Below are 133,284 nucleotides of genomic sequence, written 5' to 3'. Positions count from 1 at the left end.
GGGGGGCTCCGGGGCCTCCGTGTTGGGTTCTGTGGGGCTGGGCGTCTCCTCCACAAGGTCCTGGGGGGCTGAGAGAAGACATGGGAGATACAGGCTTGCGGTGTGTCTTGCTTTGTTGGTTAATTACGACAATAAAGTACATTCAGCAAATAAAGTTCTCAGGCTGCAGTCTTTGGGGTTCGGGGAGTCTTTGTATTAGCCGTTCAGTAACTCGTGGGAGAGAGCTGAGACAGGCCCCTGGCCCCTGTCAGGTACTGCTGGCAGGACCGTATTGGTGTCTTCTGTCGGGGGCGGGGTCTCCCCTCATGTCTGAGAAAGGAGCTGAGGTGGGAAGAGAGGAAGTTCTGAGGAATTTTCTACCGTGTCCACAGACAGGGCTGACCTCTAGAAATCGACGGGGCAGTAAGGCCTCTTCCAGTTTGCCTTCCTCCCTTTCAGCTCCAGCACCTCCCCAGGGTTTCTCAGTGGCCCCCACCCCACTTAGCAGGGCACCAGACAGAATGTGCCCTGGCTAAGGCCTCCCTGGGCAGCCCGGCCCCTCCTTCCTCTTCAGACAAGGGTGGAGAAAGATGTGAAGGTGGAGAAAGATGTGGGGGTGGAGGGGCTGGGAAAGGCTTCGCTCTTCCCTGGCTGCATCTAGAATCACAGCCCCGGGGACACCTATCCACCGTCTGGCAACTCGGTCTTTGCTGAGGCTCCGTGGAGAAGGGAGACTGGCTTCTGTGACCCACTCCCTGGGGGTACTACTGGAGTACTACTCAGGGGACAGGAGACTGAGACGGAGCATGCAAGGGTGGGCAAGGTAGGGAGATGAGGACATGAAAAGGATACCAGGAAGGGAGAGTGTCAGGGAGAAATAGCAGCTTGCTCCTGAACAGTGGTTCTGATGCGCCAGGCATTGTTCTAAGCATGTATGTTTGTACACTGACTGATTTAATGCTAATGACTCTGAAGCAGGTACCATTATCCTCATTTGACAGATGAGGAAGCTGAGGTTCAGAGGTTCAGTAATTTACACAAAGTCCCACAGGTAGTAAATTGCAGAGCTAGGCTTAAAATCCAGGCAGCTGGATCCACAGCCTGTGCTCCCAACCACGAGGCTACACAACCACAGAAATGGTGCTGACCAGAGGGAGCCTGGACAGGTGGAGGAATGAGGGGCGGTGGGAGGAATGAAATGGGGCCCTTTGCCCTGCTCCCAGTTGGTGGGAGTCAGGGATTTGGGGGTCCGGGATGAGGCCTTTTCATGCCAGAAAGAAGCTGAGGGAAAGGAGGGACTCTTGTGCCTTGGATCTGTGGACTCTGAGCCGAGCAGCAATGGTGGGAGGGTGCGGGCAGCTGGTGGCGGAAGCCGGAAATGACTGCAGCCTCAGCCAGGCTGTGGTAGGGGAAGGAACACAGTGGCTGAGGATATCTGTGGGGAGGACAGCCCTGGGTGGAGGTGTTCCAGATGTTTGGAATGGGGAAAATGGACCTGTTCTTGGAGATGGAGAAGCAGGGCTGAGAAAAAGGCCAGGGGCTGGTGGCTGGATGAGAGGTCCTGGGATGTGGGGAAGTAGAGGGTAGAGGCTTGGCAGGACTGGAGCCCGGAAGGAAAAGGTGGAGGGAGGTCTGAAGGAGCCCCTGGGCCAGGTCCTACTCAGAGGGAGGTCTGGGAGGCCTTGACTCACCGGTGGTGGCCACCACGGACACAGGTCCCACACGCTGCCTGCCATGAAGCCCATAGAGGTTCATCTTATACTTCCGGTGGGACTCCAGGCCCGGGATGGTGACCTCGTTCTCATCCCCCCTGATGGGCACCGCCTGGGGCTGGCCCTGCGCATCCTTGTACTGGACCACGAAGGAGTCGAAGGAGCCCTGGGTCACGGTCCAGGACAGGCGCAGGGAGTCTGGGTTTGCCTGAGTCACCCACAGCTTCCCCAGCAGGGGCTGCACTGTGGCCTCTGGGTGGAGGGACTCCGCTGTCTGCTCTGAGGCTGTAAATAAGAGGATCCAGTGAGGGCTGTACTGGCAGCCTCAGATTGGGGTTCGGGGTTTGGATGGGCCGTCATACCCGGGGGTCACTATTCAGTTAGCATCAATTAGGAGAGCTGACCTCCTGGGAAGTCTGGCCCAGCCAGGGTATGACACATCTTCTGGGCCTTGGGGAGCAGCTGAATGGGATGGAAGGGCCCTAGCAGGATGGGGGAGGCTGGCTCTCCCTCAGCCTGGGAGCGGGGCCAGGACTCGGAGTCAGCCATCACACTGGGAGGCCCCCCCGGTTCCCAGCTGAGGGCAAGTGTGGGGAAGGCTGGGAAGGGTCACATGGGGGCTTAGGTGGTTGCCACTCACCAGTGGTGCCATCGGCTGTGAGGGGGCCATGCCGCTTCTTGTTGGCAATCCCGAACAGAGTGAATCTGTACTCGTGGTTAGGCTCCAGCGAGGAGACAATGATCGAGCGCTCGGGCCCTTCCACGGGCATCGCTTGGGGCTGTCCGTCCCCGTTCCTATATTGGACTACAAAGGAGTCAAACTGGCCCTCAGGGACAGTCCAGGAGAGGTGCAGTGAGTCTGGGGTGGGATCTGTCACCCACAGCTTTCCGAGGCGGGGTGGAGTCGCTGGGCTGGGATCACTCTGAGGCACTGGGAGGAGAGGTAGAGAGAAAGGAGGAACACAGGTCAAAGGAAGAGGGGGGCTCCATCTCCCACGTAGGGATGTTGTGTGAGGTTGTGCAGGCTGTTCACTGCACAAAGGCGCATGGCTGAGGGAGCACTGAGGGACTGAAATGCAGCCACCCTCTGCTTGCCAAACTGTGTGCCCTGGCACAGAGCTATGCTCACCTAAGGAAGGGTGCCTTCTAAAGGGCGCAGAAGCACCGTATGGACTAGTGTGGCCCTGACTCTGCAGCCTAGTGAGGTGCTTCGGAGAGAAGGGAGCCCAGCCATCTCTTTCTGTGTCTCCACAGCCAGGGAAGTCTCCCAGGGCAATCTCTACTGCTTCCAGACCTAACTACGAGCCCGCTTCTCCTCCAAGAGAGGGAAGCACCATCTTTGGAGCTTTTGAATGCGGGAGAGCCTCCCACACCTGTGCTCGGGGGCCCCACCTCCTTCTCTCCCACCCTGTACCACCAACACTTCACTCCCCACCACTGTGCCCCCTGGCATTTGCAGGAGCTCCTCCCCTTGGCCACTAGCTCCCTCCATCCTCTACCCACCCTCCTTGCTCTCTAGTCCCAGCCCAGATTCCAGAAAGAGCCGTCTACACTGGTTGTAGCCATGTCCTCACGTCCATCACCCTCTCAATTGAGCTCCACCCTCCACTGGCAGCTCTCAACCGGGCCAGCAGTGACCTCGCCACTGTTAAGTCCTGTGGACTCACTCGTACGGAATCTGACATGTCTGACCGCGCCCTTCATTTTGGCATCCAGGACACCACTCTCCCTCGCTGTCCCCTCTCCGTGAGTCACCCCCTCAGGCTACCCTGCATGCTCCTCTTCCTCTGCCCATGCCCTGAGTGTTGGCCAGCGTCTCTGCTCCCCGCCCCCCCTCACCCTGGCTCCTGTCTCGCAGGTCCCCTCTTCAGGCCTTCTCTCTGCTCTCCAGACCGGGGAGGGCAGCAGTGATCACCCCGTGGCCCCGCCATTTTCTGCTTAAGTGCCCTCCCCATCTCCGTGCCCGGACTCTCCTCATCTATAAACGGGCGCGCCTCACAGGGCTGCTGTAGCCAGTAAGTGTGCTGATACACTGAGAAAATCTTGTTAACAAATGCTCCACAGAGGTTTATCTAAGTGTCCCAAGCTGTGCTTGGTCCTCACCTCCACTGTTCCTTGCCTCAGAGCACGGGACTGTCTGCTCTAGAAACAGGGGAGTGCCTGGGCCTCCTCATTGTCCTCCACCTGCCACATCCAGCCTCACTGCCTCCATCCCAGGCAGGCCAGCATCATTGCTTGCTGGCTCTTAACTCACTTCTCCAGCTACACTCTGCAGCAGCCCCAGGGTTATGTGAGATAAGTATCAAATCATGTCATTCCCACTTACAACCCTCACATGAGCTCCAAGCTCCTTAGTCAGACACACACAAGCCCAGTCCCCTCAGCTCCCCAGGTGCCCTGCTCTCCACCCAGAGGAAACAGACAGATTCTCCTCCAGAGCCACACTCGCTCCTGCCTCACTCTCCATGGCTCCCTCTGTCTGCACTGCCCTTCCCAACCTCTCTGCCTGACCCACCACTATTTTCCCTTCAGGATTCATCTCAGGCCCCAATGCCTCCAGGAAGCCTTCCTGGAGTTCCCAAAGCACTGGGAGGACCTCCTTCAAGACCATGCAGGGGGCAGGGGTAGGGGTCGGTGTGACTGTTCTCACTCACGGATCTTGGCTTCAGCCACCAGGGGGCCATGCCTCTTCTTGCCCAGGAGCCCATATAGCAGGAATTTGTACTTGCGGCCAAGGTCCAGGTTGGTGATGAGGGCTGAGCGCTGGGATCCTTCCACAGGTACCACCTGGGGCCCATCCCTGTCCTTGTACTGGATCACGAAGGAGTCGAATTCACCCTCGGGGACCGTCCAGTGCAGGAGCAGGGAGTTGGACGTCATGTCAGTGACTATCAGCTGGCCCAGGCGTGGCGGGGCCAAGGGCTTCCCAAGCTTCGCCCCATCCTTGTCTGGAATGTGGGAGCAAAAGTAAAGCAGGTGGACTCAACCATTGCCTCGTCTCTGGTCTCCTTCCCTCTCCTCAGCCCACTGGGTCCCTCCTTCCTGGACAGCTCCGTTGCTCAAAGCCTCCCCTTCCTCCCCTCCCAGGCCTCTGTGAGCAGCCCTCTTTGTTCTGCAGTGAGAGCTTTAGCCCTTCCCTTTTGCTGGCTTCCCCACGCCTCGCAAACAGCCCAGTCCCTCTCCACATCAAGAGCTTTGGGGGAGTTTCAGGTCCCCTCCGGCTCTTCCTGAGTCAGAACCTCCTCACTGCTGCTCTGGAGCAGCTGAAGACTCCTCCGCCCACTTGGACTTTTCTCTTCCTCGCTACCTGCTCTCCTAGCGCTGAGCCTGACCTGGAGTGGCCGGCAGAGCAGCTACCCGAGTCCCATAAAGAGGGACTGGGAGGGAAAGTGAGTGCTTCACGGGTTCCACCAACCTCACCCATCTCTGAAGCTCCTATGCTAAGGAACCTCCATCCCCAGCAGAAACGGGGTGGTAGGACCATGCAGCACTGTCCACTGCGGCCAGCCTCCCAGGGTGGGGGGCCACCGTCCTAGCCTGCCCAGTGAGGGGATGGTGGGGCTACGGGGAAGAGAAGGGGAAGAGGGGGCTAAGGGCCAGTACCCTCAGGGCTAGAGGCCTTGCCACGCCTACCCGCAGAGATCTATGAGTGACCAGGAATTGGGGAGGACACAGGGCAAAGAAGGCTGCTGGTGGAAAGCCAGAAGCCTACAGCCTCTCTTTCTGACTCCCTGCCCCACCCTCTGACTTTTCTCCTCCCATCCTCTTTTCCCCTTCATTGTTCTAAGACTCCCTCCATTCCTCTTTCCTCCGAACCTTCTACTCCAACCTTCTCTCTCCTTGTTTGCTCTTACCACTGCAATCCAAACACTGGCCCAGCCCTTCCATCCCCACCCCACCTCTGAAGCCCGGATGGCCCAGCCCCCCCCCCATCCTCAGGACACTGAGCTGAGCAGTGCAGGATATACCCATAATGCCTTGGTAGATGAGAGGGGCAGAGGGCACGCCCTCCGGGGGGACCCCGCGGAGTGACAGCTCATAGGGGGCTCCAGGAGGGGGTGAGGGCACCAGAGCCTGGCGGACGTCCCCTGGCAGGAGTTCCTCGTGCGCTCCCGGCCCCTCGGGCACCCGAAGGCGCAGCTGGAAGTGGGCAAACGTGTCGGGCTGAGCTGTCCAAGCGACGCGGAGCTTCCCTGTCTTGTCTCTGCCCAACACCCTCAACTCTCCCAGCTCCTGGGGGCGCTGCTGCAGTTCGGGGGCCCGGGCCCCTTGAGTTGTGGAAGGGCCTGAGGGAGGAGGCTCATCAGTGGCCCCAAAGAGGCCCGAGGGAGAGGACCCTGGGAAAGGGCAGGGTGAGAAAAACAGGAGAGTCGAGAATGAGAGCAAGAAAGGAAATCCCAGCCCCCAGGTTCTGCCTTCTAGCCTCGAAGAGCCTACAGACCCTCCCTCCCTGCTCCTGAGTCTGCTCCCTGGGCCACCACATCCTCCCAACGGTCTGCCCAGTCCTCCCAGCACCCCTGCCCACCACATTTCTGGACAGACAGGCCTGCGGGCAATAACTAAAAGAAATGCGGCCATCCCTCCCCTCACAAGGCTCCTATGACCTCCAACCCCCCACAGACTGCCACCGCCCTCCCTAAGCACATCCCTCCCCCCTCCCTCCCCCTCCATCCCCCACCCCGTGGTGATCGTGGCTTCCATTAGTGCCACGCTGAGAAGCCTGGAAGAAAGGGGGAGAGGTGCTGTTAGGGAAGGCAGATGCGAGGGAAGAGTGGGTAGTGAAGAGAGAGGGAAGAGAGAGGGGGTGTGTGTGGGTACATCCAGCTCAGGTGGCATCTGGGTCCTAGGGGGGAAAGAACAGGTTCACAGCCCTCCCCAGGGCAGCCAGAGAGCCCCCCTCCCCCGAGCCCAGCATCACTCCTGTGGAAGAGACAAGCATGAAGTGGTTTCATCTCTCACAGACACAAGCTGCCTGATGGCTTCAAGGCCACCCCCACACAGTTCTGATGTGTCCCTTTGAGGTCAAGGCCAAATTGTGGAAAAGAGTAACCACTGACCACAGCCTTCAGCCACCCTCACCGCAGTGAGTCAGAGTGCGGAAGTGGCGGTGTCACTCGGCTGCCCCACTCACACTGCTCCAGTGAGTTTTTGTAGACCCGCCTCCTCCCCCCAAATGCCCCTTCCGTTGCCCAGGATGGCAATCCTGGCAAAGTGTCCGGGGAACCCTAAACACCGGCTCTCCTCAGCCCTGAGTATCCCTGAGGCCCCTGGGGTGGAGATGGCTTCTAGGGACACCGGAGGCCATGCTTTGCGGTGGGGTCCCCTGGAGGCTGGACCGGGTAGTGCTTGAAGGCCGAGGGGTGTGGCGGGGGTGGGGTGGCGGGCTGAGCAGTGAGGCGGTGGGCGGAACTCTCGGATGCGGACTCCAGCGGCAGGCGAGGCTGGGCAGGGGATGGGTGGTCCCGCGGCCCCAGCCCATGCTACCTGTGGTGGTGATGAAGGCGTAGGACTTGGAGGTCTGCCCTGCCCGCACCCCGTGGACCTCCACGTGGTAGGTGGTGCCGGGCCTGAGGTCAGGTAGGCTGACGGTGCGCGTGGTGCCGGGCACGGTCAGCTCCTCGCCGGGGCCCTCTGCCGGCGGCTGGGGCCGCCAGCGCAGCACCACGCGCTCGAAGTGGCCGCGGAGCCCGTCAAGGGACACGAGTAGTGCGCCGTCGGCGGAACTGCCCAGCACCTCGGGCTTGGGGTGGCGGGGCGCGGCCACCCGGTCGACGCCTTCGGGCGAGAGGCCGTGGATGCCCTGGTTGGAGTCCCGCTTCCAGGTGCCGGGGTCGGGGCTGGCGGTGGGGTGGGGGCTACGGGGCGACGGGGCGGGGGAGCCGACGGGGGCGGCAGCCGCCCGGCGCCGCTGCAAGTATTCGTGGATGTTGCGCGCCACCGACGCGTAGGTCTGGTTGGCCCGCAGGGGGTAGCCATGAGCCCTCAGGTGGCGCTCCAGGTCTTGCACGGTGCCGCGGAAGCGGCCCAGCTCGCCCGTCAGGTTGCCCCACGCCCGCCGAGGGGGCTGCGGCAGGCTAGGCCCAGGCTGAGACTCCTCCTCCCCCTCCTCCGCGGGCCGCGAGGGCCGAGCCGGGCGCGCGGGGCGCGGGGGCCGCGGGGCCGGAGTCGGCCGGGGACGGGGCTGGGGGGGTGGGGCTGGGGGGCGCACCTCCGGGTAACTGTAGTGGCCTGGTGCTGCCGGGGGCAAAAAAGGGGGGAAGGGGAGAGCAGGTCAGTGGCAGCCTCCCGCCCCTCCGCCGCGCCCCTGCGCTCCTCCCCACGGCAGCCCCTCCCTCCGTCCCTCCCGCGGGAGCCAGAGGCCTCTTGCCCGTGCCCCAGCCCCACCTGGAAAGAGAACCAGAGAAAGGAGTCAGTGTCCCAGGAGCCCCTCCCCGCTCGCCCTCCAAGCCCGCCACTGTTGGAACCCTAGAAAGGAGAGAGAAGCCAGCAGGTGGGGCCCTGTGTCTGAAGGAGAGAAAGGGGAGTGGGAGGAGAGAATGTGAGCTACTGCGAGGTGGGCGTTCCTCTGTCACAGGAAAAGAAAATAAATATCCATCTGTTAAGAGACCTTGAGGATTAGTGGAAAATCACTGCTCTGAGACTTGACTCCCCCAAACCCCAATCTACACACAGGACTGCGGATGTCTGATCTGCCTAATTCCACTCCCTACCAGGGCTGACCACTGGCTGTGAGCACAGGGCTGTCCCCGTGCCTGTTCCAAGCACCGCCCCATCTGGGTGAGTCAGACAGCCTCTCCTATTTACCCCCTCTCTCCAGGGGGCAGCTCCTCCCGTGGTCCAACCTGCAGGCTTCCCCCAGGACTCCAGCCCCCCAGGGCCCTGTCTTCCCAGGGCCGCCATTGCACAGCAAGGCCCCAGCAGGTGCTTTACCACACACCCTGCCAAGGTGCATTCAGAGGAGCCTGGGAACCCTAGACATGGGCTCCCAAGGAAGGGGCTGCTACACAAAGAAACCGGGCCCTTCACTAAGCCCTGGCCAGCCATACCTGTGTTGGCCCTGACAGAAGCCGGGTAGCTTACTGCCCGGCCCCGCTCTGCCGTGACGGTCACTACATATTCCACGCCTGGCATCAGGTCGGTCAGCACCGTCCTGTCCACCTCAGAGGGCACCTCCAGCCGCACCCTCTGGTTGCCGGCGCTGACATAGGACACCACGAACTGGTCCACCTCAGCCTGGGGTCGCAGCCAGCTGAGCTCCAGTGTGGTTGGTGTCACAGCCGCCACTCGGAGGTCTTGTGGTCCATCGATCACTAGCCAGGTTAGAGAGAAGAGGGATCAGGTGGGAGTCTGGGCCTTCAGTCACCAGCTTTCCCTCTAAGAGCTTTGTCCCCACCCCACCCCTCACTTCTGCCTTCCCAGCCACCCCCCTCAAATCCAGCTCTCCAACCAGGACCCTGCCCACAGCCCCAGCTCTCACTGGTGGTGATGGTCTTGGAGGCAGAAGGGCCCCAGCTAGTCCCTCGAAGGGCGCGGACCGTGACCTGGTACTCCTGCCCAGGCGCCAGTCCTCTCTGGTCATAGGCTGAGGCAGAGCTGGGTACCCGTGCTGTGAATGGGGGGGCTCACCCCCTCTGTCTGCAAGAAAGAGAGCACCAAGTGGATCAGGGCTGGTGCTCTCACCCCTGCTGCTCAGTCTCCCTTATCTCTTCTTTCTCCAGTTCCAGGCACTGTCCACATGGAACTGTGTAGAGCTTGGAGTACGGCTGGAGGGTATGGCTGGTAATCTAAGAGGTTTAGTCTGTACCAGACGCCGGTCAAGGCAACTTACGTAAATGAATTCACTTAATCCTCAAAAGAACCTTAGGAGGGAGGTCGTGTTATTCCCATTGGACAGATGAAGAAACCGAGGCACAAGGTCACCAACACGAAGAATGGGGCAGGGATTCCAACCCCCCAGGCAGTGTGACCTCACAGCCCCCTCTCACAGGAACTACCTTTTTAGCTGGTTCATCAGCTATCTGCCAGAATCTACCCAGCACACGGCAGGATCCTCCCTCTGGCTTTCCCCAGGCAACCCTGCCTACCCCGCCTCCCAAGCTCACTCCTGTCATAAGAGATGAAGTAACTGAGGGACGCACCTTCCCAGTCTCACTTCCTCCTTACAGCATCTGCCCCAGCCTAAGCCTCCCCACAGACACCTGCCCCTGGCTGGGTAATGTGGCTGTGACCCTTGTCTTGACGTTTCCCTTTAGGCACTCTTCTTGTCTCCCGAGCACGGCTGTAGGCCCCTCAAAAACAAAGCCTATCTGCTCTAAGCTTCACAAAGATGTTTCCCAGTTTCGTACCTGGCATCATGCTGGGCATGCTGAAAGATATGTCTCCTGTACTCAGCTCATGTTCTAGTAGCTAAATGTATGGCCACATCTTAAGGTGGATTGGATCCCTACCCAAATCTCTGTGCCATACGTGCCTGCGAGCAAACAACCTCCCTCCAAGTACACATTGAAGGTATTATGATTATCCGTGGTGACCCCACAGGAAATATGCCAGCCTCGGCAGGGTCTCCTTGGAGGGCCGGCCACTGGGGAAACAGGAGGAATGGACATCTGTGAGCAGTCTAACTGCCCTGAATTTCACTGGCCTGTCTAGCTAGGACAGATAATAAGGACGCTCTGTTCTGCTTAGCTATGTTGGCCGTGATGGGGACACCTCCATTCAGCCAAGTAGGATTGGAAATTTCAAAAGGTACTCTCCTAAACCAAGAAAATTGTGGGGAAATCAACACAGTAAATACCAAAGTATAAAACCAGATGAGAGGCCACGTGGAGATTTCTGGGTTGAGGATGAAATAAAGCTTTGTCAGAGTTTTGTTGGCCAAAAAGTGTTCCTGGGCACACAGGCCCTCTCTTCCTCTCCTACTCACCCTGCCCGAGGATACTCCAGCCTAGGAGCCCTTGGGTGGGCCTCAGCTGAAGGCCTGTGAAGTCTTCATTCTTGCCAGAACTTTCTCTTTCCCCAATCCCCCCAACCCAACCTGACACACATACACACCTCCCCAACTCCCCCCACCCCCCACACACACCCCTTGGGTGCTCCCTGATGACGTCTGGTCCTTCTAGTGAAACAAGCCCATCTTGAGTTCCCCTTCTCCCTTCAGACCACCTACGTGAGCCTTTTAGACACCTCTTACTCCCTCCTAAGACCCATTTGGGAACAGTCCCCTCAAAGTCCCACATCTCTCATCTGTCTGGTCTGAGACAGGCTCTCTAGGCCGATGCTGGCACCCCTTGCTGATTGCTCGGCTGCTTCACTGATTGTCCTTGGTGAGTTTCTAACCCTGGGCTCCATACCAACCTCATGGTTCCGGCCGGGGTGGGGGGGGCGCCATCTTGGTTGGGCCCTGGAGCTTACCTCCCCAACCTCCCCCTTTCAGACCAGACCCAAATACAAACTTTTCTAAGGCCACGAGGTCTTGTGTCCCAGTGAAAACATGGCATAGCTCAGGTTCTAGGCTGCAGAATACATCCGGACAAAGAGTGCCTGACCCTCCTCCTCTTCAAGGGCTCACCTCCCTCAGTTACTTCTTGCTTCCTCTCATATCCAGAGAGGAACCAGCCTTTTGCAAAATAACAACATTCCTTGAGTCAGTGGTCATCAGGCTTGGGGTACAACAGAATCCCCTGGAGGGCTTGTTATAGCTCAGGTTACTGGACTCCAGCTGCACAGTTCCGAATTCAGTAGATCTGGGGCTGGAGTCTGACAGTCTGCCTGTGTAACAAGCTTCCAGGTGATGCTCATGCTGCAGGTCCAGGGAATACGGTTTGAGAACCACTGAGTCAGAGTAGCAATGCCACGTATACAGGGAGAAGGAGGAATGTTCCTCTTCCATGTTCTGAGGATCATTCCAGTGACTAGGTGTGTCCCTTTGCCAGGAACAGCAGAGGGCTGGGCTTTGAGACAGAAGTGCTTCTGGAAAAGGGAAGGGGGTAAGGGGGAGATAGGCTTCTAAGAAGATGGCAGTGCCAGAGGCCAGCCAGCTACCGGTATACTCTGTGCCAAGCAGGGATGGACAGAGAGCGCTGGCCAGGGCAGGGGCACAGCCACGGAAAGCTTAGAAAGCAGTTGGAGGGCCAGTAGCACAGGCTAATGTGCAGTCCAAGAGAGGTGTCCGGGGACCAATTTTACAGGAGCCTTTTCCACACCCGGGTTCAAAGAGAACCCAGAATGTGACAGAGGCTCATACCCAGAGATGAGCTGAGCCGGGTACAGGCCAGCTCGACCCCACCTGGCCCCTGGTGAGGGAGAAAGCCTAGAGCTTCAGCTGGGAAGACCCACATCTTGAAAACACCCAAAGATGGGCTCATATTTACTAAGAGCAGAGGACCACGCTGCCTTGCAAGCTCTTTCTATCTCAAGTGTTTATTTTAATTCTTCTTTCCCTGAAGTTCTTAGGGAAGTTCCTTTTAAAAGTCCCATCCTCTCAAGATCAGAACTATGTCAATAACATACACACAGAAGAAGAGAGTGGGAGAAACACTTAAAAATGTTAACAGTGCTTGTTTTAGTGCGAAGCAGCCAAGAATTATTTGTTTTTTTCTCTAGTTGCCAAATTCCTGTCTTGTGATTAAATTATTTTTATAACAAAAAACAATTTTTTTTTTCTTTTAAACAGAAGGAAAAAACCCAAGCTATATGGGTTGTGCTGCAAAGTAGGAATTTCTGCCTCTGCTTCCCCCAGCCAGTGAGGAGAGACAGAGCCTGGTAGGGGTCTGGTCTTCGGGCTCTAATAAGAAGACTTAGAATGACCAGGCCAATTAGGGTGGGGATGGCAGCCAGCACCTCTGAGCTGTCCCTTCTGTTCTAGAGCCCTCCTAGGGTTTAGGCCCTGGGACTTATTTATTTTTCCAGAGTTTTGGAGATTAGGGTAAATGGCCTATTCGCCCAGGGTGTTTGCACGAAGATGCAGGAAGACATGAGTTAGACAGTAGAAATGTCAAATGGTTTGGAGCTGGGAGGCCAAACATCATAAAAGCCCAATCTGCATAAAAGGGGGTCTCTAGTGAGAGGCCACAAGGTTTTGTCCTTTGGGTGCCCCAAATATTTTAAGGGCGAGTTGGAAGGAAACAGAAAGAATGCTTTGCAGCGCACTGATGACACGGAGGCGGGAGAACCAGTTCACAGACTCAAATTATTGCAGCAGCCTAGACAGCTTGGCCCAAACCAAAAAAGATAACACTGAACAGAGCCACATGCAAAGGCCTATATTTAGGCTAAAAAAGTGTATATAGTTGAATGTCATCTTTTTTCCTTCTTTTTTTCTTCTTTCTCTTTTCCTTGTTTACATTTTCTAAAGTTTCTATACTGAGCCAACATGACTTTTATAATAAAAGTTACTTTAAAAACAAACATGATCAAAACAGTTGACAGGAGCACCTGGATCGTTAAGCGTCTGCCTTCGGCTCAGGTCATGATCCCAGGGTCCTGGGATCGAGCCCCACATTGGGCTCCCTGCTTGGCGGGCAGCCTGCTTCTCCCTCTCCCACTCCCCCTGCTTGTGTTCCCTCTCTCGCTATGTCTCTCTGTCAAATAAATAAATAAAATCTTTAAAAAAAAAAAACAACAGTTGACAGTTTTTGTGACCACAAGTTAATATACATCAGTTCTGAGAAAATTGCCGGGCTATCCAGAGTTAGCCAGGAGAACTACAGGACTCCTCCCTGCCTTCACATTTTGGGGGCAAATGCAAAAAGCATGAGGCACTAGAGGAGGGATCCCAGGAAGTGAAGAATTCAGAGAACAAAGCCTTAGGGAAAAGGGGTGAAGAAACCAGGGGGTTTGGCCTGGAGAGAATGAAGAGTGCGGTGATGGCCGATGTCTCCAAATACCTGAAAGCCTGTGGTGGAAGCTGTGGGGAAACCAAAGGCAATATGCTGATGCTGGGCAAACGGATGGATGTAGAATGGGGCAGATTTAGGTTCAGCAACAACAGAAAGAACTACTGGTGATGACCAACAATGGATTGGACAGCCTCAGGAAGTCCTGAGCTCATTGTCACCAGAGGTAGTCCCAGCAGCAGTGACCTGAGGCTGCAGAGGCCTTCTGGACCCAGTGTGCGGTAGGATGAGAAGGCCTTTATGGCAGCTTCAGGAACCTAGCCAGTGTGGACTCAACCACTGACTACCTGGAACTCCCTGCTTGAGGCGAGCACTCCCTCCCACAGGTCGTGCCCCCTCAGCCCCCTCCTGCAGCTTAGCTCTCACCGTGGGAATGAACTGAATTTCATAGGCATCCACCGTGCCAGGAGCCCGGGTCCACTCTGTCCGAACCGTTGTCTCCTCCAAGAGGTGCACCCTCATGCTCTCAATGGCTGGCACCTCTGCCCAGGAGAATGAGATATGGGAAGGTGGTTAGTCCGAGGCAGCCCCCCACCCCCTACCCCTATCATCAAAGGCCCCCCTACTCAGAGCCACACCATAAGATCAATCCCAGTTCCTGCTCCTCTCTGGAGGTGGTACAAAACTGGCAGAGGCCTGAACAGGCCCTGGGGGCTCCTTCACCTTCCCTCCCCCATCTCCAGAAACACAGAATCTCCCTAAAAGCAACTAAAGGAGCCGCCAACCTGCTCATCAGAAATCTGAAAGCGGGGCCTGCCTGCAAGCATGCCCCCCGTGGTTCTGTTGCCCCTGGTGGACACTGGCCCTCGGCTCCTATGACTGCCCCCCTCCCCATCCCCCTGCCCAATAATTGACCTCCTTCACTCTTCCCCCAGGTCCCTGGGCTCCTAGGCCTCAGGCTCAGGCCTTCCCACTGGCTCTGGTTCCCAGTCCCTGACCCTGCCTGCTCACCTTCCCCGCAGTCTTCCCCTGCATAACCATCTTGACAGACGCAGCTGCCCTCACGACACTCTCCCCTGCCACGGCAGTCCCCAGGGCACGTCTGAGTGGCGCAGTCGGGTCCTCGAAAGCCCTCCACGCATACACACTGGCCCGCGCGGCACAGTTCCCGGGGCCCACAGCCGCCAGGGCAGGCACTGGCGGGAGGCTCTTCCCGCCCACAGTCCTCGCCGCCGTAGCCCACGTGGCACACGCACACGCCGTGCACACAGCGCCCGCGCCCGCGGCAGTCGGCCGGGCAGGTGCGGGTGGCGCAGGAGGGGCCGGTGTAGCCTGAGTCGCACACGCATCGCCCACCCTCACAGCGGCCGCGCTGGTGGCAGTTGGAGGGGCAGGTACGGAGGCTGCAGTCCTCGCCTGCGTAGCCCTCCCAACAGGTGCACACGCCGTCCTGGCACACGCCGTGCTGGCTGCAGTCTAGCGGGCACCGCCTTGCGCTGCAGTCCTCGCCCGAGTAGCCATCGTCACACACGCAGCGCCCGTCCCGGCATTGGCCGCGCCCGTGGCAACCTCCCGGGCAGCTGCGCGCGCCACAGTCCTCTCCCTCGTAGCCCGCGTTGCACACGCACACGCCTTCCTCGCAGCGCCCGCGCCCGCGGCAGTCCCCAGGGCACCGACGGCTCCCGCAGTCCTCGCCCGCGAAGCCGGGGTTGCACACGCAGCGGCCGTCCACGCAGCGCCCGCGCCCACGACAGTCGCCAGGGCAGGCGCGCGTGCCGCAGTCCCGGCCTGTGTACCCGGGCCAACACACGCAGCGACCACTCTCGCAACGGCCCCGGCCGCGACAGTCCCCGGGGCAGCTGCGCACGCCGCAGTCCTCGCCGCTGTAGCCCGCGTTGCACACGCACACGCCGTTCTCACAGCGCCCGCGGCCCCGACAGTCGCGGGGGCAGGCGCGCGAGCCGCAGTCGGGCCCCGTGTACCCGGGCCAGCACACGCAGCGCCCGTCCTCACAGCGGCCCCTCTGGTTGCAGTCGCCTGGGCAGCTGCGCACTCCGCAATCGTCCCCGCTGTAGCCTGCCTCGCAGATGCACTCGCCGTCCTCGCAGCGCCCGCGGCCCCGGCAGTCTCGCGGGCACGTGCGGGTGCTGCAGTCGTCGCCCGCGTACCCGGGCCAGCACACGCAACGGCCGTCCACGCAGCGCCCGCCCTCGCCACAGTCCCACCGGCAGCTCCGCGAGCCGCAGTCGTCGCCCGTGTAGCCGGGGTCGCACACGCAGCGCCCGTCCTCGCAGCGCCCCCTCTGGTTGCAGCCCCGGGGGCAGCTCCTCACCCCGCAGTCGTCTCCCGCGTAGCCGGGGTCGCACACGCAGCGCCCGTTCTCGCAGCGCCCCCTCTGGCTGCAACCTCTAGGGCAGCTCCTTACCCCGCAGTCGTCGCCCGCGTAGCCCGGGTCGCACACGCAGCGCCCGTCCTCGCAGCGCCCCCTCTGGCTGCAGCCCCGGGGGCAGGAGCGCTGGCTGCAGTCGTCGCCGGAGAAGCCCGCCCGGCACACGCACACGCCCTGCACGCAGCGCCCACGGCCGTTGCAGTCCCCGGGGCAGGAGGGCCAGCCACAGCTGGGGCCGCTGTAACCAGGGAAGCACACGCAGCGCCCACGGACACAGCGACCCTGATCGTTGCAGTCATCTGGGCAGGCCCTGGAGGCTGAGGGTGGGGATGATGGGGGCACCCCAGCGCCTGTGGGGTCTGAGCAGGTGGGCCCACCCCAGCCTGGCTCGCAGGAGCAGGCACAGCGGCTCAGGTCAAACACGCCGTGGAGACTGCAGAGGCTACGAACATCCGTCTGGCCTGGAGTAAGAGGGAGAGGCAGGACTCAGTCTCTGCGGAGGGATACCAAGCCCATAGGGTGCTCCCCTCCGTCCGCCCCTCCAGCAGGGCCAGGCTCATTTCATAAGGTCATCTTTGTTTCCAGGTACTCCTAGTCAATATATGTGGTCTGCCAAGGCCCTAGCATATACTTGGGGACAGGGGAGGGAAGTGCTGACACCTAGTCTGGTGGCTTCTCTCTCTGAGTTGTGCCCTGGGCTGCACTCACCACCCCCAAAGGGGAAGAAGAGATGCTTTTTTCTAATTTAGACCAAGGTCCTTTATGGACTAGTGATGCCCACCTTCCTCTTTTTCTGTGCCCCCTCTCCTGATCATCTGTCTGCTCACCTGTGCCAGCCTGGGCAGCAGCAGGACAACATCCCCCAGTGCACTGTTCCTTCAGCCCCTTCACCAGCTCCTCCAGGATCTCTAACCGGAGCTTCAAGGCCTGCACCTCTGAAGCAGGAATGGGGGGCTCCGGGCCCGGGGGACAACCACAGCCAGCTGAAGGGGGCAGGTTGATGCGGTGGGTAAAAACTACCTGCTTCTCCCCTCCTTCCACAGTGTGCTCATAAAGCTGAGAAGAGGGGCTTCCCCCTATTGGCTCCACTGTGTGGCCCCCCGGCTGGGGAGGGGGACGTGGGGCTGGGAGTGTCACATTGGACCGTGGAGAGAAAGGGCCTGCTCTGACTGTGCCCAGCAGTACCAAGAGGGCCAGTCTGGAGATTAGGAACCATTGGGCTGGCATCACTCAGGAGGCTGCAGGGAGAGAGGGCACATGTGAGCAGGTTCACAGAGAAGGAGACAAGATAGCTCCCCACCTCCCCCAATATACACACCCACAGTCCCATCACCCACAACTAATCTACCAACTCACATGCATGGGAAACGCCACATTCAGCCCAACCCTAAGGGATAGCCTCCTTGGGCCGATTTGGTCTCTACCTTTCTTTCTTCTTTCTTTCTTTCTTTTTCTTTCTTTCTTTCTTTCTTACTTTCTTTCTTTCTTTCTTTTCTTTCTTTCTTTCTTTCTCTTTCTTTCTTTCTTTCTTTCTTTCTTTTTATTATGTTATGTTAATCACCATACATTACATCATTAGTTTTTTTTTAAGATTTTATTTATTTATTTGACAGAGAGAGACACAGCGAGAGAGGGAACACAAGCAGGAAGAGCGGGAGAGGGAGAAGCAGACCCCCCGCTGAGCAGGGAGCCCGATGCGGGACTCGATCCCGGGACTCCAGGATCGTGACCTGAGCCGAAGGCAGTCGCTTAACCGACTGAGCCACCCAGGCGCCCTACATCATTAGTTTTTGATGTAGTGTTCCATGATTCATTATTTGTGTATAACACCCAGTGCTCCATGCAGAACGTGCCCTCTTTAGTACCCATCACCGGGCTAACCCATCCTCCCACCTCCCTCCCCTCTAGAACCCTCAGTTTGTTTTTCAGAGTCCATTGTCTCTCATGGTTCATCTCCCCCTCCGATTCCCCCCTTCATTTTACCCCTCCTGCTATCTTCTTCTACTTCTTCTTCTTCTTCTTTTTTTTTAACATATAATGTATTATTTGCTTTCTGATGTCATTTGATTACCCAGCTCCCTGCCCCCTTCTTTTTCTTCTTTATTGGTCCACCCACACTGGTCTTTTGTTTGTTCTACAGATACTACAAGCTTACATTAGTCTAAGGGCCTTTTAGCTGTACATTCTTTCTGTCTGGGATGCTCTTCAAGACTGGCTCCTTCTTGGTTCAAATCCTACCACATGTCTTGCATCCCAAGACCTTCCCTGGTGCCCCACTGGAGTGGGCTTCCATTGCTCTCTAAGGCAGTGTCCTACCTATGTTCTTCATGGCATTTACTGCTGCCTGAATCACCTGTTCCTGTGGGTACTTGTCTGTTACCTGTCTCCCACTACTAACGTGGGAACTCCATGAGAACAGGGACCTCGTCTGTCCTGGCACTGCTATACGCCTGTGGCTGACACACGGGGGCTCCCCGACACATTCTCGTTGAATGGATTAGTGGATGAGTGTACAAGGCCAATCCTTCCACAAGCACCTGGAACCCAGCTCCTATTATCTTCTTAGGTGAAGATTATCCTCTCTCCCCCTTTTATTCAATCCCTCACTCTCCGCAAAATCCTTCCTGTCAGCTTTTATAGGAGCTCAAGTATCTCCTGTCGTTTGAGAATATCCTTCTTCCTCAGTACTTACATTACCAAATATCAAAACTGATAAAGGTGCAAGGATAGATAGATAGAACAGAAGAGTGTCCAGATACATGACCACATATAAAGGCGGCACTGCAATTAAAAAGAGAATGGATGCTCTTTTTGATAAATGAGGAAAGATCCAGATGGAAAAAAAATCTATCTCTCTCTTATGTCCACATACAGAAATTAATTTGAGGTGAATCTAATGGACCTAATTACAAAAGGTAAAGCAGTATCTTTCAGAACAATACTGTATAAATGAAAAATAGGAGAAAATTTTTACAACCTTAGAGCAAAGATTTCTTAAAACCTAACAACATAAATTTTTTTTAATTTAAAATGTTTTATTTATTCATGAGAGTCAGAGAGAGAGAGAGAGAGGCAGAGGCAGAGGCAGAGGGAGAGGGAGAAGCAGGCTCCCCGCCTAGCAGGGAGCCTGATGCGGGACTCAATCCTAGGGCCCTGGGGTCATGACCTGAGCCGAAGGCAGACGCTTACCCATCTGAGCCACCTGGGCGCACCTAACCACATAAAATATAACCATAAAATATTTCACACAAAACTTAACCATAAAAAAAGAGATGGATACATTAGGACTCATTAAATTGATCACTTCTGGTCATCCAGAGACACCATTTAGAGAATAAGAATAAAAGTCATACACTCGGGGGGGGGGGGGGGAGCCATACACTGGGATAAAATATATGAGAAATGCCAAGAGGTAGCGGGGGTGGGAGAGAGAGTGAGAGATATTGAGAGTGAGTGAGAGGATCAAAATCTAAAATAAGAAACCCCTGCAAAACAAAAACAACAAACAAAAACAAGACAGGCAACCCAGTGTTTTAAATTGACAAAAGTCTTAAACCAGTACTCCAGAAAAGAATATATCCAAAGGACCAATAAACAGATGGAAAACAAACATATATATGGGTGTGTAACAAAACTAGTAACCAGAGAAATGCAAATTAAAACCACAACAATATGCCATTATATAGCCATCAGAATGGCTAAAATTAAAGGGGTTGTTGTTACTTGATATTGACAAGAATGTGAAGCAACTAGAACTCTCATTGACTGCAAGCAGGAGCATAAATTAGTGCACCTGCTTTGGAAAACTATTGGGCAGTATTTACAAAGACATAGAGCCTATAACCCAGCAATTCCACTTCTTGGTAAATATCCAACAGAAATAACTGCATATATTCTCCAAAAGATATGTACAAGAATGTTCATGAGATTTTCTTCATATCAGCCAAATGAAACAAGTTCCATTAATAGAACAGATAAACAAATTGCGGCACAATCATACAATGAAACACAGCAATGAAAACACCCTCTTGCTGCATGTAACAACATAGACAATTTCACACACATAATTCTAGCAAAAGAAACCAGATACAAAAAGAGAACTTTGTGAATGATGCTATTTACATGAGTTTCAAAAACAGGCAGAGTTACTCTTTACTATTAGAAGACACATAGGATTACTGGAAATATTTTGTACTTTGATCTGGGTGGTGGTTAAACAGATGTATACATATTCAAAGATTAATTGAGCTATACACTTTAGATTTGTGTATTTCATAAATTGAAATTTTTTTTAAAGATTTTATTTATTTATTTGAGAGAGAGAATGAGAGAGAGAGAGCAGGAGAGTGGGGAGGGTCAGAGGGAGAAGCAGACTCCCTGCCGAGCAGGGAGCCCGATGCGGGACTCGATCCCAGGACTCCAGGATCATGACCTGAGCCGAAGGCAGTCACTTAACCAACTGAGCCACCCAGGCGCCCCGGCATCCAACTCTTAACTTCAGTTCAGGTCATGATCTCAGGGTTCTGAGATCAAGCCCTGCTTCGGGTCTGCTGGAGATTCTCTCTCCCTCTGCCCCCTCCCCCTCCCTTGCGCACACATGCGCGTGCGCGTGTTCTCTCTCTAAACAACAACAACCACAACCAAAACCTTCCCCAATCTCATACTCCCTCCAGCCAGCACATATTTCCCTCCTCTACTTCATGGCTTCAGTTGTCAAAAGATTTATCTGTATTTGCTGTTTCCATTCCCCATATCCCATCCCACGAATGCCTCAGTGCACTCCCCATCTGGCTGCCCCACCCCCTTTCAACCTATCAAACAGCTGTCCCCAAGATTGCCCAAAGATCTCAGTGTCACAAAATCTGAGAGACATTTGTCTTCATCTTACTTGACCTGTCTCAAAAATCACTGGACACTGTTGACCACATCTTCCATTTCACAACATTTTGTATCCAGCTGTCCGTACAGTAGCCAGGAGAACTATGTGGCTCTTGAACACTTGAGATGTGCCTAGAGTAACGGAAGCACTAAATTGTACTCAGTATTTTTTAAAAGCACCCCAGGTGATTGTAATGTGCAGCCAAAGTTGAGACCTACTTTTCTAGTCACTCATCTAGGTACTTTCACCCAGACCCAGGATTTTAATTTCCAAACTATACCCCAGTTTATAAACTAGCCCAGTCATCTCCTCTTAACTCCAAGCAATGTATCCAACTGGCTACTTGGCGACTCTTCTTGGGCACCTCAAATTCAACATGTCTGAAACTGAACTCATGGTCACCCTTCCTGTACCCCATCCCTTCTCTTGTGTTCTCCACTGCAGCTCACGGCCCCACCATTCATCCAGAAACCTAGAAACCTAGAGCAACCTAGAAACCTAACCGCCATCAACGCCACCATATTTTGTGATATTTGCCCTTACCTTCTCATAAACATCTCTTTAATTTGCTTCTTTCTCTCTCTCTCTCTCGCTCTCTCTTTGAGTTAGAGATCAAGCCATCACCTAGCTTTTGCTTGACAACTGCGTTTGCCTCCTACCTGGTCCCTCTGCTTCCACTCTTGCCCCTTACAATCTCACAAAGGCAACTAGGATGTCCCGCTGCCCCTAAAAACTCTCCAGTGTCTCCTTTCTAAATTCCCTTCAAACACTGACAAACAGCCCTGCATCATCTGGTCCCTGCTGACCTCTCTCACCTCATCTCCCATAACACTTCCTTCCTTCTCTCCACTCCAGTCCCATGGACCTTACGTCCCTCACACCCTTCCCAACCCTAGGCTTTTGTATATGGTGCTCCCTCTATGTGAAACACTCTTCCCTTTCATCATGGCCTCCTCATCCCTTATATCTCAGCCCCACATTGCTTCCTCAGGGTAACTTTACTGCCCAGGTCCCCCTAACATGTGATATCCATGTAACAGGACTGATTAAAAAAAAAGAGCCATGTAATTCCCACTTGTTGCATGTATAACAATTTATAATTATATACTTATTGGTGGGATTATTTTAATGCTTTCTTGCCCACACTCAATCTTACCCACTAGACGATAAGGTCCATGAGGGCAGGCATGGCACTTGTTTTTTTCTTGGCTACTGTATTCTTGCATCTAGCACATATTAGGTGCTTGATAAATATTGACCATATGAGTGAATGAAAAGTTCAGTTTAAGCTGAGGACTACCATCAGGGCTGGAACCAAGGACAGGACCAAGGTCAGGGCTAGGACCACGGACAGTGTCTGGGACAAGAAGCTGGACAGAAACAGCAGCTCAGGCAGAAGCCGGGCTAGAGAGAAGGCCAGGTGTGGATGCCGGCAGGGCCAGACAGTACAAGCACTTTGGAAAACTGTTGAGCAGAATCCCCAAAATCTACCAGAGCTATATGCTAACACTCTGATCCACCAATTCCACCCCCAGGAATATACCCATCATAGCCCCAAACTGGGAACTACCCAAATATCTCACATCAGTAGAATAGATTAAATCAAGTGTGGTTTATTCATACAGTGAGATAAAATAAAGCAATGGGAACAAACCACAACTCTATGTAGTAACATGGATGGATCTCACCAATACGGGGTTGAGCAGAAGAAACCAGACACAAAAGAGAACGTGCTGTAAAATTCTATGTATATGGGGGCACCTGGGTGGCTCAGCTAGTTAAGCATCTGCCTTCGGCTCAGGTCATGATCCCAGGGTCCTGAGATTGAGCCCCACTTCGGGCTCCCTGCTCAGTGGGAAGTCTGCTTCTCCCTCTCCCCCTCCCCCACCCATGTTTGCTCTCTCTCTCTCTCTCCCTCTCTGAAATAAATAAGTAAAATCTTTAAAAAAATTCTATGTATGTCTGAGGAGAGACAACGTTAATCTGTACTGTCATAAGTCAGCAGTGTGGTGCTCCTGGAGGATTAGTGACAGGGGGGCGGCGGGGGGGACGTGGCAGGGAAATTCTGAGGTGCTAAGAAGATCCTGTTTCTTGATCTGGGTGCTGGCACCCAGCTGTGTTTGTTCGTTGAGGCAAGGATTGGGGAGCACAGGGAGACCAGCGTTAGAGAGGTGTTCAAGGTGAGCCAGGATAGAGGGCTGTGGTGAGCAACGGAATGTGGAGGGTTCAGTTGGGGTGAAGGGCTAAGGAGAGGTGTGGGCGGGTGCCCGGCTCTTTGGGACCGGAGAGGCTAGAGAGAGGAGGGCAGAGTGAGTGTGGGAACACTGACTGGTGAGGAGGGAAGGGACGGTGCCTAACACACACACACACACCCTGCACACCCACCCCACACACACCTACACACACACCCCCACACACGTTTCCTGGCTTGCTGCTCTGAAACTTCTCCTCCAAGTCTGGGAAAAAGGAGTGTTAGGGCTACCAGTCATCACACCCTGCCACCAGCCCAGAAGAGACAGAAGGAAAGCTGGACGACAGGGAAAGAGCATTTCTGCACTAAGAGGTCCAAGAAGCCCAGGCAGAGGCCTGGCAGGCAGACAGCGGCCCTTCCCTGGGCATCTCAGCCCATCTACTTGGAGTGTAGACTTGGGTACAAGGTGGGCTCTAACCTACCCTCAGATCCTGTCACTCTGTCTAAGGCCATGCAAACCAAGGGGTGCGTGCACACACAAATACATGGACATATACAAATATACCCAAGTATGCACTCATCCACAAACACAAACATGAACACACTTGTACTCAGATACACATATCCATCCAAATCAGCCTGTGTCTTTGCAGGCACGCACGCACACACACACACACACAATCTCTTCACGTTTCCTAGACACTCGTTCATTGGGTGATGCCTAAGAAAGTGGATTTCTCATCAGCTCAGAGGGCAGCTGTGTGAGTCACAGAACATAGTTGGAGTGAGGAGAACCAAACAGGAGGCCCTTCTCCAGGGAGAAGAAGAAGATACTTGGTGCCCCACACCCCTGGGGGTCTTTGCGAGTTGTCCAGTACCCATCCCCGCTATTGGATCTTGCATCTTTCCCCAGGTTGGGGGAGAGGGGGAGAGAGCCTCTGCAGCAGGAAGGAGAGAAGCTGGAAAGTAGTGAGGCAGGTCTCAGAGGAGAGGAGTAGACTCCACAGTTCATGACCCAGAGAGCTTCCTTCCCCATCCCCTCTCCTGCCCTGTCATGGCCACCCCTCCACCTCCCACTTCCAACTCTTGGAAGAATTCCCCTCTTCTCTCAGCACTAGGAAATGAAACAACTTGGGTGTCTCTTGTGTTTCTCCCTCGTCATCCCCCCTACTGCTGTCTGGGGCTCCTTTCTGCAGTGGGGAGGGGGGATGTGGCCTCACCCTCTTGGCATCCTCTCCACAGTTGGAGGGCTGGCAGAGGTGGGGGCATCATCCCAAGCTGTGACTCAGCTTGCCTGGTATTCATGGTGTGGCCAACTTTGACACTTCGCTCATCAGGGACTGTCGGTCCCAAGAGGTGTGGAGAAGGGCTGGCTTCCATGAGGGATGTTCCAGAGATGGGGGATCTGGGCCTCCCCCCGCTTCCCTCTGCCCCTCATGCCACATGAGGGGTGAAAGTAGAAGGATTCCAGGACCATGAGAGGAAGGAGGGAGATGAGGGGGGCTCCAAATATTGGGTTGGAACCAGGAGATAAGGAGGTGCCACGGGAGATTTGGGGGCTCAAGATGCCCCTCATTCTGGGGAGCTAGTGGGCCAGAGGAGTGGAAAAAGTAAGAGAAAGGATTTCCAGGCCCCCAGTGGAAAAGAGTAAGGGGGCAATGAGAGACAGGAAGGCAGGTTCTGGGCCAGCACTGAGTAAGCAGGACTCAAGGGGAAGAGAGTTTGAGGAACTGAGGTGCCAGGTCCCCAAGGGAGTGGAGGCAGGGAGAGAGAGAGAGGGGAGGGGCGGGGAGGGAGCCAGGGATGCGGGAAGCAGGCGGGGACTGGAAGCGGGCTTGGACAGCTAGACAGCCGGCAGCTGCGGTGTTTCCGACTTGCTTCCCAGTAGTTCCTCTCAGTTCCATTTCCAGTTGTTTCCAAGCCATTAAATTCTTTCCAGGCGAGATAAGGGGCCCGCCCGCCCACCCCACCCAGGGCGTGTCACGTGTAGTGGGTGGGGGGAGGTTTAGACGGACAGAAGCAGGGAGAGCCTGGACAGGGATGGAAGGAAGACGGAGCCCCTGTGCCCCCGGAGGCATCTCTCAGTCAGCCCAACCCCGCTGAACCGTGAGTCATGGGTGGAGAGCTCTCAGCCAAGAACAAGTTTTAGGATCCTCTCAGCAGGCTCTGTGCCCTCCCCAGACCTGGGAATCCTGACTGTGCTCCATTTCAACATTTCCCAAAGGCTTAAGACCCCCAGACCTCCCTCCCAGACCCGAAACCCACATGCTGAGAGACTCCCTCTGGCACCTTCCGGGAGCTCTAGCTCAGCTGCTCTAAGCAGAGCACTTGGGGTTCCCCCAGCACTTTCCTCCTGAGGTTCAGCTGGCCACTAGCTCAGCCTCTAGCCCCTGGTTTCCCCCTTCCGATCACCATCACCGCTGAGTCCTACCTCACCAATAACCACCTCCACCCTGGTGCCACCACCTGATCCTGTCCAAACCCTGGCACCCACACCCCCCACTGCACGTGCGCACGCCCCTGGCCACACACACACTGACCCATCTTCCAGACACGCCATCCACAGGGAGTCTAGTCCCCAGTGCAAGGTCCCATTTCCTCTGTCCTAACAGAAAGTCTCTGCTCTGTGAGGCTCTCCTGAGAGCTCTCCTGCTACACCTTTGCTGGGGGTGCAGGGACAGGGTAGAACCCCCACGGCTCCCAGCTCTTCCCTTGTTCTTCCCAGAGCTCTGTTCCTTACCTGGGCAACAGGAGACTGCAGTGCCTCTGCACCTGCTCTGTTCCTGACCTTGGGAGGGGAGTTCTCAAGACAGGGCAGGGCTACCGTGCCTGGGCAGCCCAGAGTTCCCTGGAGGTCCCCTTGCTTGTTCCCTGCAGCAGGGGCTCACTGAACTGCGACCCAACCGTAGATCTCTCTCAGCAGCGACAGCAAGGAGGAGGGAGCCTGCAGCGAGCAGGGGGAGGAGAAGGGGAGGACCAGCACGAGGTCAGGGAGGGAAGCGGAGATAGGGCAGGTCCTCCCACCCCTCTAGTCCCTGCCAGGCCCTCCCAACATCACTGCATGCCACCCCTCCTCCCCTCCCTGTCTGGGATCACCGAGTCCCACAATACCCTTGTATTGCCCCCTGCACCCCTGGTCCTACCTCCCACACCCTTTCCCTGTCCCATTTGTACTCTTCCCATCCCAATATTTGCCCAACTTCACACCCCCAGTCCTTATGCCATTTCTCCTTTCCCCTCACCTTTTCCCCACCTGTTGCTCCTGCTCTCTCATGGGGTTCTCCTCTCTACCAACACCTTTCCCCATGGCCAGCCCCTCTCCCTCCTCCCTCCCTGGCACCTCCTCTCCCACCACTTTGCTCCAGCTTGGATCTTGCCCCACCTGCCTGTTGCCCAGCACCAGCTCTTTCTCTTCCTGCCAGTCTTTCCTGCCAGACTAGGGCAGGGGGTGGGGGGAGGGGAAGGAAACCTCCTTCCCATGCCCAAATCCCTCCCCAACATGGGGCCTTCTCTGGAACTCCTTCTCCCCACCCATCCCTGCCTAGTCCCATTGCTCCCACCTGAGCCTCATCTCTTCTCCTCTTTCTACTTGCCCTGTCCCTGCACTGCCTCTCCCCATCTGTTCTGCTCAGTCCATGCCTGTTCTCAGCTTGGGATCACTGCCCCCTTTTCATTCTCCCACCTCAGCAAATTCCAGGAAACGGCAGATGAGGCTTGGGTACTGGCTGGGCAAGGGCTTGGCTGAGCACCAGGATATGTAAGACTTGGGGAGGAAGTTGGGGTTCAGGGGAGACAGGGAAGGGAAGCCAGAAAGTTGAGAAGGAGGTTTAGGAGAGAGGCTTAGGGATGGAGACAGAGCTAGAGGCGGGAGGAGGATATGGGGGTGGGGGTATGAATGGCAGGATGAAGTCAGAGGAAAGCTAAAATGGGTGAATATCTGGGGGCTGTAGGGGAGCAGCAGGGGTAGGGAGTGCTGGGGGCTGGAGGAAGAAAGCACTTTGACCTCAGGCAGAGACAGGAAGACCGATGCCAGAGGACAGGGCAGCAGACTCACCCCCATGTAAGGCTGCTGGCTGTTTCTCTGGCCCCATCTCCCCTTGTGCTCACTGCCCTGACCAGGGGTTGAAGACTTTTGTCACAGAAGGGAAATACCGAGGTTGAGGCATCCCCACCCCAGGTTTCACGAGGCGAGTTCTTGCTGCCCTGGTACAAACCTCACCGTCAGGGAAGAGCTTGGCCCCATCATAGCTGATGGGTGAGAGGGACCTGAAGGAACCTGTATGTGTCTGAGTCTGCCACGGGGGTTGGAGCACAGGTGTCTGCACCCGACTGGATCCACCTGGTTGCAGGGCTGTGTTGTTCCTGGGTCAGCATGTGGCGGCCACATGCCCAGTTAGCAAGCTGTGGCTGAGGGCAAAGGCTTGCACGGACTCTCGGATGCTCGCGTGGGTGTCCCCATGTGTGTCCGTGTGTCTGCGTGTGTGTGTCTGTGTGCCTGGGTGTGTGTGGCTGGTTTTTTTCCTGGCTTTGATGGGGTGGATGAAGTCAGCATCTTGGACGGAACTGGGCTCAGCTTCCTTCCTCTGCCTTGGCCCAAAGCCCCCAGATCCTGGAGTAGGTAACAACTTCCCTCTGATCCTGGGGGGTGGGGGTGGGGCAGGGAGGGGAAAGCACATGAAAGGGCAAGGGAGGGTCTGAAACAGCATGACTTGGGGAGAGCAGACTGCACAGAGGATGGATTTTCTCTTACATTCCCGGATTTCAGTAATTCTGTCCCATGGTCATATCCATTGTTTGCCCTATGCCTTAATCTTGGTTTTATTATTTACTAAATATGGCCACCATAAGTATACTTGGTCCACAGAGTGGCCAGGAGACCCTGGAGATGTGAGAGCTCTAAGGATGGCCATGGGGTGTTTTGGAAGTCCACGGCTACGGACAGAAGGGATACCAGAGTCTCAGAAGAGAGTAGGGTTGCTAACATTTTCAAGGTTACATGGCATTTGAGGAAGCCACTGGAAGCTTAACAGACTAATTCCAGGTTCTGAGGTCATCATTGTCTAAAATTTGATTCAGCCCCTGGATTTAGGCTCTTGGAGGAGCTCCTGTCTCACATATGTTTGCATCTCATCAGGAAAGCACCAGACCTTGCATAGCACAGGTGCCTAATAAATGCTTGTCACTATCGAGCTGTGAGAGGGCTGGGTGAGAAGGATGGGGAAAGGGAGTCTGGTAGGAACCCCAGGTGTGGAGGCAGGGAGGCCTAGTGGGCAGAGCTGGTGGCCTTCACTGAGGTGTTTCAGGTGATGGGTAGAGAGGTCGGGGTTGCTGACAGCTGTCCACGTGCTCTGGCTGGTCTCAGAATCCTCAGTCCAGCAGGTGTCTTCAGCTCTGGGCTTCCATCCTTGAATGAACCTCCTTGTTCCTGTCCTGACCTCAGGAGGATACGTGATAAAAGGTATAGACAGGAAGGAAAGGGAAAGATAAGGAGAAGGGAAGGAACACAAAGAAGAATGAGGGCAATTAAGGGCAAGGACCTGAAGGAAAGAAAAGAGAGGGAACGAGGACAGGCCAGGGGCTGCGATCCAAGGGAGCAGTCCCAGAGAGGGGGAAGAGAGAAAACAGTTGTACTGGGCTTCCGTTGACAAAACACTTTCCAACACAGTGCAGGCATTTGATTAATCCCACTTTGTGGCTGAGGGAATGGAGGACCACAAATGTCAGGTGACCTGTCCAAGGGACTTTGCTAGTGGTGGTAAAGGTGGGCCTCAACCAGGCTTTCTGATGCCCTCCTCCCCCAGAAACAGCCTTGGAAAGATGGAAGTCTTAGGGCAGAAACAAATGAAGGGCCTTCTGGAAGAACTCGTTTGAGAAGGAAGGGTGGCAGATCTGGCTTTTTGAAGCTTTTTCCTGCATCCAGTTATTATGCAGATTCAGTAAGAAGAAATCACCAAGTGTAAGGGGACTCAACATTCCACTACTGAGGAGGTGGTGGGGAAGGGCAGCTCAGAGAGAAGACACAGCCTGAGATGAGAGATGGGAGAGAACCAAGAGGCTAGGACTCGAAAGGGGGCAACAGAGCCACAGAAGGGTTTGGACCCTTAAAACTTCCTTTGCCTGGAGACATGGGTGTGGGGAGAAGGGAGGAGGGAGGAACATTTCTATCTCGTGACAAAAGAAAGTCACACAATTGTTTTGTTCTCTGCTGTGGGGCGGGTGGGCGCCTCTATTTACCAGAGGGACCGAGGTCGCTGTGGCAACCACACATCTGGGCCCCGGAATCCAGATGTGCTGTATCCAGAAGCCATAGCAGAACGATGAGGCAAACATTAGGCTCTTGAGTCCTGGCCCCCACAGCTGGGAACAGGACAGGGGATTGGAGTGGGGAAAGGGAAGGGAGGGGGAAAGGGCCGAAGCCAGGGAGAAGAGAGGAAGTTGTGGACCAGGAATGTGGACAAAGGAGTGCAAAGGGAACTGGGGAGGGGGTGGTGTGAAGAGGGAGGAGTTGAGCACAGGGTCAGCAGCAGGAGATGAGAAGAACAAGAAAAAAGAAATGGAAAACAGAGTGAAGTACGGGGACGGGGGTGGGATGGGGTGGGGGGGTGCCTGGGGGGGTAGGGCAAAATACAAAAGGAGCGAGGACCGGCAAGAGCAACATAGACTAGAGTCCAAAAGAGAAGGGGATGACTCCTGGCTGGGTGGAGGGCAAAGAGAGGTGGGAGAGGAATCTTCTAGAGCCAAGAGGGAGAGGCGATGGGTCAGGGATGGTAAGAGGAACAAAAGGCGGGATCCTGAGGAAGGAAAGCAGCTCAACAGAAAGACAAAGTGGGCCTGGGACAGGAGGGGCCGACAGGAGGTGCAGGAGTGACCCTGGCAGCCCACTGAGGGGGCCTGGTGGCCTGGGATTGGGCTGTGGCCTCGGATCCGGCGTGGGCCTGGAGCGCGGCAGCCAGAGACTGACCTGCCTTCACCCTCCCACCTCGCACCCCCTAGCTCCAGCCCCCTCCTATGCCTTCCCCCCTCCACGAACCCAGCCAACAGTCAACTGCCAGTTCACACCAGAGTGGCAGCTGTCCCTTGCCACTCAGCCGGGGGTGTGGCAGGCCCCCCCCAGGGGCCCCAGCCGGAGACGCCAGCACTCAAGCCCTGCGCTGCCCTGCGCTGTGATCAGGACAGAAGGAGCGACTGCATGACGGAGTGGTGATGAAGCCAGCTTGGGTAAGGGCGGAATAGAGGAGAAGTGGAAAGAGACAGGTGTAAGGGACAGGGACAGGTGTGCCTTTCATGGACCAGGCAGTGTGGACATCTTTCACCCTCACCCCAACCCTGAGAAGTAGGTGGGAGTATTCCGTGCTACTGATGAGGAATCTAAGGCTCAGAGTGTTTAAATTACACATCAAGGACATCCACTAATGAAAGGTAAAGCAGGGAATCCAACTTGGGTGATCTGCCTCCCAAATCCTTGTCCTTGCGCTCACTGCCTGGATGAAGCTCAGGGACGTGGGGACAGGAAGGCCCAGAAGCCAGGGCTGTGCTCCGGAGGGAGGAGAGGCCTAGTTCCTGGGAGCCCTAGTTCCAGGTTGCCATAGTTACTCAGTCTGTTTTCACCCCAAACACAGTAATGGGGAGTGGGGGAGTCTGGCTGGACACATGAGGTTCTCCCCTCCTCCTTCAGGCCTGGGCTTGTGGCCCGGGCGGCCCCTGTCCAGTCATCTGGGCATTGAGCCCAGGCCCAGCCCACACCCTCTAGCTGACCCAGGACACTCCTGCAGGGTCAGCCCTGAGACGCTGCTGGATAGGAGCCGCTCACGGGAACCCCCAGGTGGAGTGATTTGGCCCCTCACCCTGTCCCCCTTCCTCCTAATTAGAACCACAGCCTTTCCTGCAGGATTCATTCTCATCCCTTTCTTTTAACTGGACTCTCAAGTCTCTGTCCTCCAGTTTAGGGCTGAGAAGATGTTCCTCAACATCCCCCCTTCCCTCCAAACACCACCCCCTTCTCCACTGTGGCCCCTCCTTTCTGGCTTACAGCCCTCTGGCCCCAGCTCTGCTGTTTGTTCAAGCTGCTAGCCCTGGAAATCAAGGGAAGGGCGGGAGAACCTGCTAGAATGCAGGGGACCCAGGGAGGCTGCTCACCCCAAAGGGCGTGGGGCCCCCTGTCCTTCCTGTTTACTCAGACACATTCCAGGGATCTGTATCCTCGGGGCTGTCACGCCATGAGATATCCCACCCTCATCCCCTCGCTAGACACAGACATACCCCAGTGTTGTAGGGGCGGGGACAAGGGGATGACATGAGGTCTGGGATCCCACCCCCGCCCCTGAGCCAGCTGTGTCTTCAGTGCTTGGTTCTCTGATACACCGGCCCTCCAGAAGCCAATTTCCCCAAATTCTCCATCATGAGCCAGGAAGGCAGCCACCATTCCTTCAACTCCCTCCAAGTTGTTTATTTAATAATAAAAGATAGTACATATCCATAAACCTGATCTCCCACCACCACCCCTCCTTTACTCCCAGTGACTAGCTCCAAAATGTAAAAATGTCCCTTGTCCCTCCTGGGGACTAAATTCCCACCTCCACCCCCCAAATAGAGAAACAAAAGAACAGAGTGTGTAGGAGGCCACCTACCCCACAACCTCATCTCACTCAATACCCTCAAAGAGAGAAGCAGGAATTAGGGGTTCAGAGAAATGAGAGGAGCCCTATATTCCAAAAAGTGGGTAAGAAGAGAGGTGAACCCGCTCATCTCCAAATAAGTGCTTAACCCCACACCCTGTCTTTCCTTTACCAATTGCCCCAAGCCCAGGGATCAGAGAACTTAGAAAAACCCCACTTGGTCACCCCCACCTCCTGCCGCCCCCCCACCCAGCTCTAAGTCAGTGTGAGTTGCAGAGGTCAGGGGTGACTGAGGTAGAGGGGCTGGCGGGAGGCCTGGCGGGCCTGGCCGGCTGCAGAGACAGGTAAGGGGCCACCTGTGGCATTGCCTGGGGCTGAGGATGGCTGTTTTCGGAGTGAGGGGGGCACCGTGGAGGTCTTGATGTGAATCACCCTGGTGTCCATGACCTCACATTCGATCTGCATCATCTCCTCATAGTCCCCCGGGGCCCCCTGGCCTGACAGGGTCTCTGTGAGAAGGAGGGAGTTAAGGAAGAGGAGAAGGGCCGGCAAACAGAGGAGAAAAGTAGAGGTGGATAGGGAGGGAGAGGCAATGGTGAGGAGGCAGATCCACATCAGGAGGTCAATGAAAGGGTCAGGGATGGAGTTGGTGCAGGGAGAGGAGAGGGGCAGGAAAAGAAAATGACATTGATGAGTTACAGAGAACACATGATGGAGGTCACAGGGGAGAGGACATCAAGAGAAAACAGGAGGTGAGAATCTGGCAGTTCCCAGCCTATCCCCTCTGCCCACACCTACTCGAGCACCCTCACCAAGGGACAGCCTGCACCCTCGTCTTCCTCCCATGTCTCCTGAGCTCTGTTTTTCTCTCCACCCATTTCCTGCTTCTTCTCACCCAGGAGTCTAGCCTCTTTGGAATGGCCCACTCTCTCCATTTCCCCCTTAACTCTTCATGTTGGATCTATGAGAACCTCCCCCTTCCTCAGTTTCAGGACCCCTCCCCAGACCCAGCAGGGAGAGAATTACCATTGGGAGCCATGGCAGGCATCACCAGGGACATCTTGGGCCGAGAGGTCTTGTTGTGGCTGATGGCGGGGAGCAGCAAGTGGTCCTGGGAAAGAAAGGGGCCAGGCCGGGAGGCTGGAGGAAGAGACGTGGACAGGCTCCCCACCCCGACTCTAGAGCCTCAGCCTGAAGACAGACTGCTAGGGACCCCAGGGTGACAGGGATGGGGCAGGGAGGAACTCACCCTTCGGAAGGACACAACATAAAACGTGTCTTCTCGTCGGTCAATTGCATCCAGGAACTCCGGCTGCGAACGGTCTGGGTGGCGATACAGCTGCAGCTGGCCCACAGAATCCCTAGCCAGGTCGGGAAAGAGGATTTGGGAGGAACTAAGCCCAGTGCCCAGGTCCCCCTGGGGAAGGTGGGAGAGGATGAGAGAAAAAGACAGGAGGCCCCCAGGGATGAGGAAGGCATAGTGCCCCTGGTGGCAATGACGATGGGCACAGGACAGATTCTGGGAGTTTAGCTCTTTAGAGTGCAACCTCCCTTAGTGACAGACAAGCACCCCCATAGACTCACCTCTCTGGGGGCCCGGGGGGTTGGGTGGGGACTGCCTTAACTGGAGGCGACTTCTTCCGTAGCTGAGACTTCTGGAAGGAGAAGTATCTAAGGATGTGAAGAGGGTGAAGGCAAAAGGGAGAGAGAGCGGCCCCTGGAAGCTGATGTCACCTCACACCCACCCCTCCACTTACCCCAAATGATCCCTCAAACCTCCACAATGAGGTGCTAACTCAAAATCCCTAGGCCATTCAGTCTTCCAGCGGGCCTTGCTTGAGCCAGCCCCAGCCCTTCCTACCTGTCTCTCTGGGACTCTGTGGGGGATCCTCCGCCGGCCTCTCTGGTGACGCTGGACCCAGCCGCTCAGCTCATCAGCAAGCCTAGGGAAGCAGAGGCGGGGCAAGGCTCCCACTTGCCCTGCCTGCACACAGCAGGGAGAAGAGAGGGCCGGGAGGGCTGGTGCTTCGGCACACGCAGCTGGCCCTTCGGCACACGCGGCTGGCCCGGCTGCCCGCGGAGGGGCCCCGCCCGGAGTCCCGCGCACCTCAGGGACTCGGTCCGGTTGAAGTGCCGGCAGTCAGAGGAGAGGAAGAGCTGGTCCAGGTCTCTCAGCAGTAGCTCCTTGGCACCCCCAGGGAAGGCTGTCAGGTTTCTGGAGTGAGGCAGGAAGGGGGCGATGATCGGAGGCTGCACCCCTCCACCAGTAGACCGGGCAATGATGGCAAGAGAACTCTGGCTCCCCTCAAAAAGAAAAGGTAACTTTTGGGGAGAAGCTCCACTCAGCACTGGCGAAAGGGAGGGCCCTCTCCTCACCTGAAACTTGGCCGGCCTGGAGCGCTGGGCTGGGGCTCCTCAGGGCCCAGGGAGGAACCCTGGAGGGATTTAACTCCCTGAACTGGCTCTTGCATTGAGAACTCCAGCAAGTGTCTCCGGGGCAGAGGTTCCTCTCCGCTCATTCGAGGAGAGACGGGAGCCGGAGAAGGCTCACTGATGCTGGTGATAAGGAAGGACAGGGGGTGAGGAATTCTGGCTTTATCGGGGGGCCGCTTAAGATCCTGGGCTCTGCAGACAGCCCGTCTGGGTTCCAGTCTATTCTACAAGAGTGGATCTCCTCACGTGTGAGACGGGAATGAGAACCATCCCTACCTCATAAAACCAGGAAGCCTGAGGAACTCGGCAAGCACTTAAAAGTGACTTTTGCCAATGTCATTAGCCCCATCTGCTCCAGGTTAGGACACACCATTTGGCAGGAATGATGGAATGAGAAGGGACTGGCCGGACGCACCGTCGGTGCCGAGGACACCAGCACTGTGTGGGTGTGAGTGCGATGAAAGGCCCTGTGCCAAGGCAGGCAGGCAGTGGGGAGGGTGGGCTCCACCCCGAAGCTCTGGGGGGCAAGGAAGGTCTCACCTGACAGGTCCAAAGTTGAAGGCAATGAAGAGAAGGAAAACCATGATGCAGACCACCTTCCTGTTTCCAGACCCTAACTTGAGCTCGCTGTTCTAAGGTGCAGAGAAAGGGCCGAGAGAGAGGGTAAGTCGGCCCAGAGGAGCTGGTCTTCCCACGGGCCTCCCAAGGACAGAGCAGCGTACCTCAGCCAGCAGGGCCTCCAGCCGCCGCCGGAGGGCAGCGTTCTCCCGGCGGAGCTGCTGGTTGTCGGCCAGCACGGCCTGCAGCCGGGCCTCCAGCCCCTGCAGATACTCTTTCTTCTTCCTCCGGGACTGGCAGGCCGACTCCCGGTTCTTGATCATTCGCTGCTGCCGCTTCAGCAGCTTTGCCTAGGGTACCCAGAGGGCCAAAGGAGGAATGACAGATGGGCGGGAAAGGGGAACTATGCTTCCCGACTTCAGGGGCTAATCACCCCACTGCTCCCACTGCCACTCTCCTGCCTTCCTGTCCTCCACCTACACAGCCAGAGAGGGGTTGCTCCTCTCTGCCAAAACTGTTCGAGGAAGGAGCCCTTCTCTCAACCGCTCCATGCCTCTGGTCCACAGAGCTGAGAGAAGTCAGACTGCAGGAAGAACTTCCTCCATCCTGGTTCCTGGTGGAAACTCAGTTCCTTTCCTTGGATGGGGGGGAAATCTTCTTTTCTCTCAATTCTCCTTTTTAAGGGCCCACAGCCTCACCTTGCTACAATTAAAGAACACTTTACCTGGTTTTCCCTAGGAAACAGCCTCCCTCTTCCAACTACTGCCACAACCATAACACAGTATGACTTCCCTGCCTTAGATTTACGGACACCATTCCCATTTCTCCATCTACAGTGATAGCAAAACTAAGGATCCTACAACTACAGAGTTGATGTTGATACTCGTCTATGAACCGGGATCCACTTGACCTTCAGGATCATCTTATGGGTTTGCTTCCTCACTTTTTGTTCCCTCCTCATTCCACAATTCTCTCCTGAAAGAGTTGCCTCTTCCCTTCCCATGAACTAGCCTTACCCCTCTCCTCCCCATGACTTACATCCACTTCAGGTGGGCAGGAGTTCCCGGGCATAGGAGCTGGAACAATGCTCTTCCTCTCAGGCCTTGGAGCCGGGGCAGCTGGTCCCTCAGGCTGGACCCGAATAGCACCTTGGATAAGGACAACTGGGGAGACTGGGGCAAGTGAACAGGAGGAGGTGAGAGCTGTAAGTCAGGTGGAGTTCTTGTGTCCGCCCGCACCTGAGCACCCAATGGCTGCGAGCTCCCCGAGAAAGTCAATTCAGATCATCTCCTTCTCGCCTTCTTTAGTACCTGGGGGTGGCTGGACAAGGGGCTGCAAAAGGATGGTGGTGCTGGGAGGCACAGCTCTGGGTGGCATCGGGACGGTGGTTATCACCACAGGTTTGGGCTGCAGGGGTGGCTTCCGGGTGGGTAGGGCTTTGCCTGAAGGAAGGGGAGGGAAGGAATGAAGGTCAGGACTAGAGGCCTCTTGCCAGGGATCCCAAGGTGTCAGGAGGCCCCATTACCTAAGGAGCCATCAGAGGATGGGCCCATGCTGATCTGGACACCTCCAAGTGGGGGGCCTACGACATCCCGCAGGAGACACCCTTGAGGGGACGGTGACTCTGTCTTCACTTCCAGTACCTCCTCTCCTATAAAAGCCTGTGTTGGGTATTCCAGAAGATATGTGAGTCAGGAGGAGTGTCAAGGAGAAGGAGCTGAAAAAGAGAATGCTTTCATACTTCTGAGAGTCAGAAGGAACTCACTGGAGTGTCTGGAAGGAGAAAGAAAAGTTGATGCTCACCTGGTTGGGGGACTCTGCTGAGAGCAGGGAAGCCTCAGAGTTGATGGAGGAAGATGGAGAGACAGGTTCTACCTTGGTCTGGACATCTGTGGGGGGTCAGGATGAGAGAAAATACTGGAGGAGAAGGGGATTAAGAGAGGGGATAGAAGACACGGTCCTTTCTCCTTGTACCAGAATATAAAGCTGGCTCTAGGCATGCAGTCCAGAAGGAGGAGGAGCCATGGGTTGCTGATTTGCTGGCTCTCTTCCTACCTCTTTACCCAGGACTTTCTCTTCTCCTGCCCTGGCTCTAGAAGCCATCACGCGTCCCTATGCTAACAGCCAAGTCTGCATTTCTATCCTTGACGGCTCCAGTGTCCTGATCCTAACTCCCTAGGTACCTGTTGGTCATTTCCTTTCTCATGCCCCACCCATGGGGCTCACTGCTTGTCCCTTCACACAAATTCCCTTGCCCTCCCAGGCACCAAATCGCAAAGACTCAGTCACCTCTGAGCTTTCCTGGCCTCTGTTAAATCCATCTGTGAAACTTGCTGATCACCCCACGGGGGCAAAATAAAACTCATCCGAGGGCCAGATTCAGCTCCAAGCTCACTAGTCTGTCACTACCTTTGGTCCATACCACTCATTTAGGTACTTAATTATATAAGTACCAATACTGCTATATTAAAATGTCAACTTTTATTTGTGGATAGGTAATACAGTCACATGATACAAAACTCCAAAGGACCAAAGGGTAATTCAGTGAAGTGGATCTCCTTCCCTTCCTTGTCCACTAGCCACCCAGATCCCTCCTCAGAGGTGACCACTATTTGATTATTAACCACATGTTATGACCTCATGAGACTCTCCAAAAGGAAGGATTATGTCTGATGCTTCCTATCAAACTGATGGGTAAAGCACAGGCCCTCAAAAGATACCTAATTTATTTAGGGGAGAATCTGATTCCTTGGCAAAGTCATCAATAATCAATTTGCTGTGAAAAGGTTTTCAATCCTTATATTGTTTGTTCTCTTTGTAACTTTTAATAATGTGTGGATATGATCTGTTTATCTCTCTGGACCCACTGTGCATCCTTCCCTGCCCCACTCTGAGGCCGAGGAGGAAAACATGAATGGACTAAATCACTGGACTCCCATGCCCTCTAGCTTCTGGTTGGAGTTCAACCAAAGAGAGGCAGTGCCAGGAAACCCTGAAGCCACTTTGCAGTCCACACTCAACATGTCCAGCAATGAATTCATCATCCTCCCTGAGCAGGGGGCTCGGGCTCTTATGGTACCAATCTGCCCTAGCAAGAAACCTAGGCATCCTCTTCAAATCCTATGCAGGAAGTCACTGCGATTCATCCATTCTACTTCATTCTTTCTGCCTCCTTTCGGCATCCAAATATCCTCCTCAATTAACTGCATCCAGTCCTGCCTCTCCACGACCCAGTCTCTCTACTCTGCCACCAGAGTCATCTTCCTAATCCCATTGCTCTCCTGCTTGATTCTTCAGAGGCTCCCAACTGCCCACAGGATAAAAGCTAAGAGTCCCTTAGCAGGGTGCCCACCTGGCCCTGAAGCCTCTGCAACTTCTTGCCATTTCCCACTCCCTCCTCACATCCACTCTGAGATACGAGTTCCCTAGACAGACACACACACCCATCTCCACATTCATCTATTCATCTTCTGGCTAATCTCTATGTATCCTTCAAAACTTGGCTCAGGAAACCCTTCCTCCAGGAGCACATCCCTGATCCAGCTCCCATCAGGTGAGCTGTCCCTCTTATGAGCTTTTGTGGCACCCTGTGATGTCTATCCCAGAATTCCCACACACCTTCAGTGACTGGTGCGTATCTTTCCCCTCCCACCACACTACAGGATTCTCGGGTCAGTGTGGTGCTCACATCTTTTTCATCTTTGCATCCCCAGCACCCTGTCCAGTATGTGGCATGGAGGAGGTGCTCAATAAATGTTTACTGTGTAAACACGGAAGAGGAAATAAACTTGGTAACACTTAAAAATAGCACAAATAATGTTAATTGTAGAATCTAGGGGTTGGGTATACGGTATTTCAGCTATTCTGTATGTTTGAAAATTTTTCTAATAAAACATTGGGGGGAAAATAATAAATAAATATGCTCTAACCTGTCCATAAGTTTTTTTAAAAATGCAAGGCAACAGAAGTTAAATCACACAATAGGATACTAGGGATTAGAAAAAGAAAGAAAAACCATCCCCATCTCTTCAGGGCTGCCTTTGCTGTGGTTTCCTAAAATTATCCCTCCCCTTCCTGGCCTCTTTCCTGGTCATCTGCCATTTCCCCTCCCCACCTTTTCCTCCCTGTCCTGTTGCTGCATCCCCTCCCCCATCTATACACACACATACTCTGCCTTGGTAAAGCCTGGGGGGTGGTGGCAGGCTGTTATTACCTGAGGGATCATCAGAGGTGGGACCTACATTGATCTGGACGGTTTCAAACGGAGATGTTGGATCATCTCCTAGGAGGCAGAGTGGGGGTGCCAAGGACTCTGTCTTCACAACCAGCACCTCTCCTACACCAGAGGCCTAGGTGAGAGTGGGAGGTGAAGGGGGGCGGCACAAAAAAGAAAAGAAAACAAGGGAAGGTGTTGAGAGCAAGAGCAAGAACAAAAGCTTTAGAGCTTACTAATTATTTGACATTCTGGTTTGAATGGTACTAAGCATCTCCCAAAGCTGTCTCTGGCCCCTCATTTTCTCTTTCTACTTTATTTCTGGGAGGGCTGATGAAGTCTCATGATTTTAAATATTGCCTTAGAGTGGACAACTTGGGCAAGAGCAATTCTAGAATTCTCAGCAGTTAACAACTCTCTTCTTCCCAGCCCCACCATGGCTGCCACATATCTCTGTATGTTAAAAAGACTCCATCTTTTTCGACAACCACAGCAAAAATATGTAAAAGGAGGGTATTAAAGTAATTCAAAGGCACCACCACTACTCTATGACCTATAGCACACAAAACATTTTCTCAGCATGTATGGGTGAAGGGAATGGAACACAGTCCCTGCCACAAACAGTAGAAGGAGGGAGATGGCTCTCACCTGGCTGGAGGGTTCTGTGGAAAGATGGGATGATTCGGAGCTGAGGGAGGAAGAGGAGCAGGGGGAGGATGGCTCAGACTTCACCTGAAGCTCTGGAAGAAAAGGGTTAGGGAATCAGCAGGAAGCAGAGCCTGAGAAGTCCAAAAAGTATCCAAAGACATGGAGGTAGGGATCCCTCACCTGGGGCAAAGGGAAAAGAACACATAATAAGGGACTGAAGGAGAGAGGAGTGCACAGGTACTTATGAAGAGGAGGTGTGAGGATACAGGGAGTTTCACAGTTCCTGGGAAACAGTGGAAAGAGACGGTTTTGGAAGGATGAGGGAATCACAAAGGATATCTTTTTTTTTTTTTAAGATTTTATTTATTTATTTGAGAGAGAGAGAGAGAGAGAGAGAGAGAGAATGAATGGGGGGCGGGGCAGAGGGAGAAGCTGACTCCCCGCTGAGCAGGGAGCCTGATGCAGGCTCCATCCCAGGACCCTGAGATCATGACCCGAGCCGAAGGCAGACATTCAACCAACTGAGCCACCCAGGCGCCCCTCAGAAAGGGTATCTTACCTGGGAAGATAGGCAGGGGGTCCCAAGGTGGTTCAGGGGGGCTGACATCCATCCCCACGTCCAGGGAGCTGCTGCCAAACTGAATAAAGGAGGACATTAGACGGCAAGAATGTGCAGAAGATTGAACAGCTCTATGAGCTCTGGTCTGGGGCTGAGTCCTGGTTCCAAGGCAACTCCCACCCGCCAAAGGTTAGAGACAAGGCTGGGGGCGCAATACCGGGACATCCTGCTCTGGGCAGCGGAAGAGCTGCGTCTGCTCCTCCGCCACATCATCCAGGCCGGTGTACAAAGTGCTGTCTGCAAGAGATGCAGAGCTTCAGCGGGGGTCGTCCGGTGGCCCAGCCTACAGATCCACACACAGCCCTGGGCCCATCCCTCATTGGCTCGGCTCAGCCAGACCTACCGCCCGCCCACTTGAAACGTGATACAGCCAAAGAATTTCAGCCCCTCCTTCCCCCACCCCGGAACAACGCGACGTTTCCGTAGGGAGCGGAGGTCTTTCCCAACTCCCGCATCCCCCGAAAGCACGACGAGCCCCCCTGCTCCGCCCTCCTTCGGGTGATAAGATTCCGTATTTGCCCAGCCTTCTTCTGTAGACCTCCGCTTCCTCCCTGCGTGCCTCAGGAGCACAGCATGCCACAGCCCTCCTCCCTCCCCAAGGCCTCACTCCGCAGACCCCAGTCCTCCGGGCTCAGCAAGTTGTCCGTGAAAAAACGTGTTGGGTCCGCAATCTCGCTGAGAAGCATCAGTTCCGCCATCTTTCCTTCCCGCCCCCCAACCATGAGACCGTTCCCAAGGCCCGCCTCTCCCCATCATCGACTAATCAGTTGACTCTTAAAAAAAGCGGGGGGCGCGTCCCGGAAGGTCTACCGACCAGTAAGAGACCTGGGTGCTGAGTACATGAGGCGGCTGGACAGGCCGGGCCAATGGGAGCGCGGCAGGAGGATAGCACTCCCACTCAACGGGGCCGTACGGTTTGCGCATGCGCCGAACAGGAGCCAACGAGCGTGAGCCTGGGAGATGTAGTTCCTGGGGTTTAAAGGCCCTCCGTCTCCCCAGTCAGTCCTAAATTTAGTAGTTCATGTATCTTGCATTCATCCTCGGGTATGGATGAGCCCCCCAAAATGTAGCACACGTGATCATATGGCTTTTTATTGGTAAAGGAGGGAAAGAGGCGCACTGAGACCACCGCTATTTCCCTAGGAAGGCAAAAGCTGGGAGTGGGACATGGGCTGAAAGCCTCCCTCTGGGTCTCCTCAAAGTCTCACAGGATAAACCACAATTCACAGGTTCCTGTCTCTTAAAATTTAACTTTTAATCAGCCAAACATCTTGCGCAGACCCTGAGCCAGCCCTGCATCTTGTTTCTTCCCCTGAATGATCACCTTTCCCAGCTCCTCCTGGGCTGCCCGGTTTTTTGGGTCTACCGCCAGCACCTTCCTGAGGTCAGCAGTTGCTTTTTCAAGGTTCCCAAGGGCAGCCTGGGCAACCCCCCTTCGGTACAAGGCCTTTAAATGGTCAGGCTCCCGCTCCAGCACTCGGTCACAGCTCTGGGCAGCCAACTGGGGCTGCCCTAGCAACAACTGACAGGCAGCCAGGTTGGCATGAAGAACAGTTCGTTCTGGAGGGCCAGGTGGGGGTAAAGTCAGCAGCAGCCGAAGAGCCCGTCCATAGCATCTGGCGGCTCCTTCGGGGTTCCCAGCTCGAAATAATTCTGTGCCCCTTGCACGTTCTTCCCTGGCCAGGGCTTCCTTCTCACTAGCCTCCAGCTCCCAGGAGTCCCTGCCCTGAGTGAAGGAGGCCAGTGTGAGCCTGAAAGGAGATTCAGAGTGCTCAGAGAGCTGAAGCTCTGCCTCCTCACCTTGACACATGGACTCCAAGCATTTCTCTATGAGCTCCCCCCAAGTCCCCTCCCTCCACGGGCCTAACCCCATAGTTATCTCTGTCCAGCCCTCTGGCAGGCCTGACCCAAAAGGACACCCAAAAGCCAGTACCCGGCAGCAGGAACCTAGCTTGGGTTTGTCCAAGCCATGGCCACGGATTATGATCTTCTTAACAAAGCTCCCATCGGGACAGTACCAGAGATCAGAAGCTTGAAGGGGCTCTGGCATCTCACTGGTTGATCCATGAGATTTAGCAGAGTCTCCTTGAAGTCCAGAGGCCAGTTTTTCAGTCCCTTGAGGTTTCTCTAGAATTTGGCTGGCTAGATTTGGGCTCACTCTCAGCTCAAGGATTTCAGTAGGAGGGTCTTGGGGCTGCTGCCTAATCTGGGTAGTTGAATCAAGGTTCTCCTGGGGGTTCTTTTCCCATTGTTGTTGTGGTTGAGAGGTGTCCTTCTCTCCCATTGGATTGACTGGTAGCGTCTCCATTTGGCTGCCTGGTCCCTTCCACCGTGGGTGAAGAGTTTTAGTCGAATGAGATATGTCTCAGGTCAGCACCTGAAAAGAAAACCAAAACAATGCTAATGGCAAGCTTCTTATTTAGATTCCCTTTTCGTCCTCTCCCGTCCTTCTGGGACCCAGGCCCCCAGTCCTCAAAGTCTCTCTCTTTTTTTTTTTTCCTCCAAAAATCTCTGTCGGGCTCGAGCCTCCTCCAGTCCACCCACAAACTAATCCAGACCTAATCCAGAACTATAAATTCCACAAATCCCTGCGGTTCGGGTAGCCGCCCCAACTACGGACACCGATCGAGTCAAAAAGTACCTGGGCGGCCAAAACGCCTAGCCTGGTGGCAATAGCCGGACCATTCGAATCCCCTCTCCTTCCGAAGCTAAGTGCTTCCTGAATACAGTCCTCAGTCTTGCTCTGGGCGGAGAGGACGGCCGAGGGCCACGGGCATCTGGGGACAATGACAGCTAAAGCTGGAGCCCGCGAGGCTGCGAATCTAATCAAATTCCTGGCAGCCAATCCGGAGGAGGGAGAGGGCTGGTTGGCCCGCCTTTTGGACGTGACATCATTTCCCCCTCCCCGCAACCGGGAAGCTCTAGGCCTTAGCAACCGATCCTGGCCGAATCAAACCGAACTAGGCGGGGTCCGACTAGCCAGGTTATTGAGACTAAAAGTCTGGAGAAGTCCTGGAATGGGAAATTGGGGTTCATGAGGGAGAGGGAGGGAATGGTAGCGGTAGCAGTCTTTTTATCTGAAGACCTCAGGCCCACCTGTGCTGTTCTCCTTATCCCTGTGTTCAGGGCTCCCTGCCAGAGCCAGCCAGCCTGTTCCTTCCACCCTTCAGTCCAGGGTGCTGCAAGAGAAACCCTCAGGCCTCTTTCTTCCCAACTGCCCCTATGCCCTTGTGGGATCACCTGAAGCTTCTCCTTACCTGTTCCCTCATATTCATCATTGGCTTTCAAGTCTTTTTCCTCGGGAAATCTTAGTGCTTTTCAAACTTTTTATGTGCATGCACATCACCTGGGGAACTGTTAAATCTCAGGTTGTGATTTAGGAAGCCTGGAGTGGGGTCTATGACTCTGCCCTCCCTCCCTCCCTTCCTTCCTTCCTTCCTTCCTTCCTTCCTTCCTTCCTTCCTTCCTTCCTTCCTTCCTCCCTCCCTCCCTCCCTCCCTTCCTTCCTTCCCTCCTTCCCTCCCTCTCTCCTTTCTCTCCTTCCTTCCTCCCTCCCTCCCTTCCTTCTCTAAAGTGTACTTTATTCAGATTTCTTACTTTTTGCCCAATGACCTTTTTCTGTCCCAGGATCCTACCCAGGATACCACATGCCATTTAATCATGTTTCCTTAGCTCTTCTTGACTTTGAGTTTTCTCTGCCCTATGTTTCAACCTGTTTTGAATTAGTTTTCAAGAGATGCTCTTTTACTTAAAATTTTTAAAATTCTTTATTTAAATTCAATTTAGCTAACATTTACTGTATTATTAGTTTCAAGGGCAGAATTTAGTGATTCATCATTTGCATATAATACCCAGTGCTCATTATATCACCTGCCCTCCTTAATGCTCATCATCCAATTACCCCTCCTCCCACCCCCTCCCCTCCAGCAACCCTCAGTTTGTTTCCTAAGGTTAAGAGTCTTTTATGGTTTGCCTCCCTCTCTGGTTTCGTCTTATTTTATTTTTCCTTCCCTTCCCCTATGTTCATCTGTTTTGTTTCTTAAATTCCACATGAGTGAATTCACATGATAATTGTCTTTTTCTGGCTAACTTATTTCACTTAACATAATACCCTCTAGTTTCACCACGTCCTTGCAAATGGCTAGATTTCATTCTCTTTGATGGCTGAGTAGTATTCCATTGTGTGTGTGTGTGTGTATATATACATATGTATATATATATCACTTTATCCATTCATCTGTCGATGGACATCTGGGGTCTTTCCATAGTTTGGCTATTGTGGACATTGCTGCTTATAAACATTGGAGTGCTGGTGCCCCTTCGAATCACTATGTTTGTGTCAATACCTAGTAGTGCAATTGCTGGGTCATAGGGTAGATCTATTTTCAACTTTTTTTTTTAAGATTTTATTTATTTATTCATGAGAGATGGAGAGAGAGAGAGAGAGAGAGGCAGAGGCAGAGGGAGAAGCAGGCTCCCTGCTGAGCAGGGAGCCCGATGCGGGACTTGATCCCAGGACTCTGGGATCATGACCTGAGCCGAAAGCAGACGCTTAACCATCTGAGCCACCCAGGTGCCCTATTTTCAACTTTTTGAGGAAACTCCATACTGTTTTCCAGAGTGGCTGCACTAGCTTGCATTCCCACCAACAGTGGAGGAGGGTTCCCCTTTCTCCACATCTTTGCCAACATCTGTTGTTTCCTGAGTTATTAACTTTAGCCATTCTGACTGGTGTGAGGACATATCTCATTATGGTTTTGATTTGTATTTCCCTGATGCCAAGTGATGTTGAGCATTTTCATGTGTCTGTTAGCCATTTGTTTGTCTCCTTTAGAGAAATGTCTGTTCATGTCTTCTGCCCATTTCCTGACTAGATTATTTGTTTTCTGGGTGTAGAGTTTGTAAGTTCTTTATGGATTTTGGATACTAGCCCTTTTTCTGATAAGACATTTGCAAATATCTTCTCCCATTCTGTTGGTTGCCTCTTAGTTTTGTTGACTGTTTCCTTTGCTGTGCAAGACTCTTTTATCTTGATGAAGTCCCAATAGTTCATTTGTGCTGATTCTGCATTTCTAACAAGATCTTGGATGGTGATGCTGCTGATCCATGGACCACAATTTGAATAGCATGATTCTAGAATAACTCATCCCACTCTTGTCACCCTTGCTCTGTGCCCCTTCAGTTTGTACTATATTTTGCATATATAACTGGTAAAACCTGCCCCATTGGGTGTGTGAGTGGAAAACTGGTCCTTCTCCTCCTATAAAGGTTGTAGGTCCCTTTTGTGATTCAGCTTGCTTGACTAGCTCCTAGCACAGGCTGGACCACCACAGCTCTTCAGGGAAGGAGAATCCCATTCTTAGTACCTCACTTCAGCTCCTTATTCAGTTTGCTCTCTGATAACCTGCCATTGTGCCCCAGGCTACAAGGACCATGCCAGGACAGCCAGAAGGGGAGGTAGTTTCATCAGTACACACAGAACTGTGTCAAGACAGTCCTCTCCCTGTTTTGTATTGAGACTCAAGCCACTAATGTAGACTTTTTCTCAAGTTTTATTTCTGGGTTCTGTGTCAGAGTAACCTTAGTCCACTGCCACCTCTTCCCTTATGGCTAAATACTCTGATTCTTGTAATCCTTGGGCTCCTATTGAAAATTAATCCACCTTTTTTCCCTTTCCATTTCAAGGATTTTTGGAAAAGGCAGGATGTCTAGAAGGAGTCACAAAAGGTTTGATTGTGGCCTAATCCTTGGACAAAGTTTGCTAATTTGTATTGTGTGCCTTAACTGAGAGGGCCACTCTGATGACCCTTCAAAGATCAGCTTCTCTCAATGAAAAGAAACTGTACTCTGCTACAAATATATTGCTTTGTAATGTTCTCTTATTTTGTCTGTGTATGTTTCAGTTCCAACAGACTCTGCAGGACAGAGGCTTTGTCTCTATTTCTTTTGTGTCATCTCATTCATTCATTCATTCCACAAATACTTATTGAGCACCTGCTATGTTCCAGGCAGCATGCTAGGAAGTGGGGGTACGTAGATGAATGAGACTGACACAGTCCCTGCTCTCAGGGAACTTCTAGTCTGGCCAAGGGAATACTAATTACAGTGGCTTGAAGAAGCGTGAGATGCTATAAGAGTGGATGAAGGATTAGAGGGTATTCCTTGGGGGTGAGACATTTTTGCTGCTATTCAAAGAATGAGTTAGAACTCAATCTCAGTTCTATATAGACCCCATATTGAAAACCACTGAATTAAGTGGTTGACTATGTCTCTTCAGGTGATCCCTTGTCACCTGACTAAAAACACATACAAACATAGGCACATAAACTCCTAAAAAAAGTAATCCAAATCATCCAAAATGAAAATATTTTTATTTTTAAATAAATAAAATTTGAATTTCATCAAAATGAAAACACAGAATTTAAGTTTTATGAAAGAGGACTCAGAATCCTCAGAGGAGAAATCCATGGATCTTTAGATTCCCCCAGGTTTCAACTTGAGTAGGAAGGGACCAAGATGTGGAGACTCAGAAATGGGGAAGAGCATTGGTTCTTCCACAAAGTGTTGCTGCATGAATGTTAACTGACTCACTGCTTGCTCTCTTCTGGTTCCCTGCCCCTTGAGTCTCATTATGCTGGGGCTCAGCTCTCTAGGGATAGTCACTGAGGAATCAGGAAGAAGCAGGGAAACAAGCTAGGAGGATTATATCCCCAGGCCTGACTAGAGAACATGGGATCTGAGGAGGACATAAAAAGAGGATGACAAGTGAAATTTTGCTTACCTGTTGGAGTAGAAGCTTGGATGGGGGAGTGAGGAAGGAGCAATGTTTCCTTTCTCTTTCCCCTAAAGATTTGAGAATGAAATGGAAGAAGAGCAGCCTTGAGGGGAGGAGATGAAAAGGAACCTTCTTCTCCAAGTGACTAGACTCAATTCCAACCTCCTACTACAAGTGTCCTCTGTTCTCTTTCTTCTTTTGGTGTTGCAAGGACAAACCTCACCAACATCTAATTGTATGGATGCTCTGGGACATGACTTACCCTGTGTCCGTCTAAGACATTTCCCCTGCCTCAGGTGAGAGGGATGGTGGGTGGGGGAGCAGCACACTGGAACCTCTGGAAAGGGAATGAGATTAAGGAATACTCTGTGTTAAGAAAGTCAACGTCAAAGGGACATCTGGGAGAATGGAAGGACTTGGGGGCTGGGGTGTCACTGCTTCTGCAATCTGTGATTATGGACAATAAATCCTATGCTGGAAAAATTCTCCCTTCATCCAAGTCATTATAGGGGGCACTTAATGCTGTTGAAGATCATTCTGAGGGAAAGCCCCATATTTGACAAGTTTCTGAGGCTTTACCTGTAAATGTTTTAAATCCCACCTGGCATCACCTCTGTCCATCTGTCCTTCTTTCTGAGTCACCTCCTTCCAAGGTGGCTCAGAGGATCTAGCTATATTCTGCTACTCTCCTTGCCCTATTCCATAAGGGCATTTTGTGTGTGGGTTTTTTTAATTGAAGTATAGTTGACACACAATGTTACATTATTTTCAAGCGTATGATGTAATGATTGGATAGGTCTATATGTTATGCCATGCTCACCACAAGTGTAGAGGCCATCTGTCACTCATACAAGACTATTATAATACCATTGACCATATCCCCTATGGTGTACCTTTTATCCCTGTGACTTATTCATTCCATAACTGGAAGCCTGTATCCCCCGGCTTCACACACTTTGCCCATCCCCCGGCCCCCTCCCCTCTGGCAACTATCAGTTTGTTATGGGTCTGTTCCTCCTCCATGGGGGCATTGTTTTGCTTTCATCAAAGATCTAACCTGATGGCAGAAGCCCAGAAGAGGTTCAGGAGCTGGTGCACGATAATTTGTGAGCTGGTTGTTGTTACCTGTTGTCTTCAAACACACATAGCATGTGACACCTGCCCTCTAAATGGGTGAAGTAAGATTCTTATTCATTCAATAATCTTTACTGAGTACTCAGAATTTGTCAATGAAACATGGAGATACAAAAAGTTGAAAATAGAGCTACCCTACGACCCAGCAATTGCACTACTGGGTATTTATAAGATACAAATGTAATGATCTGAAGGGGCACCTGCACCCCAATGTTCATAGCAGCAGTGTCCACAATAGCCAAACTATGGAAGAGCCTAGATATCCATCAACAGATGGAAGGTTAAAGAAGATGTGGTACACACACACACACACACACTTGAATATTACACAGCCATCAAAAATTGAAATCTTGCCATTTGCAACGATGTGGATGGAACTAGAGGGTGTTACGCTAAGTCAAATAAGTCAATCAGAGAAAGACAATTATCATATGATCTCACTGATATGTGGAATTTAAGAAACAAAACAGAGGATCATCGGGGAAGAGAGGAAAAAATAAAACAAGATGAAACCAGAGACGGAAATAAACCATGAGACTCTTTTTTTTTTTTTAAAGATTATTTATTTACTTATTTGACAGAGACACAGCAAGAGAGAGAACACAAGCAGGGGGAGTGGGGGAGGAGAAGCAGGCTTCCCACCAAGCAGGGAGCCCAATGCGGGGCTCGACGTGGGGCTCGACGCGGGGCTTGATGCGGGGCTCGCTCCCAGGACCTTGGGATCATGACCTGGGCCTAAGGCAGGCGCTTAACGACTGCGTCACCCAGGTGCCCCAACCATAAGAGACTCTTAATCATAGGAAACCAACTGAGGGTTGCTGAAGGGGAGGGGGATGGAGGGATGGGGTAACTGGGGGATGGACATAAGGAGGGCATGTAATGTAATGAGCACTGGGTATTATATAAGGCTGATGAATCATAGACCTGTACCTCTGAAACCAATAATACATTATATGTTAATTAAAATAATAAATAAGAAAAATGGATATAAATACAGAGATCCCCACCAGCAGTCTAATAAAGGGTAAGGTGTCATAGTTAACAAAAGCTCCAGATGCAAGAGTGAAAGTGATAAGTGGCAGGGAAGTTATTTCCAACTGGGGGTGATCTGAAAAGGAGTCCAGAGGGTTAAGCCTTGGAGGATGGCCATAATTTTGATCTGCATAGATAGAAAGGATTTATTGCAGATGAAGGAAGCAATACAAGGCAGGCGAGATAAGGAAATGAAAGCCACTTTACATTCAGTATTATTCATCTCTGGCTTGTCAATCTCAGCTTTCCCAGGCTATTTCAATACTCAATGCAGGCTGCCCTGTCACAAGGCATCAAACTGGTTGGAATTTTTTATACCCTCACATTCTCCTGCATTCCATACTCACCACATGGAACCATATGCTGCACTTACTCTCTGCCATTTATCACCAGCAAGAGAGACAAAAATTCTAGCTTTCCAAAGGCTAAATAAATTTCCCCTTCTGTTTAGCTTTGGTGGTTTCTGTGGTTTTAGTTCTGCTGGGATTTATGTCAAAATTGTTCCTCCCTCCTCTTTGCTCCCAAAAACATTTTGCTTGTATATCCCTTATAGGCAGGGTTTTCAGGCAGGATGAAGCAGTGAAAGGCAGACTTTTCCACAGTGAAACATTTAATGATAAGAGCTGCTCTTTACTGAATCTTGACCATACATTATGACCACAATACCAGGCACTGTGCTATTTTTAATCAAGTGATGAGGGAAAGCCTCCTTGTGGTGGTGATATTTGTGTAAAGACATAAATGATGTAAGGGAACAGGTGCTCAGATAACTGGAGGAAGAGTGTCCAGGAAGACAAAAACAGGAGTGCAAAGGCCCCGAGGCAGGAGGGAATAGGATTTTTATGTTAAATTCATAGCAGTTATGAGAACAGCAAGGAGGCCAGAGTGGGTGGAGCAGAGTAAGCAAGGCAAAAGGTGGGAGGAGATGAAGTCAAAGAGGTAGAGAAGAACAAGGCCAGGTAGGCGTCATAGGCCAATGTGAGTATTTTGGATTTTGTTCTAAGTTTATAAATGGTAGCCATCAGAAGGTTTAAGCAAGGTGAGTGATATCATCTGGTAATTTAAAAGATCACTCTGATTTCTGCATGGGGGAAGGACTGTATCAGTCAAAAATGGAAGGAGAAAATCCAGTTAAGGGGCTAGTCGAGGGACAATGGTAGCATGGGAGCTTGGATTAGGGAGAGGATCAAGGGAAGAGTGCTGAGGCTGTGTAATATGTGGGAGTCTGGAAGAGAAGTAGGAGTGGTCCGTGAAAACAGAAGGAGCAGAAAATAAGGAACTAGGGAATATAATACTTTCTTTAGTTGGATCCAGAAAGAGTATTAAAGTGAAGAAAGCATTTCAAAGAGGAAGGAGCATTCAACTGTGACAAAAGTTGCTGATGGTCTAGCCCAGGGTTTCTCAATCTTGGTGCATATATATTACAAAGTAATTTAATGAACATCATGCAGTTTAAAAAATAAAATCTTTCTGGGGCGCCTGGGTGGCTGAGTCTGTTAAGCATCTGACTCTTGATTTCCGCTCAGGTCATGATTTCAGGGTCCTGGGATCAAGCTGTGTGTCATGCTCTTTGCTCCTTTCTCTCTGTTCCCCACCCCCTCGCGCTCTCTCTCTAAAATAAATAAATAAATAAATCTTTAAAAAGAAAAAAGAAAATCTTCTTGTTATTGTTAAAGTTCCCCGTGTATATTCCTCTCCGACTGGAATTCCTCTCTTGCCAAGGGGTATCCACTATTCTGAATGTTGTGCTTTCACTGCATAGGTGAGTAGAAAAAAATGAGGTGGGTTTTCTTTTTTCCTTCTCAAAGACAAGGTATATTATTACAACATCTCTGCATGATGATGGAAATGTTTCAGTAACTGATTGTGCAGGAGAGATAGGAGTTAATTTCAAGAGTTCTGTTTCTGAGAGGTAAGAACAGACAGGATCCCAATACACAGATGGGGTGGGGGCTGGAAGCAGGTCAGCTTCTCTGCAGTAACAAGGAGAAGGCAATAAATACAGCCGAGATGCAAGTGGCCTAGTAGATTTGGGGGGTGAAACCAGGAGGAAGTTCTCTTCTGAAAATTTCTTTCTTTTTTTTAATTTAATTTAATTTAATTTTATTGTGTTATGTTATTCACCATACAGTACATCATTAGTTTTTGATGTAGTGTTCCATGATTCATTGTTTTCATATAACACCCAATGCTCCATGCAGTATGTGCCCTCCTTAATACCCATCACCGGGCTAACCCATCCCCCTACGCCCCTCCCCTCTAAAACCCTCAGTTTGTTTCTCAGAGTCCATAGTCTCTCATGGGTCATCTCCCCCTCTGATTCCCCCCCTTCATTTTTCCCTTCCTTCTCCTAATGTCCTCCATGCTATTCCTTATGTTCCACATATAAGTGAAACCATATGATAATTGGCTTTCTCTGCTTGACTTATTTCACTTAGCATAATCTCCTCCAGTCCCATCCATGTTGATGTAAAAGTTGGGTATTCATCCTTTCTGATGGCTGAGTAATATTCCATTGTATATATGGACCACATCTTCTTTATCCATTCATCTGTTGAAGGGCATCTCGGCTCTTTCCACAGTTTGGCTATTATGGACATTGCTGCTATAAACCCTGGGGTGCATATGGCCCTTCTTTTCACTACATCTGTGTCTTTGGGGTAAATACCCAGGAGTGCAATTGCTGGGTCATAGGGTAGCTCTATTTTTTAATTTTTGAGGAACCTCCACACTGTTTTCCAAAGTGGCTGTACCAACTTGCATTCCCACAAACAGTGTAAGAGGGTTCCCCTTTCTCCACAACCTCTCCAACATTTGTTGTTTCTTGCCTTGTCCATTTTTGCCATTCTTAGTGGTGTAAGGTGGTATCTCAATGTGGTTTTGATTTGAATTTCCCTGATGGCTAATGATGATGAACATTTTTTCATGTGTCTGTTAGCCATTTGTATGTCTTCTTTTGTGAAGTGTCTGTTCATGTCTTCTGCCCATGCCCATTTTTTGACTTGATTATTTGTTTTTTGGGTGTTGAGTTTGAGAAGTTCTTTATAGATCTTGGATACCAGCCCTTTATCTGTAGTGTCATTTGCAAATATCTTCTCCCATTCTGTGGGTTGCCTCTTTGTTTTGTTGACTGTTTCCTTTGCTGTGCAGAAGTCCCAAAAGTTCATTTTTGCTTTTGTTTCACTAGCTTTTGGAGATGTATCTTGAAAAGACACAAAAAGATGGAAAAACATTCCATGCTCATGGATCGGAAGAATAAAATGTTAAAATGTCTATGTTGGGGGTGCCTGGGTGGCTCAGTCGTTAAGCATCTGCCTTCGGCTCAGGTCATGATCCCAGGGTCCTGGGATGGAGCCCCACATCAGGCTCCCTGTTCTGCGGGAAGCTTGCTTCTCCCTCTCCCACTCCCTCTGCTTGTGTTCCCTCTCTCACTGTGTCTCTCTCTGTCAGATAAATAAATAAAATATTTTTAAAAAAAGTCTATGTTGCCCAGAGCAATCTGTACCTTCTATGACATCCCGATCAAAATTCCAATGACATTTTTCTTTTTCTTTTTTTAATTATGTTATGTTAATCACCATACATTACATCATTAGTTTTTGATGTAGTGTTCCATGATTCATTGTTTGTGTATAACACCCAGTGCTCCATGCAGTACGTGCCCTCTTTAATACCCATCACCAGGCTAACCCATCCCCCCAACCCCCTCCCCTCTGGAACCCTCAGTTTGCTTCTCTGAGTCCTTAGTCTCTCATGGTTCATCTCCCCCTCCGATTCCCCCCTTCATTTTTCCCTTCCTACTATCTTCTTCTTCCTCTCCTTCTTCTTCTTCCTCTCCTTCTCCTTCTTCTTCTTCTTCTTCTTCTTCTTCTTCTTCTTCTTCTTCTTCTTCTTCTTCTTCTTCTTCTTCTTCTTCTTTTAACATATAATGTATGATTTGCTTCAGAGGTACAGGTCTGTGATTCAACAGTCTTACACAATTCACAGCGCTCACCATAGCACATACCCTCCCCAACGTCTATCACCCAGCCACCCCATCCCTCCCACCCCCCACCACTCCAGCAACCCTCAGTTTGTTTCCTGAGATTAAGAATTCTTCATATCAGTGAGGTCATATGATACATGTCTTTCTCTGATTGACTTATTTCGCTCAGCATAATACCCTCCAGTTCCATCCACGTCATTGCAAATGGCAAGATTTCATTCCTTTTGATGGCTGCATAATATTCCATTTATATATGTACCACATCTTCTTTATCCATTCATCTGTCGATGGACATCTTGGCTCTTTCCAGTTTGGCTATTGTGGACATTGCTGCTATAAACATCAGGGTGCACATACTTCTTCGGATCCCTACGTTTGTATCTTTGGGGTAAATACCCAGTAGTGCAATTGCTGGGTTGTATGGTAGCTTTATTTTCAACTTTTTGAGGAATCTCCATACTGTTTTCCAGAGTGGCTGAATCAGTTTGCATTCCCACCAGCAGTGTAGGAGGGTTCCCCTTTCTCTGCATCCCCGCCAACATCTGTTGTTTCCTGACTTGTTAATTTTAGCCATTCTGACTGGTGTGAGGTGGTATCTCATTGAGGTTTTGATTTGGATTTCCCTGATGCCGAGTGATGTTGAGCACTTTTTCATGTGTCTGTTGGCCATTTGGATGTCTTCTTTGGAAAAATATCTGTTCATGTCTTCTGCCCATTCCAATCACATTTTTCAAAGTGCTGGAACAAACAATCCTAAAATTTGTATGGAATCAGAAAAGACCCCGAATCGCCAAGGAAATGTTGAAAAAGAAGAAGAAAGTTGGGGGCATCACGTTGCCCTATTTCAAGCTATATTACAAAGCAGTGATCATCAAGACAGTATGGTACCAGCACAAAAACAGACATATAGACCAATGGAACAGCATAGAGAGCCCAGAAATGGATCCTCAACTCTATGGTCAAATAATCTTCGACAAAGCAGGAAAAAGTGTGCAATGGAAAAAAGACAGTCTCTTCAATAAATGGTGCTGGGAAAATTGGACAGCTATACACAGAAGAATGAAACTCGACCATTCTCTAACACCATACACAAAGGTAAACTCAAAATGGATGAAAGACCTCAATGTAAGACAAGAATCCATCAAAATCCTAGAGGAGAACATAGGCAGTGACCTCTTTGACATCAGTCTTCTGAAAATTTCTATTTTCTCACTGAATAGGAAGAAAGGTCATCATCTTGTGAAATTGTGGTCTCAGATTTGGGGAATGTGAACTGCCTGGGGAAATGTGAGCAGGCCATTCTGAGGATTGAAAGGAAGTGAGACCAGTCAATATGACTGTGTGTTTTTCCTCAGACAGATTCAGCTGTTGGGTGCAGGTGTGGAACAGGCAGAGTTGGATTTAACCAGGGCTAAAATGTGTCTGAAGGAGAAGGGCCAAGAATAAAAGGGCAAGGGCTGAGAGGTGATGATAGTGTTGAACCTTAGGATATACACTGAGTAATGAGGGGAATGAAAAATTGAGGGGATCAAATATAATGAAGTGTGAGAAAGTTGATGGATGGAAGATCTTTCATGGGATTGAAGAATTTTGGAATGGGATGCTGAATGGAGGAGGGGGTGACATGCAAAGACTGAACAGATTTGGAAGAGGCAGCTGTTATTGATGGTAACCAAGTTGAAGGTATGACAGTGGGAGAAGAGTGGCTAAGGAGTGGGGAAAAACCTCAGGGGAAGTGAGGTAGGCCAGGACCTGACCAGTATGCTGGATGGTTATCTACAGGGATATCAAAGCCACCCAAAATAATGAAATGACAGAGGTGGTGGTAGAGAGGAAGACAGTAACCTAGGTACTAAATTTTCAATGAATTAGGGGGAATGATGACCCAGAGTCAAATCATGGGAGAATGAAATCTCCCATGTAGATGTTAGAAGGGGCCAGAGCCTTTCCCAGAGGATGGAATCTCTGTCCATGGTGGTGCAAGAGCCAAGGGCACCATGCCGGGAGGGAATTGAGATAAAGTGGGTGGAGAATCAAATTGGAATATGCCTTCACTTCACTCCAGAATCAAATGAATATGCCTCCAGACTCCAGGAGTCTGGGTGAAGTGATCTGGAAGAAGTCATTGTGATTCACTTCTTCCTCTGCCTAATTCTCTTCCATTCAATTGAGTTCAAAGATTGGTACAAGAGGTTTTACCTGATGAGGATCTAAAAGCCAGAGAAAAGCCAAATTTGGCTCCTGCCTTCAAGCAGCTCTCAAAATAAGACGTGTGCATCAAGATCTCAGGTGAGAAGAGATGGGAAAATGCAGATAAAGTGAACAATGTATAGGCGTTAGACCTGCATACCTTTCTGTTAAAGAACGTTGCTCTAGTTGAAGCCACACCTTTTGGGTTTCCCCCTTCTCCCTTTGTGGTCCCTAAACTGCTTCTAAGCCTGTAATTCCCAACCTTAGCTGCCCTTTGGAATTAACTGGGGATGTCCAAAGAAATACTGATGCCTGAGTCCCACCTCCAGAGATTGTGATTTAATTGGTTCAGGATGTGACCTGGGCTTTGGGATTTTTAAATGCTCCCAGATGACTCTAATGTATAGCCAGGGGTGAGAATCAGTGCTCCAAGGAATGTCTGGAGCTCTGTTTATAGAAACCACTGCTTTAGTCCAAACCATAGGAGAGGAATTCCTTCTGGCTTGAGTCAGGGGGTGAATTGATCTGAGCCCTGAAGGATAGGTAAATTTTGGCCAAGTGGAGATGCAGATGTGAAGGAGGAGAACATCATGAGCACAAGTTCCGATGTGGTCTGAAACACCCGACAAGCAGCAAACAATTTGGTTTGTAAGAGATAGAGTTTAGAGAATGAGGTCTAAGATTTGAGAACAGCTGGGCAAGGACCTGGGGGTGGGAATGATGAGTAATTCAGTTTGGTTGGAGATTAGGTTGAAGAGAGAAAGCTGGATGTTTTTAAATTATGGAAGGGGTTGAAGGCCAGATTACAATTTTATAAATAATTGAGTAAGCAATAGGGAATCTTGAAGGGCTTTTGAGCAGTGGAGTTATAAAAGAAATGTGTTTAGGGACAGCAGTGTTGAGGGAAATCGGGAGCTGCAAGAGGCAAGAAGTAGGGTGACCTTTCAGAGGAACTGTTGCAGCAATCCTAGATGAGGTCATTTTTCAGGCAAGGGCTGGGGAAAAGTTACGGATTCAAAAGATATTATGATGATAGAATTGATTTGGCTTGACAGCACACCAAAAGGAAAGGCAGGAGGGAGATGGAGAAAGCCTCAGGTTTTCAGACAAGGGTGATGGGGAAATGGTGCCATTAACAGAAACAGGGAAGCAGGTTTTCCATGGCATTTCATAATTTTGGTTTGGAATATGATGAATTTAGAGGATCAGCAGTGTGGTCCATGTGGCCATACTCCACTGGCACTGGAAGAATGCCTACATATATATAGCTTGGAGAATGTCTCAGTCAACTCAGACTGCTATAACAAAATACCATAAACTGTGTGGCTTATAAACAACAGAAACATCTCACAGTTCTGGGGACTGGAAAGTCCAAGATCCAGGTGCTGGCAGACTTGGTATAAGGTGAGAGCCCCCTCTGGGACATAGAAGGTTGAATTCTCACTGTGTCCTCATGTGGTGAAAAGGGCAACGGAGCTCCCTGGGGTCTCATTTAGAAGGACACTAATCCCATTCATGAGGGTCTGTCCTCATGACCTAATCACCTCCCAAAGGCCCCACATCACAGTAGGATTAGATTTCAACATATGAATTTGGGGGAGAACACAAACGCTCGGTCTATGGCATAGAAACATTTAGTTAGAAATGGTATCTGAGTTTGGAGTAGATGAGATTTTTAAGGGAACGTCTCAGAAAAGGAAAAAATCTAGATATGGATACTTAGGAGAAGGGAGGAGAAAAAAAGAGAGGAGAGGAGGAGGGGAATGATTAGAAGTATGTGCGGAAGTAGAGGGGGGGAAAGATTACATGTCCCTGAACCAGGGGAGTAGAGAGTCTAGGGTCAAGGGACAGACCTAGGAAGGTTCACAGAGGCAGTGTGCACATACTCTGCAAATACCATTGATTTTGGTTCCTGGTAACTTCTGGTCATTGGGTATGATTTGAGGGAGCAGTTTCAGTAGAGTGGGGAGTGGAAGCATATTTTAAAGGGTTAAAAATTAAAAAAAAAAAGGGTTAAGAAATAGTGGGTATGAAAGAAAGAGACACAGACACATCCCTGACAATACTTATTTAAGGGGGGGCGGCTAGTGAGTAGGTGGTGAGGAAGCGGAAGCTGCAAATGTGAATTCTTTTTTCAATCTGTTTGGTGAGCGAAGCACATAAAATCTGAAACTTCCAAAGGAGAGCCCACAATTTCCATACTCCATCCCATCCTCCTCCCATGTGTCCTGTCTCAGTGCATGGCTTTCCTTCTAGATCCTAAACCCCGTGAGGTCAGTGTTCACGTCCATTGTTTCGGCAGATGTCACACCAGCATCCCACAGACGCATGTTGTATGAATGCACAAATTCAGCATAGAACCCTGGCCCGCAGGTGTACAGCTGAAGATACCGAGTCCACTGCTTATGCGCTGCCCCCACCCCCACCAGAGGCCTCCTGGTTGACCTCAGGCTAGGAGAGGGCAACTAGCTCCAGCTGGACTTTGAGAGCCTAGTGACCTCCTCCCTGGGGCTCTGTTGTGTTCTGAATGTTTGTGGTCCCTCCAAAACTCATATGTTGAAATCATAATGCATAATTTGATGGTTTTAGGAGGTGGGGTCTTTGGGAGGTGCTTAGGTCAAGAGGGTGGAGCTCTCATGAATGGGATTAGTGCTCTTATAAGAGACCCTATAGAGCTCCCTTGCCCCTTAACAAGTAAGGATACAATGATAAGTCTGTAACTCAGAAGAGGGCCCTCACCCGACTATGCTATGCTCTCAGACTTCCAGCCTACAGAACTGTGAGAAATAGATTTCTGTTGCTTATAAGCCACCCAGTCAATAGTATTTTTGTTATAGCAACCTGAATGGATTGAGATGGCCTCCCATAGCACTCTGCTCCCTTTGCCTATACAGGTACAACAAACCATGTAGGGCTCTAATCGAAGTTGTTTGCCACCCTCTGGCTCAAAGGCAGGAACAGCTGCAGGCAGTTGGCATCTTTTCCCCGTCACCCTGTCCCTGACCAACTTCTTCAGAACAGTCTGTCCTTTTCTCCTGATTTCCTGGAGTTCTGGGGCTAGATACTTGGGTCTACCTGTAAATGCTCTCTCTTCAAAGCCCTAAGCCCAGTCTAGTAGGAAGTGGAAAATGTGTACTAGGGAAAGAAATCCCCATCATGAATGGACCTCATACCAGATCTCCCTGGTGGAATTCCTAAGGAGACCCCTGCCCCTGCCCCCAGCCCCCAGAGTTGTGTTTGTCTTTCTGGTGTCTTGGAGATCTATTCCTCCCATTTTTGTCTCTGTCAGTTTTCTTTATCTTTCTTTCCCTTGGAAGGGAAGCTAAGGGGAGGTAAAAGGGGCAAACAAAAGAGGAGGGTCTTTGCAAGGCTGCAGTCTTTGGAATTGCGGGTGATAAATCCACTTAGTCTCTTTAATATTCTTTCAGAAATTCACACACACACTCACACACAAATCAGAACAAGGTGGGGACTGCCGAGGGGAGCGGGGAGCGGGCTGGCTCCTCCGACGCTGGGAGGTCCGTACGCTGGGTTACCTTCTGCCCAGCTGCCCACTGGTTGGGACAGGTGGAAGGGAATATTTACAGAGAAAGGGGGCTTTCGTCATCCCAGGGTGAAAGGTCCTAAACTGGGAACCTCCCAAATCTCATTCCAAAAATACCAAAAGTAGAGGTTCTGGGATTAGCAAGAAAATAGTAAGAGACCGGGGTGGAGACAAAACTGTACTACGAAAAGATGAGAGAGCGTGGGGGCGTGGCTACCCGGGGCTAGGTCCCTGCGCCAGGAGAAGGGGAGGAGTCTGTCAGTGTGGGGAGAGGCCTACGGCCACAACCCAATCACTGGACTGAATCACCCCGCGGGGACGAAAAGAAGGCGGAGCCTGCCGACCTGGAGGCGGGGTTTTGTTGGAGCCGGGGCGGAGCCTACAGAGGAGGCGGGGCTTTGGGGACCAGTCTCCGGCTGGGGAACGGAGACCAAAGGAGCTCGGCTGGGGGCGCTGCATTTAGAGGCGGCGGGGGACTGGAGTGACTGAGGGTCGGGCATTTGGCGGGGATCCTGGGAAGTGGTATTTCTGGGGGTGGGGGTTTTTTCGGGGTTCCTGAGGAACTGGATTCGGAGCGTGCCCGCAAGGCGAGAAGTTCCGTGGAGGCCGAGTTTAGGATGTATCGAAATTTGGTGGCCCCAGAGGCAGGTGTGCGGGGCACCCACTGGATCCGCGGCGTGGCTGCAGAACGCGCTTGGGAGGTTGAGGGGCGCGGGGTGGGGCCGGGCCGGGCGAGTCGTTACGGATCCCAGTAGTTCTCGTGGTGCTGCGCGGCAATGATGATGACTACGGTGAGGATAGTACAGAGCACCATGGCTGCGATACCCACCGCCAGGGAGATGAAGGAGAAGTTCCGGGCCTCGCGTGAAGCGATCTCGGCAGACACCATGTCTCCGCGGGCCAAGGCCGTGCGCACCTGCGGCGGAAGGGCGGAAGCAAGAGGATCAGAGCTGCTGCGCCCTCTGAGATGCTCCCCCGAACATCCAGCACTCCCTTAGAACAGGAAAAACCGAGTGAGGCCGCCCTTCCCAGACGCCGCCCTCTAATCCCCTTGCACCTGCACGGCCTTGAAGATGGCGATGATGCCCGTCGGCCAGAAGCAGCAGATGGTGGTCAGCACTGCGATGGGCATGTAGTCGTGCGGCGGGCGCCTCGGCTCCAGCAGGGCCAACCCTGGGCCCTGGGGCGGCGGGGGGAGCGTGGAGGTTACTCCTGTTCCCCCCGGGGTCCCGCCTGTATAGGGCTGTGCAGGGAGAGGACAGGACGTCATTCCCATCCTCTCTGAGCCCGAAAACATTCTGCATCTGGCAGAGTGGTTTTTAAAGCACCATTCTTGCACTTTGCTTCTCAAAGGAACTTATCCACTACCCTTCCAGGACACCCATGAATTCCGCCTAGATCCCTCTCTTGTCTTCATTGCTGTCATTACCCTGTATTCTTATTGGTCTCCACACTCCCTCCCCGGAAGGTATGGCCGCACCAGGGCTGCCCTAGCTCACTTCAGGCCTTGTTTCTTCTCCCCAAGTATCTGCCTGGCCTTCCCTATTCAGTCAGTTCCAGGTTTCTTCTCCCTTCTCCTCCTTGGTCGCCAGATTTCATTTCTTCTCCCCCTCTCTCTTCCTTCTTTCAAACGTCCTCTGGACTTCTGTGCTCCGCTCCCCTTCTCAGACCCTGATCCCTGACCCCAACTGACTGCCAGATCCTCCTCCCCCCCCAACACACACACATTCCCAAGCCTTTCCTCAGTCCCTCCTCTCCCTAGGCCTTGTCCTAGGAACCTGCCCGGTCCCGTGGCCCTGTTTCTCTATCCCACCAGCCCCCAGTGTGTCCCCAGCCCTTCCTCCCAGGCCCCTGTCCACCCTGTACTCACCGTGCCTACCGGGTAGACCGGCACGTAGGCAGTGCAAGGCTGCAGCTGTAAGGGGTAGCCAGGGGCTACGTAGCCCCCCAGTGGCAGCGTGCCTACCGCCCCCGTGTGCGTGGGCACCACGAAGCCCGGAGCCTGGGCAGTATGAGAGGGCGCCGGCGGGGGCGGCGCGGCGGCGGCTGGCGGCGGCGGGGGCAGCGGGCCCTCGAAGCGAGTCTCCTGCAGGTAAGGGTCGGGTGGCATGCGGGGCAAGGTAGCGCAGCCGGGTGGGGGCGCCCCGGCGGCCGGGCCGGGCGGGGCGTGGTGTGGTGGCCGCGGCAGAGTGGCGGAAGATGAGGGACCGCGCTGAGCAGTGGCCGCGGAAGAAGCCAGGCCGCCTGCCCCTAAGCGCGGGAGGGTGGCGGTCCCGGACTGGTGGTAGTGGTGGTGGTGGTGATGGTGAGAGGAAGGGGCTGCCTGTGGGGGAGGGGCGGGGGGTTCGGCCGGGGGCTGCGGGGCATTATAGGGTGGTGGAGAGGTGTGGGGGACTGAGTCTGAGAGGCCTGGGGGTGGTGAGCGGAGGAGAGGGTATGGGGACAGAGACAAGCCAGGTAGAGAAGAGATAAGGAAGGGGGTAAGGGAGAAACACAGAGGGCGAGGGATGGAGAAGGATAATGGGAGAGACAGAGGAGATGGGTGAAAAGCCATCTCTTGGTCTTGGGGCAGGAAAGGGGTTGTATCTAGGCCATCTGTACCCCTCCTTCTTTTTTTCTTTTTTTCCTTTTTTAAAAGATTTTATTTATTTATTTGATAGAGAGAGAGACAGCGAGAGAGGGAACACAAGCAGGGGGAGTGGGAGAGGGAGAAGCAGGCCTCCCGCTGAGCAGGGAGCCCGATGCGGGGCTCGATCCCAGGACTCTGGGATCATGACCCGAGCCGAAGGCAGACGCTTAACGACTGAGCCACCCAGGCGCCCCATCTCCTTCTTTTTTTCAATCTAGTTTTGAAGTCGCAACTCTCCTCCACTCTTCTCCATCTACAGCAATGTGCCCATACATAGCTTTCACCTTCCACCCAAGCTACGGCTGCCTTGGGCTTGCCCATCTGAGCTAGTCCTGTGTGTGCACGTGTAGACATGCAACACTGTGTTAACATGTGCTCAATTCAACAGTTGTATAAACACATGTAGGATGACATATTCCACTCTGCCTTCTTGTCCTGGGGGGGGGTGCCCTAGCCTCTCTGGGAATCCCAGTTCCTCTTTTGGGGCAGATAAAGAAGGGTCTTCTGGATTTTACTCCCCTGACAACCCCCATCTGATCATATCTTTATATATCTCCACTGGATGTCTCCATGCAAGCCAGTGTCATCTGTCCATCTGTCACTCCCAATGATGCTATTCTTGCAGTACCTGGCTGATGCTAGGCCACTCTGTACTTCCCTCACCCTTTCAACCTGTCCCCTTTCCGTGTTGTTGGCAAGGGGACGAGGCTGAGATTGGAAGGAGGAAAGGAAGAGAAGGGAGGGATATAGAAAGAGAAGGGGGATGGGGGTTGAGAGCTGGACAGAAGGGGAATGAAACAGAATCATTCCCCCCCGCCCCCCCCCCCCGGCCCCGGAGGGGTAAGGGAGGGAGGGGGTTGGGGCCAAGGATGGGGGGAAGAGTCCGGAGATGGTGGAAAGGGCAGGTTTTGTTGTTTTTTACCTGACTTTTCCGATGACATGCCTGTGGTCTGGCTGGGACAGGGTCACTGCAGCGGGAGTCGGGGTCCCTGGCTGGCGTCGGAGTCTCGGTGTGCAGATTGCGCAGCCGGCAGCAGCACAGAGATGGAGAGATGAAGACAGCGGCGGGGGGCGGAGGGAGAGCGGAGGGGGGGGGAGCTTAAAGGGACCGAGGAGAGGGAGGGGGAGAGTTTCCGAGGTCCCCTCACTCTGTCTCTCCTCCTCTCACCCCGGCATTCAAGCCCCCAGTTTGGGCTCCCTTGGAGTTGTCATGGAAACAGGGAGGCAAGCAAGACCAGGCAAGGCGGGTGGGACCAAGGGAGGGAAGGAGGGAGGGAGAACTCTCTAGAGTCTTCCCCTCTAAGACTGGCTGTAGTGATTATATCATGGGAGGAAGTGAGCTGGTGCTCAGTGGATTCAGTACCCCAGTCCCCACTGGATCTGGTTCACCCTAGTCAGGGGCCCCCCTCCTCAGCTTCCCTCAGAGTCCCTTTAAGTTCTCAGGATCTTCTTCCAAATCCTTAGCTCTACTTTCCCCCACTTAGGAAAGATAACTGTGTATGAGGGAGAACTGCAGAGCTGAGACCTGAGATGGCTTGAAGAGTTCCCAGGGTTATGGCCTCGGGTGAACTGCAGGTAAAGTGGGAGGCTTGGGTCTATAGTGGTTCAGCGGGAGTTGGGCCTGTGGCTGGGGGAGTGGGGGTGGGAGGACAGAGCGGAAGCTTGGGGGATACAGAGATACCTTTTCCTCCAGGCTGAAGGAGCTGAGCACTTTGGGAGAAGGAGGGGATGGATCAGCTCCTTTCTGGCAACTCCGTTTTGGGAATATGTGCTTGGTCTCCCTTTCCCCCTTTGATAATTGGGCTTCTTAGAGTTCCTGGGCGCGTCAGTGTTCAGATCTATTTTTTAAAATCCCAGCGACCCACCCACCACCCCTGCCAAGACCTGACGCCACCTCCTGGATCGACAGGAGTGTGTGTGGTGGTGGTGGAGGGGGAGGTCCGAGCACAGCTGTAATTCCGGTCTTTTATTTGTTCGTTGTATCTTGGGAGCGCTTATATAGGGAGGGAAGGTGAAAGTACTACTGAGACTTACAGGAGTTGGGCTTTTTGCAAAAACACAGTCGGGGAATCATTAACCCTCCCCGGCCTCCACCTTCAGATTAGTACTCCCCATCCCCCGCCTGAGGCAGTCGCCCTCCCCGGCTGTGTCCTTCCCCTCTGGGTCCACGCGGAGCCTACAGAGCTGAGGCCCTCGCCTGGACCAGTCCCAGGCTCCAGACATTTAGGTCACGGCCCCAAACTGGTCGTTCTGGTTTCCAAGTCGTTCGGGTTCGCTCCTGACCCCCTACCGCCACCCCACCCTCACATCACACACCCCGGGGCACAAATTGGTTTTATTGAGACTTTAGACCTGCGAAGACCTTGTGAATAGAGGGATTCAGACAAGCTTCGAAATCCTTTTTCCTCAAGGGAAGGGCCTTTAAATGCTAAGTGAAAGCCTACCCAGGTATCGGGAAGGGGTCACAGGCGGAGGTGCGGGGCGCCTGGAGCTCGGGAGTCTGGATGCGGTGCGAGGGTCTGCGTCGGAAGCCGCCCACAGGAGCTCCCAGCTAAGGGCAGATTGTGGGGGTCCCTCAAGTTGAAAGACGGGTGGAAACTACGCGAACGTGAGTCAGCGCTGCCCCGGGGGCCTTCCGCCCCTTGAAGGTGGGTCGTATACCAAGAGCCGAGTAGAGTAGGCCAGGAGAAACTGGGCCAGGCTGCACTCTTAGCTCGAGGGGCCTCGAGGACTCTTCGCGTCCCTGGAGACAAGGGCACTACACGCACTTCATAATGAAGAGTTGTAAGACGCTGACCTGGGGCCGGCCGGCGGGCGGGTAGGGGTGGGGTGGGGTCCGCCTGCGCTGGCTTCAGCCCCGATCCGTTGGAGGACGAAATGCGGAGGGTTGCCTTTCCCCGGTCTATTCCCCAGCGCCCTTCCCCCCCACCCCCCACCCTGGGGGAAAGAGAACTTCATGTTTCTCAGCGGAGCGGGACGCCTGAATTGGGAAGTGGGGCAAATCAAGGCCAGGAAATCGGACCCTCGGGTCGCTGGTGCAGCAGGGTCTGGACTGGCCTTTTCTCGATTCCCAGGATATGTTTGCCGCTTCTTCCTCTCCCCACAGGCCTAAATGGATCGCTCTGCCTGTTTCCTCCCCCGCTCCCGGAAGGCAGTGGAATGTTCCATTGCCCCTCCGGTCCGGGCCTGCGTTACAGGGGACGCGGGCACGGTTGCCAGGGAAAGCCCCGGACGTGACGGCGAAGCGCGACCCCTAGCAGCCTCCCCTCTCCCATCCGTCATTCCCCTGCGCGCGCTCTCCTTACACCCTTCCCCTCCCCCCGCGGGTTCCAGTCTAGGGAGAAGTAAGCAGCAGGCGGAGCCAGGCTCACTGACCTAGGCCAGGTGGGAGCTTGCATTCTCCAGGAGGCTGCGCTGCTGCTCAGGGGTCTTTTCTTGCAAAACCCAGGGTCGTGCATGGCTGGGATGGTGCATTAGGAAGATCCTGGGCCTAGGGACGGAGTCCCCGCTGAGTTGGGGGCGGGGTTTCGGGTGCGTGTCGGTGCGTCGACGTATAGGGGGGTGTGTTTCCCTACAGCCCTGAAGTAAGTTCAAAGCGGGCTATTTTGTGACCTGGACCTAGTGTGAGCACGGGCGGGAGGTCTCGAATGCCGGCGTCTGCTCCGAGGGGAGAGCGTGTTGCCATCTGTCTCACAGGCCCTCATCGCCCCCTTCTCAGGCGGGAGCATGCTGGGCCTCAGGGGGCTGCGGCTCCCCCCGGCGGGGATCCTGCTCCTGTTGCCGTTCCTGCAGCCGCGGCTGCTGCCCGCGGCCCCCGCGCCCCATCGCGCTTCCTACAAACCGGTCATCGTGGTGCACGGGCTCTTTGACAGCTCATACAGCTTCCGCCACCTGCTGGAATACATCAACGAGGTCTGGCAGGGGACACCCGGTTGTGGGGCGTTGGAGGCGTCTGTAGTGACGGGGGAAGGGGAATGGGGAACTGAAAGCTGCCCTTCTGGGCCTGCTCAGTTCCTCGAGGAGCTGGGGCCGGCGTTGGGAGACTCGAGGGATGAGATCCCGGGTTTTAGCAGGGCGCAATAGGCATGTGGACGCTGGCCAGGGGGCGGTGTGGAGGGAATTCATAGTCCATCCCCTGTTGCAGCATTGCCCCCTTCCCACAGACACACCCTGGGACTGTGGTGACAGTGCTCGATCTCTTCGATGGGAGAGAGAGCTTGCGACCCTTGTGGGAACAGGTGCAAGGGTTCGGAGAGGCTGTGGCCCCCATCATGGCAAAGGCCCCCGAAGGGGTGCATCTCATCTGCTACTCGCAGGGTAGGCGCCCTCCCCTTCCCGACTTCTAAGCCCTATCTGAGGCTTGATCCTTACCTGAGGGACACTTCCTAGTGTCCCCTTTTCTGCACCCCAATGTTCCAGCCAGAGCACTAGTACCTGAGACCTATTTTTCTGACTTCCCTCAGCACCTGGGTCTTATCTCTGTGTCCCCAGTGGGAGGGAGGCTCCCCGCCCTGCTGCTCCCTTTTGCCATTACCCATGGTTCTTGGACATAAGGGATAGTGGGGCAGTAAAAAAGCACCCTACAGTTAGAGTCAGAAGACCCAGAATCTGATTCCGGCTCTGTCACTTACACGACGTGTAACCTTTTGCCACAGGGTGTGCCTGCTTTCTCTGGGCCTCAATCTCCTTATGGACTTGTGGTGGTGGGGGCGCCGAGTGGGTAGGCTGTTGGCCTGGCTGTCGCTAAGTCTCAGCCTAATGTGGCATTCTCTTTCCAGGGGGCCTGGTGTGCCGGGCACTGCTCTCCGTCATGGATGAGCACAATGTGGATTCTTTCATCTCTCTCTCCTCTCCACAAATGGGACAGTATGGAGGTGAGTGGGGATGGTGGGCTCCATATGGGGCCCTGAGGTTTGGGGACACACAGGTTTGGGGCCACTGGACACTGCTGTTCTCTTGCCAGATACGGACTATTTGAAGTGGCTCTTCCCTACCTCCATGAGGTCTAACCTCTACCGGATCTGCTATAGCCCTTGGGGCCAGGAATTCTCCATCTGCAACTACTGGCACGGTGAATAGGGGATGCCAAACTGGGGTCTGCATGGAGGGGGCACCCTGGGGGTAGGGCCTGCTGCTTCCCTGTACCATAACCAACAGCGGTGATGCTGAAGATAACGTATATGTATTGAGCATGTACTATGTGAATAGGCACTGTTCAGAACACTTTATGTGTATTACCTTATTGCTTCAGAGTGTAGTCTGGGGCAGGGGTCAGCAGACTTTTTCTTTGAAGGGTCAGATAGTAAATATTTGGTTGTGACTGTTTTCCTTACCTGTAAAATAATAATATAGTATCTACCCTATAGGGGGTTGCGAAGATTAAATAAATTAACGAACGTGATGTACTTTGAACAGTACGTGGCATCATAGGTTCTGGGTAAAGGTGTTTGCTGTCATGTTTACAATTATTATTGTTGTTACTGTTATATTAGTATTCACCTTGTCTATTATTGTAGTCCCCTGATTGGCCTTCCAGCCTCTGGTCTTGCCTCTTTGCCCTGCTTCTCTGACTCTCTTTCTTTTCTTTTTCTTTTTTCTTTTTTTAAGATTTTATTTATTTATTTGACAGAGAGACACAGCGAGAGAGGGAACACAAGCAGGGGGAGCGGGAGAGGGAGAAGCAGGCTTCCCACTGAGCAGGGAGCCCAATGCGGGGCTCGATCCCAGGATCCTGGGATCATGACCTGAGCCGAAGGCAGACGCTTAACGACTGAACCACCCAGGCGCCCCTCTGACTCTCTTTCTAACTGCTGTTTGTACCTAGACCCCCACCATGATGACTTGTACCTGAATGCCAGCAGCTTCCTGGCCCTGATCAATGGCGAAAGAGATCATCCCAACGCCACTGGTGAGACCCTAGGCTCCTACCTGGGTCCCGTTTTCTGCCTCTCTGACCCCCTGTGTTTCCCTCTCCAGCCTGGCCCGACCCCTGTGACTGACTCAAGCTCTTTTCTTCCCATTCTTCAGCATGGAGGAAGAACTTTCTTCGTGTGGGCCGTCTGGTGCTGATTGGGGGCCCTGATGATGGTGTTATTACCCCCTGGCAGTCTAGGTAATAAGGGATTGTGTGGCCTGAAGATGGGCTAAGGACATCCTCCAACCCCCAACAGTTTTCATCTCAGGCCTGAAACTGGCCCGTACCTCCCACTGTCCAGTTCATGCCCCACCCTCCACGGATCCTGTCACTCAAGACCAAAACGTGGGAGTCATCCCTCAACTCCTTGTATCCAGCCAGTCACTAAGTCCTGCAGACTCTGCTTCCTCTCCATCCCTAAACCCCTGCTTTGTTAAAGCTTTTAACTTTCAGATAATTACAGATTCACAGGAAGTTGCAAAGATAGTTTATTTTTTAAATTTTTTTAAAAGAGTTCATTTATTTATTTGACAGAGAGAGAGAGCCAGTGAGAGAGGGAGCACAAGCAGGGGGAGTGGGAGGAGGAGAAGCAGGCTTCTTGCGGAGCAGGGAGCCCAATGCGGGGCTCCATCCCAGGATCCTGGGACCATGACCTGAGCTGAAGGCAGACGCTTAATGACTGAGCCACCCAGGTGCCCGCAAAGATAGTTTAGAGAGGTCCTGGGTATGTATCCTTCACCCGGTTCCCCCCATGATTGCATCCTATGTAACTACAGCACAATATCAAAACCAGGAAATTCTCATTGTAGGATGTGTGTGTATGGTTCCATGCCATTTTATGTTTCTTACCAACTCTTTCACATACCTGGGCTTCCGTAATAGCCTCCAGCCCCGTCCCCTCCATCCTGTTCCTCAGGAAAATCCATGGCTCCATTGTGCTATGTGTCGGCCTCTGTTGCAGATCATCATGAGTGATCTGAAATGTCACCTAAGCTACTTTAGTCCTCAACAAGGTTTTTTTTTTTTTTTAAAGATTTTATTTATTTAATAGAGAGAGAGGGACAGGAGAGAGGGAACACAAGCAGGGGGAGCGGGAGAGGGAGAAACAGGCTTCCCGCTGAGCAGGGAGCCCGATGCGGGGCTCCATCCCAGGACCCTGGGATCATGACCTGAGCCGAAGGCAGACGCTTAACGACTGAGCCACCCAGGCGCCCCCCTCAACAAGTATTTATTGAGCACTGTATGTATGCCCAGGCACTGTTCTGGGCCATTGGGATGCAGCGGTAAGTGAAAGAGAAGTCCCTGCTATTATGTAGCTTAGGATCTAGTAGTGTAGGAGACAGATCGTAAATGTAAACATACATGTCAGGTGGTGGTAAGAGGAGTCGGGGGAAGGGATTGGAAGATGACTGGAGCCTATGTCAGACAGTGGCCAGACAAATCCTGGAAGAGTTGTCATTTGAGTAGAAACTTAAGGAAGTGAAGGAAGGAGCTGTGCAACAATCTGGGGGGAAAACGACTCAGAGAAAGGAATAGCATCTACAAAGGTTCTGGGGCAGGTGTGAGGAATAAGGAGGCCGGTGTGGCTAGAGCACAGGGAGCTGGGGAGAGGGTGGGAGACGAGATGAAAGGGATAGCGGGGAGCCAGTGACGTGTAGCCTTTGTAGGGCAGTCAGGCCCTTGATTTTTTTTCCCCTAAAATATACATAACATAAAATTTACCATTTTAAGTGTACACTTCAGTGGCATTCAGCACATTGACATTCTTGCATAACCATCACCACCATCCATCTCTAGAACTTTTTTTTCTTCCCAAACTGAAACTCCATAGCCATTAAACATTAACTTGGGATGCCTGGGTGGCTCAGTCGGTTAAGTGTCTGCCTTTGGCTCGGGTCATGATCCCAGGATCCTGGGATCGAGTCCCACATCGGGCTCCCTGCTCAGCGGGAAGTCTGCTTCTCCCTTTCCCTGCCACTCCCCCTACTTGTGCTTGTTCTCTCTCTCTGACAAATAAATAAAATCTTAAAAAAAAACAACATTAACTCCCCATCCCTGCTTCCCCCCCCAGCTCTTGGCAGCCATGGCCCTTGACTTTTTATTTTGAGTGAGATGGGAAGGCTTTGGAGGGTTTTCAATGAAGGAGTCATGGGACGCCCATAGATGGGATTTATTCTATCTCATTTTACCTCCACAACCCTCTGAAGATAGTAATATAGCACCTTTTAGATGCCAAGGCACTATTCGAAGTACTTTTCAAATAAACCTTGTTTAGTCCTCATAGAGCCAGTGACTGGTGAAGTCAGGCTATCTAACTTAACCACGGGGCTTCACTTCCTCTCTGCAAAGGAAGTATTCTTAGATAGGACAAAGAGAGTAAGTAATATGCTCGGCCACACACGGGTGGGAGTGTGCAGCAGAGCTGGAGTTCAGATCCAGGTCTGTGTGCCCGTGCTGCTCTCCTATACCCTTACCCGGTAATGTTTGTTCTTCATGGCCAGTGCCCACTCACGGCCCATGTCATTAAATAGTAATTTTGAAAAATTTAAGACCTTTTTACTTTGGAATAATTTCATATTGATAAGTTGCCAAAGTATTACAAAAACAATCTTACGTATTCTTCACCTAGATTTTCTAAATGTTAACATTTTACCATGTTTATGCCTTCATCCATTCTCTAAACATACACACAGGGCCTAGGTGTGTTTGTGAACCATTTAAGAGTAGGTTGTAGACATGAGGTCTCTTTATCCCTGAAACTTCAGTATGTCAGTGACTGTTTCCTGTGTATAGGACATTTCTTACATAGCCACGGTACAGTGATGAAAGTCAGGAATTTAACATGGATAGGCTACTCTGTAGACCTGATTCAGATATTTTCCAGTTGTTGCCATAGGGAAAAAAAATCCATTGCAAGATCCAACCTGGGATCGTGAGTCCCATTTACTTGTCCTGTCTCTTTAGTCTTTGTTTTTTTTTCTGGAATACTTCCTCAGTCTTTGTCTCTGGCATCGAAATTTTTGAGGTGTATGGCCCAGCCGTTTTGTAGAATGCCCCTCAGTTGGGGTTTGTTGGCTGTTGGCTCATGAGTAGATTCAGGTTATGCATTTTTGATGGGACTCTGCAGAAGCCATGCTGTAGCCTATCACCTCATGAGGTACAGGGTCCCCATTTTGAGTGTCTTCCTTGCTGCCATGAGTTCCTGAAGTCCCCTAGCCTACCTTGATTTTCTCCACCTCTCCTGATAACCTCCTCCCCTGCCCACCCTCAATCTCTTTGTAGCTTCTTTGGTTTCTATGACGCAAATGAGACGGTCTTGGAGATGGAGGAGCAACCGGTGAGCCCCCTGGGATTACTTCCCCTTTCTTCATGCACTGTCCCACCTCAGTCTGTAGCCCTCCCTGCCGCCGACCCTTGAGAGTGGAAGGGTTCACCCTGTGGGGAGGGGACCTGGGACACCAGCAGGAACTTATTTTGTTTTTCTGTCTGTCTGTCTGCTGTGACCCTTCGCCCACCTTGAAGGTTTATCTGCGGGATTCTTTTGGGTTGAAGACTCTCTTGGCCCGGGGAGCCATAGTGAGGTGTCCGATGGCTGGGATCTCCCACACGGCCTGGCACTCCAACCGTACCCTTTATGAGGCCTGCATTGAACCCTGGCTCTCCTGAGGATGTCCTCAGGGATCCCCCAGGAACTCCCCAGCCCAGAGACCAAGCAGTGGCCTTGGAAAGCAGATGCCAGGCTCCCGTGTGCCTGTGACCACCCCATTGCTCCCACACTGCCCGCACCAACCAGGGCTCCCAGGACCCCTTCCTCTTCTCCTCTGTGAATGACCTCATGTCTGGGGTTTGCTCCGTGCTCTCTCACCCTCGCAAGGCCGAGGCTGGGAAGAGAGAAACCAGGTTTTGAACTTGCAGCTACTCTGCTGCTCCTCGGTCTCGGGCTGTACCGGAGGAGAACCCGACCCCTGCCCGCTGCGGGGGTCTCCTTCCAGGCCACTCAGGTCATTTTTAGCTTCTGTTCTCCCCATGTTCCCTTTTCCTCAGCCCTCCCAACTCCCAGGAAGGGACTACCCATGAGAGTGGGATTCTGAGGCTCCCCTATGGGGACAGTTCTGTTCTTGAAATGTCAGTGTTGGGGATTATCTATGGCCTGTGAGGCCCATCTCAGGTTTGGGGATCCCCCCAGTCCCTATGTTCAGTGTTGGGGTACCCCCTGGGAGCCTAGTTTCTTTGAGGTCCCAGCCCCTCTTTTAGCTGCCATTGAATGGGTGTTAACCCTGTATTAATGGAAATAAAGTTCCATTTCCTCAGTGTGGCTTGGCTCATTTCCAGGTGAGGGGGACCTGGCTCTCCAAGGAGGGTGGGGATGGAGAGCCTGAGGTCTGGGTGCCCGGATGCCTGGTCTGGGGTGGGACCCCCTTGGTATTTCCGCTCTCTAAATGCCCATTCTGTGTGGGTTCCTGATTCTCTGTGGGTTCTTTCCTGCAGAGGACAATTCTCTTCCTGTCCCAACCTAAGCTTGGGGGGCTGAACCCAGGGCTCCAGTGGTTTGTGCCCCAGCCTCATGGATGGAATGTGCCTGCCACCCCCAGGCTAGACGAGGGGCCTAAGGGTCAGGGTGGGCATTCGTTGTACCCCTTTTTGACCTTTGTAGGCCACAGTTGGGTGAGGGGCTGGACAATGAGCCTCCTCTTCCTTGAAAGAAGGAATTTTGGTGGAGACAATAGGGCCCTGTCTACTCTCGCATGGGGGGTGGTGGCTGACTCAACTCTGCCCCCCCCCCCCAGGCCCCAACAAATTTCCTCAAAAAACGGGGAAATTTCCCCTTAGTGCCCTGGGCTGTCCCCCCGCCCCCCCCTTGGCCTTTTGTGAGGACTTGCCCTCCTTTCTTTCTTCAGCTGATCTTGCCTCTTCTCCCATCACCTGACCCTGCTTTTCTCTGCCAGTTCTGTCTCCCTGCCCCCCACTTCTTCCCCAGTCTGTGTTGGGTTGAGGGGTGTGGCAAGGGCCAGGGGTACCAGTGATGTTACAGAGCCAGTAGCCTCTGCTGATTTGGGGAGTCCAGAAATAAGGGGCCTCAGAGGGTTGGAAATTTACTTCTAGGGGGCCCTTCCCTGGGGTGGTGGTGAGGGTAGTGGGACTTGGACCCCACGGAGCAGATCAAGCTGGAACTATGAAGTCTTGTGGGAGGGGGCAAGAATGGGAGGATTCTGTCTGGCCCAGCCCCTCCTCTCCTTCCCAGCCTGCCCAACCCGCCCACCAGTCTGAGCTGCTGCTGCTGAGGCTGGTCTACTTGAAGTCTCCCGGAGAGAGGGAAAGACAGGTGGGGAGACCATGTCAATGGGGGATGAGCCTTAGAATGAGTGTGAGTTGGGGAGTGTTGTGGGAGGGGTGTCGGTGTGGGAGGTAGTAGGGATGTATTTAAGGTGCATTTTCTAGGTGCATGGTTTTGGGTGCAGGGTGTGAGGGGGTGTAATGGTGAATATCTGAGGCTTTGAAGATAGAAAAATTAAGATAGAAGAGGGCATGTTACAGATAGGAGGGTCCTGGGGGAGAGTTAACTGGGTTGTGCAGAGGGGAGGTGGAGGGAGTGTGTTGGGGTGTGCCCTTGCATGATGCTGCGGGGACCGTGTGCGCTGAACGAAGGGGTCACGTTAAATGTACATGCAGGTGTAGACAATGCTGGTGGCTAGTGCAAGTGTGTACAAATGAACGTGCTGACTCCCTTAGAGGGCACTAGCCGACTGGGCTCTTGGAGGGGCTGGAGCTGGAGAGCTTACAAGAGAGGGGAAGGGCCTCCATTAACCTCTTCTTGCCTGCAGCCTGCAGAGTTTGGAGTCAAGGAGAATCATGGGGTCCAGGGATGAGCTATACACTCTCTTAGGCGGACTCTCGTTCCTCCTGCTACTGATGTCAGTCCAGGGGGCCAAGGGTGGATCCCTTAAAGAGAGGTGATGACGGGGGGCGGGGGCAGGTATGAGGTCTTCAGGAAACCTGCTGGGGGTGGGACTTCAACAGGTGGCAAAACCATGAAGTTTAGAATGGGGGTGGGGCCTCATTGGAGCCTTGAGGGGAGAGGGATTCCTGGCCCCCAGGGCCTGGCCCACTCAGTGTCTCTCACCCTCCGGCCTGGGTGCAGTCAGGGGGTCTGCTCCAAGCAGATGCTGGTGGTCCCCCTCCACTACAACGAGTCCTACAGCCAAGCAGTGTATAAGCCCTACCTGACTGTGTGCAGTGGAAGGCACGTCTGCAGCACCTACAGGTGAGGGCTGGGGAGCCTGGACTCTGCAAGTCTTTCAAGAAGAACTTCAAGAACCCAGACCAAAGTCCATAAACCAACATTCACAGCCAGGCCTGTGTTCTAGGACCACATACCGAGTGGCGTGGAGGGAGGTGAGGAGGGAGGTGCAGCAGACCCATGTTGTGTGCTGCCAGGGCTGGAAGAAGCGGCATCCGGGGGCGCTCACCTGTGATGAAGGTAAGACTGGGTCTTCCCAGGCCTGGGGACAGGGCGCGTTGCAGGGCTGGGGAAGCTGGCTGTTGGTCCTGTCTCGAACCGCCCTCCTGCACCCACAGCCATCTGCGCCAAGCCATGTCTGAACCGAGGCGTCTGCGTCAGGCCACAGCAGTGCGAGTGCACCCCAGGCTGGGGTGGGAAGCACTGTCATGTGGGTGAGTGGCCCACCCCCATCCCCACCTCCAGCGGCATCAGGACCTCACCACCCTTGGGGCGCCGGCTCGCCCCCACCCTTTAGCCCTCTCCTCTTTCCCTTAACTAGACGTGGATGAATGTAGGACTGGCGTCACCCTCTGCTCGCACCATTGCATCAACACGGCGGGCAGCTTCACCTGCCACTGTCCCCAGGGTCTGGTGTTGGGCCCGGACGGGCGCACGTGCGCAGAGGGCGCCCTGGAGCCGCCAACCAGTGCCAGCGTCCTCAGCGTGGCGGGTGAGTGAGTGGGGCGGCGAGGGCCCGGGCTCGACTGGGCAGTGGTGACACACTCTTGTCTCCAGTTCGGGAAGCAGAACATGATGAGCGCGTCTTGAGGTGGGAGATCCAGGAGCTGCGAGCGCGCCTGGAGCGGCTGGAGCACGTGAGTGGAGATGGGGGTCAAGCCCTCCCGGCAGGGTGTGCCCCACCCCAGCACTCCTGAGGTGTCTCTTCCTTTGTAGTGGGCTGGTCAGGCCGGGGCCTGGGTCCGAGCTGTGCTGCCCATGCCTCCGGAAGAGCTACAGCCGGAAAAGGTGGCAGAGCTATGGGGCCGCAGTGACAGGATCGAGTCTCTCAGCGATCAGGTGCTGCTGCTGGAGGAGAGGCTAGGCGCCTGTGAGTGAGTCCTCCTACCCCTCTCTGCTCGAACCCCCCTCGCCCAATAGCTGCGCCCAGCTCTCCGAGACACCTTTCCCTAGATCACTTTTCTCTTTTCCCCAAGCCCTTCCCCAACACTTCAGTCTTCCCATACTGTCCCTAGATATCCACACTTCACCCATTCTTCTGGTGCCCTGTCCCCAGTCCACTTCTTGTTGGGTGAGAGTCTCTCCAGTGCCCTGGTAGCCCCAGAAGTCTACAGCCAATGTGTCTGCTTGCTTCCTTGTCATTCACCAGGCTCCTGTGAGGACAACAGCCTGGGCCCAGGCCTCAACCGGCCAAAAAGGAAACTCTCCAGAGCCCCGGTCCCCTAATTTATACAGAAACTGGCCCCGCTAATCCTTTGGGATCGGCCAGGTGGGGAAGTGCAGATAAGGTTATCTGCCACTAAGGAGCAATAGTGATGGAGACTTCCAAGAGCTGAAGAAAGGCGGGGAAGATGGGTGCCTTGGCCCACCCGAGTCTTCTGGCTGGGGCAGGTTGCCTGGGCGAGAACCACTTTAATGCCTTCACAAATGCAGCCAGAAAGTGCCCAGATCTCTCTCTCTCTCTGTCTTTATTCTCGGTTTCTTGCTGTTATCCAGATAATTAATAAAAACCAACCACGCAAAACTGGGTCCTGCCCTCTCCTTTTGCTCCCAGCCCATCTCCCCAGTTTGTGGGCATAGGTCTGGGGTGGGAGGCAGGAGTGGTTAATGCCACAGGGAGGAAATGAAAACTGGCTCAGAGAAGGGAAGCCTCAAAAGGAAGAGAAATAAATTAAAAGCCCTCCCATCCGTCCAGCCAGGGTTCAGTTCCTTTCCCCAATTCCCCAGGGAGCAGAAGTGAGTGCAGCACCTGATGTCTGCCTCTTCCCTTGTGTGTGGTTAGAATGGTACAGCAGGGCTGCAGGGGGCTGGATTGGGGCCAGGACCACTGAAGAACTGTACCACAGGGACAGGGGGAAGCAGAAATGTGGAGACCAAACTGGCATCTAGGAGTATGCTCACCCCTGGGCACCTGGGTATGGGCAGGATGAGATAGACCTCTGAGTGAGAAGAGTCCAGCCTCCACTGACAGGCTCCATGGGAGGGAGTGTGAGGGTGCTGAAGAGTGTTCCCAGGATAAGCCAGGAATGTTCCAGGCATCACTTCCAGCCACAGTGTGAGGAGTCCTCACAAATGGATAAGTCCACTGAATCCATGGACTTGTGGGAGGGTATTGTTCCACAGAATGGATGAGTCCACTGGCCAATGTGGGGTGGAGAGGGAGAGAAGATCACAAAGGAAGAGGGTCCACTGGGGAAAGGATGGCGTGTTCCCACCCTCGTGTAGGTGAGCCACTGGAGATGAGGGGGGAGGTAACCGTCCCACAGACAAGATGGCACAGGAGGTGGGTGGGGTCAGAGTGGAGACTGCACCGAGGCAAGAGAGTCCGTGGGGGAGAGCTGGGAGGGGACAAGGAGCGGTGCTGTATCCACATTCACTTCAGAAGTTGAAGATTCCCAAGAGGAGAACAGTGGGGAGAGGAGAAACAAGGAAGAGGATCAGGGCGCACTGGGCGGGTAGGTGTGGGAGGAAGGTGGGGGTAAATGGGAGGGGAGTTCAGAGCCGGGCCTCGCCCACCCCTCCAGACTTCTTCAGATAGTCACCACCGCCCCGGCCATCAGTGGAGATTTCCCGGAAAACGGTGAGCATGGAGTGTCGGACTCTGTCAGCCAGAGCTGGGACGTCATCTGGTGTCAGCCCTTCTGTGGGCACGGGGGGCAGCACCCGTACCTGACATCGCCCTGGGAGGGGGTGAGCACCATCATGGCCTGTCTCCCTGGGCCTTTGCCCACAGGTGGGGCACAGTTTCTGAGCTCTCCTGCTCCTCCCTCCCCAACCTTTCAGTTCTCTTCCCCCTACCCTGGACAACTGGCCCTGTGCTTGTCAGCTGCCACCTGGTCCGAGGCCCTCCTGCACAAAGCCTTCCCCATGCACCCAGTCCAGACACCTCCTCAGCACTCTTTCAGCCCCCATCGTCTCAGCTTAGCCTTTACTGCCGAGTGTTACTATAGCGTTGTGCACACAGGCCTTATCTCTCCCACTGGACAGTAACGGCCCCTCCTGGAGGGACTGAGCGTTACCCGTGTAGCAGGGTATGGTGGGTGCTTAATAAATATTTATTGGTTGATGTGCGGTCACACTGGATGATCCTCTGGACATCTCAGTTCTGACACCGACCCATCCTCCTCCCTGGTGGGGCCAATCCCTCTAACCTCTCTCATCCATGGCCCTTCTGGCCACCCCCAGCCCCAGGTCTACTCGAGCCCTCACCGGAAGTGAAGCGGCGCTCCTTCTTGCAATAGAAGTCTTGATAGGAGGACATGACTATGGGGACAATGGGAACCTGGGGAAAGGGAAAAACAAACAGCCCACATTTCCCTTCCAAGGCCCTATGACAAGCGTCTGCCAAGAAAGAAAGGGATGGTGGAAGCTGGGGGGCTCAGTAGCAGAAGGGGAAGTAGTCGTTACCTGGGCTTGCACTGCAAGGTGGAAGGCGCCACGTTTGAAGGGCAGCATGGAGCCATTGTGGTTTCTCGTGCCCTCAGGAAAAACCCAGACCCGCACCTGGGGAACCACACACGGAGGGGTCAGAATATGGTTGTGACGCTGTAATGGGACCGCTGAGGCCCGCTGGCCCTGCATCTCAGTTTATTTACAACTGCGCTACTCCACAATGCCCTGACCCTCCTTTCCCACAGGGTGACTCACGTCCTGGGTGAGCAGGGTCTGGGCGACTTCAGACATGACACTGATGGCATCCCCTGTGCGCTTCCGGTCGATGAAGATGACTCCTGCCAGCCAGCATGCCAGCCCAGCAGAGCCAGCCCACAGCAGCTCACGCTTGGCAATGGGCACACAGCGGCCTGGCAGTACCTCCATCATCCCTAGGGCAAAGGTGGGGTGGGTGAAGGGTGAAGGCCAAAGGAGGTGAAGTGTCAGGGTAAGCGGGGCCACACTACTAAGGACTGGAGATAAAGGAAAAGGGAGACTGAGGGGAGGAAGAGGTGATTAAACATGTATTAGCCTGCCTATGCAGGTGAGAAGGTCTGGCGGGGGGGAAGGGGAGAAGGGAGCCAGGGGGCAAAGTTCAGATGAAGGGGAGGTGAGGACCCCTAGAGGAAGAGATTCTGGGGAAGGAAGAAGGGCATGGCAGGGGTGGGGGGGAGGTGTGCCCTATGAGGGATCTCACCAAGCAGGTCCAGTGAGCTCTGGTGGTTGGAGACCACGACGTAGGGCTGGGAGGGAGGGAAGTGGTGAGCCCCGCGCACCTCCACTCGGATCCCATACAGGTATTTGATGTGCAGCAGCATCAAGCGCAAGATCCTGTGGGGTCATGGCAAGGGGTTCCAGCAGGACCCACTGCCGTCCGTCGGCAGGCCTCCGTTCCCCCATCCCGCTGTCTTCCCAGGCATCTTTGCAGTCTTCTGGCCTTCCTTGTCCCTGGGCTCTCTCTACTTTCTCTACACACCCCACATCCTCCCCATCCACTGCTCACTTCTGACTCTGAGGTTCTCTCATCACCCAACCCCCCCCCCCCCCCCCCCCCCCCCCCCCCCCCCCCCCCCCCCCCGGCGCCCCCCCCCCCCCCCCCCCCCCCCCCCCCCCCCCCGCCGCCAGCCCTCACTTCATGTTCTCGACGTTTCGCCCTCGCACGGCACACACAGGGATGGCGAGCACAGCCAGGAAGAGGATCCAGCCATTGTAGAAGGCCATCTTGAAGAAGTATTTGGCACTGGGGCTGCAGAACCACAGGGCGGGCAGCAGGAGGGGCAGCAGAAGGAGGAGGAGCAGCGGCGCGGTCCATACCCCCGGCCACAGCTCCATTCTGGCCGCCTGCAGGGGAAAGGGCAAGGGACAGTGGGCCTGGCTCCTGGGTGGGGGAGAGGGGTGGGCAGGGCACAGAAGCTATGAGGACAAGGGCCAGAGACACAGGATGGGGTCAGGGCTCCCAGCAAAACCTGCCCAGGAAACCTCTCTGGGATGGGGGTGCGGGGGGCTGGGAGCTCAGGACTGCTCTCCCACCCCTCTCCTGGAAGGCTCCAGAAACATTCACAAAGACAAGAGACATGAGATACGGCCATCCACAACTCAGACACATGATAAGAGGACAACAGTAACCGCAATAGACACTTGCAGCTGGTAAGGTCTTAGGACTGTCTGTCTAGTGTGGTAGCTTGAACCGAGATTTGCTGTAAGTGTTAAGATACACATTAGATTTCAAAGACTCTGAATAAAAAAACAGAATGTAAAATAGCCCACTAATAATCTTTTGTATTGATTACATTTTGAAATCTTAACCTTTCAGAATACTGGCTTCGACAGAACATATTATTAAAATTAAATTCACCGGGGCGCCTGGGTGGCTCAGTCGTTAAACGCCTGCCTTTGGCTCAGGTCATGATCCCAGCGTTCTGGGATCGAGCCCCGCATTGGGCTCCCCGCTTGGCGGGAAGCCTGCCTCTCCCCCCTCCACTCCCCCTGCCTGTGCTCCTCTCTCACTGTGTCTCTCTCTGTCAAATAAATAAATAAAATCTTTAAAATAAATAAATAAATAAAATTAAATTCACCTTGTTACTTTTTACCTTTTTTGACGTATCTACCAGAAAATTAAAAATTACATGTGGCTTGCCTTATATTTCCGTTGGGTTAGGGCTGATCTATAGACTATGTTAAACCCTTAAATACGAACCACACAATTTACATTTTACAGGAGGTTAAATAACTTACCTGAGGGGACAGGGCTCCTCAGAGGCACTTCCTCGTTTAAACCTAAGCAGCTTGTATTCCTAACCACGGTGCCGCTGCTGCCCATATAAATACACATAGGTGTACACATAGCAGATACAGTTACGGGACAGAACACCCACAGACATTCTCAAGAGCACAGTGGCTAGAATAAAGGCTCTGTCACTAACGCAAACACAAACCCACACAGTCATACACAGACTGACCCGCTCACACCAGAAGGCAAACTTAAAATCATGCCCAGTAACAGATGAAGGAATGTGTAGTAAATGCATAACCAGAGAAACCCTTCTCCCCCAAGGTAGCCACCCCCACCCCCCTTCCCATTCCCAGATAAACCCATAGACATACCAGAAGTAGCTACCATCTATCAATCCTGCCTCCACAGGCAGGCAAACAAATCCTTCTGCCCCCTTCCCCCGCTTCCAGGGATACTGCAGGCTACCTGGTCAGGCAGATACAATGCGTAAGGCCTGACCAAGTGAAAAAAAAAAAAAAAGAGGGCAGAGAGTAAAACAGACATCACACCACCTGCCCTGGGAGAGGAAAGAGTTCAGGAGGAAGAGGTGCCGGCAGGCACACAGAACCTGCCTTCTAGGTTCTTCCTCCTTCCTCCACTCTGCCCCACTGTTGGCCGCAGGGTCAGAAGTCACAAAATGGTGTTCAGGCAATACCTGTCACTCCCAGCAAGGCTACAGGCACTCCCTTCCAATGACAAGGAGGTCTGTGTTCAAAGGTAAGTCCGTTGCCAATCAGGGAAGGTTAATAAATAGGCACTAGAGAAACAGTCGTCCACATGGCAACCACAGAGATCTTTCTGTGACACAAATCCGAGCATTTCCCTGTCTTGTCTACAGGCCCTTTAGACAAGTTGACTTCTGCTTCCATCTTTGGCCACACCCCCACAAAAGCCTTTTTCGCGCCAACTCCAGTTCCTCAGATACACCACAGTCTTTCCTGCTTCTGTGCTGCGAACAGGCTGGAATGCCCTTCTGCCTCTTCATTTGCCTCACACAGCTCAGCCTCATGCTTTGGAAGCTTTCTTGAACCCCACCTGGCCTGAGTTTTCATTACACGTTCATCTCGATCACTGGTTCTCAAAGTGTAGAGATGCATATTCTTGGACCTCACCCCAGATCTCCCGAATCAGACATCCTGGGCCTTGGGCCCAACAATCTGTATTTTAACAAGCCCTCCAAGTGAGTCTGGTGTGCACACAAGTCTGAGAACCACTGATTTTGACACCACAGTGTATGTAACTGCTCACTGGCATTTCTGTTCCTTCCCTAGTCTGTAAGTGGCTTGAGGGTAGGAACTCCCAATACCCGGGACAGCAGGAGGCAGAGAGGGGGCTCAATAAACATCTGCGGAACAGATTATAAGGCTGAACACATAACCACACAGCCATAATTAATGACAGAGATGATCAGGAATCAAATAGCTACACTCTTGAGGACTATTAACTGTGAAAAGATAAGTCACCAGAAAACCATGAACATAAGAAGCCTAACAGTAACCTCTGAATATGCACACACAATATCCGGTCACATTGAAAGGAGAGCACCAACAATCAAGATAGCGCATCCCATCTCACACAGAAGAGAAACATACAGAATGGGGATTAACATGCCACAGGGGAGAGATGCTGCTGTCATCAAATACATGCCAACAGTGCAAAAAGAGTGGGGAAGAGATAACGTGCACAGCAGGGCTGACCCTGTGGCATGCACTGAGCTCCATGAAGACAGGCCCCTGGAAAGAGAATGTATGTGAAGAGACACAGGCCATAGCCCCCGGAAAGAGAATGTATGTGAAGAGACACAGGCCAGGAAGGTCAGCAAGGTAAGGCATATGGGGATGGTTCTCTGGGGACATGAAGGCCCCGTCACCTTTTTCTCTAATACACGACATTAAGTGACCCTCTCCGGAGCAGAAATGTCCAAGGATTAATAATTAGCACCATGGAGTGCCAAATGGGTAATGTGCATAAGACTCACAAAAATATACTGCCAATAAAATGAAATAAATAGTATGTGTAACCAGAAGCACATATGCTGTGGACGTGTCACATCAGCATAAATATGATAAATATGTAAAGGATCACAGCACGCACAGGTGTGGTGTGAACCCTGACTGGGAAACACATGCAGCACACAGGTCAGCCTGATCACAACAGGAGTGTGCACTAGTCAACTAAACCACAGGATCCCACACAGGAAGACTTACTGCATATGACAGGATCGTGGACATAATACATGATATATGAACCAAAACAAGTAAGGGATAATCTTTACATGCAAAAGTAAACATGCAAAAGCATAAAATGTGCAAGAAACATGAAACCACATAATGGATGCAATAACATAAAAACTCACACATTTGAACACTGTCAAGACTGGGCATGAGACACGGACATAAGATAGGAGAATGGGCAATTCTGATGGAAAATAACACATCATTTCTCCACAGTCCACGGATAGCATAGGGAGAAGCTAGCCGCACATAATCCATTATACATGTCAAAGGCACACAGACTCAATGTAGAAAACATGGCCCCCCACAAAGCATCTGTGTGTCAGTAAGGATCTAGCCCAGTGTGGACGGCCACTGAGAAAGGTCCTGTGCCTAGATGGAAACAGGTATCTGAGGGCATTCCTAGGAAGCAAATTCTGCTGGGGGAAGGAGAGCAAGAAACCGCCTTCTCCCGGCCACAACCCCCTAAGAGTCATGTGGGGCCAAAGGGCAGGAAAAGGAATTGGGGACGGTGTCAGGAATTCCCTCTTCAGGACTCTCTGTCCACACCCCCATCCCAAATTCACAGGGTCTCCGAGTCTCTCCTCCCTCTGTGTCTCTTCCATCCTTCCTCCCTCTCAGGGCCCCTCTCCTTTCCCCAGCAACCGTCTCCCCAGCCCGCCTCCCAGACCCAATCTCTCCCCCATCCCCTCCTCCAAGTCCCTCTCAGCACCCTCCTCCCACTTCCTCCCATCCCTTTCCCGCCCCCACCTCAGTGGGGTGGGGGGCCCGGGGGGCTGGCCCCCTCCCCAGCCAGGCTGCGGCAGCGGTGGTGGCGGGTGGCTGTGTCTCTGCCTCGGTCGGGGTGTCGGTGCCAAAGGGGCGACAGGATTTGGGGGTGTCCTAGCCCCGGCCGATGGAGGGGAGGTGAGAGTGGGAGGCTGGGCCCATTGCGGTAGGAATGGTGAGGGGGGTTGTCCCCCCAGCTCCCTCCCTCCCTCCCTTCCTTCCTGCTGTCTCTCTGAGGGCTGGGGCTGCTGTTGCCGCTATCCCCCCCCCCCAACGCCTGCTGGTTTCCGGGGCTGGCCAGGAAGTAGGGGGCGGTGATGGGCGGCCCGTTTTGCCAATCGCCCCCCAGAGACGCAGGCATCTCCTCCCAGCATCGGCCAGTCTCCTCTTGGTAGCTCCGCCCGCGAGAGCTCGGCTGGGCTCTGCCTGGGTCTCTGGCCTTCTCTGGCTCCAGCTGCGTCTTTTTCTCCTCCAACTCCCTTTCAGTACACATGGCTTGTGTGTCCCTTGGTGCTGTATTCCTTCCTTGACCCATTCCTTCTTCATCAGCTCTCCTCTTCCTGGAAATTTCACTTGGTTTCTTCCATTCTCAACTCCCTTATCTGCTGTTTATTCCTTCCAACTCTTCTCCGAATACCTCTTTCCTGTCCCCCATTCAATTCCAGATATTTTCAAGCACCTACTATACGCTAAGCACTGAGTTCTCCATCTGTCGTCTTCTTTCCAGGGCTCCATCTCCCTGACCCTGCAGCTCTCGTTGGTTCTTTATGACTTTTGCCCTCCCCCTACCCCGTCCCCACTATCGCCCAGCAGTCCAGCTCCCTCCTTCAACCCCCTCAGGTCTTTAAAGAGAAGGGATACTCTCAGAATCTCTCCCTGCCCCTGTCCTCCCACGCTCTTTATTTAACCTCAGTACTTTTGCTTTTCTGGTTCCTTCCTATCGGTCTCCTTAGTCATTGAAGCTGAGACAGCCCCTCTCCACAACATAGAATCTGAGCGCATCTTTTCCAATAGAAACTGGGCATTAGGTTGCTTTAAAAAAGAAAATGAGAAAGAACGCTAGGTTACTCTGGGATGAGCATGCCTCGTTAATTCTGTGGTCCTGTATCTCTTCCCTCTCCAGCCCCTGATCTCCTCTTCCCCATACTTCCACTATCCCTCTACCGGGATCATTCCATCACTCCTCTCCTTGGTTTCCACCTCTTCCTCAATAACTTTTCTCCTAAACCTGTACAGGCATCCTGTACCTTCACCTCCCGCTCCCTCCTCTAGGCAACTCCCAACCTCTCACCTTTCCTCACTTGAGTCACGTGGGACCTTTTCTGGGTGTTGTACTGCCCTCAGCCTCTGTCCCCGCTGCCAGACACAACCTCGGCCCTGCTTGAGTTTACACGCCCTGAAGTAGAGGATGTAAAGAACACTGGTAGTGGGAGGGCTGTTACCTAGTTCTGCTCCTTGGGCCACAGTGAGGATCACTGACTGTAGAAAAGGCCCAAACTCGTACAAAAAGCCCAAGCTCTGGCTTGCCCAAGTCCCAGGGGTCCAACCCAGGAGGAAGACCCCAGTTCTGCGGGACACATTACAGGACGGAAGGGGCGGGCCTGACCCCATTCCACCGCGGGTCGCCCAAAAAGGGGCGGGCCTTAGCCCCCTCGGCACCTACTCACGAAAGGGTGGAACTAGGCCTTTTCTGCTTTTAAGGTTTAAAACGGAGTCGAGATCAACTCTGTCATACCCTGTGTCACATTAAAAAGGTGCGGGCCTTTAGTTTTGTTCTGCAAATCACCTAAGGAGGAGCAGGCTGAGTTCTCTAGCCGAGGGAGATGGGTTAACACCAGCGCCGCAGATCGATGCTCGCACCATCCAAACGTCGAGCTGATCCCAGTTCTGCTCCCTTCTTCACCAAAAAGGAGGGGCGAACCCAAGTTCTGCTCTCTACGTCACGAAAGGAGGCCGGAGCCATTTTGAACGCTGCGACCTTAGTATTTGGTCTCTTGCCGAGCCTTTCGCCGTCTTTTCCGTTCTCGGCCAATCAGGGGTGAAAGAAACTGCCCAATCAACCTAGAGAGACCAGAGCCGGAGGACCCGGATGAGGCCGAGCCAAGGCCTTTGAACCCCAAACCCCGCCAATCGTAGAGCAGTCACCATGGCGACAAGATAGAGGTGAAGCGGTGGGACCAGAGAAAGCTTAACCCTCACAGGATTGGCCCACCCCTTCCCGCCGCCTGCTGCGCACGCGCATTTTACCTAACCACCATTTTTTCCATCGAGCTCCGGCCAATCAAGTGCTTTGGAGCCCTACGATCCAAAGTCCAATAGGAATCGGACATTCTCTGAAAGGGGAAGTGAAGGAAAGAAAGGGGCTTGTAGTAGGCGAGGCCTGATGTAGTCCCGAGCCAATTGCTTCTGGCCTTTGGTTATGACTGACAGCTAATCAGACGAATAAATCTCTCCCTGGTCGGGCGACGGGACGTATCGAATTGTTACCAATCCCATCGCATTGCATACTGACTGAGACTGTATCAGCCAATAATCATTGTGCAAGGGCAGGACTGCGCAAACCTACCCCTACGCTCTGGACCAATCCTTTCTTTTGAACTGTGTGATTGTCAGTTACTCAGGCCAATAGTGCTTAGAAAACCTTGAAGCCCGCCCAACGATCGTGGGCTGGAGGCGGTTTCTCGTTGTTGGGGCGTGTGTGTGTGTGTTTGGGGGGATTGAGGGGTACGTGAAGGCGAAACAGAACCGGCCATGGCAGCGGCAGAGGAGGAGGACGGGGGCCCCGAAGGGCCAAACCGCGAGCGGGGCGGGGCGGGCGCGACCTTCGAATGTAATATTTGTTTGGAGACTGCTCGGGAAGCTGTGGTCAGTGTGTGTGGCCACCTGTACTGGTGAGAATCCGGGAGGGGGAGAAAAGAAGTGGGGCTCACCTCCTTACTGCGGGGGCTGGGGGCGGGGTGGCATACAATCATACAGGTAATCGGAGGGCACATCCCCATCGCTGAGGCCCGAGGAGGGGACTTACGTCTCTTTTGGTATGTGTGGGCGAGAGGGTCATGTCTGTACAGAGGAGACCCGTGGGACGGAGAGTCATAGGAACGAGGAGCTGAGGGATACGGTGTGTTAAGAGGAGGGGGGGGGGGGGGGGGGTGGGGCACAGCACATCTGTACAGATGAGACCCGAGCCACCTTACCCCGGAAAGTGAGGGGTCTTAGCTGTACAGGTGTTAACAGATTAGACCCAAAGGTTAGGGGAGGCACGCCTTATTAGTTGAGTTGGGGAGACCTAGGGAATGTGGGATCACATTCAGATGAGATATGGGTAGGGAGTGGTATAACAAACCTGAGGACAAGGGTACTGAAGGGGCAACCCTGAGAAGTTAAAGGATGGTGGAAATAGGGACTTTATTAAGCGAAGAAGAGAGGAAAAGGAGTAGTGGGGGCAGGTGCTAGTAAAGGGGGTTTGGTTTGGGAATGATAGGGGCAAGGGTGGGGCTGGGGCTGAAAGAGGAGATCTGGAAAGCCCTGGTTGAAGAGACCTGAAAACTTAAGTCGAAAGGCAGAGAAGGGAGGGGATGGGTGTGTGTGTGTGTGTGTGTGTGTGTTGCGGGAGAGAAAAGGGTTGAGCATGTTGGGGATAGATAGTGCTTTACATGTTGTAAGATCAGAGAAGAGGGAAGGCCAAACTGGCTGGCTTGGTAGAGGTTGTCAAAAATATGAAAAGAAACAGTAGGTAATACCTGGGAAGAGGGGGTGAGATCGGACTCTGTGAGGTCCGGTCCGTGTCTGTCTTTTCTGTAGCTAGTTTGACGTTCTTTTTTTCCCCCCATCCAGTTGGCCCTGTCTTCATCAGGTGCGTATTCAGAGGAGATGAAGAGGGAAATGGGGAGGTCTGAGGAGTTGAAAGACCCTGCTGTGAACTGGAAACCACTTCATTTTCTCCCTCAGTGGCTGGAGACGCGACCAGAGCGGCAAGAGTGCCCAGTGTGTAAAGCTGGGATCAGCAGAGAAAAGGTGGTCCCTCTTTATGGGCGAGGGAGCCAGAAGCCCCAGGACCCCAGGTGAAAGAGAGGGGGTGGTGCTGACGGAAGATGGAGGGCTTCTGCCCCGGGAGTGGGGTGTGGAAGGGGAGAGGACGTTCTTGTGCCTAGCCCCTCTTCTATTCTTCAGATTGAAAACTCCACCCCGCCCCCAGGGCCAGCGACCAGCTCCGGAGAGCAGAGGGGTGAGTCTTGTCCGATTGTGTTCCTTCCTTGTCACAGACCCTGCCCAGTTCTCCTCTGACTTTCTCCACCTCCCTAGGGATTCCAGTCATTTGGCGATACTGGGGGCTTTCACTTCTCATTTGGTGTTGGTGCTTTTCCCTTTGGCTTTTTCACGACCGTCTTCAACACCCATGAGCCGTTCCGTCGGGGTACAGGTAAGAGCCTTCCCTCAGCTCAGGCCCCTTCCCAACCCAGGAGTGGATGCTTCTTCCACAGCTTTCCTCTCTCCTACAGGTGTGGATCTGGGACAGGGTCACCCGGCCTCCAGCTGGCAGGACTCCCTCTTCCTGTTTCTCGCCATCTTCTTCTTTTTCTGGCTGCTCAGTATTTGATCTTTGTCTCCCTCCTGCCCACCTCCAGCCAGAGGAGAATCAGTATTGGGGGTCCTTGCTGACCCTTCCTTACTCCTGGCCCCTCCTCCCCAACTCCTCCATTTCTGTTGGCTAAGGCCAACCCTGGCCACTTTCTAGGAGGGTGTGGGGAGGAGTGACATCTGTGCAGAGTATAGGAGAACCTTCTGCTCTGAACTCACTGAGTAGCGTCATAACTCCCAACTCTGGGACAGGAGGACAGACAAAAGAGAGTGTCTGTTTCTTCTCTCTCCTGATCCTTTGCTTTCCCCCACATTTATTGATTTGATGTTGAAAGATGGGCAAGGCTCCCTCTGACTCTCTCCTACTTTCCCCGTGTTGATTTAACTTAATTTCTCTCTCCCCAGTGTCTAATATGGGTTCTGACTCTAAGTGCTTTCTTCCCCTCACTACCTCCTTTATTATAAATTCAATAAACAAGGTGAGATATATTGATGGGAGCTCTGCCCACCTTTGTCCTTACCTCCTTCCTTCCAGGACAGGAGCATCTTCTCCCCAACTTGAGTAAATATCTGTGTGGTGTGGGGAGGTGTGAGGGTGAGCCTCTCTTCTTCAAGGCTCTCAAGAATTCAGGGGGTGAGGGTGTCTCTCTCTCTCACACACACACACACACACACACGTGCACGAGAGCAAATGGGTGAGGTGTTTACTTATCGCTATGGGAGGCTCTGGTTGTGGAAGCAAGTTTGGTGAGGTGGGATACAGGTTATACAGGGGAGAACTGATCTGGGGCCAGAACGGAGCCGGGGGAAGAGAAAAGGGGGCTGATAGATGGGGTCTAGCTGTGCGCCCCTCAAGGCCCTGCTGCATTGCTCTCAGCTGCTTCTGGCTCCTCTGGCTGATTCAGCTCTGCGCGCTCCTCCTCCTCCTCCTGGTTTTCTGAGGCCTTCCTGGGGAGGGGGATTGGGGAGAATTCTGCACATGGTTTCTAGCACTCCATCTTTCCTCCCCCACACCCCTCCTTGCTGCCTGGAGGTCCCAAGCCTGAGGTGTTTGGCTTTCTCCACTCACCTCTTCTCTCTTCGACGTCGCTGTCTTCGCCACATGATGGCCCCAATGAGCAGGACGGCTATCCCCAGGCCTCCCAGGATCCCCAGGACGAGGGCTACAGTTCCCAGTTCCTGCCCTTCCACAGAGCCTGTAGAGAGATGGGGAGAAGCGAGGGCCCCCACCACTCACCATTCCTTTCTTGTTGACCATCCATCCCCCAGTCACGTTGGGGCCATCTGCTTCCAACCCCTCACCTGCGATCGGCCCCTCCTCTGCTTCTGAAAGAAAGAGCAAGTTAGAAGGGAAGGTCTCAGTTTGAGAGAAGTCTATTTAGTGGGAGCCCTGATGGAGTCTTTCCCTTTCTTCAGTTCAGAGGAGAGAGGGGACAGGCTGGGCCGCTCTCTTGGGAGGGTTTGGGTGGGACAGAGGAGGCCTGGATGGGGTGCACTGGGGAGGGGTGTGGTGGTTCTTGGGGACAGGGCCAGGATGGGCTAGCGAACTGAAGTCTACATTGTCCCTTAACCCAGCCCCAGGATCCCTGGGATTTGGAGAGAGGTCTCCTCACCGATGACGACACGGACAGCAGGGCTTTCCTGGGGCCCATGACTGGGATGGGTGGCGACGCAGCTGTAGGTTCCCTGGTCCTCATGCTGCACCTCATGCAGGAGCAGCACAGGGCTGGGGGGAAGGTGCAGGGGCATGCCCTGGGGGGAGCAGGGGGACAGGAGACTAGTACAACATCTCCACACATCCCATACTCCTGTCTTTGTCTTCACATCCTCAGATATTCGGTCGGCTTTCCCAGCTCCTTGCCTGCCTCTCCATGGGCCTCCTGTCCTAGTTGCCAGTGATGTGTCTGTCTACTTCCCAGCCCCCTCTCCAAGTCACTCACATCCTTGATCCAGTGGATTTGAAGGGAGGACTGGGTAGGGGTTTCACAGGTCAGGGTCACGGTACCACCGGGAACTACTTTCCCACCTTCTGGCTGTACCATCACTTGGACCTCCGGAGGCACAGGCTCTGGGGCAGAGGGCATGAAGTTGAGAGTTATACCTGTGTGTGGTCTCAGTGGCCATGGGCTTAACTCTTCCCTCTCTGAGGGCCTCCACTCACCCCAGACTCTGAGCTGGATGGGGGCCGTGTGTAGGGCTCGACGCCGGGGAAGTCCAGGGCTGAAGCTACAGGAGAAGGTGGGATGGAGAGCTCCTCCCCAGGCTGGGGTCACCATCAACTCCGACTGGAGTGTGAAAAGCCCTGTCTCAGGGTGTCTCCTGGTCTCTTCCTGCACAGACACTCCTATGGTGGCGGGGAGGACAAGGCAAGATATCCCGGGGTGGGTGTGGGAAAGGGATCAGAAAGAAAGCAGCTGGGAGGGGGGACTTTGGACTTACCTTTGCCATCAGGTATGAGGGGTTTCCCATCTGAGTGCCAATTAAGAGTCCCTGCAGGATAGCCTCCCTCGGACACACATGTCCCCACCTGGGGAAAGAGTGACCTTCATCATCTTTGAAAGTAAGAGACCACACACACACACACACACACACACACACACACACACCTCCCTTACACCCCCTTCCTCTTCTCAGGACTGCTTTCTACTACCCCCCTTTTCTTCCACTACCTTATTGGGGACACCAGCCATGAGTTCAGAGGCAGGATCGACAATTTCTGGCTTCCCCGGAATCTCTGAAGGAGGGAAAATTTCAGTCAGAGGCTGCGGCTTTGAAGACTCTCACGCATGGGTGTGGGATCTGGGGCAGCTGAAGTCACAGGTTCTCACACACCAGGGCCAAGGAGTCAAGGGCTGGGGTTGAAGGCTTTTCCTTAGATGAGAGGTGGGCCATGGAGAAGGCCCTGGAACTCTTACGGTAGACTCGGACTTGGTAGGCAGACCTCGTCTCCTTTCCATTCCTGCTTGTTGCCCGGCACCGGAAAGTCCCCTCATCCTGGATCCCTACTGCCGGCAGGAGGAGGGAGCCATTGGGGAGCACTCGAGCTACGCTATCCCAGGAGCCTCCCTGGGGAGACAGGACCTTCCAAGCTTCTGTCCGACCTGTGTTCTGGGGACAGAGGAGAGGGGCCTGAACAGTGCAAGTCCTTTGGGAAAGGACTCATGAGACGGGGAGATGGGGAAGCGAATCATCCCTGGTCTCTGGGAGTGGGGAGGCTGTGGCAGGAGCCCTGCTTACCAGTTTCCATTCCAGCTGTTGGGGTGGTTTCTTGGGGGCCCCCCTACAGTTCAGCACCAGTGGCTTCCCAATCCGGGCTGTGATGTTTCGGTTGCCTACTGCTGCTCCTGGGAGACAGTACAATGGTGGAGGGGTAGGAGGGAAAGGGGGGCTAAGATAACTAGGACAAGATGGGGGAGGGAGCTTGAAAAGCAGTGCCTGGGTTCCAGGAAAGTTCTGGGCAGGTTTGGGGAGGGGGATGAATTGCTTTCTGTGGGGAGGATTGGCGTGTTGGAGGGGGAGTGGCTCACCCCACAGACTGAGGACCAGCACCCAGGCTCCCGCCGCTGCCATCCTGCTTCCTTCCCAGGCTCCTGGCTCTGTCTGCCCGTCACTGCTGTGGCCACCACCCTAGCCCTAGGTGGGGCTTGCACCCTCTCCCCTACCCCCATCTTCCCATCCTGTCCCGCCACAGGGAATGCTAGGAATTCATGCTTCTTGGACAAGAGTCCTTCAGGTACGAGGAGAAACAATTATCACCCCACCCTTAGGCACTGCCAGTCTCTGGGCACAGCCACATCCATGGGGGCGGGGAGTGGACCTCCTAGGATCTGTCATTACTCAGGACCCCCAACTCATTCCGTCAGTCCACTGAGGGCTTGCCTGGTGGACGACTGGAGCCCCATATTACTTAGGTCAGGTTGGGCAACAGGGTTCAGGCCTGGCTGGTGTCCTTGGGGAGGGTTTTGGATGAACCCTGGGGCCTGGGTGGTGAGGGCAAGGCTGGGAGGAGTTGGGGGAAACACCTGTTTGGGGCTTTATGAGAGAAAGATTTTATTCTGGGGTTTCTCATGTTTTTGAAAATAATGCTCCACTAAACCCAGGGAAAAAAGAAATTTCTTTATTTAAAACTGATTTTTTTTTTTTTTTCCTTTTCTGTGAAACTACCAAGTTTACAAGTGAGGAGAGAACTGCCCCCGGCCCGTGCCTCCCACCCACCACCCATCACACATCTAATCTGCTCCCAATCTGCTCCCCTCCAGTCCTGTCTGGACCTTTGACAGGAGAGGTTACCCACTATGACAGTCTTATAAAATCCTGAGGATGTTTGAGGGGCTCAGATGGTGGGGTTCTGGCCAAGGATGGGACATTGGTGATTTTACTTTCCCCCATACCTGGCTTTTTGCAACCTCCCTCCTCTGTCTCCCCACCCTCTTGATTTTGGACCGAGAAAAAAAAAATGCCTCATTTTTGGGGAAATTGAGGGAGATACATATACAAGCAACCCAACCCATATTTAACATATTTGGCAATAACCCCTTTCCCATTCTTCCCCCTCCAATCTGCAAATAGTAGTTTAAAAAGGTTTAAAGACGTGTCACTCACAGGAAGGTGGCACTTCCTCAAAATAACTGAGTCCAGCCCTGCCCAAGGGTTGTGTGTGTTTGTGTGTGTGTAGGGTGAGGGGGATAGGTCAGCAGAGCAAGCCCCTGACTACCTCCACACCAAACGCAGCAGAGAGCTGCCTGCATAAGCAAAGAACACTTAAGTGATCTTACAAGCAAAGAACACGTAAGTGATTTCGGGGGGAGGGGGGCAGGCTTGGTGCCCTGCTAAACACACTTTCTGATGGACAGGACTGGAGCCAGGTGGGCCTCTTTACAAGTTTGTTCCCCTTTCTCTTATGACCCCTTTGGCTATCACCCCTAACATGAGAAAGCAAGAAATTAAAAAAAACCACAATATATTTATAAAAACATCTACTTTCCCAAACTAAAAATTAAGAACTGATAATAGCAACAAAAAATTTATAAAGTACAAATGGATCCCAGGGTTTCGTTTCTTTCCTTAAAAAAAAAAAAAAACCAAAAAACAATCAACCCCAAAGCCCAGTCAACAATTCCCTAAAGTAGCAGAAACTCCCTCCGAGGTAGATATCTGAGTCAGACACTCTCGTCCACCGAGCGATTCTATTGGTTTAAGATGAGCTGCGTATGAGGTAATAAAGCCATCTGGAGGGGCAGGGGGTGGGGAGGCACAGGGTTCATGGCCCATGTCCTCTGTCCAGAAGCTGTGTCCCCAGTTTTGGCATCTCTGGTCAGGCAGGGCTGGCTTCTCCACAGATTCCAGAGTAGATAAGTGGGGTGGGGAGGGGCAGTGGGGGAGCCCAGAGAAAGAGACAGAAACGGAATACAGTATGGCAGGTAGAACAAAGGGAAAGCGATCTGAACAACAGGGTTCTCGGTGTGTGGTTTGTGTGTGAGAGGGAGAGGAAAAAAAGACTGAAAAAAGGAAAAGGGGAGATCCCACTCTCCCCTCAGGGGCCCCCATTCTCCCTGCCACGTAGTCAGCACCCCCAGCACTGGAGAGTCTGGTTGGGGAAGGGATGACCCCATTGGCCCTTCTCTGTCTTGTGCTTCTCCTGTGTCTGGGGTTTGTCCTCTGGATGCCTGCGTCCTCTTCAAAAGTTGCCTTGTGGGCCCCCACCCCTGTGGCCCTGAGGGGCAAGATCAGTTGGAAGTGTCAGAGTGAACGCTCCCTGGTCCCTCTGTGGGAGAGGTCACTGAGGATGGGGTGACGGCCTCCTGCCAGCCACCATTTGCCTGGAAAAAGAGAGAGTCGGTTGGGGCAGGGCAGTCCGGTGTGGGAGAGAGCGCTGCCAGGGGAAAGGCCATCCTGTCCAGGTGAGAGGTGGACAAAGGGAGTGTCGGGTGTCCACTCACCCTCATTTCCCGAGGGCTGTACATCTGGCCTCCTCCAAGGTTATCCCCGTAGCCCCCTGGCCCCATTGAGTGTCGGAGTGATTCCACCTGCAGGCAGCAAAGAAGGGCATGGCACAGTGAGGAGTCTAGTACTCTGAAGAGAGGGAAACCAAGTTTGGGAAAGCCCTGCTTGAGGGGAGGTGGGCCACCTGACCTGGGAAGCAGAGTAGGAATCTCCGTTGAGCCCGGGCATCCCCAGAAACATGTCTCCGGATCCTGAGAGATTGAAAGAGCCGCCAGAGCCTTGGGGGAGCAGAGAGGGGAATTAGGGAAGAGTCTAACAGAGCCTGTGATGGCAAACAGGAAACTCACCACAGTTCTGTTTCCAAAAAGCCCTCTGAACTAGTTCGGGGATATGCCACTGTAAGCAACTTATCCCTAAGACATTGCAACACTCAGAGGAGCAGGCCGTGTCTGGGCCTCCCCCTCCCTTCCTGGCCACTTGCTGGAAGACAGGCAGAAGTAACTTCGCTGGGGTGCCCTTTGTCCCCTGACATCTCCACCCCATCTCAGCTAGGTCCCTCTCACCCCAAAAGGCCCACTCTCTGCTGTGATCCTGCCTAGATAGGAAGTGCGGACAAAGGCAGGAAGTGTGCAAGATAGCCAGCCAGGACGGCAGCGGGGGTCCACCTGCAGAGGAAGGGGGTGTCGGGGAGCTGGTGCGGCTGTGGCCCCCCTGGGTGACTGACACGGCGGTCTTGACGGCATAGATGTTTGCCTCCTCTTGGAACTTTCCAATATTTTTCTTATAGCGAATCCGCTTGTTGCCAAACCAGTTGGAGACCTGTGGGGTGTGGAGCAGAAAGGAGGGTCGGGTGCAGACCTTTCTCCCTGTAAGCCCCTTGGTCAGTAGAATCAGAGAGCTTTTAACCTGAAAACTGCTCCCCCACCCCAAGCCTCCCCAATACCTGAGAGACCGTGATTCCACACTTCTTGGCAAGCTCCTCCTTAGCCTCCTCGCTAGGATATGGATTACTCAGGTGGGAGTAGAAATACTCGTTGAGGACCTCAGTAGCCTGTTTGCTGAAGTTGCGGCGTTTTCGTCTGCAGAGGAGGGAGATTGGTGGTGAGGAGGCCGGCTACCCTGGCAGGGCCTCCATCTTGCACCACTCTAGAGGGTGCCCCTGCCACGGAGTACCATATTGAGTAACGTGGTGGCCCAGAGGCTTGGAGAAGAGCGGGAAGGAGCCCCACCTCGCATCCAAGAAACGGGAACGCAGGATCATGACAGCCTCACAGGTGCTCTGCTTGAGCTGCATCTGGATGGCGCTGAACTTTCGATGGATGATGCTCACCATGCGCTCCATCTCCTTGGGTGCCACAGGCCGAGTGCGGCTCTGCTCCCTCAGCAGGTTCATGACGTGGGTCGTGAACTCGTTACATGCCTGCAGCGGGGGCCGGTGGGCTGTGAGGGGGGGCCCTCTGGCCTGGGGATGCCCCACAAGAGCCTCTCCTCTCACCCACTCCAGCCTGGTCTCCTCACCTGCTCATACTTCTCCAGCTCCGAGTGGTAGATGTGGCGGATCTGGGCAAGTTTGCTGCGATAGTCGGAGTGTTCGATGGAGTTGTCAGGGGACACGCCGCCCCCGGAGGCTGCCGCGGCTGCAGCTGCTGCCGCTGAGCCCCCCCCCTTCTCAGGCCCAGCCACACCCTCCGCCAGAAGCATGTTGTCCAGGCGCATCAGCTGTGGGTCCACCGGCTCCTCCTCTTGGGAGCTTCGAATGCTGAGGCCTAGCGTGCAGGCAAGTGAACTTAGGGACTCAGGGAACCCACAGCCAGCGCTCAGCCCTCCTGCTGTCTCCTGGAGACCCAAGTTTCCAGGCTTCGGTTCCCTCCCCAATTCCCCTTAGCAACTTCCCTAACCCCTAATGTCCTCAGGGCCCCAAGATGTCAAACTCTTGGCCTGAGTCCTAGAAAGAACAGGGTTCAGTCCCCAGAGGTGAGGAATCAGGGGGGGGACTCACATACCGGTTTTCTCCTTGATTTCACACAGGACACTAAAGAGAGCAGGCTTCATGCGGTGGCAGTTGAGGGCGTGTTTCCTAGGGAGGAAGGGGAAAGAACAGTTGAGCTACAGGAACAGAGGCAGGGCAGGGTGGGGGGGGACCATGAGGGTGAGGGGAAGCCTGGGAACAAGAAGGGAGGTAGAAAGTGGGGGTGGGGACAGGACAGAGTGGGGGGGGTTCTTGGGGAGAGATCAGCTCCTGGGATGTGGAGATGTGGGGAAGCTGCTTGGCTTTAGGAAGATGGAGGGAAGGCGCAGGCAGCAAGATAAAGGCACCGGGGGCACGCACGGGGCTGTGGGAACTGGGCCTAGAGGGGGATAGAAGGGGAATTTGGGGGTGACTGCCGACACGAGGGTGACTAGGTAGATTTCAGAGGAAAAGAGATGGAGATTGTGAGAAGGGTCAGAGTTTGAGGTGCCAGAGAGGGGGCGGGGGAGTTCAGTACAGAGGTGTATGGAGGGTCCTGGGACTGAGCAAGGCAGGAGGCTCTGATACTCCTAGTTTCTGGCTGAGCAGGGGCCAAGGGCTGGGTGAGGACCCTTGGAGGCTGGGCCATGGTGGAGAGGAGTGGTAGGAGCTTTGGGGAGGGCTGAGGGCTGGAAAGGATGAGGGTGGGCTGGGTGGAGAGTTAAGAAGACAGCATAACAGTTTCTTAGTCTGAGAGCCAGAACCTGGCTCTGGAGGTGGAAGGATGTTCCAGGGGAGTATGTGGGGGGGTGTGTCAGTGAAAGGTGGGGGGGGGCAGTGAGACCACCCTGGGCTCCCCTCTTTGAAGGTTTCAGGGTCTGGTGGTGAAGGGAGGTTTGAGAGGGATGGCTTATCTTGAGGCTCCCAGGAGTAAGGAGAGAAGAGAGCTGTAGGATCCTGGAGAGGGTCCTGGAGTGGGGGGTGGGGGTGGGGACTCCCAGAAGATTCAGAGCTTGTGAATGGGGCTTCAGCTGGGTCTGTGTAGGGTCCCGGGGTGGGGGCACTCACTTGGCCTGGGCCTCGTCCAGGCTCTGGTCGGTGATGGTCATTATCTGCTGCAGAATGTCCCCGATGTCTTGCTTCCCTCGGCCTCCCGGGACCCCCCCGCTACCCCCACCGGGGTCTCCGCCGCCGGGAGGCTCGCCAGGGCCCCCAGGCTCCCCACCCACCAATCCCAGGCCCCCCCGGCCCCCGCCTGGAGGGGGCGGCCCCAGCAGCCGCTCGTCCATAGTTTGGGGGGGGGCCCTGAGGCCCCCTCCCTGCTCCGCCCCTCCCCCCGCCTGGTTACTTCCCCCCCCCCCAAACTCGGTGGGGCCCGCTGGTCCCTCCGCCCCAACCCCCACCCGTTTCCCCCTCCCGACTCCCCCGGAGGTTCACCCTGGCCCTGAAGGGAGACCTGGGGTACCGGCTGGGCCCCCCACAGGAGACCCCGGCCCCCGGCGGCGGAGAAAATGGAGCCGGAGAGAGAGAGGAGGCCCAAGCGGGGGTGTGTGTGAGAGAGAGAGAGAGAGGAGGGAGGAGGGAGAAGGGGGGAGCGAGGGAGGGAGGCTGGGGGAGGGGAGCCGGGGAGGAAGAGGAGGGGAGAAGAGAGGAGGAACAGGGAGGAGCTGGGGGCGGAGAGAGACACACAGAAACAGAGGAACTGGGACCGAGTGGAGGAGGGGAGAGGGAAGAGGAGACGAGGGGAGGAGACTAGACCTTCGGGGAAAATACGCGAAGGCCCCGGGGCTGCACGTCGTCGGCCTGGGAAGCGGGGCCTGCTGGGCGAGGGGGCCGCCACCTGGGTTCCGAATTAGGGATCTAGGTGTTGTGGGCTCTGGCCGCTAGAATGCCTGGGTTCACAGACAGCGCAGTTCATATTTCTTGTCCTAATGACTCCCCTCCCTGTTCTACTTAATTAAAACCAGGAGAGGGGGGCTGGGGGGGTATAATTAGGGAGGTCTCCAGCCGTTGCTTAATGAGCCAGTAATTAACCAGCCAGGGAGGGGAGCTGGCCTCTCGCCAGACTAGGGAGAGAGGCGGCCTCTGGCCTCACCTTCCTCCCGCCTTCCCTCGCGCCTCCCCCCCCCCCCCCCCCGCAGCCCCAAACACCAGTCTTCTTCAGTTTGGAAGAGAATTACATTTATTCATACAACCAAAACATCAGACTCAGAGCAGCAGTGGGGAGGTTGGGGGGGGCAGTGCTAAGTGTCCATTCACAGCCTGTAGGCCCCTTAGTCCTGGGGCTGGGGGTGCTGGTGGTGGGGTGGGGGAATGATCTATCTCTTTGCAATGCCCTCTCTTCTTATTGAAAAGGAGGGTGGAACTGTCTGTCAGGCCCTAACCTTGGGAGATTTGCCTTTTCTTGGGAGATGGAGGCCTGAGCCCTCAGATTCTGCCTAGTGGCTAGACTACTGGGGGTGTCTCCACAGCTCAGGACTTACTGCCACTACTTGGGATCAGAGGAGGGGGTGGGGTGTCCCTCAGTGGCTGGGATCCTTTCACTGCTTCAAGCTCCTACATACTGGGGGAGGGAGTTAAATGACATCCTACTTTGACTATGCCCAGGGTTTGAGGACTTTCACCCCCTCCATTCCCAGGAAAGGTGGATGAGGGTGATGAATATTGAGATTTCTCCTGGGGCCTCCAGTCTCTGGTGCCCCTGCCAAGCAGGAGTTGAGGGCATGCAGTGGGCTGCCCAGCTTTGAGCCCCAGGAGTGCGGAGTGGCTGGTAGGGGCGGGCTGAAGTCTCAGCAGGTATGTGTGGGGGGCCGGGACCTTTGCTCCTCCATTCGACCCCCACCCTGAACTCTCAGCAGCAACTCCAGGAGCTCCTGTCCCCCTGGGGGTAGGGGAGGCTCTGACCGCTGGGCTTCCATCCGCTGGCACTGAAGGAGTGGAGGGAAGGAAGGGTGTTGGTGAGGTTTTAAGAGGAACAGGCCTTGATAGGAGCCAAGGCTGGTGAAGGGGTATAGGGGACACCTGTGATGGGCACGGGGGGACTAGGCCTGGCAAGGGGGCAGATGCTGGGGAGAAAGAGGGGTAGGGCCCAAAAGACAACAAGGGCCAAGGGACCAGGAAGCCTCAGTCTTGCCTTCTGGGGAGGTGTCTCACCTGGTGACTGAGGATAGTGCTGTAGAGCTGTTCTCTGTCCTCAAGAGGCCGGAGTGGGGCTGGGGCTATGCTTGGGAGGTTCTGGGGGATGTGGAAGGTGGCTCTCTGCTCCTCTAGGCGGCGGGACTGGGCCTCAGCCACCAAATCCAGAAGGAGCTCAGTCTGTAGGGAGAGCAGGGAGGCGGAGCGGGGCCCCAGGGCTGGGGAGAGGAGGGGTAGGGCTCAGAGACCCAGAGAAATTGGCAGACAGGAGGGTTGGTGGTGCAAGGTGATTAGGCACTTGGGGTCAGAGCTGAGGGGGTGTAATGGGGAGTCAGGAGGAGGTGGGGAGAGGGCCCACGATGGAGGGGGCCTTGGTAATGGGATCAGGAAGGACGTGGGCACCATGGTCAGGGAGCTCCCTGGGTGGATGAGGGTACCTGTGTGGCGGGTTCCTGGAGGAGGAGGGGACGGAGGAGCAGATCGCCAAGGCCGAGCGGTGGTGTTCACAGGGGGCCAGTCAAACTCATCCTGATGGGGGCCCTGATCCTGGGAGACATCCGGTCCAATTAGGCGGGGGTGTGGTGGGCGGGGGGCTAGGCCAACAGCCCATTTCCTCTCTCAGTGTGTCTCTGTTCCTGCCTCAGTTTGCCCAAGCCCTTCTAAGTCCCCTGAGTCCCCTGTTACTACGTCGCTGCCCCAGGTCTTCTCACCTCCCTTTCTCCCAGTGTCCGCCTCCCCGACCCAGTGCGCAGCTCACCTGGTCACCTTCCTCTTCTTCCTGGGGTCTCTCGGCCTCCATCCCCTGGGGGGGAGAAACTGATGGGGGAGGGGTAGCAGGGATTTGGGAGGAGGGCTGGAACCCTGGGTTCCTGAGGGGAGTGGGGGCTGGAAGGGGTGGGGGTGAGCCAGGGGCTGGATGCCTGGGTACTGAGCAGGAAGCTGGGTTCCTGGTCAGCCCCCCCACGGGCCCCGCCCATCCCTGTCAACTTCCTCCAGTTCTCTTTTCCCACCCAAACTGCTTGCTCGACCTCTCTTGCCCCAGGGGAGCACAGAGACTGTGAAAAGCTCTTCCAGCTGCAGTAGTGGAGGGCGTTCATGATGGGGAAGGACTCTTGGCCTTCTCGAGTCTCAGTAGACCCCCAGCCCCAGGCTCCTGTTCTCTCCACTCCCCTCCTCCCCTTAAGCTCTTTCTGTCAACACAGGAACTAGCTACACAGGAAGTGGTTTTACTCCTCAGAACCCCCCTCCCGCCCCCAGGTCCCTTTCCTAAGAGGACCCCGATGTAGGCTTTGACCCTCCCCTATGTCCCAGCTTCCCACAGACTTACGGGGACTGGGAGGGGCATGGTTCCAGTGGGAGGCAGAGGACTGAGACCCAGGAATGTTGGGCCCTCAAACATATACATATACCCCTAGCAGTGGCTCCAACACATGGTAAGTATTCAATAAATATGCATTGAATAGTTATCCCTGCCCTCCAGGTGCTTACTGTCTATTCAGGGTACAAGGTATGTACCAAATGTGAGACGAGGGTCAGGGGAAACTTTCCTCTGGTCATGAATGAAGGATAGAGAAATAGAAAAGGGAGACAACCACCTCCCTGGCTTGGTCTCAATGCTGGTCAGGCTGCCTGGCACCAGGGTGGGAGCAGGATTGAGATATTTTAGGACCCCTAAATGGCAACCTGCCATATTGTGTTTACAGCTGAGTGGTTTGGAGCATGAAATGTGATGAAGAAATCTGGTTCTACCACTTAATGCCTCGAAATCTTGGGCAAATAAAATCTCTGTGCCTCAGTTTCTCAAAGAGTAAAATGGAATTTTAACAGCACCTGCCTTGTAGGGTTGATGTGAGGATTAAATGTGATAAAAGTGTTTGGCATATATTGAATGCTCAATAAATGGTAGTTACTATTAGCTTGAAAGCCAAAATGCCTCATGCCTCCATGTCTCAGGCCCATCACCATTAAGGAGGTATAACCATGGTTCTGAAAGGTGGATAATGTTTGAGATGCTCTCTCCATCTTCCTCAATTTGAGGCTTTAGGAATAACTAAATGCCCTTGGGAGAAGACAAAGGATATGTATGGTCGTGTGTGTGTGTGTGTATGTGTGTGTGGTTTCTCCCTGGGCTATGAGAGATTCCTGCCTTCAGATGATACTCTAAATTAACACAGTACCCCCAAATCTACTTATTCTTGTTTTTGAACTGTACTTAAAGCCTCCATGCAAAGGGATGACTTTGACCGTAGGGCACAAAATTCAGAAAACACTATGCAGTCATTTCCATATTTTTTCCCATTCCACTCAACTCTTCCAAAAAAAGATTAAGACTTCAAATAAGCTTTATTATGGGTTGACAGATTTGAGGTTCTTAAATATAGTGGTGACCAGAAGAATGGCGCCTCATCCCTGCGATGGTTTGTTGAGGGAAGTGGGGAGAGTGCAATCATCAGCTGGAGTGGTCCCTGCCCCCTCCCGCCCACTTCAGCACCTACACCAGTGCCTGGCACATAGTGGGCACTCAATAAATATTTGTCAGCCATTTGTGGGAGGTGGCTGTAATGGGTGATAGAGGCTTCCTTTGGATACCATATACAGGAAAGAACGTCTTACATACTGTATGTCTGCAGTTACTGGTTCCAGTTCAGAGGTACTTCCCCAGTTCCACTCCACCCTTCGTAGTCTCTCACCCTTATTTTCTGGGAGAAGGGCTGGGCCCTCGTCATTCCAGCACCCTAAATCCTTTTTCCAGGGCTGCAGTTTCTCTACGTGGAAGACGGAGTGGGCAAACACTCATTTGGGGAGGGACAGCATGCTCATGACCCCTCACTTTTGGGGCTCCAGGATCTTAAAATCTGGAGTCTTTCCAGACTGTCCTATAATGGGTGCCCACTTTCAGAATCCCTCCCTGTCACGTAGCGTCCTATTTTTGACCCTCGCCTCCCGCGTTTAAAGGTATTACTTGGTGAGTCGGGGGACCCCAAGCAACTTGAGGGGATCCCCGCTCCGGGGACGGCGTAAGACAGGGAGGCGGGATCGGAGTGTTGGAGGTGGGGCCGCAGGCTCCCAGGGTCACCCAATCGCAGGGCCAGTCATCAGCCGAGGCCACACCCCCGCTCCCGGAAGCGACCCCGGATCTTCCTTGCACTAAAGCTGGGTTGGGCCGAGGCCCGCGCATGCCTGCAGAAAACCTACGGGCCCCGGGGGGCGGGCCTTCCCCCGCTCCTCCTTTCGAAAGACTCTGGCAATGAGAGTAGGCTCCGCCCCCACGCGCGGCCCATTCTACGGACAAAGTCTGGCCTTGCAGACATGCTCCGCCCCCACGCGGGCCGGCCCCGGCCGACATTGTCCGGCAGCGCGACAGAGCCCCGCCCCCACGCGGGGGCAAGCTTCCCGACGCGGTCCGCGAGCGGGGTAAGGGGCCCGCCCCCCGGCCCGGCGTGGTTTTGTGACGCGCCTCCAGTAACCCCGCCCCCTCCAGCAGCGTCAGCAGATCCCAGTGGTTGCGCTGGCGGGCGATGTCCCCGGGCGCTAGCCCGGCCTGGTCCCGCAGTCCCCGGGCCGCTCCCAGGCCCAGCAGCAGTTGGGCTACCTCCACCGCCCCTTCTCGGGCCGCGAGGAACAGCGGCGTCTGCTCCTATGCCGGAAGAAACAGCCAGGGGGCGAGGTCAGGGAGGGCCACGCCCACAGGGTGACTCTTCCGGGCTCCACCCACTTGGCCACTGGCCTTTCCCCCTTCAGGTTGGGTGGCGTTCCCGCGCTTTCCGCCTCTCCCACGCCCTGTTTTGTTTTGTGTTTTTAGGCAACCAGCTCCCGGTCTAACCCTGCCGTCCTGGGCGTCTTTATCGGCTCCGGCCTGGAGAAGGGAGCGGGCGGCCCGGGCGTTGTTCACGGCGGCGGCCCAGTGCAGCGCGGTTTTTCCTAGGGGACGACGTGGGTGGTTGTTACTCCGAGGCTGGGGAACAGACGCCTGGGTTCCTGTTTCCCACGGATTCTGGTTTTGGGGGAAGGACTTATTTGGGCCCGCGGGGTTACCTCAAAGGCGGAAGCGTTGCCTGGGTGACCGCCGGCCGGCAGGAAGCCTTGCTTCTCGTCACATCACCGGCGCGCGGGAGGGACAATGGGGCATTGTTCTGGGCTCGGTGGGACCGGGAGACCTCCCCCCACTAGACCTCTCTCCCTTCTCCCAGACACTCCTTCCTCAGCCTAGTTTCCAGTGGGCTAGGGCAGTGTGTGTATGTTGTTGAGTTCCATACTGACATCGCCCCGCAGATTTCCCACCCGGACAGCTAGGTGGGAGGGAATCCCCCAGTCTCCAGTTGGTCCCTCTGCTGCTTCCTTTTTTTGCATCTTATTTCACACCCCATCTGTGCCACTTCTCCATAGCACAACACCAACCTCTCCAGATCCGTACCCCATTTATCTCTCGCCCCCACATCTGCTTGGGCTGCGATCAGTTCTTCAACCAGGTCCTCCACCGCCAGCCTGGCGGCCAGCATCAGGGCTGTGGTCCCGTCCTCTGTCCGTGCATCCACTGCAGTCTGTCTGCTGCGGAGTAGGAGCTGGGGGTCCAGAGAGGGCCAGTGACCCCTGGTATGTCCTGGATTGCTAGCTCACACTCTTAATCAGCTCCAAATCCGTATATGGTCATTTGTTGTTTCTCTTTCAGATCCCCAATCTCACATCACCTTCCTCTCTGCCAAACCCTAGGGGCTGCTTTTGCCTAGCTTTACTTAGGAGTTTGCCCCCTGTTCCCTTTAGCGACCCCCGTGTGCACTGACCTGGCAAACCTCCCGAGCATCAGCAGCCACAGCGGTGTGAAGAGGGGTGCGCCCTGCTCGGTCTGGCTGGTTGGGGTTGGCTCCAGCGGCAAGGAGGCGGCGGGCAGCGGTTGGCCGCGAGAATCGGGCAGCCAAGTGCAGGGGCGTCTCCCCAGTGCCCACAGTGTGAGCCTGGGGACAGGCCCCTCCACCCAACAGGGGTTCCCAGGGCTCAGGGCTTCCCAACCATGCTCCCTGGAAGGTTCTGGACTCCACTCCCCCACAGCAAACTGCTGACATCAGGGGTGTCACCCCATCTGTGGGTGGGAGACATGAGGAATGGGAGACAAGTCAGTCAAAAGGACATAACTGGGAGAGGAGGAGAACATAGAGGTTCAGGGAGAATCATAGCCTGAGGTGTCAGGAAGCCCAGCTCTGGCTCTTGATTTTGTGTGGCTTTCGTCAAATGACTTTTTTACTTTTCTCTGTGCTTCAGTTTCATCATCTGTAAAAGGAGCCAGTGGGCCTTAATTCTTAGACATTCTAAAGCAGTGGTTCTCAAACTTGAGTCTGGATCAGATTTACCTGGAGGGCTGGTTAAAACACACATTCTCCAGTGTCTCAAATTTCTGAGTCAGTAGTTCTGGAGTGGAGCCTGACAATTTGTGTTTCTAACAATTTCCCTGGTGATGCTGATTCTTCTGTCCCGGGACCATACTTTAAGAATCACTATTCTAAGGCACTAACTCTAACATTAATTTTCTCAGTTCTAATATCAAAAGGCTTTCTGATTCTAAAAGAGTCAAAAGGGAGTTTTCCTTTTCTTGGTCTGGGTTGGCTCACATACCAGGTCCACGGGTGTCCACGTCAGGGACATCCATCTCCGATTCCTGGGGAGGGGTCAGCATGGCTGCCTGGGGGAGCTCCTGACAGTCACCGCTCAGAGGCCAGAGCGGGCACTTGGAGGGTGAGGCCATTTCTTCAGCCTTAGGATCAGAACAAAGATCAGTGAAGGAAGGGTGACTCGTCCCTTCAACTCCGCCATTACCTAAGGACCATTCCTGCCCCAGTGCTTTCACCTGGCCCACCTCCTCTCCTTCCTCGGGGCCTGAGCACATCACAACTCCATCCTCATCAACTTCTGCGTCTGGCTTCAGTGCCCTGGAAGGGGGTGTTTGGGTAGAGGACCTTCAGGGTCCCCAGGATTTCCAGCAGCCTTCCTCCCCCTCTCCCCTTCCTCTGTCATCAGCTTCTGATCATAAATATCTCCACAGGAAAGAGTCCCCTCCCTGGGCCCCTTTCCTCCTCACTCTTACTTGAGGCCAATGCTGTCTTCACCCAGGGGAGGCCGGCGTCTGCGGGGAGCCGGCTGAGTTCGAGGCCTTCTAATGAACCCAGGGGGCAGCCAGAGGGCCCCATGCTCTCGGCGCCGCCTCCGGATGAGCTGAAGGACGAGAAGAGCCCCAAGGGCCAGGAGAAGCACCCCGGCCACTGGTGAGCACAGCACAGGCCAGGGAAGCTGGTTGGTGGGTGGTGCTGGCGGGAGACACAGTCACAAAAAGAGACCATTTCTCGTGAGGCTGGGCACTACTCTTGAGACCTTTGGGCAAGTGCAGTAACTTCTTTCATCAGTTTCCTCATCTGCAAAGTGGGAATCATAATAGTACCTGCCACATGGCATTGTTGGGAGGATTAAATGAGTTGATACTGTAAAGCCCTTAGAGCAAGGCCTGGCACGTAGTAAGTGCTATATGGGTTATGATTCTTTCGTGTACCATGAGCTGTTTGACAGGGATGATTGGATTTAGTAGAGAGGATAGACCAGATGATAAAGGTTAGGATAAAATACGTAGGGAAATGAGGAAGGAGATTGAAGAGCAAATGGGCCATGAGGAGATCCACTTAGAGAATGAGAGGTTCACGAGGGTCAGTCTCCACACAGAACATTTGGGGTCCCTGCAATCCTGTGTCATTTGGCTTCCATTGCTATTTGCTGGCATGGAAGTGGGTCTGGGAGCAAGGTCAGGGGAGATGAGGGGGGTCACCTACCGGTGCCAGCACGAGGATGGGCAGCCAGCAGGGGTCCCGGCAGCAGGTGCTCCAGGGCCCCCACTGCTGCCATGGCGGCCAGGAAGCGGAGCAGGAGCCCAGGATCCCAGGGACAGCGGGATGCAGGGTGGTCAGGGCCACAGCGGGACAAATCCACACCCATCACCACCACAAACCTGTGGGGGAGGCGCCGCAGAGACCCCTGTGTTGGTCCCTCGTTCCCTTCCCTCCACCCATCAAAAAACCGGTGTCTGCTGCATCCCCCTGCCCGGCCTTCTTACCCAGTGCTGAGAGAGTCCGTCTCCTTGCCCACAGGCTGTGTGTGAGGGGTTGCTCTCTCCTGATGTGAGGGGTCCGGGGCTCCTCCTAGCTCCTCTTCGGCCTGGGCCCCAGGATAGGGGTACACCATGTCCTTGCCATCACTATCCTTCCTTACCCAGAGCCCCACTCTCAGAGTCAGGGATAGCACCCGGGCCAGGGCCAGAAGCTGCTGGTCCAGGGCTGGGGGGCTCAGCACCACCAGCAGGGCCAGGGAGGGCCCCCATTCTGAATCCCCATCTGTAGGCCTGCAGTCACCCCCATCCCAGCCACATTCGGCAGTGTTGCAGCCTTTCTCGCAGTGCCCGTTGTGGAAGTGATCGTGGCAGTACTGGTCATAGGCTGGACTGTGGGGTGAGGAGAGGGGGACTCAGGATCCCCAAAGAAACCGGACCCCCTTCTTCATTCCAGAGAGATGCCTGATATTCTACTGCCTCTAGGGCACTGGTTGCTAAGTGGGGAGAGCTCCGGAGCAGTGGGCTTGGTCAGGCCCTGGATGGCAGGTAGCCCAGACCCTCTAATGTCTGTGATGCCCTTGTCTCCTAAGACTTACCCTCTCCCTACCATCCCAAGCTGTCCTGTCTCCCTGAAGGAGAGTCCAAGGCCCTTTTCCCTCAGGGGTGCTGGTTGCTAGGGGAGATCCTCCATGGCAACGGGGCATAGAGAAAGAGGCCTGAGGCCAGAGCTCCCACAGCTCTTAGAGAGGAGCCCAGACAGAGGCAGTGCCCTCCTTCCCGGTCCCCATGCTAAATATTGATGCTGCCCTCCTCCCCTGGGCTGGAGCCTAGTGTCTTCTACCCCTACTTAGCAACAGTTATTAGGGTGGAAACTCCCCGGAGCCTGAGGCTGTGGTCACACTGCAACCCCCCCCAGAGGCATCTGTGTCCTTCCTCCTGCCTCACCCTGCCCTCCCCACCCCAACCCCCAAGTCAGGGTTTCAGGCTCACGTGCAGGCCAGAGGAGTCTCACAGTCGTAGCCATCAAACAAACACTCTGCAGAGTCGCACTGCGGGTGGCACTGCCCATCCCGGAAGAGAAGCCAACACCGGGAGTGGGAGGGGCAGCCCTTCCAGGGGTCCGGGACCCCCAGGGAGCAGTCTCCCCCATCCCAATTTCCTCCAGGGCCGCTGCAGCCAGCGTCACAGGCCCCATCTCCACCTCTGCCTTCGCATCCCTTTGCTCCGGGCCTCTGACACCGGGGCCCTGGAGAGCTGGGAGGGCAGGAGCATCGGAAGCCTGGGGCCCCCAGCCCCGGGGTCTCTGAGCAACTGCCATTGTGTAGGCATGGAGAAGGAGGGCCACAGCCACGAGGAGCTGGTGGGGTCAGGCAGTCAGGGCCCCCGTAGCCATTGAGGCAGGCACAGTGGGGTGGGAAGCCAGGCTTGCGGGAGGGCAGACACAGGCCACCATGGTGGCAGTGATGGAGGCCGCAGGAGGGAGCTCTGTGGCTGCAGGTGGGGCCCTCAAAACCCTGTGGAGAGGAGAGAGAGATTGGGGGAGGCCCTTGTATTATTCTTTCTACCCCCTCCCAAGCAAACTCTTGGGTTAAGATAATTCAGAGGGTTCTACAGTCTCATATCTGGAAGGGGCCTCAGAGAACTTCAAGTTCATCATTTTATAGATGTTGAAACCATGGTCCATGGTATTTTCACACAATGACATACTACACAGTGATGAAAATGGATGAACCACAGCTGTGGCAACAACCTAGGAGACTAAGCACTTAGAGAGTGGTAGTAATTAAATTATCTTCATCTTTGGACTTAGGATTATATACTTTCTCTTTCTCTGGACGGGGAACAGGATAGAGGAAGACATAAGTACATGTGAGTTATCGTTGCTACTGTAATTCTTAGGTTAGGTTTATGGGTGTTACGTTATAAGAAAAATACAAAGAAGGCCGTGCACAAACCAATGATGTTAGTGTATCATGAACCAAGGCTTATGATTAACCGGATTTCATGCATCTGAGGTCCATAAACACACACAGAGAGAGAGAGAGAGAGAGAGAGAGAGGTAAAAGAACTTACCCAAGGTCTCACCCAGCTTGACTTTGGGGCCTTCTCTTAGGCAGTGCCCATGATTTCTGAAAATTCCATTCATGCTACCACCTGGTCCTGCCTTTCCCCCTGAACTGCTTCTGAGTCACTCACCCCATAGCACGGGCTAGCTTTCGCCAAGAATTCCCCTCTAGGATCCCAGCTCAGGCATTCTCACCTTGCATCAGTGCTGGGGGCAACAGAGAAGACAGCTTTGCAGTCACTCACCTGGGGGCAGTGACAGGTGAAACCCAGGGGTGGTCCCGCTGTAGTCTCACAGGACCCCCCATGGGAGCAGGGCTGGCTCTGGCAGGGGTCTGTCTCCACTTCACACCACTGGCCTGTGGTGGGGTGGGATTAGATGTCACACCCTGCTTCGGTCACTGCCTCCTTCCTAGCTCATTCCTGGGAATTGACCCAGCACTCTACCTGCGCAGGCAGAGGGATCCTGGGGCTTATTCTCTGGGGTGGGGTGTGGAGGCAGGGGGATGGACGCAATGACTAGGTTGCCTTGTGGGTGGGGATTGTGAGCCCGGTTGTGCCACAGAGGGGCCTACACACACCCTCCCAGGCCTCACCCGTGTATCCAGGCAGACACCGGCAGTAGAAGGCATTGGCCAGAGAGTGACAGGCTGCCGTGCCTGTGGGGTGGCAGGGCCGGTCCAGACACTCGTCTACGTCCCCCTCACAGCGCAGGCCCACAAAGCCTGGAGGGCAGGTGCAGGAGAAGCCTCCAGGTTTGGGGGTGCAGGTCCCATGGTTGTGACAGGGCTGGGATTGACAAGCATTGGATTCCTTCAAGCAATTCTGTCCACTGTAGCCTGGGGCACACTGTGGGCAAAGAGGGTCAGACAGGGAACCAGTTATCCAGCCCATCCCAACACTACAGGGGACCCAGCTCAAGATCGTCTGCCCAGCTCTCTCCCACCTTCCAGTTCAAAGCATCATTCAACTCACCATCCATCACAGCCCTGTGTAGCCTAACCCTTCTGTCTCAACTCCATAATACACAGTCGTTCAATGGTGTGCAACTTAGCCCCTCCAGCAGTCCCAAAGCATCTTATGGCGCATTGCCACTAAACAATAGCTCCATTTTTGGTAAGACCTCCCTCCCCCAGCCACACCTCCACCAGGCTCTGTCATGCTTTATTGATTAATTTTTTTTAAAGATTTTATTTATTTATTTGACAGAGAAAAACAGCCAGAGAGGGAACACAAGCAGGGGCAGGGGAGTGGGGGAGGGAGAAGCAGGCTTCCCGCCTGAGCGGGGAGCCCGATGTGGGGCTCGAACCCAGAACCCTGGGATCATGACCTGAGCCGAAGGCAGACGCTTAACGACTGAGCCACCCAGGCACCCCTTTATTGATTAATTTGTCAGCATTTACTGAATGCTTACTTTGTGCCAGGTACTGTTTTAGGCACTAGGAATATGAAGAGAATTAGAGCTCCTCCCCACTTCCGTGAAGTTCTCATTCAACCAGAAAAGAGAGACTAGCTAGCATTTATTACATGATTTTTATACATAACCTCATAAAACTCTCCCCCAAACCCTGCATGTGTGTTATCTCATTTGATTCTCACTTTACAGAAAAGGCAAACTATTCCTGGAAATACTGAGTGACTTGCACAAGCTGGTGGCTGAGCTGGGATTCAGTGCAAGTCTGTGATGTCCTAACCAGTGCCCTGAAGCATTTGGGGATTGTTTCATGCCATTCTGCCAGTGGGAGAGGGGTCACTGATGAAGTTCTGTACCATGGGCTGAGCTGTTGTAAGAGCAAGGAGAGCATGTAAGAACACAGTGCCAGCAAGGCTTCGGAAAGGAGGAGAAAGAGGGGATTACAGAGAATCCGGGGAGTGGCCAGAGGGCTGGGAGAAGCAGGTGAACGGGGTGTTTTGGGGATGTCTGAGGGAAGGAGTCTCAGGAAAAGGGAGGTAAAGCTGAGTCATGGGTGCAGGGGTGTTCACTATTAATTAGTACACTGCTTTTGTGTATGTTTGAAAATGTTCATAACAAAAAGTTAAAAAATAAAAAAATTAAAGAGAATGGTTAGGGGATCCACATCATGCCTTTTATTCAAAGTCAGGGTTCTTTTTTTTTTTTTTTTTTTTGAGAGAGAGACACACACACGCGCGCGCGCGCACACACACACACACAGGGAGAGGGAGAGAATCTTAAGCAGGTTCCATGTCCAGCCTGGAGCCTGATGCAGGGCTCGATCTCATGACCCTGAGATTATGACCTGTGCTGAAATCAAGAGTCAGATGCCGACTGAGTCACTCAGGCGCCCCCAAAGTTGGCCGCAGGCATCAGGCTGCTCAGACTTGAATCCCAGCTTTGCCTCTACTGCTCAGTGACTGGAACCACCAAAGAGAGGCCCAAGCCCAGGCTGGAGAGAAGTTAGGGGCATTTTCCTGAGCAAGGTGCCTCTTGGGCACCATCCAGTGGAAGAGGGGTGAGGAAGGGCACGGAAGAGCCGGTAAACGGGGTGTGTAGGGAAGCCAGCCGCTGCTGGAGCAGAGAGTAGGAGGGTGGGGGTGGGGCGAGATAAGACCCGAGGGTCAGGCCAGGCTGGGTCACTCGGGCCTTGGACTTCACTGTCAAAGAGGTGGGCAGCCACTGAAGGGTTTTAAGCAGGGGAGTGACAGGTCAGCTTAACATTTTCAACAGAGCACCCTGGTGGTGGAGTAAAGGCTGAGCCTCCAGGCAGACAAGTTTGGGGGCAGGGACAGGGTGCTCCAGGCCTGCACAGATTATGCCCCACAGGCAATGGGACAAAGGGTGAAGGAGGAAGGACAGAGTTGAGAAAGATTTAGGAGGCAAAAGGACAGGACTTGGCGGTGGGCTGGATATGTGGGGTAAAGAAAGGAAAGGGGGTGAATCCATCAGTGCCCCGCCCAGTGGCACTGTGCTAGTGCGGCCCCCCCACTCCCGCCCTGTGCAGCCCACCCTTGTCTCCCCTCCCCGCTCTTTTCTAGACCTGCTCACCTGGCAGAGATACCCACTGGGCTGGGCTATGCAGGTGGCCCCGTGCTGGCAGGGCCTGGACTCACACGGGTTCACTCTGTCCTGGCATACACCGCCTTGGAATCCAGGAGGGCAGCGGCAGAAATACGAGGAGCCACTGTCGATGCAGACGCCTCCATTCTGGCACAGGGAAGAAACTTCTGTACCTGAGGAGAGAGGCAGACAGGGACGGGCACAGCTAAGTGGGGTGGAAAGGTTCTTGGGGGCCCCAGACACGGAGCAGAGAGGCTCTTGGGGATCACTAATATTCCTGGGGTGGGTGGAGGCCACTTGGAACAGGAGTCAGTAACTTCTGGTGCTGAAGAGGTTATAACATCAAGATCCCCCTCCTGCCTGTTCTGCCAGAATGGAGAGAAATACCTCTTGTTAAGCTTTTTAGAGCATTATAAGCAACTGTATTCTTGGTTTAAAACAAGTCTCAAGCAAGCAAGAACTCAAAGGAAACTTCAGAGGGGGGCGGTTAACTAATGGCTCAAGTCTGTCCCCTGAATTTGCATCCCCTGATGCTTTCTCACTGGGATTCCCATTCCCTAACCCCACAGGAGGCTCCTTCCTGAGTTCTGCTCCTATTAAGCCTTATATGAATAAGGGGCATATTCTTTTACAAGGGGGTTGACATATCCAAGTGAGTGGGGAGCAGCAGTTGAGTTGAGTGCAGTTGGGTTAAGTGTGATCTACTCTAGATGCATTATGGTGGTAATGACAGAGTTGAGTTGCTTCACAATGAGTTGTGTCCCAGTAGTTGTGTTAACCTGGAGTCTTGTTGGCTGGACTGGTTGGTGTTGCTTGAGTTGTGTTGAGCATGGTGATAGAAGTTGAGTTGTGTTAAGTTGCCCCGCGTGTGAGGCTGTAGAATCAGTCATAGTGTTTGGTCTGTGTTACTTTGACTTTCATTTGGTTGTTTTGGCCAAATGTTGTGTGTGGATACCCTCAGGGATCAGGTAGAGGGGGACATCCTTTCTCTCTTTATCTGCTCCCCAGTTGGTCCTTGGGTCAGTACCTTGGCTCAGAGCGGCCTGCTGACAGGACAGTGGCAGGTTGCAGAGAGGCCCGGTCCATCCTTGGAGGCAAAGGCACTGAAACGAGGGCCCAGTCTGGAGGCAGTAGGAATTGTGTAGACAGGGCTTCTGGGCACATAAGTCCATCAGAGTCTGAGGTTTGGGAGGGAGCATGAGTCAGGACGGAATATCATGTTTTTAGGCCCAGAGATGGTCTTCGGCTAGCTCCTCAAAATCCTCACCTCTCAAACTCTCTCCTGAATGGTCTGGGGCCAGGTGATAGCCCCCCGCCCCCGCCCCTGGTTTCCTTTGATACCCACATCCCAGAGCAGTCCCTGGCATCAGAGATCCTTTCATTCCTTCTATTCCATGCAAACCTCAAGCTAGACCTCCACTCCCAGATTCCAAACCCCCTTTCCTGTGGATACTTTTCCCCAGCTCCCTGCTCTGTCTTAGAACTGGAGACCCTTCCACCAGAGCCCTCCAGCCTCAGCACAGTTGGCTCAGCACCCCTCACCTGGCAGCTGCCTCCCGTGTAGCCAGGGGAGCAGAGGCAGTGGGGACCCTGAGGGCCATCTTGACAGGTTGCCCTGTTCCTACAGGGGCTGGAACAGGACCGACACAGGGCACAGTGGGAGGAAGTCGGGCAATCAAAAGGGAGGGAGTGTGCGATGTGGTGGTGAGATGGGGAACTAGAAAGGGAGGCAGAGTGAAAGGATGTGGGGTATAGAGTTTGAGGCAGCCTGGAGCCGCAGAGGAGATGGAGAGGAAGGGTGGGGAGGCTGAGGGGCCCCCTCCCTTCCTCTTGGGGTCTTTGCTCACTTGTCTGCACAGCTGGGTCGGGTCCTTTCCTCACAGCGTGGGCCCTGGAAACCCGCAGCACAGAGGCAGGACGAGGTGCCAGGCCTGTTCACACAGGTACCCCCGTTGAGGCACGGGGCTGGAGAGAGGAGGCTGTGAGGGGTGGGGTTCCTTGCCTGTAACCTGGCCTGTGGCCTTAGTCACACCACGCACAGGACATACGCACCCCCCTGCTGCCCCCATCAAAACAGCACCCCATCATGGTGCCCAATTAATTTGTTTTCCTACGGCACAAACACACCCCGACCAGTTCCTCGATCCTCCTGTGGCCCAGCTGGAGGACACGGTGGGCACTCACCAGAGGCACAGTGGTCAGTGCTGGTCTGGCAGCGGGGCCCAGTGTGGCTCAGAGGGCAGGTGCAGGAATAGCCCCCAGGCCTGGGGCTACAGGAGCCACCGTTGAGACAGGGCCCTGAGTGACAAGCTGTCACCTCCTCACTGCAGGTAGGCCCTGAGGGAAATGAGTGGGGTCTGAGAAAGGGAATCCTCTTCTCTCTCGTCTTCCTCTGCTTCCCTCCCCCTTCCTTTTCCTCATCCCCATCCCTATTTTCTCCCATCCAATCTTTTGTCTTTTCTTACTGTCTCCCGCACATCACCTGTGTTCCCTCCCTGCAGCTCATGCCCCATTCTCCTTGGTGGTGACCCATACCCAGAGTCCTTGGACACATGTCTCTACTGGCCTTGCCCTTGATTAGAGGGTGGCCAGCCCAGAATGTCTGTGGCTTAGGGAGAGCCTCACCTGTGTAGCCTGGGGGGCAGGTACAGTTGTAGCCAGAGGGCTGGGGGTGGCAGGTCCCCCCATGGGCACAGGGGATGGAGATGCAGCCCCCCAGCTCTGCTTCACATTCTGGTCCTGTCCAGCCCACATCACACACACATGAGGATCTGGTCATGAAGAGAAAGGGGAGGGTTTTTTCTTCTTCTGGTGTTTTTCTCTTCACCTCCCCTCACCGATGGTCAGACCCCTAGGACCTCTTTTTTTGGTCCTGAGACTCTGGCCCCTTTCTTCAGTGGCTCTGCTCTCAGCATTGTCCCTCTTCCATACTATATGTAAGAATATGTATATATGTTTCTCCTATAACTGTTTATTGTCTGTCTTTCCTCATTAGAATGAAATCTCCATGAGAACAGACATGCCGGGCGCCTGGGTGGCTTAGTTGGTTAAGCCTTCAGCTCTGGTCACGATCCCAGGGTCCTGGGATTGAGACCCGAGTTGGGCTCCACCTGTGTTGGGCTCCCTGCTCAGTGGGGAGCCTGCTTCTCCCTCTCCCTCTGCCGTTCCCTCTGCCACTCCCCAGCTTGTGCTCTCTCTCTGTCAAATAAATAAATAAAAATCTTAAAAAACAAAAACAAAAACAGACATTTTGTCTCTTTTGTTCTGTGCAGTTCCCCCAGTGCCTGGAAAAGTATCCACACATAGTAGATGCTCAATATTTGTCTAATGTATGATGAATTGGCCCTGGGATCTAATGCTTTTCTTTCTGCTCTGACCCCCTAGCCCTCGGTTTCACCTGTGATTTATGAACTCTGCCCCCACGGGACTGCACTCACTAGTCGCGCCCTCACATTGGCGGTGAGCTCAGCACTTTGCCATCTCCTTCCTCTTCCCTCTTGGTCATTTCCCACAGGCTGGTGGCTCACGGCTGTCTTCTCCTGCCCTCGCTGAGGAGGACCGGAGGCCGGTGCGAGTGGGGAGGCCTGGAGGGTTACCTGTGACAGAGCCCATGGTGGCAGGTGCAGTTGTCCTCAATGGGGGCACAGCCGGGGCTCCCATCGGGGCAGAGGCAGGGGGCCTTGTCCTCCTGATCATAGCACTTTTGCTTGGGCTGGCACAGGTTGGGGGCACACAGGGGAACCTCACAGAGATGACCTGCGGTGGGGAGATGGGTCAGAGAGAAAACAGAGTCCCTCCATGTCCTCGATGGGGCCAAAGCCACTTCTTACGTATAACTTGCTCACTCCCCATGAAGCTGTCCTTCAGTGGCTCCCTGTTGCCTCAGGGTACAGTCTAACTTCCTCAGGGTGACACACAGGGCCTTGTATGACACGATTTCCCTGTTACTGCTGTGCTCCTCAGGTTTGCTCTGTTGCACCCTAAGCTCAGGATGTCCTGTGGCTCCTTAAGTAGGGTGTGCTTTTCACCTGCAGCTAAAACATGCAATCACTCTATCATGACAAACTCCTACTCATTCTTCAAGACTCAGCTCAGCCATCACCTCCTCCATGAAGCCTTCTCATCTCTAGTCTGGTTGGCTGGTCTCTGTGCTCCTATAGAATCCTATGCAGTCCTCTCCCAGAGCACCTTTGGACCATAACCGACAAGAGACTTCTTGGTCTCTCTACACTGGATTTAAAGCCAGTTGAGGAGAGCAGCTCTCTTATTCCACTTGTGTCTGTGTCTGGCAGAGGAGACAATAGGTTCCTGCTAAATAAGCAAATGAATGGCTTCCTGTTGAACCCTAATCACACCATTCATGTCGGGCTCGGTGTGGGCCCTACAGATAATATCTGCAGTCAGCCCAAGCTTGTGTGGGTGTGCAGGTTGTCCATGGAATAACTCCAGGGGGTTCCAGTCTCCTTCTCTTCTCACATCCCAACCCTCGAATACCCAGCAGTGACCTCTGCCCCACCCCAGATGGGCTCAACTCTCCGGCCAGTCCCTTCTATCGCCTCCCCTGCTGACCTGTGAAGCCAGAAGGGCAGAGGCAAAAGAAGGCTCCGGGGAGATCCAGGCAGCTGGCTTCAGCGGGGCATGGGCCACTCAGGCACTCGTCCACCTCCACCTGACAGCGCGGGCCTTCAAAGCCTATGGCACAGCAGGAGGATCAGGGACCTGCCCGGAAGTCTGCCCTTTGCCCCCACTCTCCCCTCCAGCGTTTGAGCCCTGCTTCACCTGGGAGACACTCGCAATGGAAGGATCCGGGCTGGTCCTGGCACTGACCCCCATTGGCACAGGGAGAGCTCTCACACTCATTGATGTCCTCCTCACACTGCGAGCCAGTGAATCCTGGTGGGGCCAGGAGTGAGTGCGGAGAGATGGCAAAGGTTGTCTTCTCTTTCCTTCCTTCCTTCCTTCCTTGCTCCCTCCCTCCCTTCTTACCTTCTTTTCTTTTTAGTGACTTTCTCTAGATTTATTAGGTAGTTTGTCACAGATATTTCTGACTGAGCTGTACAGGTATGATTTCATGGATTTAAACAAGAAATTTAGAGTTAATACTGATCTTTAGTCTTCTCTTTACATATATAGAAATAACATCGCTACAAATTGTAATGGAGAGAATCTTGTTTCCAATAGCTTGGTTTGGGGGTTCATCTACATGTTTCATTATGTAATGAGGCACCAGTTTGGGGGCTTCTCAAATAGTGATTTGAGTTTCAGAACATAACAGAGAGTAACTTGGTGACTTTGTTCTTCATATAAATAAGGCATAACTGGGTATTTGTGTCAATGCTGAAAACACATTGTATCCAAAGCATAAATGTAAGTCCTGGCCCTTCCCCTCACCAGGAAAGGTGAACCTGGAGGGCTTCCCAGAGAAGACACCTGGGGCAGGTGGAGATGACAGGAGGATGATGCTCAGCCCCCTGCCAGCTGTGTGAATTTGGGCAAGCTACTCGAGCTCTCTAGGTTCCAGTTTCGTCCTCTGTAAAAGGGGAATAATGGAACCGACCTCATGGTGTCATTGAAAGGATTATACCAGGGAATGCCTGAAAAGTACACAGCCAAGGGCCCGGCCTGGAGTAGTCAATAAACATTCGTTATCATCAGAGCAAGGAACAGAGGGGTCCAGGGAAGCTGGAGAAGGAAGGCCTGGGGCAGTGTTCCCCGGGTCCAGGGTGAGCGGCGCCAAGACCAGCCCTGGATCCCCAGGAGCAGGGAGGGCACACAGAAGACTCTGGAGGAGGGCTAGAAAGGGTGGTTTGGGCAATTTGGCAGGACAGAGATGAAGGTGGGTGAGTACCCAGGGAAGATTTGGGGAATGTAAAAGAGAGTTTGGGGAGCAGAGGAGTTGGAGAAATGGGGGCCTCCTTGGCCAGGCCAGAGTGAGCTTCAAGAGGCTTGGGGTGATCCCGGGGCCTGACTGTGGGACAGGGGTGAGGCCGGGGGCTGGAGTGGGCTCTGCACTCACCGGGCAGGCACTCACACCGGAAGCCGTTGAGCAGGTCGTGGCAGTCCGCCTGGTTCAGGCACGGAGCCGAGGCACACTCATCCGTCTCCACCTCACACAGCTGCCCTTCCAAGCCTGAGGACGTGGGGGTGTGGTGCGGGCTGAGGCTCAGCCAGGTCAGTCCCGCCTGCGCTGGCTGCTCACCCCTTCTGCCCCGGAGGCCGGGGTTCTAGAAAGAGCACGTGCCCCCATCAGGCAGCCCCTCCCAGGGTGCCCTGTGCCTGCCGGTTGGGGAGATGAGCCTGGGGTCCTGCTGCTCTGCTGTGTGTAGCCCTGCTCCCTTCAGCTGTGAAAGCTCAGGGACCAGGGCCCCTGCTGGGACCTGTGGGGGGCAGCAAGGAAGTACCTTTTGGGGCCATTCTCCGCATAGAAGGTGGGCTCACCCGGCTGGGCTCATGAGCCTGGAGGTCCTCAAGGTACAAATGAGACAAATGGGCATCTGCTTGGAGGTGAGTCAAGCCTCTTGTTCTACCTGAGCAGGCCTCTGTGCCAGGGAGACCAGGAATCCCCAAGGGGGGGTATTTGAAGGGCATTTGGGGAGTTTTTGGTCCCATATTTGTCCCGTTTCTTCGGGTTTGTCCTGGTATCCACAGTCTCACCCTGAACTGAAACTGGATCAGCTTCCAGACCTCAGCTGCCTCCCATTTCTTGCCTTGGGAGTCTGCTTCTGAAGTTCCTTAGTATCTATCCCTGTCCCTTGGATTGCTGGACCGTTTTCTCTGCTTTTGACCTTGGATGCTGCTCAGTTGAGAAAGGCTGTTTCGTGTAGTGGTTAAATCTATGGAAGCCCTGGGTTTGAATCATGGCCCTGCCACTAACCAGCTGGACAACTCCCTTAACCTCTCCGTGCCTCAGTTTCTTCATTTGTAAAATGGGCACAGCAACAATGCTGACCTCATAGGATTGTTGCAAAGATGACAAAAGGCAGGTCAGATGCTCAGGTGGTACCTGGCACAAAATAAGCTAGTATTTTTCTGGTTTCATTCAGCTTCCTGGTATTAGCTCTGTCTCTATGTCCCTGGGGAGACTTTTCTCCCCCTTAGAGCTAGCTTGGAGGTAGGTATAGCCTTGTGGCACTTTTTTTTTTTTTCTGTTGTACCAAATCCAAGCACACAGGCCCTTTGGGATTTTAAGGGTTTACTCGATCTCTACAGGGGAGAGTTTTTCTGTGATTGGGAGGAACATTCTGAGTTGGCATGAGCAGAGGCTGGTGTTCTGCTCTCCCTTGACTGGCTTCCATGTACAGCAGACCAGGCTGTGCACTTTATAATGACTATGAAATGAATGCTCTCCCCCTCACCCCCAGACTTGAGCAGTGCACAAGCTCACTATCATCTGTGGCAGGCCTTCTCCTAGGAGCCGCGGGTTTCCCCGAGTTTTTATCTGGGGTGGGGAGATGAGAAGCATTCTTTTGTAACTGTCCCCCCAACTGGCCTGGGGCCATTTGTGTTCTGCAGGGGTCATGCCTGGGGTGTTCAGGGTTAGCCCCCTGATCCTCTACCCAAGGCCCCATGCATCTGGTACCTGGCGGGCAGAGACAGTGGAAGGTGGCAAGCAGGTCCAGGCAGGTGCTGCCGGGGTGGCAGGGCTGGGACAGGCACTCATTGTGATCAGCCTCGCAGCGGGAGCCCGTGTAGCCAGGTGGGCAGAGGCAGTCAAAGGAACCAGGGGTGTTGAGGCAAGAGCCGCCGTGTTCACAGGGACTGGGGCCTTGCTGGGCTGGGAGGAGAGAAGAGTCAGGAGTCCGCGGGGGCCCGGCGTGGAAGGGCAAGGAAGCCGGACTGCCAGGGAAGGCGTGAGGGCCTGTTTGTGGCAGATGAGAGCAAATCAGAGAAAGAGCCGGTGTCTTTAAGATGGAGAAGGACTAAAAGGGGCCTGGAGGGCTGAGCATTGGTGAGAAGACTGTGTAGGGAAGGGATGCCAAATCTGGACCAAACCAGGAAAAAAGAGATGATTATATATTTCATTTGAAAAACAATTTGCAGAGGCTGCCTGGGGCTTGGAGAGGCTCTGATGCGGGCGGGGGTGACCCACCCATCTGACACTCGTCCAGGTCCTGGTGGCAGGTGGGCCCTGAGTAGCCAGGCTGACACAGGCAGAGTGTGGAGCCCGTCAGGGGGTTGGTGCTGCACTGGGCTTCCCCGTGGCATGGCTGGCTCAGGCACATGTCCTCCATGTGGCACAGGAGTCCTGGAGGGCAGGGTGGCCGTGAGGCTCTCTCGGGCCGCTTGAAGCCCCAGCCGCCCTCCTGGTGCCTCTCTCACTTGCCATCTCTACCGCCACCTCCCCGCGCCCGCTGTCACACCTGTGCGGCCAGGTGGGCAGAGGCAGGAGAAGGAGCCCACGCGGTCAATGCAGGTGGATCCTGGGGCACAGGTGGCAGCAAGGCAGTCATCTAGGTTCTCTTCGCAACCTGCGCCCCCCCAGCCGCTCACACACACGCAGTGGAAGCTGCCAGCCGAGTTCTGGCAGGTTCCCCCGTTTCTGCAGCGAGGAAGGCCCTGAGCCTCACATTCGTCCACATCTTCAGAGCAATCCCAGCCTGCGGGGGGCGGGGTGGGGAGGGGACAAAAGCTGGAGCTAGGAGCCCTGTGAGGAGGAGAGGCCAGGGGAGGACCATCTGGGCCGCAGGTGCATGGACTTGGCTTACACGACTCACCTGTCCAGGCCTCTGGGCAGAGGCAGGCATAGGTGCTCAGCCCATCCTGGCAGGTGCCCCCATTCTGACACTGGTGGCCAGCACAGTCATCTGGATTCACCTCACAGCCTGGGCCTGTGAAACCTGACAGGGTCATGAGATTAGCTGAGGGAAGGGGACCTCCCTGCCCAGGGGGAGGGGCTGCAGGTGAGGACACACCTTGGGGGCAGAGGCAGAGATGGAAGGTAGAGTCTCTCCCGGGAACCAGCTGACAGGTGCCCCCATTGGAACAGCCACTAGGGGGGCAGGGTCCTGGCTGAAGGTCACAGTGTGGACCCTCCTGCCCAGTGGGGCAGAGACACCAGAAAGATCCCAGGGTGTTATGGCAGGAAGTGCCCTTGGGGCAGGGTCCGGGGTCCAGGAAACACTCGTTGATATCATGTTCGCAGGCATGGCCCTCGAAGCCGGGTGGGCAGAGGCACTGGATCTGGGGGTGTGTGGCCAGACACACCCCTCCATTGATGCAGGGGTTGGCCGAGCAGAAGTCCTGAAGCTGGCACTGCTCACCTGAGGCAGAGGACAGAGGGGGCTGTTGGTGGCACTGCACAAGTCCCAGCTCATCCGAGGGAACCCAGCTCCCCACCTGGGTTGTCTCTGTGGCTGATTTTCACGTTTCCTTCCCTTTCCTCCCACACCCGCTTTGCCCTGCTCCACCACCCCGTGCCTCAGTTTGGCCATTCTGGAAAATAGGACATGTAGCTGTTGGTGGGACTATGGCCGATTGGCCCTGCCTGAGAAAATCTTGGTCCTTCCTGTGGTGACCTTTCCTTGGTGGGGAGGTGAGAACCACCCCCTGCCCGCCCCGCCCCCCGCCCCCGCAGGCAGGAGACTTAGCACTTTGCTGGGCCGAAAGTGGCTGTGTGCCCTTGGCCAGTTGTCTGGCCTGCCTCTTCTGGATTCCCTAATCTTTAGGTGGGTGCAGCGTTCCGGATGACGAGGAGACGCCCCTCTCAGCCGTTGGCACAAGGGCCGTGGCCGAGGTGGCGGCTGACACTGAGCTGAGTCGGCATCTCCCGAGCATCGCCCCCTGTCCTCAGCGTGGACGTCAGCTGACAACCAAGGCCATGGAGAGCTAGTGCGAGGGCACACGCCTCTGCAGTGGTGGGGCTGCCGCTGGGCCTGGGAAAGAGCTGCCCAGAGTCCCTGCTCGGAGCACTGGGTCTGGCAAGCTGCCACCGATGATCCTTGTCACACAGCCTGCTCTCTCGCTGCCGAGTCCTCAGGATTACCCGGGCAGTTAAAACATCGCCATGCCTGGGCCCACCCCAGACCCACTACATCAGCCTCTCTGGGATGTTCAGGGCTTTCCAGGTGATGGCTGTGCGTCGCCAAATTTGAGAAGCCTTGTTTCTAGTCCGCCACTCACAGCGCACTTTCCCGCCCCTGTGGCCTCCACTGCCCCGTCCAGTCCGCTCCATCCTGGTGGGTCAGAGGAGCCTTCCACTCCAGGGGCTCTCCGCTGTTCCGCACCCCTGACCGTTTCCTCAGGCTAGCACACCCTGCCCCCGCAGGGTCCCGCACCCTTGCCCCAGGGCTGCACCCCTCTTCCCAGGACTGACACCCATTCCTCTCTCTGGGTCAGATCCTTTCCACCCTCGTTACCCCTCCCACCAGTGCGTCTTTCCAGGTGCTATTATGGGCTCCCGGTTCTCAGTAATAGAGGCCATTCAGATGCCCACCACCTTGTGCTAAGGGTTAACCCTCTAGCTGCTGGGTGGAGGGGCCTGGAAAGGGACCAGCGTGGGGCACTAAGGGGGCCTATGGCAGTAGCCATTCACTGACGGGTTTGGAAATACTGCAGCATTTTAACCATTGGTATGGCCGGGCTGGAGAATGTCAGTCTCCGGTAAATGGTCAGCAAGAGTCGGCTTCTTGATTCTCACAGGCTCTGTCCTCAGAAGGGATCCCTGTCGCTCAGACTCCAGTTCTGTCTTTCCCAGCCCCCTGCTCCTGCCTATCCCCTCTCCCCCAACCCTGCAGTGCTCACCTGTCCATCCAGGCAGGCAGGAGCACTGTGGGTGGCCTGAGGCCTGGATGTGGCAGCGGCCCATTTTGGAACAGAAGGAAGAACAGGGGTCCTTGAGCCGGGCCTGGCACATCTGGCCAGTGAAGCCAGAGGGGCAGGTGCAGGAGAAGCTGGGGGCCAAGGGAGAGGGAAGGCTGGGGGAGCCTGGGAGGGCGGGAAGCAGGGCTTGGCAGCTGCCCCCATTCTGGCAGAGCTGGGCATCCAGGCAGGGATCAGGAAACTGGCATGTCTCACCCAGGAAGCCAGGGGCACACCTGAGTGGGGGCAGGAGAGAGGAAGACTCGCGTCACTGGGCCCTCTTCGCCCTCCCACCTCCCTCCTTTGCTTTCCTTTCTCTTCAGAGCCTTCACGGCCTCCCTTTCTCCTTCCTTCCCAGGCCCCCCTCCGCCCTGCGCTCCCTCCCCCTTTCCAGTCTCTCTCTCCCAGGAGGCACACTCACTGGCAGGTCCCTTGTCCCTGAGATAGGTTCAGGCAGGTGCCTCCGTTGGCACAGGGTTCTGGGGAGCCCCCACAGTGCAGCACTGGGGATGGAGATGAGGATGGCATGGGACTGGGGGGCTTCGTGCTCCCTGGTTCCTCCTCTGGGTGCTCTGGAGGGACCTGCCTGCAGCAGCTCCATACACGTGCTCTCAACCACCATCCCCTCTGTTCCTGGTCCCCACGTGGGGCTCTTGCCTCAGCCCCCCCCTTCTCCCAATCACAGGCCTCTAGATCCTCTCAACTCTTAATCCCCACCCCCTTTCCTGTTTATTCTCCAGCCTCCCAAGTCCAGCCGCGGGCTCCATCCCTGGGAAGCAGGACAACAGGGCTCAGGAGGGGGGCCCAAGGGACTCCAGGAAGGTGAATGGCTGAGACGTTGAAGGGATTTCCTCCCGGAAGGGCCCAGCATTGAGCCATCCGGGGGGTGGGGACAGCTGGACCAGGAAAGGGACTTGGTCAGCCCTTGACCTTCCCATGTCTCCATCTCCTGCTTTCTTGTCGTAGCCTCCCTTAGCAGGTGATCAGTTTTTTTCCCTCTTCACCTCCTGAATGTGATTGCAAGGGCCTGCTGTCCCCCAGCTCCAAGGTCAGCTGGGTTCTCCCTGGGGGCAGGCACCCTCCCACTCATTCCCCTGATAGTCACTGCCCCTGGCACAGGCCCCAAAGCCTGGTTTGTGCAGCTCCACGGGCAGAGTCCTCCCTCCCTGTGTGAAACTCTCCTCCATCCAGTGTCCCCTGCCCCCAACCCACCGACGCCCTCTCAAGGAAGATGGGTCCCCCACCTCTCCCGCCCCATGCCTCACCTCTGCTCTTGACGACTGAGTGACACAGCAACAGCAGCAGCAGTGAAGGGGGCTGCATCCCAGAGCCCCTGCCCCAAACCCAGACCCCTGGCCGCCTCGGGCAAGGACCCTGAGAGCCCTCACTGAGGCAGCAGCCACCTCCTCTGCTCCCACGGCCCCTTCCTCCTCCTCTGCCTGCTGCAAGCCTCACGTCTGAGCTGTTTCCTGAGTCACACAATGTCCTGGACACCCTAGCGATGGGAGGGGGAGGAGTGCGGGAACATTGAGGGGGATGAGGGAGGGGCCTTCTGTCCCTGACAACCCCTGGGGAGAGGGCGGGTGGGACTGTGTGGCTGGAGGGTAGGTGATAGAAGGGGAGCACTGGGCTGGCGGGGGAGGCTGTGACTGAACCCTATTGCGTGGTCTCCCCTTTCTAGAGAGGAGAATGGCAAGGTGGCTGCCCCTTGCCTTGGGAGGGTCAGAACCGGGAACAGAGGTATGGGGTGCTGAGACATCTCTTCCAGGTCCGTATCCATGCTTCTTGGACAACCTGCAACTTTCCATAAGTTGAAACTACTAACCTTGGCAGAGGAAACCCAGAACACTTCTTGCCCTTACCTTGGCCCTTGCTGGGGGCTTAGTTTTCTTCTTTTGGGGAATAGGCAACATACTGGGCTGGTTCTGGGGGAAATCTGAGCCTGCCTTTGTTGGGGAACGTGTAAGGACATCATCAATGATAAATGAACGTTGTTGATACTAAAATCTGCAGTCTGGATTATCCACAGCACTACATTTGGGTAAGTTCCCTTCCCCCCTCCCCCCCACCACAGAGATCCTGGGATGCAAGGAATGCCAGTGGTTTTTTTTTTTTTAAGATTTTATTTATTTATTTTGAGAGAGAGTGTGAACGGTGGGGAGGGGCAGAGGGAAAGGGAGAGAGAATCTCAAGCAGACTCAGAGTTGAGTGCGGACCCCGATGCAGGGTTTGATCCCACAACCATGAGATCATGACCTGAGCTGAAATCAAGAGTTGGATGCCCAAATGACTGAACACCCAGGTGCCCCAGGAATGCCAGATTTTGAATTCAAAATTGGAGTAAATAAAATGACAAGAGAAAATTCATGGCCTTGAGTCATCCTACCTTTGTGAGTCAACCCAGGACAGCTTTGGGGTCAGCCATACACTGAGTTAGTAGCACTGAGAACTGAGAGTCTGGGTGACAGGAGGTGTCATCCACAGCCATGCACAACCCCCCAGCACTGGGGTGCCCAAGGCTGCAGCCTGGTGTGCCCAGAGTACCTTCCTTTTTTAAAACCCTTTTTACTTGGAAATCATTTAAAGCTCACAGAGGGTACTCTTCACTCAGAATCACCCATCAACATCATGACCACAGGTGCTTAACATGATTTTTCTAAATACGCGGTATTTTTTGTTTCTGAGCCATTTGAGAGGTAAGCTGTACACAAGGTTATTTCTTTACTTATGAACACATGGCTGTGAATATCTTAAGAACAAGAACATGTTTTACATAACCACAGTACAACTATCAAAATCAGGAAACTTAAATTGATATAATACTATAATCTACGGTCCATATTCCAAACTTGCCAATTGCCCCATAATGGCCTTGGTAATGAATTTTTTTTCTTGGTTCAGGATCATGCCTTGCATTTAGTTGTCATGTCTTTTCAGCATCCTTTAATATGGGCACAATTCCTTGGACTGACTTTGCTTTCAGTATATTAACATTTTTGAAGAAGACAGGTCAGTTATTTTGTAGATGGTTCCTAAGTTTAGGTACGTCTGATGTTTCTTCAATTTATGCACTGTGGGCCAGGAACACCACTGAAGTGAGGCTGCATCTTCCTCAATGCAGCACACCGGAAGACCCTTGGGCTAGCATCGGCCTTAATGGTTGACCAGTACCCCACTGTTTGATAAACCCTCGTTCATTGAAACCACTTTCCCATTGTGGGGGCATTTAGGTGGATCTCAAACCTTAAAAATACTATATGCTGCAATAAAGATTCTTGAACATATTTGCATGGTTGTCTAAGTTATTTCCTTAGGCTGAATTCCTAGACGTGAAACCACTGAGTCGAAGGGTCAAAGGATAGACTTATTTTAAAAGCTTGTGAGTGTTGCCGAGCCACTCTCCAGAAAGCAGACAAGACTGCACCTGGGTGGTGGTATCTGTGCATGCCCTTACTCTTTCCAACCCTGGGGATCCGAATACTTACCACTTACTTACCAGGTGAAGTGGTGTCTCATTGTTTCAAATTGTGCTTTGTTGTAGGGCTAACATTATTTTCCTCTGTTTAGTGGCTATTCTTGTTTTTTCATGAGTTTCCTGTCCATGTTTCTGTCCTATTCATGTCATTGTCACTTTCCTATCACCTTTCTTAATTGGTGGCAGCTGTGCGGATGGAGTCCTGTGCAGAAAAAAACCTAGTGTGAAAAGTCCCTGCTTTTGCCACCTTCGGGTTTGCTGACTGGTGGGCAGGGGTGGGATTTGGTGTTTGTGAGAAGGGGAAGGAAAATAGGGACACTAGGCTTCTCATGGAACTATGAAGACCTGAGTGGAAAAACCGAAGCTCTCCATTTCATCCATGTTCCTGACCCCACCTTTTTTGTGAAAAAGGAGGCTGGGGCACTAGGCTGCAGGTTGAGAGAAGAGGAGATGGTAACAGAGACAGGGAGGGATGGAAGAGAAGCTAGGGGCACGATAGGGCAGAACTTGAGTTTAAAGACAGTGTTCAGGGATGCCTGGGTGGCTCAGTCGGTTAAGTGTCTGCCTTCGGCTCAGGTCATGATTTCAGGGTCCTGGGATCAAGTCCCACATCAGGCTCCCTGCTCAGCGGGGAGCCTGCTTCTCCCTCTACCTGCCGCTCCCCCTGCTTGTGCTCTCTCACTCTTTCTCTCTCTTTCTGACAAATTAATAAATAAAATCTTAAAAAAAAATAAAGACAGTGTTCAGCAAGGCGCACAGCCCACTTCTTGCCTTATCCCTGACTGAGGAAGGCAGTATGCACCTGCTCAAGGTGTTATGAGCTGTGCTTGGGTCCCAGACACTCTCTTGGCCCCTAAGATCATACGGTCCGAAAGAGGATTGATGCTTCCCTAAGAGCTTGTTTCTCCATCCCAGGAGATAAAGAAAGTTCTTTCTTGTATAAAATGACCTCATTCCTTACAACAGCCCAACAAATAGAGGTTTATTTTACTCAACTGACTTTTCTTACATCGTATATCCCCTGAGGAGGATAAGCTTGCCAATCATTCGCACTTTAGTCCTGCAGACTTTTGACCTTAAGAGGATCCATCTCTGAGCTGGGCCTTGATAATGTGACCAAACATAGAGGAGATCCTAGCTTGTGGTAGATGTAGAAATATGCAAGTGTCCCACCCTGAGAGATTACTTGTGAATCTATAGTTCAGGAGACTTGGAGCTGCTCTTGTTCCCTCAGACCCCCTTCTGCTTCCCTGCTGGTGACTTCTCATCCCCTGAGCTTCTTACCACTGTAGTGTCCATGGTGCAATCTCTGGACCTCTTCTATTTTTTATCTGTCCCTAGGTGATCTGATCTAGTCTCAGGCTCCTGCCAGATTTAAATATCACCTATGGAGACTATCTTTGTGTTGATAACTCCCAAATTTGTGTTTCTTTAGATCAGACCACTCCCTTGAACTCTAAATGTGTACTTCCAGTGTCTCATGAGTACCTCAAACTGGTCACATCCAGAACTGACGTGATCTGCCTCTCTAAACCTGCTCCTCCCTCCCAATGGACTTGGGCTTTGCCATCCTATTCTTTCAGTTGTTCAGGCCCAGATCCTTGGAGACATTGCTGACTCCTCTTTCTCATACTCTACATCCAATCTTTCTTAAATCCTATTGGCTTACTACTTCTCATCTCTTCTCATCCCACTGGAAACACCTCAGTCCAAGCCACCATCATCTCTTGCATCTCCTAACTTCCCTCCTTGCTGTTGTTATTGCTCCTTTGGTAATTTGTCTACGCAGCAACCACAGTGAATCTGTTAAAATACAAGTCAGACCATGTCACTGCTCTGCTCAATACTCTCCAATCACTTCTGCATTCACTCAGAGTAAAGCCAAATTTCTTACAAGGCAGGAAGGTCTTACATATTGGCCCCCTCCCTGTCCTGACTTGTTTACCTCTCTGACCCTGTTTCCTAGTACTCCTCCTGTCCACTGTGCCACATTGGCCTCCTAACTGTTCTTTAAACAGGCACATTCACACCTTAGGGCCACTGTACTTGTTCTTCCTACTGCCTGGACTGCTTTCTTTGCCAGCTATCTGTATGGCTTGCTCCCTCAGCTTAAAAGGCCTCTTAATTCATAGGGAAATATGAAGGACTTAGGATAGCCAAATGATTTTGAAGAAGAAGAACAAAGTGGAAGATTTATACTTCCAATGTCACAAGTTACTGCAAAGCTATGGTTGTCAATGCAGTGTGGCATTAGCATAGGTTTAGACATAAAGCTCAATGCAATAGAATTGATTTATGGTCAACTGATTCTCAACAAAGGTGCTGAGACAATTCAGAGGGAGAAAGAAAAGCCTTTTCAACAAATGGTACTGGGACAATTGGTTCTCCACATGCAAAAGAATGAATTTGGACACTTACCTCACACGGTACACAAAATTTAACTCAAAATCAATCATAGACCTAAACGTAAGAGTTAAAACTATTAGACTATTAGAAGAAACCCTAAGAGTAAATATCATGATCTTGGATTACACAATGGTTTCAACATGTGACACCGAGAGCACAAGCAACAAATTAAAATTTTGACAAATTGGATTTTATCAAAATTAAAAATTTTTGTGCTCTGTAAAGCACCTCAAGAAAATGAAAAGATAAGCAGCAGAATGGGAGCAAATATTTGCAAATCATAGATCAGATAAAGGACTTGTATCAAGAATATATAAAGAACTTATAACTCAATAATGAGAATTAGAAAATGGGCAAAATATTTGAATAAGCATTTCACCAAAGATATACCAATGGCCAATAAACACATGGAAATACGCTCTTTTGGATTCATTCAGCTTCTTGAATCCATAGGTTTATATCTTTTGCCAAATTTGGGAACTTTCAGCCATTATTTCTTTGAATATATTTTTCTGCCACAGTTTTTCTCTCCTCTCTTTATACTAGGGGAAAATGCCTGCTTTATACTTTATGTGGAAAACCCAAAGGACTCTACCCCAAAACTGCTAGAACTCATACAGGAATTCAGTAAAGTGGCAGGATATAAAGTCAATGCACAGAAATCAGTGGCATTTTTATACACCAACAACAAGACAGAAGAAAGAGAAATTAAGGAGTTGATACCATTTACAATTGCACCCAAAACCATAAGATACCTAGGTATAAATCTAATCAAAGAGGCAAAGAATCTGTACTCAGATAACCATAGAATACTCATGAAAGAAATTGAGGAAGACACAAAGAAATGGAAAAATATTCCATGCTCATGGATTGGAAGAACAAATATTGTGAAAACGTCTATGCTACCTAGAGCAATTTACACATTTAATGCAATCCCTATCAAAATACCATCCACTTTTTTCACAGAAATGGAACAAATAATCCTAAAATTCGTATGGAACCATAAAAGACCCCGAATCGCCAGGGGAATGCTGAAAAAGAAAAGCAAAGCTTGTGGCATCACCATTCCAGACTTCAAGCTGTATTACAAAGCTGTGATCACCAAGACAGCATGGTACTGGCACAAAAACAGACACATAGATCAATGTAACAGAATAGAGAGCCCAGAAATGGACCCTCAACTCTGTGGTCAACTAATCTTCGACAAAGCAGGAAAGAATGTCCAATGGAAAAAAGACAGTCTCTTCAACAAATGGTGTTGGGAAAATTGGACAGCCACATGCAGAAGAATGAAACTGGACCATTCTCTTACACCACACACAAAAATAGACTCAAAATGGATGAAAGACCTCAATGTGAGACAGGAGTCCATCAAAATCCTTGAGGAGAACACAGGCAGCAACCTCTTCGACCTCAGCCGAAGCAACTTCTTCCTAGAAAGATCGCCAAAGGCAAGGGAAGCAAGGGCAAAAATGAGCTACTGGGACTTCATCCAGGTAAAAAGCTTTTGCACAGCAAAGGAAACACTTAATAAAACCAAAAGACAACTGACAGAATGGGAGAAGATATTTGCAAATGACATATCAGATAAAGGGCTAGTATCCAAAATCTATAAAGAACTTATCAAACTCAACACCCAAAGAACAAATGATTCAATCAAGAAATGGGCACAAGACATGAACAGACATTTCTGCAAAGAAGACATCCAAATGGCCAACAGACATATGAAAAAGTGTTCAACATCGCTCAGCATCAGGGAAATTCAAATCAAAACCTCAATGACATACCACCTCACACCAGTCAGAATGGTGAAAATGAACAAGTCAGGAAATGACAGATGTTGGCAGGGATGTGGAGAAAGGGGAACCCTCCTACACTGTTGGTGGGAATGCAAGCTGGTGCAGCCACTCTGGAAAACAGTATGGAGGTTCCTCAAAAAGTTGAAAATAGAGCTACCCTATGACCCACCAATTGCACTACTGGGTATTTACCCCAAAGATACAAATGTAGTGATCCGAAGGGCTACATGCACCCCAATGTTTATAGCAGCAATGTCCACAATAGCCAAACTATGGAAAGAGCCAAGGTATCCATCAATAGATGAAGAGATAAAGAAGATGTGATATATATATATATATATATATATATATATATATATATATACACACACACACACACAACGGAATATTATGCAGCTATCAAAAAAATGAAATCTTATCATTTGCAACAACATGGATGGAACTAGAGGGTATTATGCTGAGTGAAATAAGTCAATCAGAGAAAGACAACTATCAAATGATCTCACTGATATGAGGAATTTGAGAAAAAAGACAGAGGATCATAGGGGAAGGGAGGGAAAAATGAAACAAGATGAAACCAGAGGGGGAGACAAACCATAAGAGACTCTTAATCTCAGGAAACAAACTGGGGGTTGTTGGAGTGGAGGGGAGTGAGAGGGTTGGGGTGGCTGGGTGTGGACATTAGGGAGGGTATTCGTTATGGTGAGTGCTATGAATTGTGTAAGACTGATGAATCACAGACCTGTACCCCTGAAACAAATAATACATTATATTAATAAAAAAAAATACTTGCCTGCTTCAAAATATGTGTCAGATAATTCCAACATCTAGATCATCTTGAGTGTTGATTGTCTTTTCTTATTCAATTTGAGATTTTCCTGGTTCTTGCCATGATAAGAGATTTTTGTTTTATATTTTTTAAATTTTATTATGTTATGTTAGTCACCATACAATATATCATTAATTTTTGATGTGGTGATCCACGATCCACTGTTTTCATATAACACCCAGTGCTCCATGCAGTACATGCCCTCCTTAATACCCATCACCGGGCTAACCCATCGCCCCTCCCCCCTCCCCTCTAAAACCCTGTTTGTTTCTCAGAGTCCATAGTCTCTCATGGTTCATCTCTCCCTCTGATATCCCCCCCTTCATTTTTCCCTTCCTTCTCCTATTGTCCTCCATGCTATTCCTTATGTTCCACAAATAAGTGAAACCATATGATAATTGACTTTCTCTGCTTGACTTATTTCACTTAGCATAATCTCCTCCAGTCCCATCCATGTTGATGTAAAAATTGGGTATTCATCCTTTCTGATGGCTGAGTAATATTCCATTGTATATATGGACCACATCTTCTTTATCCATTCATCTGTTGAAGGGCATCTCGACTCTTTCCACAGTTTGGCTATTGCGGACATTGCTGCTAGGAACATTGGGGTGCATACAGCCCTTGACAAGAGATTTTTAATTGCATCCTGGGTATTTTAGATATCATGCTATAAGACTCTGGATTTTATTTAAATTTATTTTAACAGGTATCCTCTGACACTGTGCTGGTAGGGGAAAGAGGGTGCCGCCTCATTGCTGTCAGATGGGGGTAGAAGTCCAGGTTCTTCACTTGGCCTCTGTTGACACTTGTGGGGGGCATGTTAATACTGCTAGGTGGGGTTCAGTTTCCCCACTAAACCTCTGCTGACACGCTCTGAGTGGGAGCGTGAAGCACCTTTTTTACTGTTCCCAGTGACATTGTGATGGAAGGGGACTTGTTGCTACCAGGCAGGGCTGGAAGTCCCAGCTTCCCATTTGGCCTTCTCTGACACCATGCCAGCAGTAGGGAGGAGCACTTTTTGGGTAAAGGTGAGTGTCTAGACTCCCCACTTAGCCTTTGCTGGCAGGTTTTTTTTTTCCCCTGTGATATTTGGGCTGGGGTATGGCCGTTATTGCCTAAAAGTTTTCTGTCTAGCTAGGTTGTCCCTTTCTTGGCTCTTTGGCTAGAGACTTTTGGGCCTGTGTGTGTGTGTGCATGTGCCTGTTAAAGAGTTTCCTGGTTCTGGCTTTTCTAGCGCCCAGTCTCATGTATATGAGGCAAAAAGAAAACCTAGGGAACTCATCATGTTGTTATTTCGGTCTTGAGATTCTTAGCCAGTCTGCCTTCTCTCCATCTTTCAGAGTCTTCTTAAGCTTGTTTTATAAATAATCTCCAGGGTTTTAGCTGTACTCATTGGGAGGAACTAGAAATGCATCTACTCCATCTTGTCCTGGAACTGGAAGCCAGTCTGACAAGTCCAACAAAATGCTCAACGTAGAATTTCTATATTGACCAGTGATTCCATTTTTAGATATCTACCTAAGATAAATGAAAGCATATTTCCACACAAACACTTGCACATGAATGTTCATAGAAGCATTAAACACAATAGCCATAAAGGGGAAACAACTCAAATATTCATGAATTGGTGAATGGATAAACAAAATGTTTATATCCATACAATAGAATACTATTCAGCAATAAAAATAAATGAAACACTGATGCATGCTATAATATAAATGAACCTTAAAAACATTATGTTAAGTAAAAGAAACCAGACTCAAGAGGCCGTATATTGAATGAATTTATTTATATGAAACCTTCAGAAGGCAAATCTATAGAGGCAGAAAACTGTTGCCTTGGGCTGAGGGTTGGCACGGGTCATAAATACAAATGAACATGAGGTTTCTTTGTGGGGTGATGGAAATGTTCTAAAATTAGGTTAAGTATATAATATGTATTATATAAGCTATATTCATAATTATAAATATACTAAACTCATTGAATTGTACACTTAAAATGGGTAAATTTTATAGTATGTAAATTATGCATTCATAGGTCTGTTTCAGAAGAGAGAGAGAGTGAGAGGAGAGGAAGTGGAGACATTTTCTATTGTAAACTTCATTAAAGAATTTTGCTGTTAAAAATGTAGCGATCTGAAGGGGCACCTGCACCCCAATGTTTATAGCAGCAATGTCCACAGTAGCCAAACTATGGAAAGACCCCAGATGTCCATCAACAGATGAATGGATAAAGAAGATGTGGTATATATATATGCAATGGAATATTACTTAGCCATCAAAAAATGAAATCTTGCCATTTGCAACACCGAGGATGGAACTAGAGGGTATTATGCTAAGTGAAATAAGTCAATCAGAGAAAGACAAATATCATATGATTTCACTCATATGTGGAATTCAAGAAACAAAACAGAGGAGCATAGGAGAAGGGAGGGAAAAATAAAATAAGATGAAATCAGAGAGGGAAACAAACCATAAGAGACTCTTAACTCTAGGAAACAAACTGAAGGTTGCTGGAGGGGAGGCGGGGTGGGGGATGGGGCAACTGGGTGATGGGCATTAAGGAGGGCACTTGATGTGATGAGCACTGGGTGTTATATGCAACTGATGAATCACTGAACTCTACCTCTCTAAATCTAATACTACATTATATGTTAATTAATTGAATTTAAATAAAATAAAGTAAAATAAAATTAAAAAAGAATTTTGCTGTTAAGAGTTGCAGGGAAAGGATGGATAGCAAGAGGGGTCAAGGGAAGTATTTTTTAAAATTATCATTACAGAAAATTTCAAATACACACATAAGTGGAAAATCCACGTATCCCCATCACCCAGATAGTATAATAATCAACTCAGGACCACTTTCTTTTCACTCACCCTAGATTATTTTAGAACAAATCCTAGGCATCATATTATTTCTATCATAAATGTTTCATTATCTCTAAAAGATAAGGACTCTTTAAAACATCACTACAGTATCATTATTCTGTCTAAATGTTCACAACATCCTTAATATCCTCAAATATGCAGCCAATGTTCAGATTTCCCAAATTGTCAATAACTACATGTGTAATTAGTTTGTTTGAATCAGGATCAAATCCAGATTCACTCATTGCTTTTGGTTGATATGTCTTAAACCTCTCTCTCTTTATAAAAATACACTTTATTTTTTATTTTTTTTTAATGATTTAAAAAAAATTATTTATTTGACAGAGAGAGATATAGCGAGAGAGGGAACACAACAAGCAGGGGGAGTGGGAGAGGGAGAAGTAGGCTTCCAGCTGAGCAGGGAACCCAATGCGGGGCTTGATCCCAGAACCCTGGGATCATGACCTGAACTGAAGACAGACACTTAACGGCTGAGACACCAAGGCGCCCCAAAAATACACTTTATTTTTTAGAACAGTTTTAGTTTTACAGAAAAATTGAGAAGATCGTACAGAACATTTCCATGTATGCTACACCAGGTGCTTCCTATTACTAGCATTTTTTCTTTTTTAAGAGAGAAAAGAGAGCACTCGAGTGAGCGGGGGCGGGGGGGAGTGGGGGGCGAATGGGTGGGGTGGGGGGTGAAGGCGGGAAGGGAGGGGCAGAGGGAGAGGAAGGGAGAGAATCCCAAGCAGGCTCCACACTCAGCATAGAGCCTGATGTGGGGCTCAATCTCACCACTCTGGGATCATGACCTGAGCCTAAATCAAGAGTCGCACACTTTTTTTTTTTTAAAGATTTATTTATTTATTTATTTATTTATTTATTTATTTATTTATTTATT

At 53.0% G+C, this 133,284-nt stretch overlaps 12 protein-coding genes across 26 annotated transcripts in view; 3 read left to right on the top strand and 9 right to left on the bottom strand.

Moving 5' to 3' along the window:
* Positions 1-25,937, bottom strand: part of TNXB (tenascin XB) — a 33,783-nt gene extending 7,846 nt beyond the window's left edge. Inside the window, 12 exon segments of the mRNA XM_035030419.1 lie at positions 1-68; positions 1,671-1,976; positions 2,332-2,622; positions 4,346-4,639; positions 5,660-6,028; positions 8,738-9,001; positions 9,169-9,310; positions 9,312-9,326; positions 13,952-14,067; positions 14,537-16,375; positions 16,742-17,152; positions 25,725-25,937. The exon segment at positions 1-68 is cut by the window's left edge and continues 46 nt beyond it. Of these exon segments, the coding sequence (XP_034886310.1) occupies positions 1-68; positions 1,671-1,976; positions 2,332-2,622; positions 4,346-4,639; positions 5,660-6,028; positions 8,738-9,001; positions 9,169-9,310; positions 9,312-9,326; positions 13,952-14,067; positions 14,537-16,375; positions 16,742-17,141 (4,104 nt within the window). The 5' untranslated portion in view covers positions 17,142-17,152; positions 25,725-25,937.
* Positions 25,938-31,409: 5,472 nt separating this feature from the next.
* ATF6B (activating transcription factor 6 beta) lies at positions 31,410-40,844 on the bottom strand. Of its 3 annotated transcripts, none has more exons than XM_035030530.1 (18): positions 40,687-40,844; positions 40,228-40,307; positions 40,011-40,089; positions 39,452-39,543; positions 38,804-38,939; positions 36,394-36,479; positions 36,116-36,251; positions 35,901-36,032; positions 35,629-35,762; positions 34,755-34,940; positions 34,573-34,664; positions 33,976-34,155; positions 33,707-33,814; positions 33,461-33,542; positions 33,184-33,254; positions 32,849-32,960; positions 32,626-32,710; positions 31,410-32,108 (listed from the first exon to the last, which is right to left on the bottom strand). In XM_035030530.1, the coding sequence occupies exons 1-18, from the start codon at positions 40,790-40,792 to the stop codon at positions 31,879-31,881; spliced, it is 2,127 nt and encodes a 708-aa protein (XP_034886421.1). In that variant the 5' UTR covers positions 40,793-40,844; the 3' UTR covers positions 31,410-31,878. The 3 variants fall into 3 exon arrangements, with proteins under 3 accessions (XP_034886421.1, XP_034886420.1, XP_034886422.1); XM_035030529.1 differs by having other exon boundaries at positions 40,678-40,796; XM_035030531.1 differs by lacking the exon at positions 33,976-34,155 and having other exon boundaries at positions 40,678-40,796.
* A 196-nt stretch (positions 40,845-41,040) lies between these two features.
* FKBPL (FKBP prolyl isomerase like) lies at positions 41,041-42,905 on the bottom strand. The gene is made up of 2 exons (XM_035030466.1): positions 42,712-42,905; positions 41,041-42,447 (listed from the first exon to the last, which is right to left on the bottom strand). The coding sequence occupies exon 2, from the start codon at positions 42,376-42,378 to the stop codon at positions 41,329-41,331; it is 1,050 nt and encodes a 349-aa protein (XP_034886357.1). The 5' UTR covers positions 42,379-42,447; positions 42,712-42,905; the 3' UTR covers positions 41,041-41,328.
* Positions 42,906-58,573: 15,668 nt separating this feature from the next.
* PRRT1 (proline rich transmembrane protein 1) lies at positions 58,574-65,071 on the bottom strand. 3 transcript variants are annotated; one of them, XM_035030520.1, is made up of 6 exons: positions 64,735-65,071; positions 63,041-63,069; positions 62,282-62,457; positions 60,601-60,816; positions 59,788-59,973; positions 58,574-59,646 (listed from the first exon to the last, which is right to left on the bottom strand). In XM_035030520.1, the coding sequence occupies exons 1-6, from the start codon at positions 64,815-64,817 to the stop codon at positions 59,470-59,472; spliced, it is 867 nt and encodes a 288-aa protein (XP_034886411.1). In that variant the 5' UTR covers positions 64,818-65,071; the 3' UTR covers positions 58,574-59,469. The 3 variants fall into 3 exon arrangements, with proteins under 3 accessions (XP_034886411.1, XP_034886410.1, XP_034886412.1); XM_035030519.1 differs by lacking the exons at positions 63,041-63,069; positions 64,735-65,071 and having other exon boundaries at positions 60,601-61,139; XM_035030521.1 differs by lacking the exons at positions 63,041-63,069; positions 64,735-65,071 and having other exon boundaries at positions 59,788-59,910; positions 60,601-61,139.
* Positions 64,185-72,062, top strand: PPT2 (palmitoyl-protein thioesterase 2). Its single transcript, XM_035030522.1, has 9 exons — positions 64,185-64,743; positions 65,078-65,271; positions 65,523-65,676; positions 66,138-66,233; positions 66,323-66,430; positions 67,184-67,267; positions 67,387-67,471; positions 70,556-70,610; positions 70,796-72,062. Exons 2-9 carry the CDS (start codon positions 65,086-65,088, stop codon positions 70,937-70,939), a joined length of 912 nt encoding a protein of 303 aa, XP_034886413.1. The 5' UTR covers positions 64,185-64,743; positions 65,078-65,085; the 3' UTR covers positions 70,940-72,062.
* A 41-nt stretch (positions 72,063-72,103) lies between these two features.
* On the top strand, positions 72,104-75,255 carry EGFL8 (EGF like domain multiple 8). 4 transcript variants are annotated; one of them, XM_035030515.1, is made up of 9 exons: positions 72,106-72,596; positions 73,096-73,224; positions 73,413-73,535; positions 73,639-73,751; positions 73,850-73,945; positions 74,053-74,223; positions 74,289-74,368; positions 74,448-74,601; positions 74,881-75,255. In XM_035030515.1, exons 2-9 carry the CDS (start codon positions 73,124-73,126, stop codon positions 74,955-74,957), a joined length of 915 nt encoding a protein of 304 aa, XP_034886406.1. In that variant the 5' UTR covers positions 72,106-72,596; positions 73,096-73,123; the 3' UTR covers positions 74,958-75,255. The 4 variants fall into 4 exon arrangements, with proteins under 4 accessions (XP_034886405.1, XP_034886406.1, XP_034886408.1 ...); XM_035030517.1 differs by having other exon boundaries at positions 72,106-72,638; XM_035030514.1 differs by lacking the exon at positions 73,096-73,224 and having other exon boundaries at positions 72,104-72,596; positions 73,435-73,535.
* AGPAT1 (1-acylglycerol-3-phosphate O-acyltransferase 1) lies at positions 75,185-84,516 on the bottom strand. 5 transcript variants are annotated; one of them, XM_035030523.1, is made up of 7 exons: positions 83,879-84,516; positions 78,295-78,503; positions 77,860-77,993; positions 77,379-77,554; positions 77,139-77,234; positions 76,941-77,013; positions 75,185-76,411 (listed from the first exon to the last, which is right to left on the bottom strand). In XM_035030523.1, the coding sequence occupies exons 2-7, from the start codon at positions 78,492-78,494 to the stop codon at positions 76,227-76,229; spliced, it is 864 nt and encodes a 287-aa protein (XP_034886414.1). In that variant the 5' UTR covers positions 78,495-78,503; positions 83,879-84,516; the 3' UTR covers positions 75,185-76,226. The 5 variants fall into 5 exon arrangements, with proteins under 5 accessions (XP_034886414.1, XP_034886419.1, XP_034886417.1 ...); XM_035030528.1 differs by having other exon boundaries at positions 84,172-84,516; XM_035030526.1 differs by having other exon boundaries at positions 84,223-84,515.
* Positions 84,517-85,063: 547 nt separating this feature from the next.
* Positions 85,064-87,503, top strand: RNF5 (ring finger protein 5). Its single transcript, XM_035030513.1, has 6 exons — positions 85,064-85,327; positions 86,271-86,289; positions 86,385-86,497; positions 86,607-86,661; positions 86,739-86,856; positions 86,936-87,503. The coding sequence occupies exons 1-6, from the start codon at positions 85,188-85,190 to the stop codon at positions 87,031-87,033; spliced, it is 543 nt and encodes a 180-aa protein (XP_034886404.1). The 5' UTR covers positions 85,064-85,187; the 3' UTR covers positions 87,034-87,503.
* A 146-nt stretch (positions 87,504-87,649) lies between these two features.
* On the bottom strand, positions 87,650-90,584 carry AGER (advanced glycosylation end-product specific receptor). The gene is made up of 11 exons (XM_035030418.1): positions 90,542-90,584; positions 90,252-90,358; positions 89,930-90,122; positions 89,684-89,748; positions 89,454-89,541; positions 89,176-89,358; positions 88,955-89,082; positions 88,628-88,766; positions 88,317-88,340; positions 88,084-88,210; positions 87,650-87,962 (listed from the first exon to the last, which is right to left on the bottom strand). Exons 1-11 carry the CDS (start codon positions 90,582-90,584, stop codon positions 87,866-87,868), a joined length of 1,194 nt encoding a protein of 397 aa, XP_034886309.1. The 3' UTR covers positions 87,650-87,865.
* Positions 90,585-91,957: 1,373 nt separating this feature from the next.
* Positions 91,958-96,209, bottom strand: PBX2 (PBX homeobox 2). The gene is made up of 9 exons (XM_035030512.1): positions 95,974-96,209; positions 94,961-95,034; positions 94,476-94,723; positions 94,187-94,377; positions 93,901-94,036; positions 93,623-93,776; positions 93,147-93,235; positions 92,954-93,040; positions 91,958-92,833 (listed from the first exon to the last, which is right to left on the bottom strand). Exons 1-9 carry the CDS (start codon positions 96,192-96,194, stop codon positions 92,741-92,743), a joined length of 1,293 nt encoding a protein of 430 aa, XP_034886403.1. The 5' UTR covers positions 96,195-96,209; the 3' UTR covers positions 91,958-92,740.
* An 860-nt stretch (positions 96,210-97,069) lies between these two features.
* Positions 97,070-99,228, bottom strand: GPSM3 (G protein signaling modulator 3). The gene is made up of 4 exons (XM_035030511.1): positions 98,798-99,228; positions 98,478-98,586; positions 98,059-98,258; positions 97,070-97,832 (listed from the first exon to the last, which is right to left on the bottom strand). Exons 1-4 carry the CDS (start codon positions 98,837-98,839, stop codon positions 97,695-97,697), a joined length of 489 nt encoding a protein of 162 aa, XP_034886402.1. The 5' UTR covers positions 98,840-99,228; the 3' UTR covers positions 97,070-97,694.
* Positions 99,229-99,884: 656 nt separating this feature from the next.
* On the bottom strand, positions 99,885-122,444 carry NOTCH4 (notch receptor 4). 4 transcript variants are annotated; one of them, XM_035030506.1, is made up of 30 exons: positions 122,267-122,444; positions 121,423-121,504; positions 120,945-121,237; positions 119,117-119,464; positions 118,919-119,041; positions 118,565-118,801; positions 118,294-118,449; positions 117,784-117,978; positions 116,221-116,334; positions 114,984-115,097; positions 114,774-114,896; positions 113,801-113,960; positions 112,830-112,975; positions 112,389-112,541; positions 112,052-112,169; positions 111,747-111,921; positions 111,232-111,382; positions 110,193-110,377; positions 107,785-108,037; positions 107,435-107,547; positions 106,115-106,638; positions 105,131-105,514; positions 104,850-105,025; positions 104,117-104,336; positions 103,880-103,961; positions 103,648-103,786; positions 102,822-103,117; positions 102,455-102,602; positions 101,864-101,961; positions 99,885-101,677 (listed from the first exon to the last, which is right to left on the bottom strand). In XM_035030506.1, the coding sequence occupies exons 1-30, from the start codon at positions 122,322-122,324 to the stop codon at positions 100,964-100,966; spliced, it is 6,078 nt and encodes a 2,025-aa protein (XP_034886397.1). In that variant the 5' UTR covers positions 122,325-122,444; the 3' UTR covers positions 99,885-100,963. The 4 variants fall into 4 exon arrangements, with proteins under 4 accessions (XP_034886397.1, XP_034886399.1, XP_034886400.1 ...); XM_035030508.1 differs by having other exon boundaries at positions 103,889-103,961; XM_035030509.1 differs by having other exon boundaries at positions 111,747-111,834.
* Positions 122,445-133,284: the final 10,840 nt, after the last annotated feature.

This window comes from Mirounga leonina, unplaced genomic scaffold, assembly GCF_011800145.1.
Source record: "Mirounga leonina isolate KUSES-001 unplaced genomic scaffold, KU_Mleo_1.0 Mir_366, whole genome shotgun sequence".
Classification (NCBI taxonomy): Eukaryota; Metazoa; Chordata; class Mammalia; order Carnivora; family Phocidae; genus Mirounga; species Mirounga leonina.
This window is presented reverse-complemented; position numbering and strand designations above follow the sequence as displayed.

Excerpts from the sequence above, each read along its gene's own strand:
- ATF6B (XM_035030529.1), bottom strand. The coding sequence starts at position 40,792 with ATGGTTGGGGGGCGGGAAGGAAAGATGGCGGAACTGATGCTTCTCAGC. Across the intron at positions 39,544-40,010 it reads CCCCCTGCCTATCTTCCCAG|AGCTTCAGGTGAAGTCTGAG; the intron begins GTAAGATACCCT and ends CTTTTCTTCCAG. Across the intron at positions 32,961-33,183 it reads CCCCCCGGGCCCCCAGAGAG|GGATTCTGTGGGCCAGCTGC; the intron begins GTGAGTCTATGG and ends CGACCTGGCTAG.
- FKBPL (XM_035030466.1), bottom strand. The coding sequence starts at position 42,378 with ATGGAGACGCTACCAGTCAATCCAATGGGAGAGAAGGACACCTCTCAA.
- PRRT1 (XM_035030519.1), bottom strand. Across the intron at positions 59,974-60,600 it reads CGGTCTACCCGGTAGGCACG|CCCTATACAGGCGGGACCCC; the intron begins GTGAGTACAGGG and ends CTCCCTGCACAG. Across the intron at positions 59,647-59,787 it reads CCATCTTCAAGGCCGTGCAG|GTGCGCACGGCCTTGGCCCG; the intron begins GTGCAAGGGGAT and ends CTTCCGCCGCAG.
- PPT2 (XM_035030522.1), top strand. The coding sequence starts at position 65,086 with ATGCTGGGCCTCAGGGGGCTGCGGCTCCCCCCGGCGGGGATCCTGCTC. Across the intron at positions 66,431-67,183 it reads CATCTGCAACTACTGGCACG|ACCCCCACCATGATGACTTG; the intron begins GTGAATAGGGGA and ends GTTTGTACCTAG. Across the intron at positions 67,268-67,386 it reads AGATCATCCCAACGCCACTG|CATGGAGGAAGAACTTTCTT; the intron begins GTGAGACCCTAG and ends CCCATTCTTCAG.
- EGFL8 (XM_035030514.1), top strand. The coding sequence starts at position 72,447 with ATGAAGTCTTGTGGGAGGGGGCAAGAATGGGAGGATTCTGTCTGGCCC. Across the intron at positions 72,597-73,434 it reads CCGGAGAGAGGGAAAGACAG|ATGCTGGTGGTCCCCCTCCA; the intron begins GTGGGGAGACCA and ends TGCTCCAAGCAG. Across the intron at positions 73,752-73,849 it reads GGCGCTCACCTGTGATGAAG|CCATCTGCGCCAAGCCATGT; the intron begins GTAAGACTGGGT and ends CTGCACCCACAG.
- AGPAT1 (XM_035030523.1), bottom strand. The coding sequence starts at position 78,494 with ATGGAGCTGTGGCCGGGGGTATGGACCGCGCCGCTGCTCCTCCTCCTT. Across the intron at positions 77,994-78,294 it reads CGAAACGTCGAGAACATGAA|GATCTTGCGCTTGATGCTGC; the intron begins GTGAGGGCTGGC and ends ATGACCCCACAG. Across the intron at positions 77,555-77,859 it reads GAGCTCACTGGACCTGCTTG|GGATGATGGAGGTACTGCCA; the intron begins GTGAGATCCCTC and ends CCTTTGCCCTAG.
- RNF5 (XM_035030513.1), top strand. The coding sequence starts at position 85,188 with ATGGCAGCGGCAGAGGAGGAGGACGGGGGCCCCGAAGGGCCAAACCGC. Across the intron at positions 86,662-86,738 it reads CAGCTCCGGAGAGCAGAGGG|GGATTCCAGTCATTTGGCGA; the intron begins GTGAGTCTTGTC and ends CCACCTCCCTAG. Across the intron at positions 86,857-86,935 it reads GCCGTTCCGTCGGGGTACAG|GTGTGGATCTGGGACAGGGT; the intron begins GTAAGAGCCTTC and ends TCTCTCCTACAG.
- AGER (XM_035030418.1), bottom strand. The coding sequence starts at position 90,584 with ATGGCAGCGGCGGGAGCCTGGGTGCTGGTCCTCAGTCTGTGGG. Across the intron at positions 88,211-88,316 it reads AGAGGAGGGGCCGATCGCAG|GCTCTGTGGAAGGGCAGGAA; the intron begins GTGAGGGGTTGG and ends ATCTCTCTACAG. Across the intron at positions 87,963-88,083 it reads CGACGTCGAAGAGAGAAGAG|GAAGGCCTCAGAAAACCAGG; the intron begins GTGAGTGGAGAA and ends CCCCCTCCCCAG.
- PBX2 (XM_035030512.1), bottom strand. The coding sequence starts at position 96,194 with ATGGACGAGCGGCTGCTGGGGCCGCCCCCTCCAGGCGGGGGCCGGGGG. Across the intron at positions 93,777-93,900 it reads GTGGAATCACGGTCTCTCAG|GTCTCCAACTGGTTTGGCAA; the intron begins GTATTGGGGAGG and ends CACACCCCACAG. Across the intron at positions 92,834-92,953 it reads ACAGCCCTCGGGAAATGAGG|GCAAATGGTGGCTGGCAGGA; the intron begins GTGAGTGGACAC and ends CTCTTTTTCCAG.
- GPSM3 (XM_035030511.1), bottom strand. The coding sequence starts at position 98,839 with ATGGAGGCCGAGAGACCCCAGGAAGAAGAGGAAGGTGACCAG. Across the intron at positions 98,587-98,797 it reads AAGAAGAGGAAGGTGACCAG|GATCAGGGCCCCCATCAGGA; the intron begins GTGAGCTGCGCA and ends GATGTCTCCCAG. Across the intron at positions 97,833-98,058 it reads GCACTATCCTCAGTCACCAG|TGCCAGCGGATGGAAGCCCA; the intron begins GTGAGACACCTC and ends CCACTCCTTCAG.
- NOTCH4 (XM_035030506.1), bottom strand. The coding sequence starts at position 122,324 with ATGCAGCCCCCTTCACTGCTGCTGCTGTTGCTGTGTCACTCAGTCGTC. Across the intron at positions 108,038-110,192 it reads CCAGTGGGTATCTCTGCCAG|TGTGCCCCAGGCTACAGTGG; the intron begins GTGAGCAGGTCT and ends CTTTGCCCACAG. Across the intron at positions 107,548-107,784 it reads GTGTCTGCCTGGATACACGG|GCCAGTGGTGTGAAGTGGAG; the intron begins GTGAGGCCTGGG and ends ACCCCACCACAG.